Source organism: Dendrobates tinctorius, unplaced genomic scaffold (assembly GCF_039654945.1).
Source record: "Dendrobates tinctorius isolate UK_male_01 unplaced genomic scaffold, ASM3965494v1 ptg000064l, whole genome shotgun sequence".
In the NCBI taxonomy this organism is placed as follows: Eukaryota; Metazoa; Chordata; class Amphibia; order Anura; family Dendrobatidae; genus Dendrobates; species Dendrobates tinctorius.
Genome location: NW_027361732.1, coordinates 51,222,588 through 51,366,766, shown reverse-complemented (window position 1 = coordinate 51,366,766; position 144,179 = coordinate 51,222,588). Strand labels below are relative to the sequence as shown.

The 144,179-nt window shown below is 44.2% G+C and overlaps 2 protein-coding genes across 6 annotated transcripts; both read right to left on the bottom strand.

Annotated features, from left to right (window-relative positions):
- Positions 1–44,395: 44,395 nt before the first annotated feature.
- SLAIN1 (SLAIN motif family member 1) lies at positions 44,396–140,868 on the bottom strand. 5 transcript variants are annotated; one of them, XM_073580425.1, is made up of 8 exons: positions 140,152–140,848; positions 133,504–133,643; positions 115,628–115,774; positions 107,590–107,739; positions 107,039–107,392; positions 101,817–101,969; positions 69,593–69,878; positions 44,396–45,361 (listed from the first exon to the last, which is right to left on the bottom strand). In XM_073580425.1, the coding sequence occupies exons 1-8, from the start codon at positions 140,607–140,609 to the stop codon at positions 45,286–45,288; spliced, it is 1,764 nt and encodes a 587-aa protein (XP_073436526.1). In that variant the 5' UTR covers positions 140,610–140,848; the 3' UTR covers positions 44,396–45,285. The 5 variants fall into 5 exon arrangements, with proteins under 5 accessions (XP_073436526.1, XP_073436528.1, XP_073436529.1 ...); XM_073580427.1 differs by lacking the exon at positions 140,152–140,848 and adding an exon at positions 139,876–139,973; XM_073580428.1 differs by lacking the exon at positions 140,152–140,848 and adding an exon at positions 136,914–137,065.
- LOC141094544 (uncharacterized) lies at positions 89,160–95,634 on the bottom strand. Its single transcript, XM_073580430.1, has 2 exons — positions 89,867–95,634; positions 89,160–89,524 (listed from the first exon to the last, which is right to left on the bottom strand). Exon 1 carries the CDS (start codon positions 92,658–92,660, stop codon positions 91,365–91,367), a length of 1,296 nt encoding a protein of 431 aa, XP_073436531.1. The 5' UTR covers positions 92,661–95,634; the 3' UTR covers positions 89,160–89,524; positions 89,867–91,364.
- Positions 140,869–144,179: the final 3,311 nt, after the last annotated feature.

The following is a 144,179-nucleotide window of genomic DNA, read 5'->3' as shown; positions in this document are numbered from 1 at the left end:
CCAACACGTCTGATAGAAAAAATACTGAAGTCACTAGACTTCGCCCACTATATCAGCACTCTGGTATATTCTGAAAGCAGAGCAAAGAGAGGCCAATCTAATAAGGGACAAAAACAAACTGGCACAAACAGTAACATAAGGATGGAAATTCAGCACAGCCCCAGCCGGGGCTGGCTGACCACACAAAACTGAAATAGACAAAACCAAATCAAATGTGAACAATAGCAAAAGAACACTTAGCTTGAGCATGCAGGGACTGAGCTGGAAACTAAGACCTCAGGAGGCAGGAAAAATCACCAGCAGGGATAGAGGGAGTTGGCTGTCTTAAATCCAGTCAGAAACTCCAAATGTCCCATCGTCCTCCTCATTATCAGGTGGCAGGCCTCTGTTAATTAGATCAGCTCCATTACCTCCTGTAACCACCAGAGGGCGCCCGGAAAGAGAACTCTCGACCCCTCTGTCAATATAACCAGCTCCACTACCTTCACTAGTAACCAGAGGTAGGCTAGAAAGTGAATTCACAACAGGGTTAAATATAAATTACAGATATCACTTACAGTAAGCAAACTAATAATAACAGACTGATACAGAGGGGAGAGGACATTAGCGGGAAATGCGAGTTGGGGAATGTGGCCGTGGTCTAGGCAGGACGGACTAGTAGAATGGGAAATTATTGCCTGCATTGATTGTATTTTCTGAACATGCATAGCGTACATCAAAAGAACCCACAGATATGTTGTAACAGACACTGGATTATTGCCATTTGATGATCTTTTTACTACCAATCTACTGCATACTAAGTGACAATTGAACTTAGGGGTACCAGTTAATATAAATGGCTCTTATGAAGTTCCACTATGGGATAAAATCTTTGTTTGTTTGCACTGTACCATTTAGTCCTTTTTCAAAAATAACTTTATTAAATTTTTAACACATATATAAAGGTAAGAGGGGGAGGGAGGAATTGTCAAAGAAAATAGGGGAAATATTCACTTTTATTATTAGAAAATACTAGGGAAAAATACAAGAGGAAGTGTAAGGAAAAGGAAAGGGGGATACATTAACAGTAATGTGTTACATAATTGTGGTACCAGAAAGTGCTACATTAATATAAAAACTAACAGTAATGTGTTACATCTTTATAATGCGGTTAGGGATTACAATCGCTTCACAAGAGTTATAAAAGCATAAAACAAAGAGACAATCCTGGAGATAGGAGAGAGATTGGGAAATGGAGCTTTTCAGGAAGCAAAGTCAGATCACAATTCCCACCTTTTACAATATGTTGCAAAATAATTATTAGCTATTACGTGACTTTTTTCGTATAAGTTATGCAGCGTCATCCTATCTAAAATATCACTCACTTTAGGAACTGAGTCTTCTTTCCACATTCTAGCCAATTTATCAGGGGTAAAATAAAATCTGGAATCGATTTTATTAAAGGACTCGTGTAAAGAAGCGCAGATATTTGATGAGTAGGTAAGATTAAAAGCCTGTTTCCATTGTTCTTGAGAAACTGATATATTAAGATCATTCTCCCAATTGAGCATAAATAAAATTTCCTCCATATTCCCATCCAGATTCAGGGAATCATCGATGTTCCTTGACTTCCAATGAAGTTTATTGTCGGGATTGCACAATAGCCAACAGGTGGATTCCGTAATATAGGACTTCTTCCTCAAGAATTTCAGTATATATTTTTTTAATAATGTAAGGAAAGCAAAATCTTGGGAAGAAAACCCAACCTGAACTAGCAATTTTTCATTACTTATAAACTGCTTACCATCATGCAAATCACTAACCTTTGTAATATTAAGTTTTTTCCAGGAAGCTGGAATTTCCTTATCCATAATCATTCCAAAGAATTTCAAAGGAATATTCTTACATTGTTTGTATCTTAAACCCTTTTTATTTTGTACCTGTGGCTTAGCCAAGCGCTTCCAAGCTGATAAAGTAGCCGAAATCATAGAAGCATGATTCGTTGGGCTAGATGACACAAGACAGTCCAGAATCGACTTCAAAAGGGGAATATTATTGTAGTAGTTAGAGTTGAGCGAAACGGGACGGCCAAATTCAGAATCCACCGACTTTGGCTAAAGTCGGGTTTCGCCGACCCGCGCGCCAAAGTCGCGTTACCCACAATGCTTCCAGCGCCTTTTCTCATCCAATCATCAAGGACGCACACTCTGGGCAATGCGATTACATAGGCAGCAGCCCCCACCATGTTAGAGAAGGGCATTGAAGTGATTGGCTGGCTTTGTGTGGCATCACAGTGCCTATAAAAGGCCGTGACCACCGACCGCCATCTTAGGCTGGTTTCACATTTGCGTTTTTTAGCGCTGGAAAAAAACGCTAACCTGCGCATGCGTTTTTTCCCCTATATTTAACATGGGTGCGCATACCTGCGCGCTTGTAAGCGCATGTATGCGATTTTCATGCGCTGCGTTTTTTTGGGGTGTGCGATTGGATTTTCCAGACGCATCATGTTGCATTTTTTGGCCCTGCAAAAAAGCGCATGCGCACATATGCGCACGTTTTGCGCTAAAAATGGCCATTATAGCCTATGGATGCGCATATGTGCGCACTGGCATGCTCATGTAAGCGTTTTTTTGCATATGCGTTGTTTTTTTTTAACCATGGAATTTAGGGGTTTGGGTTAGAGTTAGGGTTAGTTAAGGGGGTTTAGGGTTAGGGTTAGGGTCAGGGTCAGGGTTAGGGTTGGGTTTTGGGTCAGGGTTAGGGTTAAGTATGGTTTGGTTAAGGGTTAGGGTCAGGGTTAGGGTCAGGATTAGGGTTAAGTATGGTTTTGTTAAGGGTTAGGGTCAGGGTCAGGGTTAGGGTTAGGGTTAGGGTTAGGGTCAGGGTTAGGGTTAGGGTCAGGGTTAGGGTTAAGTATGGTTTTGTTAAGGATTAGGGTCAGGGTTAGGGTCAGGATTAGGGTTAAGTATGGTTTGGTTAAGGGTTAGGGTCAGGGTTAGGGTTAGGGTTAGGGTTAGGGTCAGGGTTAGGGTTAGGGTCAGGGTTAGGGTTAGGGTCAGGGTTAGGGTTAAGTATGGTTTTGTTAAGGGTTAGGGTCAGGGTTAGGGTCAGGATTAGGGTTAAGTATGGTTTTGTTAAGGGTTAGGGTCAGGGTTAGGGTTAGGGTTAGGGTTAGGGTCAGGGTTAGGGTCAGGATTAGGGTTAAGTATGGTTTGGTTAAGGGTTAGGGTCAGGGTTAGGGTTAGGGTTAGGGTTAGGGTCAGGGTTAGGGTTAAGTATGGTTTTGTTAAGGGTTAGGGTCAGGGTTAGGGTTAGGGTTAGGGTCAGGGTTAGGGTTAGGGTTAGGGTTAGGGTCAGGGTTAGGGTTAGGGTTAGGGTCAGGGTTAGGGTTAGGGTTAGTTAGGGTTTAGGGTTTGGGTTAGGGTTAAGTATGATTTGGTTAAGGGTTAGGGTCAGGGTTAGGGTTAGGGTTAGGGTCAGGGTTAGGGTTAGGGTTAGGGTCAGGGTTAGGGTTAGTAAAGTCATGGTTTGGGTAGTGTGAGGGGCCACCTAAAAATGTTGGAAAAAACCGCAAACGCGGTAAAAACGCGCTAAAAACGCATACAAACGCATAAAAACACTGCGTTTTTTTCATGCATGCTCATAAAAATGCTTGAAAAAAACGCAGCAGTTGTATGCTTATGTATGCGTTTTTTCAATGCGTTTTTTTGCGGGAAAAACGCGCTGCAAAAAAAAGCAAGTGTGAAACTAGCCTTACTTCTGCCGATCTTAGCATAGGGAGAGGTTTCTGCTGCTCGTTCTCAATAGGGAGAGTGTTTAGGCAGGCCAAAAAAAAAATGCTTCTGCTGATAGCGAATGTCACTGTACAACACAACAGTATATTGTGCAGTGACAGGGGAGGATATATTTGTGTGCAGCAGCTCTGTTGGTTATTAGGCTGCCTTATAAGGCTGCCTCATAGCTGCATTGCTGTTTGCACACTGCTGTGCAGAGTGCTTTTTTAAAAGCAAAAATATTTTTATTCCTTTTTTCTGCACAGTTACCATTCCTTCATTTTTTCACTCTTATTTTGTGCAGCAGCTCTGTTGGTTATTAGGCTGCCTTATAAGGCTCCCTGATAGCTGCATTGCTGTTTGCACACTGCTGTACAGAATGCTTTTTCAAAAGCAAAAATTCTTTTATTCCTTTTTTCTGCACAGCAGATACTGAGCGTACTTTTTTTACACACCGTATAGAGGTGTACGCTCCTCACACACTACCGTGTACTGGCTGGTATCACGGACAAATACATGCTATATGTGTGTGACTCCATAAAAAAAATACACGGAGATTAACATTTTTCCATACATACACCTTATAGAGGTGTCTGATTATCAAACAGTATCGGATATCTGGTGTTCTTATTACGGTCACACCTACACAGAGTCAGCATGTGTGTGTGACACTCCATAAATACATATACGAACATTTCAATTTCTCTATACACCGTATTGAGCTGTCCGATTATCAAACAGTATCAGATATCCGGTGTTCTTATTACGGTCACATCTACACAGAGTCAGCGTGTGTCTGTGAGAATCTGTAAATACATATACGGACATTTCCATTTCTTTATACACCATATTGAGCAGTCCGATTCTCAAACAGTATCAGATATCTGGTGTTCTTATTACTGTCACATCTACACAGAGTCAGCGTGTGTGTGTGACACTCCATAAATACATATACGGACATTTCCATTTCTTTATACACCGTATTGAGCAGTCCGATTCTCAAACAGTATCGGATATCCGGTGTTCTTATTACGGTCACATCTACACAGAGTCAGCATGTGTCTGTGAGACTCCGTAAATACATATACGGACATTTCCATTTCTTTATACACCGTATTGAGCAGTCCGATTCTCAAACAGTATCAGATATCTGGTGTTCTTATTACTGTCACATCTACACAGAGTCAGCGTATGTGTGTGACACTCCATAAATACATATACAGACATTTCCATTTCTTTATACACCATATTGAGCTGTCTGATTCTCAAACAGTATTGGATATCTGGTGTTCTTATTACGGTCACATCTACACAGAGTCAGCATGTGTGGCATTCCGTAAATACATATACGGAGATTGACAGTTTCACCAACATATACAGCTGTACACCTCTGATACAGTACCGTATATCTGCTTGTTGGATTATGGCAAAATACATACTGGGTGAGAGTCTGTGACTCACAAAATATATACGGATCTTTCACTTCTTACATACACCTTACACAGTTGTACGCTACTCATACAGTACCATTTCTCTGCTGGTATTTTTGGTACATTTTACCAAACATGAGGAAGTCTGGTGGAAGAGGCCGCGGACGTGGGCGGGGGGCGCAGCTGGTACTGATGGTGGTGGTGGTGGTGCATCAGCTGGCTCTGGTAAAAGCCCAATATCAGCTAAGGCAGGAGGTGTTGAGCCTGCGTCATTAGCTGGCACAAGGAAGGCCTTTAAGGGTCCCTTTTCTGGGAGTAGGTAAACTGCTTTTAAAGCCGGAGCATCAGGAACTAGTTTTGCCTTACATTGCCGAAAAAGCCTCCAGCTCTATCACCTCCTCTTCTGAAGTTTAAAAAATGCAAGCACTGAGTCGTCAGTGCAGGCTTCTGGTCAGAAACCACCCCATTCCTTGTCTCCTTCACCCCTACTAAAAGTGAAGGATGCGGCAGCCCACACTTCAGATTACTCCATGAAGCTCTTTTCACAGGCCATGCCTGTGTTATCAAGTGAAATTCTGAATTCCCCAGTCCAACATGAATCTGACATGGAGTGCACTGATGCACAGCCACTGTTAGATGATTCTGCTGGTACATTGTCCCACAGCACTACATTCCTCTCGCACTCTACAGAGCCAGAATGTGACACTGAAGAAACTCAGGTGCCCCTTCCCGCATACTATACCACCTTACACGGTGACACAGAGGAAGGTGCAGATGAAAGTGCCGGTTCCCGGAGCAGGTGGGGGGTCCTACTTGTGGGCGACGGCAGTGGCACAGGGCCCCTCATAGTGCGCAAAAGTGTCTCTACCGGTGGGGGGCCCACTCGCCGTCAGACATAACGTCGTACTATGAGGGGCCCTGTGCCAATGCCGTCACCCACAAGTGGGCCCCCCATGGTTGCTCAGGGCCACAGCACTTTCAATACTTACCTCTCCCTGCTCCACCGCTGTGACGTCTTCCGCCTTTCCTGACAGTGACATTCAGGTTACAGAGCGCAATGACATCACGTCTATATGCCCTCTACCGAAACAGTACAAGTGCAGAGGCCTTTAAAATGGCAATGCTGAGGAGTCCAGAGTAGAGCAGTGCCCAGCGAGGAGAGGTATTTAAATTTTTTAAATGTTGGGAGCATTTTTTGGGGAGCAATATATACTGGAGAATGATATATGGGGCCCATCATACAATGGAGCATCATCCATTTGGCCTATCATTTACTGGAGCATTCCAAATGGGGGACATCAGACATTGGAGCAGCATCTATGGGGCCCATTATACACTGGAGCATTAGAACTGGGGCCCATTATATATGGAGCATTATTTGGGCCCATAAGACACTGGCGTATCATCCATGGGGACCATCATATACTGTAGCATTATGTGGAGCTAATCATATATTGTATGGAACATTATATGGGACCAATTATTCTGTGTGGAGAAATATATAGGGCTCATTATTCTGTATGGCGCACTAGGTGGTGGCCATAATACTGTATGGAGTAATATACTGTCTGTTTTTTGAGCTATTGTAGAATTTAAAATAGATATCAGTCATGTCATGTAAGCAGTGAAGTATTTTTCATTGTATTATACCTATATTTCTGTGCCGTATCGGAGCATTATGAATTGTGGTATGTGTTAAAAGGGCGCACTGACACTCTTCGGCCTAGGGCACACGAAAACCTGGCGCCAGCCCTACCCCCCCACAACTTTAGCCAAATAACCCCCAGTTTTGAATGCGTAACTATTATTATAAAGTAAATTAAGGTTGCCAAGCTTAAGTAATAAGAATTGATGTCGTTGGCATTGAAATGGGCACTGTAGGTGTGTTTACTGTCCTCCACTCCCTGCCGACTTTGCTTCCCCATTGACTTGCATTGGGTTTCGTGTTTCAGTTGGACCCCGACTTTTCCCTATAGTCAGGCGATTTCGTTCGACCCCACTTTCCGAAAAAAGACAAAGTCGCTCATCTCTAGTAGTAGTATTTTTTAATATCAGACCACACTGGACCATTTTCCATATTAATCCAGAACAGAGATTGCCTAATCAAATTAGCATAATAATAATTACGTTCGGAAGAGCAAGACCTCCTTCAAGCTTGTTTTTAATAAGAGTATTAGAGGCTATTCTTGCTCTCTTTTTGTTCCAAACCAAGTTGTTAACTACGGATTGTAATTTCCTAAGGAATTTTAAAGGAAAAGCTAAAGGTAATGGCTCTAAAGATGTAGAGTATTTTTGGGAGCGTGAACTGCTTAAATAAAATTATTCTACCAACCGAAGAGATTTCTTATTTCGAATGATTATTCATTTCTGTTTGAGTATTTTTGATGGTATTTTGTAGATTAAGCTCAACAGTCTAGTAATAGAGATCATAGAATCATAGAATCGTAGAGTTGGAAGGGACCTCCTGGGCCATCTGGTTCAACCCCCTGCTCAAAGCAGGATTCGCTAAATCATCCCAGTCAGATGTCTGTCCAGCCTCTGCTTGAAGACTTCCATTGAAGGAGAACTCACCACTTCTCGTGGCAGCTTGTTCCACTCATTGATCACTCTGTTAAAAAGTTTTTTCTAATATCTAATCTGTGTCTCCTCCCATTCAGTTTCATCCCATTGCTTCTAGTCTTTCCTTGTGCAAATGAGAATAAAGTTGATCCTTCTACAATGTGACAGCCCTTTAGATATTTGTAGACAGCTATTAAGTCTCCTCTCAGTCTTCTTTTTTGCAAACTAAACATTCCCAAATCCTGCAACCTTTCCTCATAAGACAGGGTTTGCAGACCAGTCACCATTCTGGTCGCTCTTTTCTGAACTTGCTCCAGTTTGTTGATGTCTTTTTTAAAATGTGGTGCCCAAAACTGGACACAATATTCCAGATGAGGTCTGACCACAGAGGAGTAGAGGGAAATAATGACTTCACGTGATCTAGACTGTATGCTTCTGTTAATACATCCTAGAATTGCATTTGCCTTTTTTGCTGCTGCATCACACTGTTGACTCATATTCAGTCTGTGATTTATTAGTATACCCAAGTCTTTTTCACATGTCCTGTTGCTTAGCCCTATTCCTCCCATTTTGTATATGCTTTTTTCATTTTTATTGCCCAGATGTAGTACTTTGCATTTTTACCTATTAAAAACCATTCTGTTAGTTGCTTGCTGCCCACTTCTCCAGTTTATTTATATCTTTTTGAATCCTCTCTCTCTCTTCTCTAGTATTAGCTATCCCTCCTAGCTTTGTGTCATCAGCAAATTTAATCAGTTTACCCTCAATTCCTTCATCTAAATCGTTGATAAAGATGTTGAACAATACAGGGCCCAGGACAGAGCCCTGTGGTACCCCACTTGAGACATTCTTCCAACTGGAAGTGCAGCCATTTACGACCACTCTTTGGGTCCGATCACTAAGCCAGTTATGAATCCGCCTAACAGTTGCCTTGTCCATTCCATACTTAGTCATTTTTTCAATAAGGATTGTATGAGATACTTTGTCAAATGCTTTGCTGAAGTCAAGATATACTATATCTACAGCATTTCCTTGATCCACCCAATCAGTGATTCCGTCATAGAAGGAAATTAAGTTAGTCTGACATGACTTATTAGTTACAAACCCATACTGACTCTGTTTAATCACTTCATTCTTATCCAGGTATTGACATACATGTTGTTTAATAATTTGTTCAAAGATCTTTCCTTGTATAGAAGTCAGACTCACCGGCCTATAGTTGCCTGGGTCCACCTTCTCCCCCTTTTTGAAGATAGGAACAACATTTGCTCTTCTCCAGTCTTCTGGAACTTCTCCTGTTCTCCAAGAATTTTCAAAGATTATGGAGAGGGGTTCAAAAATTTCTTCTGCTATCTCCTTCAGTACTCTGGGGTGTAATTCATCTGGACCTGGAGACTTGAATTCATTTAGGTTAGCTAAGTGTTTCCTCACTATCTTTCTGTTTATAGATATCCTGGATTCTTCTATTCCCTTAATAGGACAGTGAAGAACAGTTGATGTTACATTTCCTTTCTGAGAGAAAACAGATGCAAAATAGGAATTTAAAAGTTCGGCCTTCTCAACATCCTGTCTTACCATTTCATCATTTTCATCCTGTAAAAATCCTATAGCATCTTTGACTTTTCTTTTACTTTTGACATATCCCCAAAATCCTTTATTATTGCTTTTGACATCTCTTGCAAGCCTCAATTCATTTTCAGCTCTAGATAATCTGATTTGTGCCCTGCAGGTTCTGCAGACTGCATTATATTCTTCTTTAGATATGCCTCCCTCTTTCCATTTTATAAACATTTTTTTCTTCCTTTTTAGCATGTGCTTAAGTTCTGTGTTCATCCATCCTGATATATGATACCTAGATATATGATAGCCTCCTTTTCCCATTCGAATTTAGTGAGCTCCTTAATGATGATCTCGTCGCTTAAAAAGAAGTCCAGAATTTTTGATTTAATCTCATTGATATTATAAAAGGAAATCCTGGAAAATTCTTCAAATACTGGCAGAATACTTCTAATAGAGTCCAATAGATTGGAAAGACTTAGGATAACATCGTCTGCGAAGAGACCGATTTTATACTGATTATTGCCTATCTGAATGCCTTTGATTTCTTGATTAATTCTTATAGCTTCAGCCAATGGTTCCATTATTAATGCGAAAAATAAAGGGGATAGTGGGCATCCCTGCCTAGTCCCATTGGTTATTACTCTTTGTTTAGAGAAGTGGTTGTTCGCAAAAATATTTGCAGATGGGTACGCATATAATTCCATAATCATTTTTATTATCTTATGGTTAAAACCAAATTTGTGTAGGGTAGTGGTCAAAAAATCCCAACTAACCCTATCGAAGGCCTTCTCTGCATCTAAAGCCAAAAACAATGATGGAGTCTTATTCATTTTAATGGTATTTATTAAATCAAATATTCTTCTAGTCCCATCACTTGTCTGACAGCCTCGACTAAACCCCAGCTGATCTTTATGAATAATATTTGGCAGAATGTTTTTAAGACTAATTGCGATAATTTTTGAATATATTTTAACGTCCGAATTAATCAAGGATATGGGCCTATAGTTTTTAACTGACTCCAAATCGCCTTTGGGTTTAGGAATCAATGTTATGATGGCCTGCAACATTTCTGGGGGAAATTCACCAACTAGTGATGCCTTGTTAAAGACTTTAGTTAAATATGGAGCCAGAATGTTTGATAATACTCGTTAGACTAACCATCAGGCCCAGGAGATTTCTTAGTTTTAAGAGATTTGATAAAGTACAAAACCTCAGACTCAAAGAAGGGGGTATCAAGACAAGACAATTGCTGACTAGTGACTTTAGGCAAATTCAGAAGGGAAAGAAAGTCTTCAATGCTTTGCTTATTGGGTTGCTGAATGTACCATTTAGTCCTGACCTACACTCCGGCCTCTGTTTTTTCACCCATGGATTAAATCGCATTTTACCCATATCAAGTTACCCATGTATCTTTTTGCATTTTTTGGTTGTTAATTTTTTGTGTATGTGACTCTATTTTCTCTGTGTTCGACATTTTTTAATGATGTGATGTCAGAGCTCTGATGAAAGACAGAGGAATTAGCTGGGTAGAAAGTCAAAATCAGCTCTTGTAAGTACACAGTGTTATACAATATGATAATTGCAACATATTAAAAGGATAAAAATTACTCTTTTAGGGCCAACATAGAGCACCAGGAGCAAAAAGCTGCCCTCAGTCTACCCATTTAAATGGCTTGTGGGTAATATTTTATTTTTGAAGCGACCTGTGCTCAATTGAAGGTCATTCATGTTTTTGCTAAACCTTGATCTGCGGTAATGGACCACTATTTCACCCAGCATAGAAATAAAGGGTTGTTGAGATGAGACAGTCTCTATAAATCTGAACAGGATTTGTAGTAATATAAAGATGAAAATCAGGACTAGAGATAGCTTAAGTGATTAAATAAAGTTAAACTTTAAAAAAATGCTTTATGTGCCTATTGCAAACTTTGTACAAAAGAAGGTTCCTAGAGCTGTGTAGTTGTATATCACACCATGTACACTTTAGAAAGTCTAGATATCATCACAGCTTTGCCCTTCATGCACCACATATTGAATCTACTTTGGATCTTTGTCTCTTTTTATCTCATTTGCTTTCAGAAAGCGATAGTTTAAACATCATATTTGCCAAGCAGTAAAGCAATGTCTCCCGAGTGCCTTGACTTTTTTTTAAAATCTGTAAGTTGTTATTTGGGGCTTTCAAACACATGGTAAGCTTCAAAACGAAGAAGATTAAAAAGACTTTCACTGCTCAGTATACTGTCTTAGGAATAAAACAAAGAAATTCCTCATTGCAGGCCAGTCTCATATTTATTTTCATTTTTTCCATCGGTTGCCTTTTCTTGCTCTTATCAATGTGTGCTGTGGAGCATTCTTTGTGAAAGTATTGCTTTGGTTGCAAGTCCAAGACATAGCCTTGGGCTTTCTCCGTCTAATGAGCAGTCCAAACTCAGGAAGCTTTAGGCTAAGCCACAGGCTCATTGAACCCAAAGTAATCATTAGCAATAAACAGAAAATAAACAAGTAAATAAAATAACAATTAGTTTAACTAGAAGAAGGATGTTAAGAGCGAGAGTAATATCATCGAAATGTTTTCTGCTTTGTGTCCACAGAACATGCAGGAAACAAAACTTTGAAGTAGATTGTGTTCCCAAATGGAGGAGTCTAAAGAAAGAATGTGGGTTAATTGAAGATAATGATAAAGGTAAGCACAAAAGTGACATTGATAGAACAGTCTTCTCTATTGTGTCTTTTAACCCCTTCACCCCCAAGGGTGGTTTGCACGTTCAAGACCAGGCCAATTTTTACAATTCTGACCACTGTACCTTTATGAGGTCATAACTCTGGAACGCTTCCATTGATCCCGGTGATTCTGACATTGTTTTCTCGTGACATATTGTACTTCATGTTAGTGGTAAAATTTCATTCAAATAACTTGCGTTTATTTGTGAAAAAAATGGAAATTTGGCAAAAATTTTGAAAATTTCGCAATTTTCCAACTTTGAATTTTTATGCCCTTAAATCACAGAGATACGGCACACAAAAAACTTGATAAGTAACATTTCCCACATGTTTACTTTACATCAGCACAATTTTGGAACCAAAATTTTTTTTTGTTAGGAAGTTATAAGGGTTAAAAGTTGACCAGCGATTTCTCATTTTTACAACACCATTTTATTTTTAGGACCACATCACATTTGAAGCCACTTTGTGGGGTCTATATGATAGAAAATACCCAAAAGTGACACCATTCTAAAAACTGAACCCCTTAAGGTGCTCAAAACCACATTCAAGAAGTTTATTAACCCATTAGGTGCGTCACAGGAATTTTTTTGAATATTTAAAAAGAAATGAACATCTAACTTTTTTTCACAAAAAAAATACTTCAGGTTCAATTTTTTTTATTTTACCAAGGGTAACAGGAGAAATTGGACTGCAAAAGTTATTGTACAATTTGTCCTGAGTACGCTGATACCTGATTTGTGGGGGGGAACGACTGTTTCGGCGCATGGCAGAGCTCAGAATGGAAGGAGCGCCGTTTGACTTTTTCAATGCAAAATTGGCTGGAATTCAGATTGGACGCCATGTCACGTTTGGAGAGTCCCTGATGTACCTAAACAGTGGAAACCCCCTACAAGTGACCCCATTTTGGAAACTAGACCCCCCAAGGAACTTATCTAGATATGTGGTGAGAACTTTGAACCCACAAGGGCTTTACAGAAGTTTATAAAGTACAGCGGTACAATTAAAAAATCATATTTTTTCCACAAAAATGATCTTTTCACCCCAATTTTTATTTTCCCAAGGGTAACAGGACCATAAAAGTTATTGTGCAATTTGTCCTGAGTACGCTGATACCCCACATGTGGGGGTAAACCACTATTTGGGCGCATGGCAGAGCTCGGAAGGGAAGCAGCGCCATTTGACGTTTTTGGCTGGAATTGAGATCGGACACCATGTCGCGTTTGGAAAACCCCTGATGTACCAAAACAGTGGAAACCCCCCACAAATGACACCATTTTGGAAACTAGACCCCCTAAGGAACTTATCTAGATGTGTGGTGAGAACTTTGAACCCCCATGGGCTTCACAGAAGTTTATAACATAAAACCATACAATTAAAAAATCATATTTTTTCCACAAAAATGATCTTTTCACCCTCAATTCTTATTTTTCCAAGGGTAACAGCACCCTAAAAGTTATTGTGCAATTTGTCCTGAGTACGCTGATACCCCACATGTGGGGGTAAACCACTATTTGGGCACATGGCAGAGCTCGGAAGGGAAGCAGCGCCATTTGACGTTTTTGGCTGGAATTGAGATCGGACACCATGTCGCGTTTGGAAAACCCCTGATGTACCAAAACAGTGGAAATCCCCCACAAATGACACCATTTTGGAAACTAGACCCCCTAAGGAACTTATCTAGATGTGTGGTGAGAACTTTGAACCCCCATGGGCTTCACAGAAGTTTATAATGCCCGGGCGTGAAAATAAATAATTCGTATTTTTTCCACAAACATGATCTTTTAGTCACCATTTTTTTATTTTCCCAAGGGTACCAGGAGAAATTGGACCCCAAAAGTTGTTGTCCAATTTGTCCTGAGTATGCTGATACCCCATATGTGGGAGAAAACTACTGTATGGGCACACGTCGGGGCTCGGAAGGGAAGTAGTGACGTTTTGGAATGCAGACTTTGATGGAATGGTCTGCGGGTGTCATGTTGCCTTTGGAGAGCCCCTAATGTACCTAAACAGTGGAAACCCCCCACAAATGACACCATTTTGTAAACTAGACCCCCCAAGGAACTTATCTAGATGTGTGGTGAGCACTTTGAACCCCCCAGTGCTTCACAGAAGTTTATAACGCCCGGGCGTGAAAATAAAAAATTCGTATTTTTTCCACAAACATGATCTTTTAGTCACCATTTTTTTATTTTCCCAAGGGTACAAGGAGAAATTGGACCCCAAAAGTTGTTGTCCAATTTGTCCTGAGTATGCTGATACCCCATATGTGGGAGAAAACTACTGTATGGGCACACGTCGGGGATCGGAAGGGAAGTAGTGACGTTTTGGAATGCAGACTTTGATGGAATGGTGTGCGGGTGTCATGTTGCCTTTGGAGAGCCCCTAATGTACCTAAACAGTGGAAACCCCCCACAAATGACCCCATTTTGAAAACTAGACCCACCAAGGAACTTATCTAGATGTGAGGTGAGCACTTTGAACCCCCAAGGGCTTCACTGAAGATTATAATGCCAGGGCATGAAAATAAAAAAATCGTATTTTTTCCAGAAACATGATCAATTAGTCCCCAATTTTTTCATTTTCCCAAGGTTAACAGAAGAAATTGGACCCCCAAAAGTTGTTGTCCAATTTGGCCTGAGTACGCTGACACCCCATATGTGGGAGAAAACTACTGTATGGACACGCATCGGGGCTCGGAAGGGAAGCAGTGACGTTTTGGAATGCAGACTTTGATGGAATGGTCTGCGGGTGTCATGTGCGTTTGGAGAGCCCCTGATGTACCTAAACTATTGAAACTCCCCACAAGTGACCCCATTTTGGACACTAGACCCCCCACGGAACTTATCTAGATGTGTGGTGAGCACTTTGAACCCCCAAGTGTTTCACAGAAGTTTATAACACTCGGACGTGAAAATAAAAAAATCATTTTTTTCCACAAAAATGATATTTTTGCCCCCAATTTTTTATTTTCCTAAGGGTAACAGGAGAAATTGGACCCCAAAAATTGTTTTGCAACTTGTCCTGAGTAGGCTGATACCCTACATGTGGGGGTAAAACACTGTTTGGGCGCATGGCAGAGCTTGGAAGGGAAGGAGCACCATTTGACTTTTTCAACTCAGAATTGGCTGGAATTGAGATCAGATGCCATGTTGCATTTGGAGAGCCCCTGATGTGCCCAAACAGTGGAAACCCCCAATTATAACTCCAACCCTAACCCCAACACACCCCTAACCCTAATCTGAGCCCTAACCCTATCCCTAACCCTAGCCCTAACCCTAGCCCTAACCCTAGCCCTAACCCTAACCCTAACCCTAGCCCTAACCCTAACCCTAACCCTAGCCCTAACCCTAGCCCTAACCCTAGCCCTAACCCTAAGGCTGTGTGCACACGCTGCGGACTTTGCTGCGGTTCCGCAGCGGTTTTGGCTGCTGCGGACCCGCAGCAGTTTCTGCTGCGGTGTACAGTACCATGATTCCCTATGGGAATCAAAAACCGCAGTGCAGACGGTGCGGAATTTTCCACGCGGATTATCTGCGGTTTTCAATCCGCAGAAAGAATTGACATGTCAATTCTTTCTGCGGATTCTCCTGCGGTTTGCCATCTCCTCTATTGAGGAGATGAAAAACCGCAGGACAAAACCGCAGAGCAATCCGCAGGTAAAACCGCAGGTCTTTTGACCTGCGGTTTCACCTGCGGATTTTACAAAATCCGCGCGGATGAATCCGCACCTAATCCGCAGCGTGTGCACACAGCCTTACCCTAACGGGAAAATGGAGATGAATACTTTTTTTTTAGTTTTATTATTTTTCCCTAACTAAGGGGGTGATAACGGGGGGTTTGACTTACTATTTATGGCGGTTTTTATGTTTGGCGGCTGCTGCACGCTAAAAGACGCTTTTTATTGTAAAATAGTTTTTGCATCACCACATATTGAGAGCTATAATTTTTCCGTATTTTGACCAACTGAGTCATGTGAGGTCTTATTTTTTGCGGGACGAGTTGACACTTTTATTGGTACCATTTTCGGGCACGTGACATTTTTTGATTGCTTTTTATTCCTATTTTTGGGACGCAGAATGAACAAAAACCAGCGTTTCATGAATTTCTTTTGGGGGGGTGCGTTTACACCGTTCCGCGTGCGGTAAAATTGATAAAGTGGTTTTATTCTTCGGGTCAGTATGGTTACAGCGATACCTCATTTAGGTCTTTTTTTATGTTTTTGTCGGTTTTATGCAATGAAAACTATTTTATATAAAAAATAATTATTTTTGCATCGCTTTATTCTGCGAGCTATAACTTTTTTATTTTTTTGCTGATGATGCTGTGTGGCGGCTCGATTTTTGCAGGACAAGATGACGTTTTCAGCGGTACCATGGATATTTATATGCGTCTTTTTGATCGCGCGTTATTACACTTTTTGTTTGGCGGTATGATAATAAATCATTATTTTTTGCTTCGTTTTTTATTTTTATTTTTTAAGGGGTTCGCTAAAAGGGTTAACTAATGGGACAGTTTTATAGGGCGGGTCATTACGGACGCGGCAATACCTAATATGTGTACTTTTATTGTTTGTTTTTTTTATTATTTCCAAAAAATGGATTTATTGAGGGAATATTTTTTTTTTTTTTTCTAATTTATTTGGCGATTTTTTTTTATTTATTTTTACATTTTTTTTAAATTTTTTTTTTACTTTATTACATAGTCCCAGGTGGGACATCACTGTCCTGTGACAGATCGCTGATCTGTCACATCACAGATCACTGTGACAGATCAGCAATCTGTCACAGGCATTGAAGAAGACTTCCTCTTGCCTGCTCTTTGCAGGCACTGAGGAAGCCAGCTTCCTCAGGTCCCCGAAGGCCCCCGTCACCATCTTGGATTCGGGGGCCTGGAGGATAGGAGCCCCCGGCAGCAGCGCTGCACATTGCGCTGCCGTGGGGGGCTCAGGGAAGCACGGAGGGAGCCCCCTCCCTCCCGATGCTTCCCTTTAACTCCCGGTACACCGCGATCATGTTTGATCGCGGTGTGCAAGGGGTTAACGTGTCGGGGGCGGTCCGTGACCGCCCCTGACACATAGTGCCGAGTGTCAGCTGTGATAATCAGCTGACACCCGGCCGCGATCAGCGGCGCTCACCACGTGGGCGCCGCTGATCGCGGTAGACGTACTATCCCGTCCACGGTCATACGGGCCCGGGTACCGTGGATGGGATAGTACGTCGGATGTCAGGAAGGGGTTAAGCAAAAGAAGCAAATTGTATTTAGAATAGCGACCTGGTTAATACTGATGGCAGCAGATAGATCACATGATTCATCAAATCAACAATAACATTATTTTGATAGAAATTTAATCATCAGTTGTAACCACTTCTCCATGTGAGGAACGTGTGAACAAACTAAGCACTAAGCCAAATATTATTTATAGATCAACTCAACATTTAATGCTGTCTCCATACCACAAGAAGGTGATTGGTGAGGAGAACTTGTGGATAGGTTGAGTTTCAAATGCTGTACTCTGCTGTTTCAGGCAGTCTCATAGCGGAAACATAAAATTTTTGTGCACATGTGAGACCACTGCTTCATTTTTATAGGTGTAATGATATTTTTTCCCTAGTCCTTTGGACATTTTTTTATTCATTTTTATAGGGCATTAGCTCAAGAGCCCGGCATTGCCCAGGCAGAGTAACTAACTACGGTTAGTTATAACAAATTATAATGATTCTATATAGATATATATAGATATATATGTATCAGAGTGTATAGCCCCACTCACTCCACATAGCCATTCACTATAATATCCCACATCATCCTGTCAGCCAGAGCCACCAGACAACTACCCCTAATATCCCACATAATCCAGTCAGCCAGAGCCACCGGACTACTACCCCTAATATCCCACATCATCCCATCAGAGCCATCTGACTACTACCCCTAATATCCCACATCAGCCCGTCAGAGCTATCGGACTACTACCCTTAATATCCCACATCATCCAGTCAGCCAGAGCTACCTGATTACTACCCCTAATATCCCACATCATCCCGTCAGCCAGGGCCACCGGACTACTACCCCTAATATTCCACATCATCCTGTCAGAGCCACAGGACAACTACCCCTAATATCCCACATCATCCCGTCAGCCAGAGCCACCTGACTACTACCCTTAATATACCACATCATCCCGTCAGCTAGAGCCACTGGACTACTACCCCTAATATCCAACATCATCCCATCAGCTAGAGCCACTGGACTACTACCCCTGATATCCAACATCATCCCGTCAGCCAGAGTCACCAGACTACTACCCCTAATATACCACATCATCCTGTCAGCCAGAGCCACCTGACAACTAACACTAATATCCCACATCATCCAGTCAGAGCCACCGGACTACTACCACTAATATTTCACATCATCCCAATGATCCCTTTAATAGAAGCCTGGAGTCAGAATCAGAGCGCTGAGGGATTTGCCCTAACTTCCATACCGGAGATCCCTTTAAGAGAGGCCTGGGGTCAGTACCAAAGCGCACAGTGGATTTGTCCTCACTTCCATACCAGGGATCCCTTTAAGAGGGGCCTGGGGTCAGAACCAGAGCACAGAGTGGATTTGCCCTGACTTCCATACTGTATCCCTTTAAGAGAGGTCTGTGTTCAGAAACAGAGCACAGAGGGATTTGCCCTAACTTCCATACCAGAGACACCTTTAAGAGGGAAGATGTGCCTATGGGACTATGGGATGGAGGATGTTTGATGGGTCTATGGGCACGGGAGGGGGTGATTCATTTCTGTCATGTGCTCTCTGCTCCAGGGGCTGGCTGGCACTTTTCAGCCTGTGGGGCAATCACAAGGCAGTGGCCCTCGAGTTGCTGTGGCCCTCCTTTTCCCTGCATATCTCTGGCTATTGCATTAAAGCAGCAGAGATAACATGCTTTAAAAATAGGCTGGTGCATAGATATGGGAACAGTAAGGAGCTTGCTGTATAGATATGGGAGCAGAACCAAGCTTACTCCAGAGATATGGAAGCAGAACCGAGCTTACTCCAGATCAAACATGATCGCAGCATTCTGGGAGCAGGCTAAGCGGCTGTCAGCTCTGACAGCCCCTCTGCCTTTGGATCGAAGACCCCACGGCATGACGCAGGGTCCCAATCGCTGCCATGGAGACCCGTTATCGTCATGATGACATGTGGGTCTCCAAAGCTGAGAAACTTCCTGTCATGCGCAGTGCATGTCAGGAAGTCTCTCAGGTTAGTGCATACTACTCCTGGCAAAAATTATGTAATCATCGGCCTTGGAGGATGTTCATTCAGTTGTTTAATTTTGTAGAAAAAAAATCAGATCACAGACATGGCACAAAACTAAAGTCAGTTCAAATGGCAACTTTCAGGCTTTAAGAAACACTAAAAGAAATCAAGAAAAAACATGTGGTAGTCAGTAATGGTTACTTTTTTAAACCAAGCATAGGGGAAAAATTATGGAGTCACTCAATTATGAGGGAAAAAAATATGGAATCACCCTGTAAATTTTCATTCCCAAAACTAACACCTGCATCAAATTAGATCTGCTCGTTAGTCTGCATCTAAAAAGGAGTGATCACACCTTAGAGAGCTGGACTGACATGAATCATGGCTCCAACACGAGAGATGTCAATTGAAACAAAGGAGAAGATAATCACTCTTAAAAGAGGGTAAATCATCACGCAATGTTGCAAAAGATGTTGGTTGTTCACAGTCAGCTTTGTCTAAAATCTGGACCAAATACAAACAACATGGGAAGGTTGTTAAAGGCAAACATACTGGTAGACCAAGGAAGATATCAAAGAGTCAAGACTGGAAAACTTAAAGCAAAATGTCTTCAAAACAGGAAATGCACAACAAAACAAATGAGGAATGAAACAACGTCTGTGACCGAACTGTAAGAAACCGCCTAAAGGAAATGGGATTTACATACAGAAAAGCTAAACAAAAGCCATCATTAACACCTAAACAGAAAAAAACAAGTTTATAATGGGCTAAGGAAAAGCAATCTTGGACTGTGGATGACTGAATGAAAGTCATATTCAGTGACGAATCGCAAATCTGCATTGGGCAAGGTGATAATGCTGGAACTTTTGTTTGGTGCCATTCCAATGAGATTTATAAAGATGACTGCCTGAAGAGAACATGCAAATTTCCTAGGTCATTGATGATATGGGGCTGCATGTCAGGTAAAGGCACTGGGGAGATGGCTGTCATTACATCTTCAATAAATGCACAAGTTTATGTTGATATTTTGGACACTTTTCTTATCCCATCATTTGAAAGTATTTTTGGGGATGATAAAATCATTTTTCAAGATGATAATGCATCCTACCATAGAGCAAAAACTGTGAAAATGTTCCTTGAAAAAAGACACATAAGGTCAATGTCATGGCCTGCAAACAGTCCGCATCTCAATCCAATTGAAAATCTTTGGTGGAAGTTGAAGAAAATGGTCCATGACAAGGCTTCAACCTGCAAAGCTGATCTGGCAACAGCAATCAGAGAAAGTTGATGAAGAGTACTGTTTGACACTCATTAAGTCCATGCCTCAGAGACTGCAAGCTGTTATAAAAGCCAGAGGTGGTGCAACAAAATACTAGTGATGTGTTGGAGTGTTTTTTTGATTGTTTGTTTTTCATGATTCCATAATATTTTCCCCTCAGAATTGAGTGACTCAATTTTTCCCCTATGCTTGGTTTAAAATAGTAACCATTACTGACTACCACATTTTTTGTTCTTGATTTCTTTAAGTGCTTCTTAAAACCAGAAATTTGCCATTTGAATTGACTTTAGTTTTGTGCCATGTTTGTGATCTGCTTTTTTTCTACAAAATTAAACAATTGAATGAACATCCTCCAAGACTGGTGATTACATAATTTTTGCCAGGGGTTATAGAAGCTACAGCGCTGACAGCTTCTATAGCATGCAGATCTGCATGTTATAGAAACGATCAGCCTGCACAAAATGAGTGTCCCATAGTGGGACATGGTGTAAAAGTAAGAATTAAATTTAAAAAATTAAATAATTGTAAAAATATTTTAAAAAATAATAAAAAATAAAAAAATCAATATTTATTCCATCAATAAATATTTAAATAAAAAAATCTAAACAATAAAAGTACACATTTTTAGCATTGCCGCGTCCGTAACAACCTGACCTATAAAACCGTCCCACTAGTTAACCCCTTTAGTGAACACCATTAAAAAAGATAAAAAAAACAAGGCAAATAAACAATGCTTTATCATACTGTCAAACAAAAAGTGGAATTAGACACGATGAAAAATATGTGTAACGAATGGAAGCGGAGGCAGAGATGGTGAAGTTCACAATCTTTTTTTTTTTAAGTGGAACCTCGGGACCATGGTCCGAAGGGGGCGTGACTAGAGAGCCCCGGGCACCCGTAGTAAAGCCCCTCAGGCAGGGCCAGAATGGAATACCCGGAGGACACAGGTGCTACCTCCAGTTAGACCCGGAACACATGGCAGCTGTCCTAGCGGGACCAAAAGGGATAACAAAAGTTACAGCAGAGTCCGTAATGCGCTCGGTCCTGGATCCGGTTAGTTGGTAAGGAGTCGGTTCCAGTGACCTTCACACAGTTTGCTGATAAAACCAGGTAACACAGGATACTGATATGTTGTGGAAACAGAGAGCATTAGACAATGCACAGAGACTGCAGATGCAGCGCAGACAGGTTAGCATGAGAACCGGATGTAGCAATGATAGATACTCGTTGCTCCGGCGCTCTCCCTATGGAGGAGAGGCCAGAAATAGCAGCCAGTGAGCTGCCATTGGTTAATTGTATTTTTTGAATAATGCGCGTCGCCCCTTTAAGAAGGCAAGAGAGCGGGCGGGCGTGCCCTAATAGTCTTAGCTACAGATCTCGTCACAGGATGCCAGGAGGAGGAGGCAGGAGGGAGGACAGAACGCTGAGCAGCAGCCTGAGAGGCTCGAGGTGAGTACCAAGAATGGAAAGCAGCGGCAGGCCTGGATGCAGCGCCAGGACAGGGGCCAAGCGTAACAGCGACAGACCAGGGCGCAGCACCAGGACGGGGACCAGGTGTAACAGTATCCCCCTCTTTACACCCCCTCTTCTTCAAGCCTGCGTAGAACCGTTTAAGGAGGAGAGGAGCCTGGATGTTCTCCCTAGGCTCCCAAGATCTCTCCTCAGGACCAAAACCCTTCCAGTCCACCAGGTAGTAGGTATTACCCCTTACTTTTTTTACTGTCAGGATATGTTTTACCTCAAAAACATCATCCTCCGAGACAGGGTCAGGAGTGGTACCCGGATCCTTAAAGAAGGGACTCAAAACTACTGGTTTGAGGAGAGAAACATGAAAGGAGTTAGGCACACGTAGCGAAGTGGAAAAGAATTTTATTGTGTGCAGTCTTAGAAGAAACGTTTCGGCCTACAATTGGCCTTCGTCAGTCTGTTGTGACAAGTATGAGACAGAAAAATAAAATTCATAACAAGTCCTCATATACAATACATGATTGACAAGTATGTTATATCAAGTCACAAAGAAAATCACAGAGATTACACACAGTATATACTATATAACAAACAAGTGGGTAACAGAAAAACCAGCTGGAGAAGAAACAAATGGGAAAAAAGGTAAAGAAAAAAACAGGAGACTGGCCTACCCGACTGCAGTCACTGTATAGTAACTGAATGTAGATTCCCAAGAGGGAGAATGGTTTTGTCTATATTAATTCTTAAAACAGGTAAGTGCAATGATGTAAGGTGATTGTAACCCATGATAGACAAAACCCTAAAGAAAATTATTCAGAATATACCTGCTATAGAGATTGATATAGGTGTGCACTGTGCACTTGCTAGATATTGATGCGTGTTGTGCTATAATGCAAAAAAAGAAAACATCAAAAAATTGTGCCATGGAGTGCGGAATGAAGGAAACTTGTGAAAAAATACTCTTTACCTGGTAAACCAGCTAAATCCAATATATGTTGATTTTGGTATACTGTCTGCCTCCCTGTTTAATATCTCTTTATAGGGCTTAATGTTTCACGGCCCATATGGGGCTGCAAATGAGAGAGAGCGCACATTTCAACAAGAAAAAAGGTTTTTTTTTAGAAAAAAACGTATAATGATGTCAGTGCTTACCATAAGAGGAAGGCGCTGAGTATATAAGGTTATATTTTCTAGGATAAACAGTCCATATGGGACTGTAGAAAAGAGGGAGCACCAAATAGGAAGTACAGTCACGTTAGTAGTATCTCCTTGAGCTGAAATGTAATGAGAGCGCAAGTGAATACCAGTAGTATCAGTGATGGTAATGACCGGTAAATAACATGCTGTTAATAAGGAATGCTCACCATGTGGAGGTCGGCTTGGGGTATGCAGATCAAAACGCGGTATCCACCGCTAGTGTAACAGCCCCATTAGCCATAACCGGCATGTTTTTGTGCTAGTGGGGCAGGACTAAGCCCGCGCTAACTGGAAGTGGTAAACTGGAAGTGCCCGGCTGAACTTGTCAATCACATTGCGCTGTGCATTCAGTTATGCAAGGAATAGGAACCACTGTGTTCCAATGAAATAAGTGAACCAGAGTCACCTGACAAAAGTAGGAGGAATGATAGGGCTCCATGTTGGGACTGGCAAATAGGGCTTGTTGTCAATCACATTGCGCAGTGTATCCTGTTATGGAAGGAATAGGAACCCCTGTGTTCCAATGAAATAAGTGAACCAGGGTCACATGTCAGTAGTAGGAGGAACAATAGGGCTACACTGTGACGTTATAAATAAGGAAGTATAGCTCTATCAGATATAATGTGTATATATCAAGGTAAAAGAGATTATAGGAAAATAATATAGAGATTAGTGGATATATTAATGAACCATTAATGGGAATATCCAGATAACTGGAAAAAAGCTAGGAATACCAGGTCAAAAAATCAAAAATAATAAAAAAGCAAAAAATAATAAAAAAACAAAAATGCATATAATTAGATGTATAAGAGGTGGGATATAAGTTATGCAAATTGTATCCCTAATGTGATATACAGGGATCCGTCCTTTTTCTTCACGAAGAAGAAGCCTGATCCTGCCGATGACGATGATTTTCGGATAAACCCTCTGGACAAGTTCTCCTGGATGTAGTCTGACATAGCCTGAGTCTCTGCCTGGGAAAGAGGGTAAACTCTCCCACAGGGAGATGTTCCAGGAAGAAGGTCTATTGGACAGTCATACGACCTGCGGGGGGGAAGTTTTTCAGCCTCCTTTTTCCCGAAGACGTCCGAGAAGGACCAGTAAGCGGATGGTAATCCAGGCAGGGTAGCAGGTTGGACCGGGGGTGAAGCTGGTTCAATCCGGGTTAAACAACGGTCCGAGCAGGAATCTCCCCAACGTAGAATTTCGCCTGTTCTCCAATTAAGGACTGGTTCATGTTTCTGAAACCAAGGCAAACCTAGAAATAAGGGGTGAGACAAACCAGGGTACACATAAAAACGGATTCTTTCAGAATGCATAAGACCTACCCGGAGTTCCACTGGCTCAGTCTGGAACTGGACGGGTTCGGTCAGAGGCTGGCCATCGACAGTGGTTACTCACAACGGGTTGGGAAGAGCCTGAACTGGTAAGTGGTAGCAATCCACAAGCGTCTGCTGGATAAAGCTTCTGGCGGCTCCGTAGTCCAACAGACAGAGTCCAGAAAATTTTATTGCTCCACAGGTCACGGAGACTAAGATCTGCAACGAAGGAGAGGAACGTTCTCTACCTAGGGTGGCCTCTCCTACCAAGCCTAGGCACAGGAGTTTTCTGACTTCTTTGGACAGGAGCGGATCAGGTGTTTGAAACTACCACAGTACAGACAGCTTCCGTCTTTGCGACGCGCCTCCTGGTGGCGGCTGGCCAGACTTACTCGATCTACCTCCATAGCCTCGGGAGAAGAGGATGAGGCAGACGTTTTTGAAGAATTAGAGTCCAGGTGGTAGGACCTCCTGTCACGCTTAATCTCCATGGAATGCTCCTGAAAACGCAGGTCAATCCGCCAAGGAAATCACATCATCCAAGATGGTAGGCTTGTCCCGTCCCGCCAGCTCATCCTTAAGTTTTCCAGATAGGCCCTCCCAGAAGGTAGCCAGCAAAGCCTCATTGTTCCAGGATAGCTCAGACGAGAGGGTGCGGAACTGAACAGCATACTAAGCCACCATGAGGGTTCCTTGGCGTAAGCGAAGCAGGGCAGAAGCAGTCGACGTGACCCGGCCGGGTTCATCAAAGGTCCTGCGAAAAGTCTCTAGGAAAGATTGAAGATCATTAACCAGTGGGTCTCCTCTTTCCCATAACGGATTCAACCAGGCAAGAGCCTCTCCTGCTAGATGTGACATAATGAAGCCCACTTTGGCACGGTCAGAAGTAAACATATGCCCCAAGATTTCGAAGTGCAGGGTACACTGATTGAGAAAACCTCAACACTGAGTGGGATCACCATGGAAGCGGGTAGGAGCCACCAGGCGGGGGCCCTTGCTTGTCATGACAGCAGGTACCTGGGTGTTGCTAGATTAATCAGGAGCAGCCGGGTTCTGCAGAGAATCCATGCGGGTGGACAGGTTACGTAGATACGTCGTGATCTTATCCTGTTGATCTCTTAAACGGGTCACCTCTTGGCACAACTCCAACTTCGGAGGCCTCTGGGGTCCAGCGGATTCCATGGCCGGAGCAATCTGTAATGAATGGAAGCGGAGGCAGAGATGGTGAAGTTCACATTTATTTTTATTTTTTAAGTGGAACCTCGGGACCACAGTCCGGGGGGCTCCGAAGGGGGCGTGACTAGTGAACCCCGGGCACCCGTAGTAAAGCCCCTCAGGCAGGGCCAGAATGGAATACCCGGAGGACATAGGTGCTACATCCAGTTAGACCCCGAACACTTGGCAGCTGTCCCAGCGGGACCAAAAGGGATAACAAAAGTTACAGCAGAGTCCGTAATGCGCTGGGTCCTGGATCCGGTTAGTTGGTAATGAGTCGGTTCCAGTGACCTTCGCACAGTCCTTGGACTCGGATGGCTGTAGGCAGAACGGGATGGCTTAGGCCCACATGGTTGCTGATAAAACCGGGTAACACAGGATACTGATATGTTGTGGAAACAGAGAGCATTAGACAATGCACAGAGACTGCAGATGCAGCGCAGACAGGTTAGCTTGAGAACCGGATGTAGCATTGATAGATACTCATTGCTCCGGCGCTCTCCCTATGGAGGAGAGGCCAGAAATAGCAGCCAGTGAGCTGCCATTGGTTAATTGTATTTTTTGAATAATGCGCGTCGCCCCTTTAAGAAGGCAAGAGAGCGGGCGGGCGTGCCCTAATAGTCTTAGCTACAGATCTCGTCACAGGATGCCAGGACGAGGAGGCAGGAGGGAGGACAGAACGCTGAGCAGCAGCCTGAGAGGCTCGAGGTGAGTACCAAGAATGGAAAGCAGCGGCAGGCCTGGATGCAGCGCCAGGACAGGGGCCAAGCATAGCAGCGACAGACCAGGGCGCAGCACCAGGAAGGGGACCATGTGTAACAGTATCCCCCTCTTTACACCCCCTCTTCTTCAAGCCTGCGTAGAACCGTTTAAGGAGGAGAGGAGCCTGGATGTTCTCCCTAGGCTCCCAAGATCTCTCCTCAGGACCAAAACCCTTCCAGTCCACCAGGTAGTAGGTCTTACCCCTTACTTTTTTTACTGTCAGGATATGTTTTACCTCAAAAACATCATCCTCCGAGACAGGGTCAGGAGTGGTACCCGGATCCTTAAAGAAGTGACTCAAAACTACTGGTTTGAGGAGAGAAACATGAAAGGAGTTAGGCACACGTAGAGAAGTGGGCAACTTCAGTTTGTACGAGACTGGATTGATTTGTCTCAAGATCTCAAATGGTCCGATGAACCGGGGACCCAATTTGTAGGATAATAAAGTAACTTGGCACTCAACTTTGAATGATCCTTTTTGAAAAAGAATTTTATTGTGTGCAGTCTTAGAAGAAACGTTTCGGCCTACAATTGGCCTTCGTCAGTCTGTTGTGACAAGTATGAGACAGAAAAATAAAATTCATAACAAGTCCTCATATACAATACATGATTGACAAGTATGTTATATCAAGTCACAAAGAAAATCACAGAGATTACACACAGTATATACTATATAACAAACAAGTGGGTAACAGAAAAACCAGCTGGAGAAGAAACAAATGGGAAAAAAGGTAAAGAAAAAAACAGGAGACTGGCCTACCCGACTGCAGTCACTGTATAGTAACTGAATGTAGATTCCCAAGAGGGAGAATGGTTTCGTCTATATTAATTCTTAAAATAGGTACTTACCTAGATACTCGTTGCTCCGGCGCTCTCCCTATGGAGGAGAGGCCAGAAATAGCAGCCTGTGAGCTGCCATTGGTTAATTGTATTTTTCGAATAATGCGCACCGCCCCTTTAAGAAGGCAAGAGAGCGGGCGGGTGTGCCCTAATAGTCTTAGCTACAGATCTCGTCACAGGATGCCAGGAGGAGGAGGCAGGAGGGAGGACAGAATGCTGTGCAGCAGCCTGAGAGGCTCGAGGTGAGTGCCCAGAACGGAAAGCAGCGGCAGACCTGGATGCAGTGCCAGGACGGGGGCCAGGTGTAACAGCGACAGACCTGGGTGCAGCGGCAGGACGGGGACCGGATGTAACATTATGGATATAAATAAACTGGGTAACGCTGAAAACGTCATCTTGTCCCGCAAAATACAAGCCACCGTATAGCGTCATCAGCGAAAAAATTAAAAAGATATAGCTCTCATAATAATAAAGCGATGCAAAAATATTTTTTATATAAAATAGTTTTTAGTGTATAAAAGCGCCAAAACATAAAAAAATGATATAAATGAAGTATCGCTGTCATCGTACTGACCCAAAGAATAAAACTGCTTTATCAATTTTACCACACGTGGAATGGTATAAAGCCGCACCCCCAAAAGAAATTCATGAATTGCTGGTTTTTGTTCATTCTGCCTCCCAAAAATAGGAATAAAAAGCAATAAAAAAAAAGTCATGTGCCAAAAAATGATACCAATAAAAATGTCAACTTGTCCCGCAAAAAACAAGACCTCACATGATTCTGTGGGCCAAAATATGAAAAAATAATAACTCTCAAAATGTGGTGATGCAAAAACTATTTTTGCAATAAAAAGCGTCTTTAAGTGTGTGACAGCTGCCAAACCTAAAAACCCGCTATAAAACCCTCTATTAATAGTAAATCAAACCCCCCTTTATCACCCCCTTAGTTAGGGAAAAAAAATATAAAAAGTATTTATTTCCTTTTTCTCATTAGGGTTAGGGCTAAATTTAGGATCAGGGTTAGGGTTGGGATTAGGGTTAGGGGTGTGTTAGGGTTATGGTTGGGATTAGGGTTAAGGATGTGTTAGGATTGGAATTAGAATTGGGGGGTTTCCACTGTTTAGGCACATCAGGGGCTCTCCAAACGCAACATGGCATCTGATCTCAATTCCAGCCAATTTTGCATTGAAAAGTCAAATGGAGCTCCTTCCCTTCTGAGCTCTTCCATGCGCCCAAACAGTGGTTTACCTGCATATATGGTGTATCAGCGTACTCAGGACAAAGTGTACAACAAATTTTGGGTCTAATTACTCAAGTTACCCTTGGTAAAATAAAACAAATTGGATCTGAATTAAATTTGTTGTGAAAAAAAGTTAAATGTTTTTTTTAAAACATTCCAAAAATTCCTGTGAAGCACCTGAAAGGTTAATAAACTTCGTGAATGTGGTTTTGAGCACCTTGAACAGTGCAGTTTTTAGAATTGTGTCACTTTTGGGTATTTTCTGTCATATAGACCCATCAAAGTGACTTCAAATGTTATGTGGTCCCTAAAAAAATGGTTTTGTAAAATTTGTTGTAAAAATTGTTGGTCAACGTTTAACCCTTATAACTAGACATGTGGGAAATGTTATTTTGCGTTACATATTGCTGTGATTTAAGGACATGAAAATTCAAAGTCGGAAAATTGCGAAATTTTCACAATTTTCACCAAATTTCCATTTTTTTTAACAAATAAACGCAAGTCATATCAAATAAATTTTACCACTATCTTGAAGTACAATATGTCACGACAATGTCAGAATCACCAGGATCCATGGAAGCATTCCAGAGTTATTGCCTCAGAATTGTAAAAATTGGCCTGGTCATTAACATGCAAACCACCCTTGGGGGTAAAGGGGTTAATTAGCCATTATTGTGGCTGCTATTGATTCTCATCGTAGCTAGCACATTTTTAGTCTCCTATTTAATATATTATATATTTTCCACTTGGATATTATTTCAATATATGTATAATAATAAAAAATCATTGTACAATGCTCTTTTTAGGATTTAATGATTCATTATATTAATTATATTTTGAGTTACTTCATAGTAAGCAGTTACTGAATATTTTGATTGACAATTAGATTTCCTGATCCATCTGTGATGCATATCACTTTATATTGAATATAAAATCCCCCTTATGTTATTTCATCTTGACCACCCTGTTCCCCTCATTTTTATATTTCATATTTTTAATTGTCTGTTGTGCATTCATGTTTTTCTTATCATCTTTTTTGATTATGAATAAAGTCATTACATACAGTATTTCCTTTGTTTGAATACATTTTTTGGTAGGGTTGCTATTTATATGGTATTCATGATGTATGCATACTGTATGTGTTTGCACTTGTGCATATAAATTTTTATATGTATGCACTATTTTACACTTTGCAGCTTAATATTTCTGATCCTTTATTCTGAAAAATAGTTTTTTATATAATATTTTTCTTTATATGTAATAATATCTATTTTACATGCCTCATTCAAACTGTATCTCACTTTGTCCTGTCATTATTGTTATTGACATGGTTATTCTTTCATGTCATCATGCACCTTATCTGTATAGCATTTTTTGGGTTATTATATTGTTTCTTATTATTGGTATTTCTTTTCTATATAGATTTTCTCCAGATGAAGCCTGACCAAGGAGAAGTAGAGGGGGATAATTACTTCACGTGATCTAGACTCTATGCTTCTCTTAATACATCCTAAAATTGTATTTGCCTTTTTGCTGCTGCATCACACTGATGACTCATGTACAGTCTGTGATCTATTAGTATACCCAAGTCTTTTTCACACATGCTGTTGCTTAGTTCTGTTCCTTCAATTTTGTAGATGTAATCTTTATTTTATTGCTTAAATGTAGAATGTTGCATTTCTTTGTTAAATATCAATTTAGTAGTCGCTGCCTATTGTTCAAGCTTATCTAGAGCCTTTTGAATCCTTTTTCTGCCTTCTCTAGTGTTAAGGGGGCTTTACACATAGAGATATCGCTAGCAATATCGCTAAAGCGTCACCGATTTTAAGACGCAGCAGCGATATTGCTAGCGATAACGCTACATGTGATACTTACCTCCGACCGGCTCCCCCGCTGGTTATCGGTGATCGCGCGAGATCGGCCTGGTCCATTTCTCGTCGGCTGCTTCCTGCTGGCGCCGATGAGCGATGCGTGGACATGGGTGGAGGACGTCATCATCGCCGCGTCTGAAAGGTAAATAACGACCGCTGCTGCGTCGCTGCATCGCTAGTGAGATCTGCCTGTTTGCCAGCTCACTAGTGACCATTTAGCGATGCACCAGCGATCCTGACCGAGTCGTATCATGGTCGAGATTGCTGGTGCATCTCTAAATGTAAAGGGGCCTTTAGCTATCCTTCTTGGCTTTGCATCAATTGCAAATCTGATTAGTTTACCTTCAGTTCCCTTATCTAGATAATTTATAAAAATGTTGAACAACACTGGGGCCAGGACAGAACCTTGTGGTACTCCACTTGAAACATTCTTCCAATTGGATGTACAACCATTTATCACCACTCTTTGAGTATGATCACTGAGCCAGTTATGAATCCACCTAACCATAGCCTTGTCATTCACATACTTGGTCATTTTTTCAATATGTTAACATGTAACTTGAAGTGTTCAGATGTTTTTTGATGAAAAACCTTTTGATTTCAGTAAATGTGACCTCTTAATGCTGCAAGTTCAACAAATGATCATTTTCAGTTCTTTACAACCTATAAACTGTTAGGAAACTACTGTTCCTAATAATTTGGAATAGTGCTGTCAGGATCCTGACAGCGCCGGCGTACAGCCCTCGCTGAGCAGGGACTCACCAGTGCAGTAGGGGTAATGGGGACAGTAACAGCTGGAAAGTACAGACGTACAGTACCTGAATGCTGAAGTATTAGCAAGCAGGCACAGGACCTACGGTCATGTGACCACAAGGGGGCGGGGCTTAGCATCCTGCTTGCTAAGATGGAAGAACACTCAGAGTCGGGCAAACCAGAGATCATACACAATACAGGCGAATGAGGTACAGGAGGGACAAGCAGATGGGAGGTCAGACGAAGCCAAAGGTCATACACAAGAGGGCGATGCAGTACAAAAGGGACAAGCAGAGAGCAGTCGAGTCACAAGCAGAGGGTTATACACGAGAGGACGGTGCGGTACAAGAGGGTCAGGCAGAACTCGTAACAGGGACAGAACCAGATCACAACCAAACAAGCAACAAGTTATCAGGCACAAGGCACATGTATACAAGAGGTCACTTAACTCAGCCGAGGGCAGGAGTATAACTGACACCGGACCCAGGTCCAGTGAGCATTAAATAGCCGCCCTCTGCCAGAGAGAGGCAGAAACAATTAACCCCCTGTCTGACCAGGACGGACCAAAGCGAAACCCCGTCCTGGATCATGACAAGTGCATTTTGATTTTTTTATAGTTCTGAAAAAATGCTGTTATCATTGGGAGATTTGTTCAATAAAAATTGATTTAAACTCTAAGGGTTGATGATTTAAACATTATACTGACTCACTTGCATTGACCTATTAAGAAAATCATAAAATAGCATTTGCATAATAATTTGAAACACGGTGTCATTCTGTGCTGACAGACTCCCTTTATGTAGGCAATGAGGCACTTTGTTACATGAGTACATACAGCTCTGTCAAAAAATAAGAGACCACTGCAAAATGTTCAGTTTGTCCAATTTTTCTCTTTATATGTATATTTTTGAGTAAAATGTAAATTGCTCTTTAATTCTATAAACTACTGACATGGTCAAAATAACAAAAAAATGCAGTGCTTGCAAACCTCAAATAATGCTAATAAAACAAGTTCATAATCATTTAGAAACAACAATACTAATGTTTTAACTAGAAGAGTTCAGAAATCAATATTTTGTGGAATAACCAGGATTTTTAATCACAGCTTTCACACGTTTTGACATGCTTTCACCAGTCTTTCACACTGCTTTTGGGTGACTATGCCACACCTGGTACAAAAATGTAAGCAGTTCTTCTTTGTTTGATGGCTTGTGACTATCCATCTTCCTGTTGATTACTTTCCAGAGGTTTTCAATGGGGTTCAGATCTGGAGATTGGGCTGGCCATGACAGGGATTTCATGTGGTGGTCCTTCATTCACACATTGACCTAGCTGTGTGGCATGGCACATTGTCCTGCTGGAAAACCAGTCCTTAAAGTTGGGGAACAGTGCCTGAGCAGAAGGAATCAACTGTTTTCCCAGGATAGCCTTGCATGAGGCTTGATTCATATGTCCTTTGCAAAGATTAACCTGCCCAATTCCAGCCTTGCTGAAGCATCCCCAGATCATCACCGATCCTCCACCAAATTTCACAGTGGGTGCAAGACACTGTGGCTTGAACGCCTCTACAGGTCTCCGCCTAACCATTAGACAACCAGGTGTTGGGCAAAGCTGAAAATTTGACTCATCAGTCCTTTATGGTCCAATCCCTTGTCTTTGCCAAACTTCAGCCTGGCTCTCCTTTGCTTCTCATTGATGAAAGTCTTTTTTCTACCTTTACATGACTTGAGCCCTGCCTCTAGGAGCATGTTACGAACTGTTCTTGCCGTGCACTTCACCCCAGCTGCCATTTGCCATTTGCTTTTGTAGGTCACTTGATGTCACCCTGCGGTTGCTGAGTGACATTCGAATAAGATGGCCGTCATCCCGGTCAGTGGAGAGTAGTTTTTGCCCTCTGCCTGTCTGTAGTTTTGTTGTCCCCAATGTCTGCTGCTTGACCTTGTTGTAATGGACTGCTGTCTTACAAATTTTAAGGATAAAGGCAACATGATGCTCACTGTATCCCTCTGATAGTAAAGCCAGAATTGAGCCCTTATTTTCCTCACTCAAGACTTTTCTTTTCAACTCCTTTGGCATGGTTAAAAGTTATTTTTTCATTCCTATTACACTTGGGATATTACTAGCACTTGTTGTGCCATACAGCTTGTCTTATTGCAAGAGGATTGTGAACAACACAGCAGGGATTTTTTATACTTTCCTTCGTCAAATAAGATTTGGTTCAGGTGATCACCTATTCAAAAGCACATGAAGTAGAATGAGGTGTACTCCGTATGGAATTCAACTGACACTGCAATGGAATGGCTGTCAGACATGTAGAGAAGCTGATTTGTATAAAACAGTGCAGTGGTCTCTTAATTTTTGCCAGAGCTGTATAGCATACATTTATAACAGAGATTAATAGGTTGAGGGGTAACCTTGATGAGGCAGAGTCGAGGGTATGAACAGTACCAGGTGACCAGTACCAGGAATTTTAAAAGAGATTGGAAGGTACCTTGACTCTGCAGAGCCAACGGTGCAGTTAGCACCAGGAATGTCCAGGCAGAGTTGCTAATAAGAGATAGATACCATTCAGGAGTAGGGATGAGTGGATCTGTGGAAGTTCTAGTACCCGACCAAAGTTTAGTCCCAAGTTCGGTTCGAGTACCAAAACTGTACCCACACCCCATTGAAATCAATAGGGACTTGAACTTTGGAGCAAGAAAAGCAATCTCTCTCATTCTCTCTCTCTCTCCTCCCCGGACTGCTGAACTGTAAAACAGACCTCCAAGAGAAGTCCATGTTCGGAGTTCAGCACCGGACACTGACTTCAAAGCGAAGTCAGTGTTTGGAGTTCAGCACTGGACAGTAAATGTCCAGTACAAACCCCGAACTTTACAGTTTGTTTGCCCATCTCTACTCAGGAGCATCAGAGCAAGTAACCAGACACTTTCCTGGACCAGAGCCAAGAGGAAAGTATTGGTTTACTTCTGGAAAAAATATGATAGCAGTGTGAACTACAACCTGAATACTCAGTTGGTACATAGCTGACTGAGCCAGCCTTAAAAGACCTTGGATGATGAGATCAAAGGTGCATGCTGGATTAACCAAACAAGCTTGGCATTAACTAGCACAGAGGAAGCTAGTCATAATGGAAAGAAAAAAACAGAACTCAGTGCACAGATAGGTGGGTAACATCGTACTTACACTTTCCTTGCAGACTTGGTACTAGATATAGCGATATGTATCGATTTTTGTCTAAAGTGCTCCATTAACCTTCGCAACCAAAAGAACCAAAAATTAATCTTCATGTTGCACAATGCTCCAAATCGAGGCCCTTTTTGCACCAGTATAACAGAGATGTCTAGAGCATATTGTACAACTGATCTGAGCCATGCTTACTAGCACCCATTAGTTTATTATAAGACCAATTGTGGTTCTCATCTTTTTGCTGACAAAGTAGCTCTGCACGCTGCTCTATTCTTGCTATGAGATGCAATAAAATTGACTGAACCCCAAAACCATCTTTAAAAATACAGAGCTGCATGAGGACTTTATTATTGTGGAAAGATCTTTTGTTTTCATTAGTACCCTTTTGGAGAACAGTTAACGTTTTATAGCATGTTTTTGGAAGGCGGGGATGAACAAAATTAACAAAATCAGTTTACATTTTTTTTACCTAGCCTTTTGGCTTGTTATTTTCTTTTCTTATTATTTAATCTTGAATAAATATTGTAGAATTTTTTTTTTTTAAAGTTGCCTTCAGAAGCTGAACTTGAGGCCATGTGCACACGATGCATTTTTCCTGTGGATCCGCAGCGGATTTTACCGTGCAGAAATGCTGCGGATCCACAAAGTGATTTATAATACAATGTAAATCAATTTAAAAAAAAACGCTGTGCAGACGCTGCGTTTTTTTCTGCGCGGTTTTTGTGCGGTACAAAAAATGCAGCATGTCACTTCTTTTGTGCGGTTTTCCACCTGCTCCATTCTCCAAATCCGCAGGGGGAAAACCGCAGTGGAAAACCGCACAAAAACTGCAAGAAAACCGCACAAAAACAGGAAGAAATCCGCAGGAAAAATGCAGCTCATTTGACCTGCGGATTTCTTCAAATCTGCGCGGAAAAATCCGCAGGAGGAAAATCCACGTGTGCACTTAGCCTAAAACAGGATTGCCTACATCAGGAGTCAGAAACGTGTTTCCAGCTGCTGTGAAAAATATAACTCCCAATATGCCACTACAGCCAGTGTTTCACAACAGTTAGGTAGGTCAGAAACTTGCATCACTCCATGTAAGATGTCCTACTATGTTGTACAGCGTATTATTGGGCCAAAGTGATTCAATACCTGGAAGACCTAGAGGTCATTATTGAGATTTATAGCTTGCCATCGCAAACCATGGACATATCGCAAATGTGTAAAGGGGATGCTGAAGGACTGACAGAAGAAGCCTGCTCTTTCCATCGAACTCTTTAGATACAGCGGTCATTATTTTGACTGCAGCATCTAAGATTAAGATGTAAAACTGGTGTGATCAGAGCTAGTTCCAACCCATGCCAGGGTGATCACACCCTTCTGTGTACATTTATGAAACAATGTGTGAACTAAGACTGTGGAGACCTGTGTGTCTTAACCAGTGCCTTCCCTCCTCCTTCCAATCCCGTAATGAAACACACACAGTCCTAGGTGGGTTGAACAGGTCGGTCACAGTTTATTAATTACATAAGCAGAGAAAGGCAATTACATTTCATAACGGGCAGCTCGCGCCGAGCTCCTGTCACAATTCGACAGGTGAGTTGGCCCAACGAGTGGATGCGAACCTTTGCCCTCCTCCGCTTTTTCCGCTGTGACTTAGTAAAGTTAACAATGATTAGTTACGGTATATATACACATACTGTATATACTTTTTTTTATTAATAATATAATTTACAAATTTACATCTATCCGCCAGTTAGTATGTCCACTCATCCCTTTAACCACTATAAGGGAGGGAGGGTGGGACAAAAGTTTCCATGTGTCCGCGGGGGGGAAAAGAGGAAGTTACTTGCACGGACACCTGGATTTCACCCCTGTAGGTGTGGCCGTAGGACCCTTCCCCTTTAAGAATCATTGGCCGGCTGGGGCATCCCAATTAGTGCATCACCAAGGGGATTGGTGTGAGGGGGGACTGGGTACTGGCAGTATTTTATTGTTGTTACATGGGCTCCACAGTCAGAGGAGCGCTCCTTATGCAGTACCGCGCCTGCCAGACTGTGGAGACCTGTGTGTCGTAACCAGTGCCTTCCCCCCTCCCTTCAATCCCATAATGAAACTGTCATGCCCTCAGCCGCAGGCACGGTCTCTGCTGCGCAGGGAGACCGGCGCCTATCTCGCAGCTCCACTGCTACTACTCACCCTGTCCGTGGCTCCAGACAATCAGCGGCTCCTTTCTCTGCTAAGAACTTGTATCCTCTTGGCAGGTCTCTTGGTTATGCTCTTAGGAGGCGCACCCCGCTTCCTGCACATTATTAAAACAGCAGGGCACCTGTTGTCTACTAGGGCTCTCTGTGCTGTGATGCTCGCTGCATAAAAGGCATCCTCCCTCAAGATGGAGTTGCCTGAACAATGTGTTAATTCTGTGGGATCGCTGCCTCCCACTCAGGCCACAGAATCCTCTGCTGGCAGTTCCTGCTCCTGGATCCCTCTGGACACTCCGGTTCCTACCCCAGACTGACCAAGGCTCTCCTCTTGGAATCATCCAGTTTCCATCGCAGGCTAGATCAGCCTTTATGTGTTTACTCAGACCTTCCAAGTCTCTCACTACCTCCTCTACACGGTCTGTATGGGTTGTCCCTCTGGTCCTGGCATCACGGCATTAAGGTCATCTGGTGTTGCGACGGGGGAGCCCCTGTATAGGGGTACACCTTGCCCGGTGCTCCACTACGTGGTTCTGTGTCTTGGTCCAGAGGGTTCTTCCCTCAGGCACCTTGTCCATTTGTTTGCTTTATTTAATAAACATCCTTAGTTTATTCGAAGCTCTTCCCGTCTCTTGTGTATCGGGTATACAGCTACCACTGCACCATCAGTGGTCTAGTGGGTCCACTATACATCTTCACGCCCTGTGGGCGTAACAGAAACGCACACAGTCCTAGGTAGGTTAAACAGGTTGGTCACAGTTTATTAATTACATAAGCAGAGAAAGGCAATTACATTTCGTAATGAGCAGCTCGCGCCAAGCTCCTGTCCATGATCGACAGGCAAGTTAGCCCAATGAGCGATTACGAACCTTTGCCCTCCTCTGCTTCTTCTGCCACGGAGAATCCTGTGTGTAACTTACACGGGTCTCCGACCCCCACCCATCAGCGTTAGGGCCTGTTCAACCCCATCCTATAATCCAGACAGAAAAATATCGAGGCCAATGTCCGTCAGGTGAACTCCGTCCGGTCTTAACAGTACTGTGCTATCCCCTTGCAGCTGGTGGTGACGGATAAAAAAAAACGCCTTTTCCTCTCACAAATTTTCCCATCCGGGCGTTGCATTTCCTCCTTGTGCGCTCTATGGCTTTTTTATCTCTTGCGCCATGCCAGACAGCCCGTGGTATCATCTCTGACCACACCAGTATCATATTTGTGAATAAACAGGTGAACCGTTCCATATCAGTTGTCATCCATTTATACAGATCCGCTACCTTTTGCTTGCCTAGATCATTGCCACCCACGTGTAGCACCATTATCACCGGGCGTTTTGCCCTCCTTGAAATGTCAACCATCTCTTTGAACACCTGTTTCCATTGGAGGCCTCTGATATCCCTCCAGTTAACCTCTAGGCCCGGGAGGCCAAGATTTCTTCCTCCAGGACGCAGTTTGGACCTTTTTTCCGCCCAATAGACATAGGAATGTTCTACAACCCAAACTTCAACTTCTGTAAGAGATAACAAATGTTAATTCAGCAAATCAGGTCTTATGTATCTGGCGAAGCATGCAGATTTCAAACTACCCATTCTCTGCACCTCGGCCTCTGACACTCCTGCCCTAGCCGCTTCTGTGGCTGCCCTGATTCGGAACAAATGTGTCCCTTATTCCTTTGGATTAGCGCCATTTTTTTCCAAGCATAGCTTGAAAATTGCCTTGGGGTCAATTGTCCAATTACTTTTGGCCCCTTTAAAAACAGGGTGGCACATGTTAAGGAGCTGAAACTCATAAACCTTTCATCCAATTTTAATGTGGATACCCTCAAATGAAAGCTGTAAGTCTGAACTTCAACTGCATCTGAATTGTTTTGTTAAAAATTCATTGTGGTAATGTCTAGAACCAAAATTAGAAAAATGTTGTCTCTGTCCAAATATATATGGACCTAACCATCTCCCCTAGGGCTGGGTCGCACACCCAGTTTGATGTGGTCCAGAGCTCAGGCCAATTGTTTCTGCACCATTGGTTTTTGTAGATGGCTGCGAAACCCTCTTTTTTGCTCCACCCTATTGCCAGCCCGAAATCCTTGCTTGCAGTCTCTCTAGCCATGACACTTGTGACCGTTGCATGATTGCAGGAATGTCTGCCATACTAGTAAATCTGCTTTTATCGCGCGAGTGAGCCTAATTCTATGGCCGGGCTGAGTAGCGCCTTTTGTCGCCAACGATAGTCTGCATGAGAATGCCCTGCCGACCGGCATTACGCGGCAGACAAACGTCAGTAAACCCAATAATGCCTGCATTTGCTGGAGTGTTACTTTGTTAACTTTGCGGAAGCCTTCCTAAAATCTGCTGTGTTTTTTGTAATTTATCCGCCATTAAGCGGAAAACCATCGAAATGGTGTCTATTTCGATGCCTAAGAAAGGCAATATATTGCATGGTCCCTCTGTTTTTTCGGGCGATAATGGTACACCGAATTGCTGTAAGATAGCTTTGAATTTCTCTAGTAGGTAGGAGCAGAGTTTAGAATTTCTGGGGCCGATGAACAAAAAATCGTCGAGGTAGTGAATTAGGAATTTGCTGCCTGTTTCGTACCGAACTACCCAATCCAAGAAGGTACTGAATAAGTCGAAAGTGATATGAGAAGGAACATCCCATTGGTAAGTACATATCAAAATAATATTGCTGGTCCACTTTGCAGCCCAGTAGGTGGAAACATTCGGGGTGCACAGGTAGTAAACGGAATGTCGGATTTAGCCAGCAGGGTGCCGAGTCCGGTTGCCCAGACTAATTCTACTGCCTTATCGAAAGACGAGTATGTTACAGAAGCTTCTTCTGGGGAGATAGCGTTGTTAACCGATTCGCCCTTTGGGTGAGACAGATGATGGATTAGGCGATATTTACCGGGTTCCTTTTTTGGAATAATAACTAATGGCGATATTTTTGAAGGGCAGTGACTGAAAGGGGCCTGCTATTCTACCTAATTCCACCTCCTTTTGTATTTTTTGTCTTAGGATTTCGGGGAATTCACGAGCAGATTTAGGTTATCAGATAGGGTTGGAATTCTTGTAAACTTGAAAGGCATAAAAAAAGAGGGATTTTGGGTTCTTACCGTAAAATCTCTTTCTTGGAGCCTTCATTGGGGGACACAGATGACCATGGGTGTATGCTGCTGCTGCTAGGAGGCTGACACTATGCAAAACAAGAAACTTAGCTCCTCCCCGGCAGTATACACCCACCGACAGGCACCAAGCACCTCAGTTGGTGAAAAAGCAGTAGGAGAAGCAACCAAAACCATAAACATATTTACCAACTCAACAAGGGACTCTCAGACCCAACACGGTACTACTTAAACAGGGAGGGTGCTGTGTCCCCCAATGAAGGCTCCAAGAAAGGTAAGAACCCAAAATCCCTCTTTCTTTATCGCCTTATTGGGGGACACAGATGACCATGGGACGTTCCAAAGCAGTCCCGAGGGTGGGAACAGCAATAAAGGAACGAAATAAGGAAGGGCTTAGGTCGGTCGATGCGCCACCGCCGCCTGCAGAACCTTCCTACCAAGAGCTGCATCAGACGAGGCCTGGGTATGAACCCTGTAGAACCTCGCAAAGGTGTGCAAAGATGACCAGGTCGCGGCTCTGCAAAGTTGTAAGGCCGAAGCCTGGTGTCGCACAGCCCAAGAAGCCCCTACAGCCCGGGTGGAGTGGGCTTTCACCCCCGGAGGGGGCCGTTTCTCCTGAAGACGGTAGGCTTCCAGGATGGTAGACCGAATCCAACGAGCAATTGTGGACTTGGAAGCCGGAAGACCTTTCCGGCGACCCTCAGAAATGACCAGCAAGGAATCAGATTGGCGAAAGGAAGCGGTCCTGGCAAGGTAAACACGTAAGGCTCTCACTACATCCAGTTTGTGGAGCGACTTTTCCAGAGGATGAGCAGGCGCAGGACAAAATGATGAAAGGACGATATCTTCATTAATGTGAAAGGGGGATACCACTTTCGGAAGGAAAGAAGGAACTGGCCTGAGAACAACCTTATCTTGGTGGAGGATAAGGTAAGGAGAACGACAGGATAAGGCCGCCAGCTCAGAAACTCTCCTGATGGATGTAATGGCGATTAGAAAAGCCACCTTCCATGAAAGAAGAGACAGAGGGATATCCTGAATCGGCTCGAACGGCGCCTTCTGGAGAGCGCCAAGAACAAGATTGAGATCCCATGGATCTATCGGAGAACGATGAGGAGGAGCCACATGGGCGACTCCTTGGAGAAAAGTCTTCACTTGCGGTAAGGAAGCTAGATCCGTCTGGAAGAGGATTGCTAGGGCAGATACCTGGCCTTTGAGAGTACTGAGGGATAGCCCCGCATCCAAGCCGGATTGGAGGAAACCAAGAATGGGAGGAATTGAGAACGATAGTGGAAAAACATCGTTTTCGTCACACCAACGAAAAGGCCTTCCAGTACCTATGGTAAATGCGGGAGGAAGCAGGCTTCCGAGCCTTAATCAAGGTCTGAATGACCCGGTAGGAAAACCCTGATTCCTTCAGAATCGCGGCCTCAACGGCCATGCCGTTAAACTCAGAGACTGAGAACTCTGGTGGTAAAGGGGGCCTTGCGAGAGAAGATCTGGACGGTCTGGAAGCCTCCAGGGGACGTCCGTGAGCATGTTCACCAGCTCCGCATACCAAGGGCGTCTCAGCCAGTCTGGAGCCACTAAGATGACCGGGATGCCCTCTGACTTTATCTTTTTGACCACTCTTGGGATCAGGGCAAGCGGAGGAAACAGGTAAGGTAGGTGGAACTGGGACCACGGGATTACTAGGGCGTCGTAACCGACGGCTAGGGAAATCATTAAAAAACACAACTAGAAACCTGAAAAGAAAAGGATTAAATGCGGATCTGGGGAGATCCCGGTCCGCCTCCTACAGACACTAAGCACAAACTGAGGTGCTTGGTGCCTGTCGGTGGGTGTATACTGCCGGGGAGGAGCTAAGTTTCTTGTTTTGCATAGTGTCAGCCTCCTAGCAGCAGCAGCATACACCCATGGTCATCTGTGTCCCCCAATAAGGCGATAAAGAAAAACGTCCGTAAAACCAGATAGTAGTTGCTGTGCCACTTTTTTATTGCGGTAGAGATCTAGCCAAGGGCCCATCGCAGTTACGCTCACTGGGGTTATGCGTTACAGGCGCTTTGTATGGCTGCCGAGTGCACCTTGATGCTGGGTGTCCCCCCCCCTCGCAAGCTGAGCAATCGTGACAGAATATGCATAGCGCGTGGAAATGGCAGTGTCCCTCGTTAAATAGCCAGCAGGGCCCGGGTTTTCGTACAACCACTGAGTTTTGACCTGCGGTTGCAAAGTAATTAGTGGTCATAGCTGAAAAGTTGGGCTGCTTCTGCGACAGCATCAGTCGCAACCACACATCCGTCTAACTCCCCAGCCTAGATCAGGCTGTAGGGCCAGCTGCCTGCACAACTCCTCATCATACCGCCACCAGGCTGAACCGCCATGCGATTTGTATGAACTATATATCATGTCCTGATATATAAATAACTCGGAACAGCTTTCCGGATGCTTATGGCCCATAATACAGCCCAATACTGCGAAGGCCTGAAGCCAATTATTCATAGTTAATGCTATTTTTGATCTATTCCTATCATATCCGTTTGTTAGCTTTGTTGGTCAGATGATAACAGCAACCGTATGTCAACATAGTTGCTGTTCCAGATATTTTGCCTAGTCTCCTGATCTATGTGAGCGCCTAGCGGGCTGATCCCGCAGAAGAAGGCGTCTTTGTGTAGACTCGCTATTATTGTAGTGTTCACCACTGTAACGCTCGGATGCAATAGGTGTAGAATTTGTTCCTTTATCACTGAAGTTAGCTCCCTTTCTTTTAAGTTACCCCCATAGCGTAACAGTTCCCCGCTACTTTTGGAACACTCACCGCTGTGACTCTGGAGGAATCCCGGCTCCCGCTGATGTTGACGGGGCGATGTCACAGGATGGGGAAACACTGACTCCCACTAACATGATGGACTGGCCGATGTGTTGACTGGAAACCAGGGAAGCTTGAGATGCGTATTCCTGGTTGTTAGCCAACGATGGAGCGCATGACGGACTGTCGTGCACTCGAGCCTGATTACAACCATGTGATGGCGGAATTAGGGCTCTGTCTTGTGCGATTGCATGGCAGCTGGCGTGGCTGGAAGCTGTGGGGGATGGTTCTCCCCGGCTGATAGCCTTGGAGGGTGCTCGTGAATTAGTGAGTTTGTCACGTACTCGATTTTGGGCTGCACTTGCCGGGGGTAACGTAGAGACCTGTCCAGGACTTCTCCGATGCTACCTCCCCGAGGACCAGAAGTGACACAACTGAGTGGGCGGGGCTTGGCTGTGACATGCAGGGCCCGGGCGGAGCCAGCAGGAACCCAGGACTGACGCTTTCCTGCCTGCTTCCAGGGAGCTCGCGGCGCGGAGACCGCATCTCCGACCTGCAGGCGCTCAGGTTCCCAGGGGTGCCGCACAAACCGGCGGCTTCTCGATGCTGTAGCAGAACCTACCTGCACTGCACCCCCTGTGCCGGAGGGTCGGCGCCATGTGAGGGACTGAACCGGTAAGGGTGACCCGCTGGGGGTGGAGGTGCGAGGGACAGGGGGGAACCGAGCAGGGGAGGCTGACAGCGGTGATGGGCTGGGGCTGCTATGGCTATATGCTGGGCCACAGGTAAGCCCATGGTGGGGTTCAGCGGCGAGTGCCCCCGGGGAGGCAGGCGGCGCTGCAGTGTTAGGAGCCGGCGTGGGGAAGGGGACGGCAGAGGGATGTGAGTGATAAGGCTGCTAATCAAAGCTCGGATCCAGTACTCACCTTCCTGTGCTGCTCTCTGCCGCAGGGCCTCGATCCAAGCGTCGCACATGCTGAGGGCAGCTTCCAGGTGTCCGCCAGGGGAAAAGAGGAAGTTACTGGCACGGACACCTGGATTTCACCCCTGCAGGTGTGGCGGTAGGACCCTTCCCCTTTAAGAACCATTGGCCGGCTGGCGCATCCCAATTAGTGCATCACCAAGGGGATTGGTGCAAGGGGGGACTGGGTACTGGCAGTATTTTATCGTTGTTTGTTACATGGGCTCCACAGTCAGAGGCGTGCTCCTTATGCAGGACCGCGCCTGCCAGGTGTTAAGAAACTAGCAGAAAAAGCGGGGATGAACAAAATTAACAAAATCAGTTTACATTTTTTTACCTAGCCTTTTGGCTTGTTATTTTCCTTTTCCTATATTAAAGCTTATTATTTAACCTTCAATAATATTGTAGAATTTTTTTTTTTTTACAGTTGCCTTCAGAAGCTGAACTTAAAACAGGATTGCCTACATCAGGAGTCAGAAATCTGTATTGCTCCTGCTGCTGTGAAAAATATAACTCCCAATATGCCATTACAGCCAGTGTTTCACAACAGTTAGATAGGGCAGAAACTTGCGTCACTCCATGTAAGAAGATGTCCTACCATGCTGTACTGTACAGCGTATTATTGGGCCAAAGGGATTCAATACCTGGAAGACCTAGAGGTCATTATTGAGATTTATAGCTTGCCAACGCAAACCATGGACATATCGCAAATGTGTAGAGGGGAAGCTGAAGGACTGACAGAAGCCTGCTCTTTCCATCAAACTCTTTAGATACAGCGGTCATTATTTTGAATGCAGCACCTAAGATTTAGATGTTAAACTGGTGTGATTAGAGCTAGTTCCAAACCGTGCCAGGGTGATCATACCCTTCTGTGTACATTTATGAAACAATGTGTGAACTAAGGTGTTAAGAAACAAGCAGAAAAAAATACAAATGCTGAAAAATATTCTTTATTACTGAAACATTCCAAAACTGCAGTATACAGATGTCATCATTATGAAATCATATACTGTCTTATTAAAGCATTAGTGCAATTTAATTTTGTAAAACGCCTATCAAAAAGTTTTATTTTCATTGAGACCTTTGATTTTTCAGTATTTTGACCGTCATTAAAACCGTTGTGTACATAAGAATAGCCCACTCCCCACTGCAGCGTAAGCTGCAGAGTAATTACAATATTAATCAAAATCCTTAAATAATAATAAATTAACATAAAACATAAAAAAAGCAATGAGAAATAGTTATGGTGACTTGTAGAACATTACAGTGATTCTTTTTCCTGGCCTTTGTGCTTAGCAACAAAAATGTGTTATGGATGTTAATAAATAGATCCCAACCATACTATACAATGTGGTAAAAAGCAATGTATTTAACAATATTTTATGGAACAAAAGTGAAGCAGCGTCTTGAGACGTGTGTAATCATTCAATGTGTTACGATCATTTTTGCATTAAATTCACAAAATCCCCAAAGTCTGTAGTAACCAGTATTGCAGTGATTACTTCGGTGTACAAAAACAGGTTAAGTGCATTGGTAAGTTAAAAAAAATACAAAAAAAAGTTAAATAAGAAAACCTCAATGTAAATCATTATTTGCTGATGCATTTTGCATACAATTCATACATTATACATTTTGTTAAACAATACAGTTATAGTGAAAAGTATATATGAGTCCACAGCAAACATTAAGGAGCTACGTTGTCTTTGATAGCACGCTCACAAAACACATATATTACAAATATTAAAATTTCAACATTGTTGTAGTACGTCTTATTCCCAGCCAGCTGGGATATACATTACTCATAAAACCATTATTCACAACTGATCAGTAGCATCCATCCCTCCAGTTTCCATCACGTAGAGTGCTCAGTGACGAAAGGGTCTTCGGAGGTTGAATAAAGCTGTAAAGAGAAAAAAAAAAAAGAGGGTGAAAGAGAAAGGGAAGAAAACGGTTACTTTAAACAATCACTAAACACATTCAATTACTGATATCATAAATTTGATGTCTATCATTAACCACTTTGGGAATTCGGACATAATACAACCTATGTCGGGTTTAGTTGCAAGGATCATGTACCATACTCGGAGGATGCTGGCTGTATTATACAGCTAACATCTTCCTGTAACAGCAGTGATCGGAGCGAGTTCCAATTGCTGCTATTTAACCCCCTTAAAGACCGTCGATACGCCTTTTAACTGAGGTACTTAAGGGTACTTATTCCTCAGCACCGCTTATTACCGGCGCTGATAAATAAGTGTATAGCACCACCCAGCGTCTTAAACTCTCCGGGGTCTCGGCTACTGGGGGTTGCTGAGACCATAGAGAACATGATTCGGGTCGATTTTCACCAACCCCAGTGTTGCGATCACCATTATTCAAGGAATAACGGCAACCACAAAAAAAAAAAAAAAAGAGTCAGATTTCCCTTTTAATTTCTCTCTCCTCTGATGTGATCTAGCACATTAGAGGAGAGAGAAATGGGGTCACCCGATCACCTCTCCGGTACCTCTGGTGTCCCTGGACCCTCCTGCATCCCTCGATGATGTACCCCGGGCGTCGGCGTCTTCTTCTCATTAGAAAATGGCAGGCTTATGCTCAGTGCGCCCGTCGAGATCTGCCGGCCGGCACCTGGCAACAATAGGAAATTATTCCTACTGGTTCATTTTGATCACTGTGATAGACCCCATCACAGTGATCAAAAAAAAAAAAAAAGTCAAATCAACCCCCCCTTTAACACTTTTAGTTAGGTAAAAATAATAAAATGAAAAAAAAAAAGTATTTATTTCCATTTTTCCATTAGGGTTGGGGCTAGAGCTAGGGTTATAGCTAGGGTAAAGGTTGGGGCTATGGTTAGGGTTGGGCTAGGGTTAGGGTTATAGCTAGGGATAGGGTTGTGGTGTTGGGGTTAGGGATGGGGTTGGGATTACGGTTGTGTTAGGGTTGACGTTAGAATTGGGGGTTTCCACTGTTTAGGTACTTCAGGGGGTCTCCAAATGTGACATGGCCCCCAGCATTGATTCCAGCCAATTTTGCATTCAAAAAGTCAAACGGTGCTCCCTCCCTTCTGAGCCCTGCCATGCACCAAAACAATGGCTTTAACCCACATACGGATGTATCAGCATACTCAGGAGAAATTGCACAACAAATTCTGTGGTCCATTTTCTCCTGATACCCTTGTGAAAATAAAAAAAAGTTTGGTTCCAAAATAAATTTTTTGTGAAAAAAGTAAAATGTTCATCTTTTCCTTTCACATTGCGTTAGTTCTCGTGAAGCACCTGAAGGGTTAAAAAACTTCTTGAATGTGGCTTTGCGCACCTTGAGGGGTGCAGTTTTTAGAATGGTGTCCTTTTTTGGGTATTTTCTGTTATATTGATCCCCCCCAAACTCACTTCAAATGTGAGGTGGTTAATGGTTTTAACCCTTACAGCATCTTAACAAAAAAAAAAAAAAATGTTTCCAAAATGTTACTAACTATTTTGTGCGATATGACTGATTTAATGGCACAAAAATTAAAGGTTTGAAAATTGCAAAATTTTCAACATTTTTGGCAAATTTCTGTTTTTTTTTTTCATAAACGTAAATCATAGTGAAGAAATTTTACCACTAACATGAAGTACAATATGTCATGAAAAAACATTCTCAGAATCGGTGGGATCCATTGACACGTTCCAGACCTATAAACTTCAAAGTGACAGTGGTCAGAATTGTAAAAATTGGGTCATCAAGTACCAACTTGGCTCTGTCACTAAGGGGTTAACCATGTAAATGCCACTATCAAACTGACGATGGCATTTAAATGGAATGTGTGCCTGCTTTTAGGCTATGTGCACACACTGCGGTTTTTGCTGCGGTTCCGCTGCGGTTTTGGCCCTGCGGAACCGCAGCAGTTCCGCAGACATGGTAATTTACCATGTTAGCCTATGGGTTTTCAAAACCGCAGTGCTCACGCTGCGGGTTTTTCCGCGTGGTTTTGCTGCGGTTTTTTTTTCCGCAGCATGTCAATTATTTCTGCAGATTCTGCTGCTGTTTCACACCTTTAACATAGTAGAGGTGTGAAACCGCAGGGCAAAACCGCAGGCCAAAACGCAGCAAAACCGCAGGTCACATTACCTGCGGTTTTACCTGCATTTCCGCGCGAAAAAAAACGCAGCGGAATCCGCAGCGTGTGCACATAGCCTAATATTACTCCTGCCTAGTATGATTGCGAGGTGCAGATAGGTTTTCATGGCACCCAGAAGACTGTTGAAGGCCCCTGTCTCAGTCATCTTAGCATCCCAGCATGTGGCTGGGCTTCATAGGGGAATATGATTTTTCACTAAATAATGCAAGACTATGGTGTTGCAATATACAAATCAAGAAAACAAATCACAAACCAAGTTCCCTAAAAGGGGAAAAAAGTTAATACATTTACAAAAATATAAAAAAAAGTTTAAATTAAAAAGCTGAGAAAAAAATAAAAACATTTATAAAACTTATATGGTAAATTCTAGGAAGAGAAATAAAAACATCAATGCTAAAAAACACCATTTTTTTTGCAATAAAAAGTTATTAAAATCATATGCACCCCAAAATAGCATCAATAAAAAATGTTAGATCAGTGTGTGAAAAACAAGACCTCATATCTCTGTAAAATTAAAAATATAAGGCCACAAGCACACGTTCAGTATTTGGTGATTTTTTTTACCTCAGTATGTGTAAGCAAAAACCAGGAGTGGGACAATCAGAGAAAAGGTATAATAGAAACCCATCACCACTTCTGCATTTCTCACCCACTCCTGGTTTTGGCTTACAAATACTGATGTAAAAACACTCATCAAATGGCATATTTAACATGTGCACGTTGCCTAAAAGTTACAGGCACACTCAAACCAATTCTTTTTTTCCCAAATTTCTTCTTACTGCTCTAGCCATTAAACAAAAATCAAAACTGTAAAAAAAAAGTTGGCCATTGCCATATTTGTGCTGACCTAGAAAATAAAAAAAAATAATCATATTGGCAGCTAATTTTTACCACACAATGAACAGGATAAAAACATAACCCAAAACAGCAGAATTACATTGTTTTTTCTCCAGTCTCAACTCTGATTTTTTTTTTTCCAGTACATTGTATTGAAACATGAATGCACAAAACTGTACACAAGCGGCTATGTTAGTAGGAAATGAAAAAGTTCGTGGAAGAGGGAAAAAATCCTAAAAGCAAGAAAATTGGCCGTGGGGTTAAGGGGTTAATATCAATATTATGTGTCAGTTACACAGGGACTTTCAAAATATGGATAAGGTAATTGAGAATGGTCGGAAAATATTAAAAAAGATTGGCATCAGATCCCACGTAATGGGGGTAATCCCAGTGTATAGCTGCAATATCTATTCTTTAGACAATAGGCCAATTGTGGCTTAACCCCTTCACGACATGCGCCGTACTAGTATAGCGCATGTCATGTCTCCCCCATTGATGTGGGCTCCAGTGCTGAGCCAACATCAAAGTCGGACATGTCAGCTGTTTTAAACAGCTGACGTGCCCGCAATAGGCGAGAGCGAAATCGCGATCCAACAGCACCTATTAACTAGTTAAATCCCGCTGTCAAACTCTGACAGCGGGCTTTAACTAGAGTTGCCGGCTGCGCTGCCGGAGGTATGTGCACTGATTATCCCCGTCACGTGATCACCCCATCAGTGCGCTGCCATGACAACCAGAGGTTTCCTCGAGACCTCTATGGTTGTTGATTGCAGATTGCTATGAGCACCACCCTGTGGTCAGCGATCATAACAATGCTGTCATTCTACTGTATAGACGTGATCTATGCATTGCCACTATGTAGCAGAGGCGATCCAGTTGTCCTATGAATGCTATTGAAGCATGTCAAAAAAGTTAAAAATTAAAAATATGAAAAAATAAAAAAACAAAAAAGTTCAAATCACCCCCTTTTCTCCCCAATCAAAATAAAACAAAAAAAAAAAAAAAATCAAACCTACACCTATTTGGTATCGCTGTGTTCAGAATCACCCGCTCTATCAATAAAAAGAAGGATTAACCTGATCGCTAAACGGCGTAGCGAGAAAAAAAAGCAAAACCCCAGAATTCCTTTTTTTTGGTCACCGTGAAATGCATTAAAATGCAATAACGGGCGATCAAAAGAACGAATCTGCACAAAAGTCATATACCGTATATACTCGTGTATAAGCCGAGATTTTCAGCCCATTTTTTGGGGGCTGAAAGTCCCCCTCTCGGCTTATACACGAGTCATATACCGGGGGGGAATCGGCAGGGGAGGGGGAGCGGGGGTGTCAGATCATACTCACCCTTCTCTGCAGCTCCTCTGCTTGTTCCATGTTGTCGGCACTGCTCTCTTCCTGCTTCAGCTGTCAAATGCTACCCGCTCATTAAATATGCGCATATTTAATGAGCGGGTACCACGTGACCGCTGAACCAGGAAGAGAGCAGCGCCGACAACATGGAACAACAAGCAGGGGAGCTGCAGAGACAAGCGCCAGGACCCGGTGAGTATGAACGGGAGGGGGGGCCATATTCACCTGTCCCTGCGCTCTGCTGTCTTGCGTCCTCTGCAGTGACATTCAGGTCACTGCAGAGCGCAACGCTGATGAGCAGGGGGCAGCGACTGAGGTGACTATACAGGTTTTTGGGTTTTTTTGTAAGGGAGGCAGCGGCAGCAGCAACATGCTGGGGCCACTCACTGTGCAGAAAAGCTGGGGCCACTCACTGTGCAGAAAAGCTGGGGCCACTCACTGTGCAGAAAAGCTGGGGCCACTCACTGTGCAGAAAAGCTGGGGCCACTCACTGTGCAGAAAAGCTGGGGCCACTCACTGTGCAGAAAAGCTGGGGCCACTCACTGTGCAGAAAAGCTGGGGCCACTCACTGTGCAGAAAAGCTGGGGCCACTCACTGTGCAGAAAAGCTGGGGCCACTCACTGTGCAGATAACTGGGGCCACTCACTGTGCAGATAACTGGAGCCACATACTATGCAGATAACTGAGGCCACTCACTGTGCACCCTCGGCTTATACACGAGTCAATAAGTTTTCCCAGTTTTTTGTGGCAAAATTAGGGGGGTCGGCTTATACTCGGGTCGGCTTATACTCGAGTATATACGGAAGTTAAAAAAAGTCAGCTCGCCCCACAAAAAATAAGCCCTCACCCAACCCAACATCACGAAAAATGGAGACGCTATGGGTATCGGAAAATGGCGCAATTTTTTTTTAAAAAAAACAAAATTTGGAATATTTTTTCACCACTTAGATAAAAGAGAACCTAGACATGTTTGGGGTCTATGAACTCGTAATGACCTGGAGAATTATAATGGTAGGTCAGTTTTAGCATTTAGTGAACCTAGCAAAAAAGCCAAACAAAAAACAAGTGTGAAATTGCACTTTTTTTTGCAATGTCACCACACTTGGATTTTTTTTCCCTTTTTCGAGTACACGACATGGTAAAACCAATGGTGTAGTTCAAAAGTACAACTTGTCCCACAAAAAAATAAGCCCTCACATGGCCATATTGACGGAAAAATAAAAAAAGATATGGCTCTGGGAAGAAGGGCTCCATCTTGAAGGGGTTAAGGGGATCTGTCAGCAAGATCAACTCCCCGAAACCTCGTACAATATTGGTATGCAGATCTTTGAAGATATTAAAGGTGTTTTTGGATTTTCATCTCCATCTGCAGCTGCATTCCTGAGTAAATATTTTCATTAATATGCAAATGACTTGTTAAGAGCTCTGGGTGTAAAACAGCTCTTAAGGAGCCTCTGCCTTCCACAGCAATTTCATTGCCTGGTACTAGTCTCTTTAGCTTGATTCCTGAGCAAAGAAATCAAATCAAGCTTTAGAGGCTGATGTAGGAAGGGAAACAAACATGGGAGGCAGTGGTTTGTTGAAGGGAACCTGTCAGTTGATAACATGCTGCCTGATCTGTGGGCAGGATGCATCAGGCACTGGCTGTATTATCTTAGCCAGGTATTTTTGATCCTGAAACACCAGAAAATGAAATCGCGCTACAGACTATTTGCACAGGCGTGTCCCCATCGTCATTTCCTCAAACAAGGCCCGGGATTGATAGGTCTCTGCCTACGTGCACAGGGCAGCAGATGGGGAGAATCTCGGGTGCTTTAAGGCTATGTGCACACGCTGCCGATTTTTCTGCAGATCTGCAGCAGTTTTGGCCCTGCGGGTCCACAGCAGATTCTGCTGCGTTGTACAGTACCTTTATTTCCTATGTAAAAAAAAAAAAAAACGCTGTGCACATGCAGCGGATATTTCCGCGCGGTTTTGCTGCGGGTTACAATCCACAGCAAGTTAATTCTTTGTGCGGTTTCCGCTGCGGTTTCACACCTTATCATTATGAGGTGTGAAACCGCAGGCTAATCCGCAGATAAACCGCAGGACTTTTGTCCTGCGTATTTACCTGCGGATTTCTCTACAAAATCCGCACAACCAACAAACTACGTGTGCACTTACCCTGAAATTATGTTTTTCGCTGAAACATCGCAGTGTTTCAGAGTCAAACATACCTGACTGATAATATAGCCAGTGCCCGATACATGCTAGCATATTTTCGGTATTTTGATGCGATTTCTTTGGCCGCCAGCTTTTATTTTAAGCCTGTATGAAACAAATTAGTAAGTGGCTTCCAAGCAGGAGCTGCCTGAAGAATGGTCAGGTCAATTATTTTAATCGCTTTGCGTCATTGGATTCGCGAAGAGGTTGAAAAGCTCAAACGACTGAACATATGCACAACAGGTCGCTTGTAGTGATGAGCGAGTATACTCGTTGCTCGGGTTTTTCCCGAGTATTTTGGCGTGCTCGGAGATTTAGTTTCTGCCGTCGTAGCTGCATGATTTGCGACTGCTAGACAGGCTGATTACATGAGAGGAATGCCTGTTTGTTCAGGAATTCCAACATGTATTCAGGCTGTCCAGCAGCCACAAATCATGCAGCTGAGGCAACGAAAACTAAATCTCCGAGAACGCGAAAATACTCGGAGGACACCCAAGCATGCTCGGAAGAACCCGAGCAACGAGTATACTCGCTCATGACTAGTCGTTTGCACATTGCAGTGCATATGATCATTACTTTTGGTGTGTCTTTCACGCTTTTTTAGGTGGATTATGGAGTGACTGGCCTGAAAAAGATGAGTGCACATGCCATTCCAGGTTCCCTTTAAATTCTTGTGCCGTATATTATTTATTATTTCAGAAATGATAACCTTTGTCATCTCAATCTTGCAACAGTGTCATGTGGCTAACCACATTTATAAACAAGAAAGGCAAGGTAACCAGTGGTATTGCTTTCAAATCCATTAAGTATACAAACATATACAAGATTCTAGAACATGTCGGACTGGTTCCAATTACTGAGAGAATATTCTTGCCGTGGCTCTTGTTGTTTTGGGTGTTCCTTCAGGCAGTTTCAGCAAAATAAATATCAGATAGAGGACAATTAGCACCTTTTATTCTTCCCAGTTAGAATAGTTATCTGAGGACTTGACTCCAGCAATGCTGGAAACTCCCAAGAGCTAGGTGTTTACGGTGTGTAGAAATGTGTTGTTGCCCATTGCCGGCTCTTAAGGCCCCGTCACACTAAGCGATGCACCAGCGATCCCGACAACGATATGACCCGGTCAGGATCAATGGTGCATCGCTAAGTGGTCGCTAGTGAGCTGCCAAACAGGCAGATCTCACTAGCGATGTTGCAACACAGCAGCTGTCGTTACTTACCTGTCAGACGTGGCGATGAAGACATCCTCCCGCCCGCTTCCACGCGTCGCCCAGGACGTTCTATTGCCGATATCAAGGTATCATTTTATTCAGAATCCTATGACCTAAGGGCCCATGTAGATGGCTTAGGAGAGTTGATGCTGCTGACAGATTTCCTCTAAGGACTAGCATATTTGAGTGCTTTTATTTAGTTTCTGTGCTCTTCTTCCAAGAGCCATCATTTTTTTTGTTGTATTGCGTTCTGCTGGACAAGTTGCATTTTTCCTCCTCCAATCAGCTCAGCCTCTGTCGACATGCGACCTGCGTACCCTATCTTTAGAATTAGGTACGCAGGCCTTGCCGATGTATGCGGATGCTTCTGCATGCATCGCTTTGACGGTGCGGCGACCTGCACCGAACGCAGAATGTTGCATTTTGGTGCGGTCGCCGCACCGTCAAAACGACGCATGCGGAGGCATCCACATAAATCCGGACGGCCTGCGTACCTAACGCTAAAGATAGGGTACACAGGCCGCATGCAGACAGAGGTGGAGCTGACAGGAGGAGGTGCGGCCCTCCGCAGCTCCTCCATATGCTAGTGTGAAACTAGCCTAAAAGGGTTAAAAGTTTAATGAAAATCAGCCCCACACATCTGAATACCCATTCTTTTTTAGTTGCAAGCACAAACTTTTCTGCAAGTCTCATTTACATGATTCGTCAGTTGCAGTTCAACAAATCTACTGCGCAAGAGTTAACCCTAAAGAGGACTAGCCATCACTCCTGACATGTATCTTTTAGTAAAGGTTTACATTTCCCGTAACAAGACTATTATAGAGTTAGAGATATACAGTATATAGAGATATGTATGTTTTTCCACCAGGAAATGTATTAATAAATTGGCAATTGGGCCTTACTATTTAGGAGAGTGATACTTTCCAATCGGAGCTAACACTGCAAGACACACTCCTTTAATAAGTCGAATGTCGAACTGTCAATATATTATACAGTTACATACAGTTGAAACTAGAAGTTGACATACACTAAATTAAAAAAGACATGCATGTTTTTCTCAATATCTGTCATGAAAGCAGAATAAACCTTTCCCGTTTTAGGTCAATTAGAATTACCATAATCTTAATATAGACTTACCTTGTAATGTCTTCACATCCTGTTCCGTCCAGATGTGTCTGGAGATCCCAGAATTCCAAGCCGTGGAAGTTCAATGACCTCCATATTGGGACACCCAACTGATGGGTGTCTCAATATGGAAACTGCTGGTGGTAGCAACCTCTTGCGCAGTACCACCAGCGGAACACCGCCACACCACACACTGTATATGCCGTACGTACCACACACACACACAGTCTGTATATGCTGTACACAGCCTCTTGTGCGGTACCGCCAGCGTCAGCACATGGGGAAAGAGAGAGTGGATAGGTGGGTGAGTACATGGGGGGGGGGGGTAGAGATTCTCAACGCTGCAAAGCCTGCCCCCATCGTGACATTACCGCCCTCCCGATGCAATAGCATCGGGCCTCCATTTAGTTATTAATATTTGTCAAATGCCAGAATAATGAGAGCGAGAGAGAATGTTTTAAAGCATTTTATTACTTACGGCAAAGTCAAAAGTTTACATACATTTCATTAGTATTTGGTACCATTGCCTTTAAACTGAATGACTTGGGTCAAACGTTTGGGATATCCTTCCACAAGCTTCTCATAATAGTTGGTCGGAATTTGGGTCCATTCCTCCTGACAAAACTGGTTAAACCCTTCGTGACAGGGCCAATTTTTAAAATTCTGACCAATGTCACTTTATGTGGTCATAACTCTGGAATGTTTCAAAAAATCCCAGTGTTTTTTCGTGGCACATTATAATTTAGGATAGTGCTAAATTTAGATTGATATATTTTGTGTTTATTTATAAAAAATATCAGAAACTTGACAAAAATGTAAAAAAAAAATAGCAATTTTCAAACTTTGAATGATTATCCCTTTAATCCAGATAGTCATACCACAGAAAAACATGAATAAATAACATTTCCCTCATGCCTGCTTTACATCAGCACCATTTTTAAAACACTAATTTATTTTGTTAGCCTTTTAGGAGGTTTAAAATTGTAGCAATAATTTTTCATTTTTTCAAGGAAATTTACAAAATTAATATTTTTGAGGGACCTATCCAAGTTTGAAGTGACTTTAGGGGTGCTATATATTGGAAAACCCCAAACATGATACCATTTTAAAAACTGCACCCCCTGACATATTGAAAACTGCTGTCAGGTAGTTTATTAACCCTTCAGGTGATTTTCAGGAATTAATGCAAAGTGGTATAGCCGGAATGAAAAAGTGTTTGTTTACCACCTAAACGTCACTAACTTCTGAACTGGCAGCTGTAGCCGGGAGACTCTAAAGCCCCCGTTACACATAACGATGTCCCAGCGATCCCACCAATGATCCGACATGATGGGACATCGTTAGGCTGATCGCTGGTGAGCTGTCAGCGATCAGAATCAGCGACGCTGGTTTCTAATGTAAACGTCGAGTATCCAGAAGCCCCGGCTCCTGGATACCCACTGGTTTCCAAGGTAAACATCAGGTATCTAAGAGCCACGCGGCTCCTGGATACCCGCTGTTTACCTTGGAAACCAGCGTGTACGCCGGTTTCCAAGGTAAACAGCGGGTATCCAGGAGCCGCGGATCCAGGATACCCGATGTTTACATTAGAAACCAGCGTCGCTGAGTGCTGGTCTCTCGCTGCCACATGCAGCGATTCGCGTTGGCCAGCGGGAGACCAGCGATCGAAAAAATGGCCCTGGCCGATGCTGCATGATCAGCGATAACTGGCAGGGGGGGCCGGTCGCTGATCTCCGTCACACACAGTGATCTCGCTGGCGAGATCACTGATGTGTCACAAAATCAGCGATCTCGCTAGCGAAACCACTGAGTGTGATGGGGCCTTTAGGCCGCTATTTGGCCATGAACTGCTATGGAAAACATCAGGACCACACAATCATGATCTCGGTGTTTCAATTAGATTAAAGTGCAAGCCCCCACAATCTATTAACCATGTATTTATGTAGTCACTTTTGACAGCAGCAACTAAGGGGTTAAACAGATATGGATGGTGCCAACAGCGATTTTTGTGATACAGCAAGTTGTCAGATATAGTGGACAGCCGACAGTTGCAGCAGGATTGTCACCTGTATGGGGATGATATTCCCTTATATATCAGGTCAGTAAATATACGTATTGGCTTGAGGGTGATACTCTGCTAGTTTCTGCGGATGTTGAATCCCTATACACCAATATCAGACATCAAGACGGCATTGCTGCCGTACAATATTTTTGGAGACATCCTTATTATCCCTTGGTCTTAGGGAACTTCTGCTGGAACTACTAGAGTTCACCCTCACACACAATTTTATTTGTGTTCAAGGGATCCTTCTACCTACAGCTCCAAGAGACAACCATGGGTGCGGCCTTTGTGCCATCCTATGCCAATCTGTTCCTGGGGCTGTGGGAGGGATCTCTTTCTGTCAGACAATCAGATGCTGTTGGGCCATGTACCTTTTTGGACACAGCACATCGATGACATTTTTTTGTCTGGCACGGCACAGCCGCCGACCCCAAAACAGCTCATTTTGTCTCTAAACAACGACTGTAACATTTATCTTACTTTCATGTGGGATAATGTAAAAATTGATTTCTTAGATGTTGCTATTAGTGGAGACCCTACTGGGAATGTCCTTAGCGTTAAGGATAACAAAGTTATATAAAGCAAAAGAAACACAGTCATGAAGCCCACTGGGAAACAGTAAATTAACAATCTTTATTAAATAGACTCCGTATGGCTGGTCTGCGTATGGCTGCATACATTCTCCCTTAAGCTCCGCCTACTTCCGCATGTGTCCTGCATACCCATCTTTAACATTGGGTAAGCAGGGACATGCGTTGTATGCGGAGGCTTCCGCATGTGGAGTTTTGATGTGCCCGCCAAACGCACAGAAATGCAACATGTTGCATTTCCGTGCGGTCGGTGGACACATCAAAACGCCGCATACAAAACACATCCGCATACAACGCATGTCCCTGCGCACCCAATGTTAAAGATAGTTATGCAGGACGACGCAGACCAGACTCTGCGGAAGTAGGTGGAGCTTAAGGGAGGACGTACGCAGACCAGACATATGCAAGTGTGAACTTAGCCTTAGCCACTTTGTTACCATTTTGGCAGTATGCTTCAGATCATTGTCCTTTTGGAGGACTCATTTCCACCCAAGCTTTAACTTCTTGGCTGATGTCTTGAGATGTTGCTTCAGTATTGCCACATAATCTTCTCTCATGATGCCATCTATTTTGTGAAGTGCACCAGTCCCTCCTGCAGCAAAACAACCCCACAACATGATGCTGCCACCTTTGTGTTTCACAGTTGGGATGGTGTTCTTAGGCTTCCAAGCTTCTCCCTTTTTCCTTCAAACGTAACGATGGTCATTATGCCCAAAAAGTTTCATTAGACTACAGGACATGTCTCCAAAAATTAAGGTCTTTGTTCCTGAGTGCATTTGCAAACATTATTCTGTTTTTTTATGTTTCTTTTGGAGTAATTGCTTCTTCCTGGCAGAGTGGCCTTTCGGACCATGTTGAAACTGAACTCGTTTCACTGTGGATATTGGCACAATCTTGCCAGCTTCCGCCATCATCTTCACAAGGTCTTTTGTTTTTGTCCTTGGGTTAATATGCACATATCGGACCACAGCACGTTTATCTCTGGGACACAGAACCCGTCTCCTTCCTGAGCAGTATAATGGCTGGACATTCCCATGTTGTTTGTAGTTGCATATAATTGTTGGAAGAGAAGAATAAGGCACCTTCAGATATCTTGAAATTGAACCCAAGGATGAGCCAGACTTGTGCAAGTCCACAATTCTCTTCCTGATATCTTGGCTGATTTCTTGAGACTTTCCCGTGATGCTACACAAAGAAAGCAGTGTGCTTCAGGTGTGCATTAAAATACATCCAGAAGCTTTGAAACACATGACATCATCAGATGGGCAGTCCAGAATTCTTTAAGCATAGCAATCTTAGTGTATGTTAACTTTTGACTTTGCAGTAAGTAATAAAAATGCCTTAAAACGTTCTCTCTCTCATTATTCTGGCATTTGGCAAATACTATACTAAAAACTAGTTCGCCCGTGCGACATTTTCGCACATTGGACGTCGGGGGCGCAGGCAATTTCAGAAAAAGAAAGCTGGTCAAATGTAAATGTATTTCATGAGATCAGGAACAAAGACAGGTTTTTATATATGTAGATTGGTAATACAATAAATTGGTTTGATAAGTAGAGGCCAAAAAAATGCCTTCCGGTTGAGGTGGCATCTGCATGTCATTGTGTCTTTCTGCAGGTTTATGAAAATGAATGTTTAAACTGTATTTAGTGATAAAATCGTGAATGTTTGGTTTGTTTGGCTCTTTTCTTGCTGAAGGGAGCAAGTTTACTTTTCAAATGGTGTATCATTTGTGTGTGTGGGGCGAAGTAATCAGCGTAAAAGCAGTGCATGTTTACAAATCTGTTTGCATATGTGACTCACCTGCAGTGAAGTGTGAAATCCTCCAATGTGCCTGAAATAGGCTGAGCAAGCACTAGCACTTGGGCAAGCAGGAAAGACCCCAAGGCAAATGTTTGGATTTGTTTGTGATGTCTGTAAGCAGCTTTGTGATAGTGTGCTTTGGGGAAGACCTTTCAAATGGTGTATCATTTGTTTGTGTTGGTGGAGTATGAACGGAGTAAGCGTGCAATTCAATAGGCAGTGCATGTTTACAAATGTGTTTGCATACGTGCCTCACCTGCAGTGAAGTGTGCAATCCTCCAATTTGCCTGAAATAGGCTGGGAAGCAATTTGGCAAGCTGGAAGTCCCCAAGGCAAATTTTTTAATTTGTTTGTGATATCTGTAAAGCAGCTTTGTGGTAGTGTGCTTTGGGGTAGTGTGGTGCCACCTGCAGGTCATTTTTCCTTACTGCAGGTTTATGAAAATTAATGTTTAAACTGTATTTTGTGATCAAATCATGGATTTGTGGTTTGTTTCGCTATTTTCTTGCTGAAGGGGCAAGTTTACCTTTCAAATGGTGTATCATTTGTGTGTGTGGGTGGAGTATGAAAGGAGATACAACGTAATCACCGAAAAACAGTGTTTAGAAATAATAGAATAGATTATGGTAATCCTAACTGACCTAAAACTGGAAAGTTTATTCTGATTTCATGTCCGATATTGAGAAAAACATGCATGTCTTTTTTTGTAGTGTATGTAAACATCTGGTTTCAATTGTTGGTTGAAAAATCCCTAGGTCCATCAAGTTTAACCTTCCTACACCAATTATATATTTTGTCACTAAACTATAACCCACAACATGTTCAGAATTTTTTTCTGAAAAAAAAAAAAGGAAGCACGGTTTTTTTAAAAGATGTGAAAAGAGCCATTAGGTCCTCTCTAAGTGAAACCCAATTTAAAAAGATTTTTTTTTTTTTTTACAATTTGCAATATATTTTCTACTACACTGAATTACACTCACTGAAAGGATTTTAATACAATGCACCTGCACAGGCCTTGAGACAAAAGTTTGACTGCTGTTTTTTAATATGTTTTTATTTATTTATTTTTTAAGTGCCTTATAAGCTGATCTTGGCTGTACAGCTAGATTCCTCCAGCTATAGCCGAGGTACCCATGTCATATGTTAAGAGGAATGGGGGGGGGGGCAAAAAAGCAGGAATTAGTCCTACCGATAATGTTGTTTCCAGGAGTCCATCATGTCAGCACCACTAGGAGGTTGTCCTTCGTATCCTTGATGGAGACAGGAACACAGAAGAGGTTGAATAGCCCCACCCACTACCACCCTTCAGTGATTTTTCCAAGTACCACAACAGGATGGCTGCAACGCTATTTTATTGAATTTCTCTACTCGCATGTTTACATCACATACCAGATAGGAAATCACAACAAAGAATCTTAGGGAGGGTTTATAAGGGATGCTGTCATTATGGACTCCTGGAAACATTACCGGTAGGACTAATTCCTACTTTCCAGGACAGCACCACCAGGAGAAATACCAAATAATTCTTACTAGGGCCGGCTTACTGCTTGAAGGACTTTACTCCCAAAGGTCATCTGTTGGCCTGACAGAGCGTCCAGCTTGTAATGCCTACAAAAGGTGTTAGACTTGGACCAGGTCGCTGCCCTGCATATCTGGTCCATTGTGATAAGTCCTGTAATTGACTGTGCCTCGGGCCTCCCTGGCGTAGAAGGAAGGCTACTGTGGTTGAGTTGTCTGAGAAGATCCTTATGTGCTGATCTTTTAACTGTTCCTGATATCCTTTTAGGGCTTTCCAAACTGCTCTGAGTTCTCTGTAGTTTGAGGACCTGTTGCGTACTGCTCTGGGCCAAGCTCCCGGGAGGTAAGTTCCTTCCATGTGAGCAACCCAACCTGTAAGGCTTGTGTCCGTAGTGACTTTGATGAATGGGACGTTCTCCAGAGCCTTCCTCTCCCGAGGTTCACTGTACTGGTCCACCATGATAGGGACTCTTACATTTTTGGATAGTCGTATCCTGATGTCTAAAGATGTCTCTTTGCCATCCCATGCTGCAAGGGTCTCCTGCTGCAGGTTTGTCGAGTGATCTTGACTCCACTGGACGCAGGGAATACATGAGGTCATCAGGCCCAAAGATTCTTGTGGCTCTTCTTATGGAGACATACTTCCGTCTCTGTATTAATTGGATTTCCTGTGTGATTGCCTGCTGTTTATCGGTAGAAAGGAGTGCTCTTTTTCTGAATCTAGAATAACTCCGAAAAACATTTTCCTCCATTCAGGCGTGAAATTTGATTTTCCCCAGTTTATTACCCATCCCAGCCATTCCAGAGCTGACACTGTTAATGATAGGTTTTCTTCCATCTGCTGTGGAGAGTCTGCTACCAGCAATAGGTCGATCCAAAAATGAGCACTATGAACCCAGAGAAGTCACAAAAATGTATAAATCTTTATTAAATACCACAGTACATGCAGAACATATAAAGTTAAAAAAGTGGGAAATCCAAAAAGGCACCACTACCCACATATACACTGATAGAGAGGCTGCACACATCCCAAAAAACCCCCAACACTCCCTCACCAAAGAATGCATCACTATGTGAGGACGCCACCAAGGCACCAAAGTCGCAGATCAAATGGCCAAATAGTTATATACAAATAATAGAATAGTGCATAGCTAAGTATCTACCTCCTGTAAGTGATGGTGCCAGCCCCAACGCACGTTTTGGCGCTCAGCCCTCTTCAGAAACGTGCATTGGGGCTGGCACCATCACCCACTGGAAGTAGATAGTTTGCTATGCACTATTGTATTATTTGTATATAACTATTTGGCCATTTGATCTGCGACTGGTGCCTTGGTAGCGTCCTCACATAGTTTTTTCTGAATCTAGAATAACTCCGAAAAACATTTATCGAACAGCTACCCATGGTTTTAATGGTTTGAGGTTGATTATTGTCCGAAATTCTTCTCCTGTTTGTTTGTTTTTTTATGGAGAAGAGCATTGAATAATGCCCCCGAAATCTTTAGGAGACTGGGACCTCCACTATGGCCTTCATTTCTAAAAGGTCCTGGATGTCTTTCAGGAACCTTTGATGTACTGCTGGGGATTGGGCCTTGGTTAGGCAAAATCTTTTGGGGGGCCACTGGATAAACTGTATCCTGTACCCCTCTGCCACTATACTCAGGATCCATGGGTTCTGGGTGATTCCCTGCCAACCTCTGAGGAAGCCCTGAAGTCTCTCCCGACTCCTCTGGCATCATTGCCTGCTGGATCTTGGCTCCTGATTCTGGAAGGAGCTTCTTTCTTTACCACCTTTAGGGTAACTCCACCTTACGGATTTCCCTTTCCCTTTATAGTCCTGTCTGGGATGGGAGGGAGTCCTCCGAAAGGACTGCATTCTTTTTGGCTTCTGTTTTGGAAAGCCTTTCTTTTTATCTGACACCTTCTCGAGTAGGTCATACAGCACTAGACCGAACACATGTAGGCCCGAGAACGGTATCGAACAGAGCTTGGTTTTTAGATTGGGTGTCTCCGGTCCATGACCTAAGCCACAGGGCTCGCCTTGCTGCATTGGATAGTGCGTTATTTCTTGCAGCAAAGCGTACTGATTCCGCTGAGGCGTCTGCCATAGAGTCGGTCGCAGTCTTCAATAGTGGCAGGGATCTAAGGACATCTTCCCTGGGTGTTTTGTTTTCAATTTGGTTTTCCAATTCTTCCACCCATAGGCTCATTGACCTGGCTACTGAGGTATCCGCTATATTCGTCTTCATGATGGCCACTGATGACTACCAGGCCTTCTTGAGGAGGTCCTCTGATCTTTTGTCCATAGGGTCTTTCAGGCTGAATGAATCTTCAAACGGTATTGCTGTCTTCTTTGAGACTCTGGCCACCAGGATGTCGATTTTTGGTACCGATTCCCATACTTTAGTCTCCTCTGGGTCGAAGGGAAGGCGGTACTTAAAACTCTCTTGGGACTATCAGTTTTATGCCGACATCTTCCCATTCTTCCAAAATCATTGCTGTTATGTGCTGGTTTACTGGAAAAACTCTGTTTCTGCGAGCTCTCAGGCCCCCGAACATCTCGTCCTGGATTGTTAGGATTTTTCTGTGCAGATTTTGCTGAATCCGCAGGTAAAATGACCTGCGTTTTACCTGTGGATTTAGTGTAGATTTCCTGCAGATTTTGTGCGTTTTTCGCCTGCGTTTTAACACCTTAGGATTCATATAATGGAAGAGGTGTAAAAATGCTGCAGATTCCGCACACACAATTGACATGCTGCGGAAAATAAACCACAGCAAATCTGCGCAGAATTTTCAGCAGCATGTGCACAGCGGATTTGGTTTTCCATAGGTTTACATGGTACTGTACACCGCACGGAAAACTGCTGCAGATCCGCAGGGCCAAATGCGCAACGTGTGCACATACCCTTAGGGGTTCCACGGAGTCTTCTACCTTCATGGTATTCCTGACGGCCTGTACTAGCATGTCAGTATTCTCAGTGGCAAAGAGGTATTTTTTCCTCCCTTCCGAAACTACTGTTGAGGAACATTCGCCCTCATCCGAAATGGAGTAGGCCGATACTTCTCCTTCCTCGGAGTTTGGATCCTCGCCCCATCGAGGTCTTTTGGGATGGGGGGACTGTGCTGGGACCAGTGTTGAAACTGTTGCTTGTACCTCTTCCCTTATCATGTATCTAATGTTGTTCCTCTTTCAGCAACTTGGATATGCACTTTTCGCAGTTTTTTGGGATGCCCCTCTGGGAGTCTGGCTGAGCAGAGCGGGCACTTGTTGCTTTTCCGTTTGGTTGCTGTCGCTGAATGCTTATGCGACTCCTGAAATAAATGTAAAGAAGGGCCTTTATCTCTGTCGTGACCCCTGGAGGACCCCAATCATCGTATACTCACTGGATCCAGGGGGGATTCCAAGGTTTGGACGTCAGGACATCTAACACTCTCCATCTTTACTAAGTCAAGTGTGCTGTCAGCTGTCCGTCATTAAGTAGTCTGTCTTACCTAGCTTCAAGACATCTGATTCGGATGTCTCCTTCCGAGCTCAGCTGCTGTTGATTTTGGCGTCTCCAGTCACCGGCCGTACTGCGCATGCTCCCCCTGGAGCGCACGCCGGCTGCCCTGGAGACACCATTTCCTGGAGCCCTGATAGGTGCCACGCCCCCTCGACCCCAGTCATGGCGGTAGCCCCCCTTTTGAAGCGGGTCCCGATGCTTTCGGGCTGCCTTGAGGCTGCCTGTAGTCCCCGGGAGCGGCCAAGAGCCTGAAGCCCCATCCCCACCTGAAGTAGTCACCGGCATGCCTTCCGGAAGTTTGGCCCAGGATGCCGGCTGACTATCACCAGGACAGCAGCTATGGCCTAGAGCCCTCTGAGGGGATATGGCAACCGTTGGGATCAGTCAGCTCGACCGAAACACTGAGGAACCTCCCTCGGTTTCAGCGTTCTTTGCGGAGGATTAATCCGTGACCTCCGCTCTGGACCCCCACGGAGGGGGAATTTTACCAGGAGCCCCAGCTCGACCAGGATCCGATCATGTCAGGGAAAACCCTGGCCCGCAGGTGCCTCATTCTTTGCTCCCTGCGCTCCTCTGCGTCTGTCCCTGATAGGGACAGGTAAAACTCTGAAGGGTGGTAGTGGGGTGGGGCTATTTAATCTCTTCTGTGTTCCTGTACATATCAAGGATACGAAGGACAACCTCCTGGTGGCGCTGTCAAGAGGGATATCCTGGAAAAATCTATATGGTATCTTCCGGTACGTTTCTAAACCTATACAAGATATACAGGAGAATAAAGCTATATAACGACGATAGATTAAAATATGAGATTAATACAGATTACATTTTTTATTCTAAAGTATAAGAATAGCTGAACAAATAATTTTCATGAACTGTATGTTTGCAATTCTCTCAGACAGGCCTTGCAATTATGGTATACTACAGACCTGGGCAAGGGGCGGCCCCCGGCCCGCCCACTTCCTGTGACCGGCCCGTGGAGGGGTCCAGGACTTCTCCGGTTCCTGCTTTCCTCATGAGTCATTCATGAGGAAAGCAGAAAGCAGAGGAGTCCCAGCAGACGCGGCAGTGAGTGGAGCGGACCCCGACCTCCTGAGAGCGGCACAGAAACATTGCCTCCAGCGCACCGCCCACACACCAGACCTGCGGCACCAACTGGTCGAGACTGGAGGGGGGCGTGGTCTGGGAGAGGGCTGCGTAGATGCCGTTGGTGGCGTCTGCTTGCAGCAGTATACATCACACCACGCCTCCAACTCTGTGCTAAAACGTGCGGGCGTGGTGTGATCTATACTGCTCCAAGCAGACCAGTGTCACAGTGGTGCAACGTAAGGCTAGCATCAATTACTTTACAATGGGTCTGGACTGAGTGTTGGGGCTGGACTGGGTGTTTACGTCAGGCCAGGGTCTGGGAGTCTGGGTAGAGTGGTCAGCGCCTAATAAAGCCCCTGTGAGCAGTACAGGAGTGGTACACAGATACCACTTGCTTCCTCCCCTGTCCCCTGCAGCAACCACGTTCTTCTGAAACTTGGGCAGAGACTCCCATTGGAAGAATTGGGCAAGGTTAGGCTAGTTTCACATTTGCGTGTCAGGGCGTAGCGACGGCCTGCGCACGGCCGCCGCTAAGCCCCGCCTCCTCCGCTGCATGCGTCCCCTATCTTTATCACTGGGGACGCAGGCCGTGCGCAGTATGCGTTTGGCGGCGCAAGCGTCCTTTTGACGGTGCGCCGACCAGCGCCAAACGCAACCTGTTGCACTTTGGTTGCGCTCGGCGCACCGTCAAAAGGACGCATGCGCCGCCAAATGCATACTACGCACGGCCTGCATCCCCAGTGATAAAGATAGGGGACGCAGGACGCATGCAGAGTCATGCGCCGGTAGGCGGAGCTACCGAAGGAGGCGTGGCAGGGGCGGGGCTTAGCGGCGGCAGTGCGCAGGCCGTCGCTGCGCCCTGACACGCAAATGTGAAACTAGCCTTAGCTGTTATAGCCCTTAAATATGTCCGCTAAAAAAAGATTGATGGAGAATGCAGAGTTTTTCTCAAGGAATGGACTTCTAAATATTTATTTGCTGAAGCCAAAGGTAAAGCTGTATGCTTAGTTTGTGGAGAATACATAGCTGTGTTTAAAGATTACAATTTGAGTTGCCATTACGAGACTATTTTAATTGTATTGTAAATCTTTGCATTGTTTAACATACTGTTTATGAAAAGATAGCATATGTATACTATATATTATATACATATATAGTATTGGGTACAACTGTGTTAATTATATTAGTCCGGCCCTCTGACACCATCCTTATTTCTAATGCGGCCCCATGGCAAAATTAATTGCCCACCCCTGGTATACTAGATGAAGGTCCGATGCTATCGCATTGGGAGGGCGGTAATGTCACGATGGGGGCAGGCTTTGCAGCGCTGAGAATGCCCCCCATGTGCTCACCCACCTATCCACTCTCTTTTTCCCGTCTGTGCTCTCTTCTTTGACCTGTCTACCCCTCCCAGCGGCGATCATGTTCGTGACAGTGTTCTGCTGGTGGTACCGCGCAAGGAGGCTGCGTATGGCGTATGCAGTGTGTTTTGCGCACATAGAGAGTGTGTTTGTGTGTGTGGCGCGTACGGCATATACAGTGTGTGTGTTTGTGTGTGTGGTGTGTGTTTGTGGTGCAACGGAATTCCGCGCAAGAGGCTGGTACCACCAGCAGTTTCCATATTGAGACACCCATCACTTGGGTGTCCCAATATGGCCACTTGGAATTCTGGGATCCAGACACATCTGGACGGAACAGGATGTGAAGACATTACAAGGTAAGTATATACAGTTGTGGTCAAAAGTTTTGACACCCCTGCAATTCTGTCAGATAATACTCAGTTTCTTCCTGAAAATGATTGCAAACACAAATTCTTTGGTATTATTATCTTCATTTAATAAATGAAAATACACAAAAAGAATTGTCCTAAACCCAAATTGGATATAATTCCACACCAAACATAAAAAAGGGGGTGGACAAAAGTATTGGCACTGTTCGAAAAATCATGTGATGCTTCTCTAATTTGTGTAATTAACAGCACCTGCAACTTACCTGTGGCACCTAACAGGTGTTGGCAATAACTAAATCACACTTGCAGCCAGTTGACATGGATTAAAGTTGACTCAACCTCTGTCCTGTGTCCTTGTGTGTACCACATTGAGCATGGAGAAAAGAAAGAAGACCAAAGAACTGTCTGAGGACTTGAGAAACCAAATTGTGAGGAAGCATGAGCAATCTCAAGGCTACAAGTCCATCTCCAAAGACCTGAATGTTCCTGTGTCTACCGTGCGCAGTGTCATCAAGAAGTTTAAAGCCAATGGCACTGTGGGTAGCCTCCCTAGATGTGGACAGAAAAGAAAAATTGACAAGAGATTTCAATGCAAGATTGTACGGATGTTGGATAAAGTACCTCGACTAACATCCAAACAAGCTCAAGCTGCCCTGCAGTCCGAGGGTACAACAGCGTCAACCCATACTATCCGTCGGCGTCTGAATGAAAAGGGACTGTATGATAGGAGACCCAGGAAGACCCCACTTCTTACCCCGAGACATAAAAAAGCCAGGCTGGAGTTTGCCAAAACTTACCTGAAAAAGCCTAAAACGTTTTGGAAGAATGTTCTCTGGTCAGATGAGACAAAAGTACAGCTTTTTGGGCAAAGGCATCAACATAGAGTTTACAGGAGAAAAAAAGAGGCATTCAAAGAAAAGAACACGGTCCCTACAGTCAAACATGGCGAAGGTTCCCTGATGTTTTGGGGTTGCTTTGCTGTCTCTGGCACTGGACTGCTTGACCGTGTGCATGGCATTATGAAGTCTGAAGACTACCAACAAATTTAGCAGCATAATGTAGGGCCCAGTGTGAGAAGGCTGGGTCTCCCTCAGAGGTCATGGGTCTTCCAGCAGGACAATGACCCAAAACACACTTCAAAAAGCACTAGAAAATGGTTTGAGAGAAAGCACTGGAGACTTCTAAGGTGGCCAGCAATGAGTCCAGACCTGAATCCCATAGAACACCTGTGGAGAGATCTAAAAATGGCAGTTTGGAGAAGGCACCCTTCAAACATCAGGGACCTGGAGCAGTTTGCCAAAGAAGAATGGTCTAAAATTCCAGCAGAGCATTGTAAGAAACTCATTGATGGTTACCGGAAGCGGTTGGTCACAGTTATTTTGGCTAAAGGTTGTGCAACCAAGTATTAGGCTGAGGGTGCCAATACTTTTGTCTGGCCCATTTTTGGAGTTTTGTGTGAAATGATCAATGTTTTGTTTTTTGCGTCATTCTCTTTTGTGTTTTTTCATTTAAGACAAATTAAATGAAGATAATAATACCAAAGAATTTGTGTTTGCAATCATTTTCAGGAAGAAATTGAGTATTATCTGACAGAATTGCAGGGGTGTCAATACTTTTGGCCACAACTGTATTAGATGCAATTACGTTATATTTCAGTGTTTGGCCTAAAAAACACTTTCAATGTAGCATCCTTAACATGTTACATCAACAAAATGTTTATTTCCTAGCATATTAATAATATATAGGATAAATCAGGTAAGAAAGAAAGTGCTCCTATGGTGGCTCCCATAGTTAACAAACCGTACTGTAGTTAATTTGTTCCGACCGTTAAGCATCCAATGAAAAAAAAAACACCAATGGAATTATGCTACGTAGGCAAAATCAAGTTTGAAGCAGGCAGTAATGTAGGTAAGGCTATGTTCACATTAGCGTTCGGGGGCTCTGCGTATGGCTGTGTACTTCCTCTGTTAAGCCTCGACTACTTCCGCATACTTCTGCATGCATCCTGCGTACCTGTCTTTAACAATGGGTACGCAGGACATGTGGATGTATGCGGATGCGTTGTTTTGACGTGCCCATCGACCGCAAGGGAACGCAAGTTGCATTTTGCACAGAAGGCGGCGCATCAAAATGACGCATCCGCACATCCTGCGTACCCAATGTTAAAGATAGGTTCGCAGGACGCATGCAGACGTATGCAGAAGTAGGCGGGGCTTAACGGACGAAGTGCACAGCCATTCGCAGAGCCCCTGAATGCTAATGTGAACCTGGCTTAAGAGTCAAAAGACAGCATGTTAAAGTTTGTGACATATCTAAACTGTGGGATTACAAAATATGTAATAGCATTTCTAAGCTTGTTACTTAAGTTCTTTTTATAATTAACTTATTAAAAGACCTTTAAATGGCACAGCATGTGCTCTACCTACTACTCTCATTCCTTTCTGTACCATGAATTCCTCCAAGGGACAATGAGATTTTGACAAATAATTACCTACACATTTTACATTTATCGAAAGTGGTTTGGGACATATTCACAATAAGGCTATGTTCAAATTATGTTTCTATTTTCATTTTATCAAAACACATTTTTTTCTTTCTGCTGTAAGTTACTGGGTTTCCAATGTGCAAAAACATGGATAGATCTACATTTTGTTATTTGAGAGCGCAAACATCATTTGTGTGTTCTGTTACATCCCTTTGTAATCATGAATCTACAAAAAATAAAAACCTACCACCTTTCAACAGGATGCAAAAATATGGTGTCAACAGTCTTACAGCCAATGCCCAAAGTGCAAACGATAGGAAATAAATGTCACATTCTATACATGGAGGTGTTCATTTTTCAGTACATAACCTTAGGAAATCCTTGTTATAAGTTTCCTTATTTAGTAACTACTATGATTTTTTTATTTATGACTCAGCTTCTATCCATGTACAGTGAAAAAAGTATAAAGTGAAAAACTGGTAGCATGGTTAAATGTCAGTAAAACCCCAATTACCTGCGTGGTGGAGTAGCAATCTTACTGCGTGGTATACTACTTGCACCGACACTAGACAAAGCCGGCCTTGGTAGACCACTTCTGGATATAGGTAGAGAACTTGCAGTCTTGTTGGGCATAGGGATCCCAGAACTTGAGATAGATTGCAGACTCGTTGACTGAGGAATGCCACCATTGCCTTGTATAGTTGGGCTGACATACGCTGTAGCCTTCAGAGGAGGCCTCACAGATACTGGGAAATTCCCCACACTGTGGACTCTTTGTTGGAGCTGACCAGGTGAAGGAACTAAAGATAAAAATGAATAATACCAATTAGCAGGTAAAAGCTCAAAGCATATTTTATAACTCAGGTGAGAATTATTAACACGATGATTGGGTAAAAAGGTTAATGAAATGAATTGTATAAGATTAGACTCTTTTTTTAATCCTTTACGCTAGGGGTGGGGAACCTTTTCTCTGACAAGAAGCCATTTGAATATTTAAACCATCATTCGGGGGTCATTCAAAATCATCAACTTGAAAATGATCCAGCTATATATATATTATCAAAACATGTAATTAACTCGCCCCCTAATGTGATAGCTGGAGGGAGCAGCTTCTCTTTGGTGAGGTGTGTGATGCTAGGTGGTATTGGTGATGTTGCTAATCAACTGTTTTTCCGATTTGCATCAGTCTGGAGCAAAGTTGACTCTTAGGCCTCTTTCACACTTCAGTTTTTTACAATCAGTCACAATCCACCAGGTCTTGAAAAAAACGGATCCTCAATTTTCTTTTGAGGATCCGTTTTTTTTCCCCATTGACTTCCATTAATGGCGGATTGTGACGGATTGCCGTCCGTTGCATCCGTTTTTTTTGAGGATCCGCCAAAAGTTGCTGTCCGTCACCATCCTCAAAGATTTTAAAACGGAGCTTGTAACGTTTTTTTTCTCTGGCGGATCCTCCAGACACTGATTTAACGCGAAATTCTTTCTGGTTGCCGGACCAAAAAAAATTCTCTCTCTCTCTCTCTCTCTCTCTTTTTAAATTTCCTCATTTTCAGGATCCGTCTGAAAACGGATCCTGTGCCATCCGTTCACATCAGTTGAGAACGGATCCGCTTGTCGGCCTTTTTGGCGGATTTGAACTGATGCAAAAAACTGAAGTGTGAAAGAGGCCTTAGCAATGAATTTTGAAAAGAATTCACAGCAGTAAGATCTGAACACAGATGTAGATTACACTGTCTGATTCCTCATAGTGGGAAATTCATTACTGCTCACATTACATTTATAGAACTCATGCAATGGGAGATCTCCTGCATACATGATATAGGAAACACAGACTGCTCTATGTATGTCACAGGAGACGCAGGGGCTGGAGCATATACATCACACAAAAGACACTAAGCAGGACCATATTACACAGGAGAAGCTGGGGCTGGAACATATATATCACACAGGATTCACTGGGGTTGAGGCACACACATCAAAGGAAAGGCTGGGGCACACACTTCACCAGTGGGCACCCAGGGCACACACATCACCAGAGGGCGCCCGGGGCACACATATCACCAGAGGGCGCCCGGGGCACACACATCACCAGAGGGCGCCCAGGGCACACACATTACCAGAGGGCGCCCAGGGCACACACACACATCACAGCTGGGGCATATACAGTTGAAACTGGAAGTTTACTTACACTATATAAAAATACATATATGCATGTTTTTTTCAATATCTGGCATGAAATCTGAATAAACCTTTCCTGTTTTAGGCCAATTAGGATTATCATAATTATTAATATTTTCAATTGCATGAATAATGAGAGAGAATGCTTTAAGGCTTTTTTATTACTTACTGAAAAGTCAAAAGTTTACATACACTAAGATTATTATGCCATTAAACCATTCTGGACTGCCCATATGATGATATCATGTGCTTGGAAGCTTCTGATTTTTTTTTCTGATTAGAGACACACCTGTGGATGCATTTTAATGCACATCTGGTAAGATTGTGTCAATATCCACAGTGAAACGAGTACTGCATCAACATGGGCTGTAAGGCTCCTCTTTCGCTGCAGGAGGGTCTGGTGTAACATAGTTTTGAAGGCTGTAGGAAGACCTTATGTCCATCTAGTTCAGCCTATTTTTAGTGCAGCTGTTCTGCATTGTTGATCCTGGGGAAGGCAAAAAACCCACAGAGTAGAAGCCAATTTTCTCCATAGGGAAAAAAATTTCTTCCCCTAAGCTGGGTCAACCATCTTCCTATAATATTCTGTTATTCGTAACCTTCTATACTGTTACTCACAAGAAAAGCATCCATTCCTTTCTTAAATTCATTCAGTGAGTTGGCCATCACCACTTCCTCAGGAAGAGAATTCCAGAGCCTCACTGCTCTTACCGTGAAGAACCCTCTTCTATGCTGGTGCAGAAATTGTCTTTCCTCCAAACGAAGAGAATGCCCCCTTGTTCTTGTCACAGTCCTTGGTACAAACAGTTCATTGGATAGATCTCTGTATTGCCCTCTGATATACTTGTACATATATATTAGGTCTCCCCTAAGTCTTCTCTTTTCTAGAGTAAATAGACCTAATTTTGATAACCTTTCTGGGTATTGTAGTGAACCAACACCATTTATCATTTTAGTAGCCCTTTCAAGTTCAGTAATGTCTTTCTTGAGCACCGGCGTCCAAAATTGCACACAATACTCCAAGTGTGGTCTGATGAGTGATTTGTACAGAGGGAGAATTATGCTTTCATCTCGTGTCCCCAGACCTCTTCTAATGCATCCCATGACCCCTATTTGCTTTGGTGGCAGCTGCCTGACACTGGGCACTCCAATTGAGCTTCTTATTGACTAAGATGCCTAAGTCTTTTTCCATGTCTGATTTCCCCAGCAGTTTCTCATTTAGTAAGTAATTGTAGCATCTGTTTCTCCTTCCCATGTGCATATCCTTACACTTATCTGTGTTAAACCTCATTTGCCATTTTTCAGACCAATTCTCTAATTTACTCAAATCTGTCTGTAGTTGCAAACCGTCCTCCTTTGTGTTAACTACCTTACATAGTTTTGTATCATCTGCAAATACTGATATTTTACTGTGTAAGCCATCTACTAGATAATTAATAAATATATTAAATAGTAGGGGGCCCAATACAGAACCCTGTGGTACCCCACTAGTAACCCTGGCCCAATCTGAGTATGCACCATTAATATCCACTCTTTGTTTTCTATCACTAAGCCAGCTACCTATCCATCTACACACATTTTCCCCTAGCCCAAGCTTTCTCATCTTATAAACGATTGGTAAGTGTGGGACAGTGTCAAATGCTTTACAGAAGTCGAGATAAATGACATCCAATGATTCTCCTTGGTCCATTTGAGAGCTTACATCATCATAGAAGCTGATCAGGTTAGTTTGACAGGAGCGGTCCTTCATAAATCCATGTTGATATGAAGTTAAACATTTATTAACATTGAGATATTCCATAATGGTATCCCTTAGAAACCCTTCAAAAATTTTAACCACAACAGATGTTAAGCTTACCGGCCTATAGTTTCCAGGTTCCCTTTTACACCCCTTTTTGAATATTGGTACCACATTTGCTTGCCGCCAATCAAAAAGAACAGACCCTATTTCTATAGAATCTTTAAATATAAGGAATAGAGGCCTGTCTATCACATTACTTAACTCCCTTAATACCCGAGGGTGAATGCCATCAGGGCCTGGTGATTTACATAGTAACATAGTTATTAAGGTTGAAGGGAGACTTTAAGTCCATCTAGTTCAACCCATATCCTATCCTAACTTGCCCTAACATGTTGATCCAGAGGAAGGCAAAAACACCCCATGTGGCAAACAGTAAGCTTCACATTGGGGAAAAAAATTCCTTCCCGACTCCACATACAGCAATTAGACTAGCTCCCTGGATCAACGCAATATTAAGGAAACTAGTGTATATACCCTGTAATATTATACTTTTCAAGAAAGGCATCCAGTCCCTTCTTAAATTTTAGTAGGGAATCACACATTGCAACATCATATGGCAGAGAGTTCCATAGTCTCACTACTCTTACAGTAAAGAATCCGCGTCTGTGAGTATGCTTAAATCTTCTTTCCTCCAGACGTAGAGGATGCCCCCTTGTCCCCGTCACAGGTCAAAGAGTAAAAAGATCATTAGAAAGGTCTTGGTATTGTCCCCGCATATATTTATACATTGTAATAAGATCACCCCTAAGCCTTCGATTCTCCAAACTAAATAACCCCAAGTGTAATAACCTGTCTTGGTATTGCAGACCCCCTAGTTCCCTAATAACCTTGGTCGCTCTTCTCTGCACCCGCTCCAGTTCAGATATGTCTTTCTTATACACCGGAGATCAGAACTGTATACAGTATTCTAAGTGTGGTCGCACTAGTGACTTATATAGGGGTAAAATTATGTTCTCCTCATGAGCATCTATGCCTCTTTTAATGCATCCCATTATTTTATTTGCCTTTGCAGCAGCTGCCTGACACTGGCCGCTAAATGTGAGTTTGTCGTCCACCCATACACCCAGGTCTTTTTCAGTGACTGTTTTGCCCAGTGTTTTACAATTAAGCACATAATTATACATCTTGTTCGCTCTACCCAAGTACATGACCTTACATTTATCCCCATTAAAGCTCATTTGCCATTTATCAGCCAAGCTTCTAGTTTACATAAATCCTCCTGTAATATAAAATTGTCCTCCTCTGTATTGATTACCCTGCAGAGTTTAGTGTCATCTGCAAATATTGAAATTCTACTCTCTATGCCCCCTACAAGGTCATTAATAAATGTTAAAAAGAAGCGGGCCCAAAACTGACCCCTGTGGTACCCCACTGCTAACCGTGACCCAGTCCAAGTGTGCTCCATTAATAACCACCCTTTGTTTCCTATCCCTGAGCCAGCTCTTAACCCACCTACACATATTTTCCCCTATCCCAATTGTTCTCATTTTATGTATCAACCTTTTGTGTGGCACCATATCAAAAGCTTTTGAAAAGTCCATGTACACCACGTCCACTGCATTCCCTTGGTCCAGTCCAGAACTTACCTCTTCATAAAAGCTTATCAGATTAGTCTGACAGGAACGGTCCCTTGTAAACCCATGTTGATATTGGGTCATAAGGTTATTCTTCTCCAGATACTCCAGTATAGTATCTCTTAGAAAACCCTCCAGGATTTTACCCACAGTTGAGGTTAAACTTACTGGCCTATAATTTCCAAGTTCAGTTTTTGTCCCCTTTTTGAATATTGGCACCACATTTGCTATACGCCAGTCCTGTGGTACAGACCCTGTTATTATGGAATCTTTAAAGATTAAAAATAATGGTCTATCTATGACTGTGCTTAATTCCTGCAGTACTCGGGGGTGTATCCCATCCGGGCCCGGGGATTTGTCAATTTTAGTGATTTTTAGATGCCGCCGTACTTCCTGCTGAGTTAAGCAGGTGACATTTAACGGAGAATTTTAATCCCTGATCATGTTATCCGTCATGGGATTTTCTTGTGTAAATACTGTTGAAAAAAAGTCATTTAGCATATTGGCTTTTTCCTCATCCTCATCCACCATTTCACCCAGACTATTTTTAAGGGGGCCAACACTATCATTTTTTAGTTTCTTACTATTTATGTAGTCAATTTTAATCTTACTAAGGCGGTTCTGCACTTCTTCCTGGGTTAGGCAGGTAATACTTAATGGGGAGTTTTCATTATCAATCTGCATTTCCCCTGGCAAATCCTTTTCCTGTGTGAACACTGTTGAGAAAAAAGTATTTAAAACATTTGCTTTTCCCACATTGCTCTCTATGATTTCACCCTCATTGTTCTTTAAAGGGCCGACACCATCAATTTTAACCATTTTACTGTTTATATAATTAAAAAATAGTTTGGGGTTTGTTTTACTTTCCTTAGCAATGAGTCTCTCAGCTTCCACTTTTGCTAAATGTATTTGTTTTTTTCCACATTTTATTTTTTTCTCTATAACTTTTTAATGCTTCTTCATTGCCTTCTTGTTTTAGCTTCTTAAATGCCTTGTTCTTGTTATTTATTGCCCTTGTTACATCCTTATTTAGCCACATTGGTGTTCTCCTGTTCCTAGCCCTTTTATTTCTGTACGGTATGGCTAGCTCGCAGTGGGTGTGTAAAACTGATTTAAATATTTCCCATTTATTTTCTGTGCTCGTATTTTTGAGGACATTGTCCCAATCAATTCGGCGAAGGTCCTCTCTAAGCTTGATCAAAGTTTGCTTTCCTAAAATTCAGCGTTTTTGTAACCCCCTTCCAGGGCACCTTACTGAAGGACAAGTAGAATTGTATTATATTGTGGTCACTGTTCCCTAGGTGCCCATCGACTCGTACTTCTGTTATTCTATCTGGCCTGTTGCTTAAAATTAAGTCCAGAAGGGCTGTCCCTCTAGTTGGGCCCTGCACAAGTCGTGACAGATAATTATCCTTGGTCACTGACAGAAATTGGTTTCCTTTCTGAGATACGCAGGTTTCAGTTTCCCAGTCTATGTCGGGGTAGTTGAATTCCCCCATAATAATCACCTCATTGTGATTTCCTGCTTTGTCCATTTGTTTCAATAATACATTTTCAGTGGTTTCTGTTATATTTGGTGGCTTATAACAAACCCCTATGAGGATTTTAGTACTTTTCCCTCCTTGTATCTCCACCCATAGAGACTCCACCTCTTCATTTCCCTCTTGTATATCTTCTCTTAGTGTGGGCTTTAAAGTGGACTTTATATATAGACAGACTCCACCCCCTTTCCTTTTTTTACGATCCCTCCTAAACAAATCATATCCTTGCAAGTTAGCCGCCCAGTCATAGCTGTCGTCTAACCATGTCTCAGTTATTCCTACTATGTCGTATTTTTCCTCATACATTAGCAACTTCAGATCTTCATTCTTATTGGTCAGGCTTCTTGTGTTGGTCAGCATGCAGGAATCAAGTTTTGCTTCCTTTTTCTTAGCTTCCTTCTGAGTACCCTGTCTTGGGTCCTCTTTACCACATCTAGTATCCTTGATTAGTTTGTCCTTCTGCTGCATGTTCTTGTCTGCTGTTTTTCCTCCCATCCCCTCTTCTTCTAGTTTAAAGCCCTCCTGATGAGTGTGGCAAGTCTTCTGGCGAATGTGTGTTTCCCAGGTTTTGTGAGGTGTATCCCATCTCTTGCGAGAAGTCCATCGTAGAGGTAATTCACGCCATGGTCTAAGAATCCAAATCCTTGCTGCCTGCACCACTGTCGTAGCCAGTTGTTCACCTCTAGTATCCTATTCCATCTTCTGATGCCATGACCATCGACTGGGAGGATTGATGAGAAAACAACTTGTACTTGTGTACTTCACAAAATAGATTGCATCATGAGAAAAGAAGACTAAGTGGCAATACTGAAGCAACATCTCTAGACATCAGTCAGGAAGTTAAAGTGCGGGCGGACACGGATCTTTAAAATGGACAATGACCAGAAGCATACTGCCAAAATGGTAACAAATTGGACTAAGGATTTCAAAGTACTTGTTTTAGAGTGGCCATCACAAAGCACTGATCTGAATCCTATTGAAAATTTATGGGCAAAGCTGAAAAGAAAGGTGGGAGCAAGGTGACCTTCAAACCTGGATCAGTTACACCAGTTTTGTCAGAAGGAATGGACCAAATTCCAACCAACTATTGTTAGAAGCTTGTGGAAGGAGATCGGTTATGAATGGGTCACCGAGGAGGATGGCAAGAACAGGCTAAGCCACCAGACCAGAGAGGTTGGAAACTAAGCGGATTGCAGGCCCCTGATCCTATCCGCACAACTAGCAGTAGCCGTGGCGCGTTCCTACGATGCCCTAGATGCTTTGTCACAGCCGGAGGACTAACTAAGCCTAAAGACAGAAAGAATAAATCTAAACTGCCCCGGAGCAGATCCCCAAAGGAATAGACAGCCCCCAAACATATATTGTCGGTGAGACAAGATGAGACAAACACAGGCAGAGAACAGACTGAGCAAACATTGGGGCCCAAGCTGTCTAGACAGGACAGGACAGAAAAAGATACTGTCTGCAATCACGCACAAAACCCTGAAAAAGTCCAACCCTTCTGATATATACAAAAACATGGATTTTTGTGATAAACTCACCGTAAAATCCTTTTCTCCTTCGCCTCTTTGGGGGACACAGGTACTGTGGGACGTCCTAAAGCAGTCCCTGGGTGGGAAGTTGACTCACCGATCCAAGCTACATGCACCTCCTGTCTAAAGGTGCGCCACCGCTGCTTGGAGAATCCTTCTACCCAGGTTCGCATCCGCCGAAGCCTGAGTATGGATATTGTAATGTCTAGTAAACGTGTGCAAGCTGGACCAGGTTGCTGCTTTGCAAACCTGCTCCACTGAAGCCTGGTGCCTAAGCGCCCACTGCCCGAGTAGAGTGTGCTCTGATCCCTGCTGGAATCGGCGCGCCTCTGAAGCGGTAGGACTCCTGAATAACCAAACAAATCCATCTGGCTATGGTTGATTTTGAGGCAGCGAGTCTCTTCCTGCGAACTTCAGGGAGCACGAACAGCGTGTCTGACTGACGAAAGGGTGCCATCCGCGACACATACCTCCTGAGTGCTCTCACCAGGTCTAACGTATGCAGGGCCTTTTCCACACGGTGTACCGGTGCTGGACAAAAAGAGGGCAAGACAATATCCTCATTAATATGAAACGAGGAAATGACTTTTGGCAAAAAAGGAGGAGCTGGTCTAAGAACCACCTTGTCTTTGTAAAAGGTCAGAAACGGGGCTCGGCAAGATAACGCTGCCAGCTCCGAGACCCGCCTGATTGATGTTATAGCTACCAGAAACACCACCTTCCAGGAAAGGTATGACAAAGATATCCTGTAGCGGCTCGAATGGTGCTTCCTGCAGAACACTTAGGACCAGGTTAAGGTCCCAGGCGTCCATAGGTGCCTTATAGGGAGGTACCAAGTGGGAGACCCCTTGGATGAAAGTCTCTACCTGCAAGTTGGTAGCAATCTTGCGCTGAAAAAGGATGGATAAAGCCGATATCTGTCTCCTGAGAGAACTGGGGGCCAAGCCTGAGTCTAGGCCAGACTGGAGAAAAGCCAAGATATTAGGGATGGAGAATCTCGTTGCCCCGACACCATGAAAAGAACACCTTCCAGGTGTGGTGGTAAATTCGTGCTGAGGCAGGCTTCCGGGCGCTAACCATCGTAGCAACCACTTTGCACCCAAACCCCGCCTGCGTCAGAATCCAAGATTCAATGGCCAAGCCATCAAACACTGGGCCCCTGAGTTCGGGTAGCAGATCAGCCCTTGAGAAAGTAGATCTGGGCGCTCTGGCAGTCGTCATGGCACGTTGACGAGCAGCTGCACTAGATCTGCGTACCACGCCCGACGAGGACAGTCTGGGGCCAGCAGGATCACTGACACCCCTTCTGCCTTGATCTTCTTGATGACCCTCGGAAGTAGTGGCAGCTGGGGAAATAGGTATGGGAGGCGAAACCGATTCCATGGCAGAACCAGCGCATCCACGGCAATTGCCTGCGTGTCCAGGAACCGAGCGACAAATACGGACACCTTATCGTTTACCCTGGAGGCCATCAGATCCACATCCGGTGTTCCCCACCGTTGGCAAATCTGCTGAAAGACCTCTGGGTGTAGTGACCATTCCCCGGACACAAGCCCCTGCCGGCTGAGGAAGTCTGCTGCCCAGTTCTCTACCCCCGGGATGTGGACCGCCGAAATCAGCGAGCAGTTCCTCTCGGCCCAGCGAAGCACGTGCCCTACCTCGCGCATGGTTGCCCTGCTTTGGGTGCCCCCTTGGTGATTTATGTAAGTCACCGCCGTGGCGTTGTCCGACTGAACCCGGACGGGGCAGCCTGCTAGAAGGTGATGAAACTGTTGCAGAGTCAGCCGGATCGCCCATATCTCCAACAAGTTGATCGGGAGGCATGCCTCCTGCGGCGACCACCTTCCCTGGGTCGTGTGGTGGCGAAAAACCGCTCCCCAGCCGAGAAGGCTGACGTCGGTTGTGACCACCGGCCATTGATCTGGGGGAAAGGGTTTCCCCTGAAGAAGGGAGGAACTGATTGTCCACCACTCTAGTGACTGTCTGACCTGAGAGGACAACCGGCACCGATGATCGAGCATGAATGGGTTCTTGTCCCAGGCTGACAAGAGGGCGTGCTGCAGGGGGCAAAGATGGAACTGGGCGAACGGGATCGCTTCCATCGCTGCCACCATTTTCCCTAGGATCCTCATGTAGAAACGGATGGTGTGAGGGACTGGTTGGCGCAGTACCTGCGCTCCCTCCCGGAGGGCTAGGGCCTTGTCTCGAGGGATAATTACCAACTCTCGGCAAGTGTCGAAGGTCATCCCTAAAAAGGAAAATGTCTGAGCTGGCACAAGGGTTGACTTCTTTACATTTACTAACCACCCTAAGCGGGCAAGAGTATCTAGCGAAATGCTGACACTTTCCTTGCATGCCCGCCTTGAAGGGCCCTTGACCAAGAGTTTGTCTAAGTAGGGGAATACGATTATGCCCCGGGAGTGCAGGATGACCATGGGGACTGCCATGACCTTTGTGAACACTCTGGGGGAAGTGGCTAGCCCGAAGGGCAGCGCTGCAAACTGAAAATGTAGACCATTGATGACGAAGCGTAGAAACTGATGCGGACGGAAAATGGGGATATGTAGATAGGCGTCCTGGATCTCGATAGAGGCCAAGTACTTTCCCTGCCCCATTGCCGATATGACTGAACCGAGAGACTCCCTCCGGAAATGTCTGATCCTGATATATTTGTTCAGGAACTTTAGATCCTAGTAGAGCCTTTGCCCGGGTATCCACTTTGGGAAGACTGGAAAAAAAAATCGTCTTGGGGGGTACCTGACAAATTCTATCTTGTACCCTGTGGACATCAGCTCTCTCACCCATGTGTCGTGTGCGACATTGAGCCATGGCGTGGTGAAACCGGAGTAGGCGGCAGCCTACCTTGCTGGTGTCGCCTGACAAATGCCCCGAGTCATTTGGCTGAAGATCTTTGGGACCTGGATCCCGTCGACCTGGACTGGTTAGCACGCATCCTCCCCAATGGGTTGGTTCTATATGAGACCTGTCAGTCCCTATTCTGGTTGGGGGTCCCCGATGCAGCAGAATTAGCTGCTGTCGTCCACCTGGGGTTGCGAAAGGCCCGAAAACGCGCCTGAAACTGGTGACGAAACGGCAGTTTGACCTTTTGTTGAGGAAGAAAACCGCTCTTGCCTCCTGTAGAGTCGGAGATGAACTGATCTAACTTCTCTCTGAACAGGCGGCCACACTGGTATGGTAGCGCTGTCAAGGACTTTTTTGAGGCTGAATCGGCCCGCCATGTCCTTAATCATAGCACTCTCCTAATGGAGATTGCATTTGCGGCCGCAAGTGCCGCGCAGTTGGCCACATCTAAAGATGCATTAATCAAGTAGTCCCCCGCCATAGCTATATGATTTGTGATTTCTGATACTTCCGCTGGTAGGTCTATGTCCTGCAAGGCTCTATTCAAAGTTTCTGACAAAGAAATCATGGCCTTGGCTACCCACGCTGCTGCGAACAAAGGAGAGTGCGCTGATCTTGATGCCTCAAACACTGAGCGAGCCAAGTTCTCTATGAGACGATCAATGGGATCCTTAATAGAAGAACTACTAGGTACGGATAGTAGAGTTTTTGTAGCCAAGCGCGACACAGGTGGATCCACCGTTGGGGATTCCGTCCAATTTTTTCGGAGATCCGGGGCAAAAGGAAACTTTGCCTCGAGTGCCTTCTGGCCCGAGAACCGCTTGACAGCCGTTCTCTGTGTCTTTGCACTATGTCCTCAAATTCAAGGTGAGTGTAAAATACTCTATGGGAACGCTTGACCCGCTTAAATGACACCTTATGGTCCGCAGCCAGAGTGGAATCATCCTCAATCCCCAGAGTCTGGTTGACGGCTTCTATGAGACTGTCAACTGTTTCCTGACCCCCTGGCGTATCTAGGTCAATGGGCTCATCCGAGTCGTAGTCCGAGCCTTGTTCGCTATCGACTGCTGGTGACGGGGAGCGAGAAGCAGAGCTCACGGACGCCGAGGCACCTGATGGACCGGAAGACGCCGTGTGGGTTCGTTTCCCTCGGGTCTGCCTGGAGTGAGAGCGGCCCCTGCAGGCCGGAGGCTCCTGTGAGGTAGAGGACCCCTCTAACACAGGTGAGCCCCTGTCCCTGACCCTATCTGGGACCCGATTGCTCTCGTAAGTGACGCCATAGATTGTGACAGTGATAACGCCCATTCCGGGGGACTTGGTACACTGGGCTCAGTCGCAGGTGAGGGCTCCTGAGTGCGTTCGGACTCGCAGGCTTCGCATACTCGCTTGGTCTGTGCCCGCGGAAAAGCAGACTGACAGGAGATGCATGCACCGTATAAGAACGTATGAGTCTTAGCTTTTCCTGACATGCTGTACCTGTCAGGGCTCCGTGCTGAAAAAAACGCCGGGGGAGGGTGCTCTTTATTCCCGCTAGCGTGGCCTCTCCGTGGGGCTGGGGGGCAGCACTTACCCTAGTCCTGTGTCCCCTGTGTCCTCAGCGTGCGAGGCGTCGCTTCAATCTGCGCGCCTACCACTGCAGGCCGGACCCCAGAAGAAAAAAAAAAAAAAAAAAAAAAGGATCCTGGGGTCGGTAATTCCAATTGCGGCCTAGCTTCGGCCTGAAGCCGGTGCCTAAATTTCTTTCGGCGTCCGCCCAGACCACGGGGGCGGGCCTGCCATGACGCGATGCCGGGGGCGGGGACTTCCGACCGCGGCCTAGCACTGGCTGAAGCCGCAGCCTCGATTTTTTTCCCCCATCCGCCCCGGGGGGGGGGGCGGGCGGTACCGCCGGACCCCAGAATCACGGATCTGCAGCTGCCTGACGCTGCAGGAGCCCTCCCTGGCCATCCATTTAGCTCAGGTAGAGGGGAGGGGGGCCATGTGAAGTAAGGACGGTGCAGGCACCCTAGCTCCATCTAACCCCTTCAAGGGGTGAGGAGAGGGACCGACCGCCACCTTGCCGCACCGCAGTCTTATCATTGGTGGGGCAGTGGGGGCCACACGGACTATGCTTGTGCCTCTGTGCAGCCTAAGGTTTCAATACCCTAGGGTGGACAGGGCTAAGTCTGGAATCATGTCCCACGGCGCGGGAGAGGATACGCGGAGGGACACTCGCACATGCTCGCCCGTTGTTGGTTTAGGGAGATCGGACCCCTTCCATAGGGTCCGCCGCCCGTATCTCACCTCCGTTGTCTGACAATATCCCACGTCGTGGAAGAGGATACGTGGAGGGACACTTGCACGTGCTCGCCCGTTGTTGGTTTGGGGAGATCGGACCCTTTCAATAGGATCTGTCGCCCCATCTCATCTTCATGTGAAAAAAATGGAACATCCGGAAAAAAATCCCCGTTGCGGGAGAGGATACGTGGAGGGACACTCGCACGTGCTCGCCCGTTGTTGGTTTGGAGAGATCGGACCCTTTCAATAGGACCCGTCACCCCTGTCTTAAATTCATGGGGAAAAAGGAGAAAAAAAAAAAAATCAGTCTTGAGACAGACCGACGTGTGCCTCCAACAGACACCAAGCAAAAAACTGGTTTCCGCCCGCAATCGGGGCGAGGGTGTATACGACGGAGGAGGAGCCAACCTCTTTTTCGCTTAGTATCAGCCTCCAGGCAGCAGTAGCATACACCCACAGTACCTGTGTCCCCCAATGAGGCAAATGAGAAAACCTGAGATCACACCCCCGCTAAATCAGCACTCTGGTATAAACTGGCAGCAAGCAAAAAGATACTATCATAACAGGGAACTGAACAAGCTGCAACATATGAAGCAGGGCCCAGCGCTGCCCCCAGTAGGGAGCACGCTGAACCCTAGCAGCAAAGCAAAAAAAGACACAACCAGATTAGATGCAAAGGCTGAGCAAAAGAATCACTTAGCTAAACATGCAGATCAGGCAGGGGACAAAAGAGCTCCAAATGCACACAGAGGAAAAAATCACAAGCAACCTTCAACAGCAGCCAGCCCCATTATATGCTCCCAGCCAGCAATCCCAGATTCCCAATTATCATCAGGTGGAGAGCCTCCATCCACCTGGCCAGCTCAACTACTCTCAGTAACCACCAGAGGGAGCTTCGGCTCAGAAATCCGAGCAAGGGAGTTCACAACAGAGATCCCAAACGTTTGACCCACATCATTCAATTTAAGGGCAATGGTACCAAATACTAATGAAACATATATAAACTTTTGACTTTGTAGTAATAAAAATGCCTTAAAACATTCTCTCTCTCATTATTCTGGCATTTGACAAATATTAATAATTGTGGTAATCCTAATTGACCTAAAACGAGAAAGGTTTATTCTTATTTCATGTCAGATATTGAGAAAAACATGTATATGTGTCTTTTTATATAGTGTATGTAAACTGCTAGTTTCAACTGTACATCGCAAGAGGGGATGGGGAATATACATCAAAGGATAAGCTGTGGCTGCCGCTGATGTTGTCGGTGGGACTGGAGCATAGTGTGCCAACTTCGCCAACAAAAGTGCGTCCTGATTTTAGAACTAGCCAGGACGTAATTCTTCAATGCACGCAACACAGGGTTCGGTAGTAAACGCATTGTGAGCGTACTCGCAGTGTCTGGAGCAATTAAAGGGCCAGTGTTTTGCTGGCCCAAGCACTGTGATCCCCGGCCCAAGCATTGCGGTAATCAGGAATCTGCCCGAGGCTAGTGGTTCCTCACCCCTGCTTTATGCTTGAATATTAAATACTGTGTGCAACTGTCCCACACAGTGAGTAATACATGAAATCTAATGAAAGGGTCACGATCCTGGCTTGTACAAATAACCTCAGTAAAAGTAAACTTTTTAACAACTTTATACATGGTAAGCTGCAAATCATATCTGCAAGTTATGCGGATTTCTCTTCATCTAAGCTACTTCACAAATAGGTAAAGAAATCAATATGTACACATCCTGAAAATAATATTTTCAGATGCTGGCAACCATTCAACTCTCAGGACCAGAAATGAGACTTTGATGACCTATTCTACATATAAATTTAAAGGCTGAGCATGAGCAGGTCATAAATATTCCAACTTTTACTTGGATCAGGGTAAGAAAATTATTGATTGTGGTGTTTGGCCACAAACAAAATGGCATTCTGATGTATGAGATCAATATTGCGGATGTCCTATATCTTGATTTACGGTACTGAGGATGATGCAGTATTATATTACTACTCAAGAAGTCAGACTTTGTTTTAACAAGAAATATAAAATATCACTAATACATGCATGTAAACAGAATATTAAAAATGCACTTTGTGTTAGGCAAAAGCTAAATGTTTATTAAAAAAAGGATTGAATTGTATTAATGGAGTCATGCCAAGCCAAACTGAAAACTGAAAAACAATTTACCAAGTAAAAAACTGCACAAATTTTAGTGCATTTTGCATCTTGTGTCCTCCAATACTATGTGCATATTCTCATCTGAGCAGCACGGTGGCTCAGTGGATAGCACTGCAGCCTTGCAGCGCTGGAGTCCTGGGTTCAAATCCAACCAAGGACAACATCTGTATGTTCTCCCCGTGTTTGAGTGGGTTTCCTCCAGGTTCTCCAGTTTCCACCCACACATATTATCTGACTTTACTTATTCCTTATCCTCAGATTGAAATGAAACTCTCCAGAAGAGAGAATCCATGTAACAGTCAATCAAAACCTGCTCTACACTGATGAGTCTTAAGTAGTGTTGAGCATTCCGATACCGCAAGTATCGGGTATCGGCCGATACTTGCTGTATCGGAATTCCGATACCGACTTCCGATATTTTTTCAATATCGGAATTCGGCATCGGAATCGGAAGTTCAAAGTTGATTGACAGCCTGACGTCATCATGATGCGCGGTGTGTGCCCATCATGATGCGCCGTCATTTCGGGCCTTCCGGGGGTCTCTGCCGGCCTGCCGGGGGGCTGTGTGGACTGCCCGGGGTCTGTACCGGCCTGCCGGGGGGCTGTGCCGGCCTGCCGGTGGTCTGTGCACCCTGTGGGGGTCTGTACCGGCCTGCCGGGGGGCTGTGCCGGCCTGCCGGTGGTCTGTGCACCCTGTGGGGGTCTGTACCGGCCTGCCGGGGGGCTGTGCCGGCCTGCCGGTGGTCTGTGCACCCTGTGGGGGTCTGTACCGGCCTGCCGGGGGGCTGTGCCGGCCTGCCGGGGGGCTGTGCTGATGTCCGGGGGTCTGTGCAAGCATCGTCCGATGGGACTACAAGTCCCATCAGGCGATGCCTGCTACCATGACAGTGATTGACACATTAGCCAATGATGGGACAGTAGTAGTCCCATCATCCGGCTAATGTGTTAAATGTTAAAAAAAAAAAAAAAATACTACATACATACTACATACATACTACATGCATGCTACATACATACTACATGCTACATACATACTACATGCTACATACATACTACATATATACTACATGCATGCTACATACATACTACATGCTACATACATACTACATATATACTACATGCATGCTACATACATACTACATGCTACATACATACTACATGCTACATACATACTACATATATACTACATACATACTAGATACATGCTACATACATGCTACATACATACTGCATGCTACATACATACTACATACATACTACATACATACATACATACATACATGCATGCTACATACATACTACATGCATGCTACATGCATGCTACATACATACTACATGCATGCTACATGCATGCTACATACATACTACATGCTACATACATACTACATGCTACATACATACTACATACATACTACATGCTACATACATACTACATACATACTACATGCTACATACATACTACATATATACTACATGCATGCTACATACATACTACATGCTACATACATACCACATACATACTACATACATACTACATACTACATATATACTACATGCATGCTACATACATACTACATGCTACATACATACTACATAAATACTACATACATACTACATGCTACATACATACTACATACATACTACATACATACTACATGCATGCTACATGCATGCTACATGCTACATACATACCACATACATACTACATACATACTACATATATACTACATGCATGCTACATACATACCACATACATACTACATACATGCTACATACATACTACATATATACTACATGCATGCTACATACATACTACATATATACTACATGCATGCTACATACATACTGCATGCTACATGCATGCTACATACATACTACATACATACTACATGCTACATACATACCACATATATACTACATACATACAATACATTCATACAATACATACATAAACATACAGTACATATAACATAGAGTAACATACTTACCAATACTTGTCACATTGTTCCCCGAAGACATTGTCTTTTCCGGAATAAATATTAACATAACAAACCACAAAAATACTCACCCACGATCCGAAGCAGTCCACGAGTGTGTCCCACGACGATCTTGGGTAGAGAACTGCAGCATCAGATGATGCTGCCGTTCTCTACGGGCTGCAGGAATCCAATGACGGAAGGTAGGTATCCTTCCGCACTGTATTCCTCCGCCACTTAAAAAAAAAAAGTCCCTAGTCTCACTTTATGCCATTGCTGCGTGGGAAATTCCCACACAGCAATGGCATAAAGTGAGACTAGGGACTTTTTTTTTTTTTTTCAAGTGGCGGAGGAATACAGTGCGGAAGGATACCTACCTTCCGTCATTGGATTCCTGCAGCCCGTAGAGAACGGCAGCATCAGCTGATGCTGCAGTTCTCTACCCAAGATCGTCGTGGGACACACTCGTGGACTGCTTCGGATCGTGGGTGAGTATTTTTGTGGTTTGTTATGTTAATATTTATTCCGGAAGAGACAATGGCTTCGGGGAACAATGTGACAAGTATTGGTAAGTATGTTACTCTATGTTATATGTACTGTATGTCTATGTATGTATTGTATGTATGTAGTATATATGTGGTATGTATGTAGCATGTAGTATGTATGTAGTATGTATGTAGCATGCATGTAGCATGCAGTATGTATGTAGCATGCATGTAGTATATATGTAGTATGTATGTAGCATGCATGTAGTATATATGTAGTATGTATGTAGCATGTAGCATGTATGTAGTATGTATGTGGTATGTATGTAGCATGCATGTAGTATATATGTAGTATGTAGTATGTATGTAGTATGTATGTGGTATGTATGTAGCATGTAGTATGTAGCATGCATGTAGTATGTATGTAGCATGCATGTAGTATGTATGTAGCATGCATGTAGTATGTATGTAGTATGTATGTAGTATATATGTAGTATGTATGTATGTAGCATGCATGTAGTATATATGTAGTATGTAGCATGTAGTATGTATGTAGTATGTATGTAGTATGTATGTAGCATGTAGTATGTATGTAGCATGCATGTAGTATATATGTAGTATGTATGTAGCATGTAGTATGTATGTAGCATGCATGTAGTATGTATGTAGTATGTATGTAGTATTTTTTTTTTTTTTTTTAACATTTAACACATTAGCCGGATGATGGGACTACTACTGTCCCATCATTGGCTAATGTGTCAATCACTGTCATGGTAGCAGGCATCGCTCGATGGGACTTGTAGTCCCATCGGACGATGCCTGCACAGACCCCGAAGCCTGCACAGACCACCGGCAGGCCGGCACAGCCCCCCGGCAGGCCGGCACAGCCCCCCGGAGCCTGCACAGACCACCGGCAGGCCGGCACAGCCCCCGGCAGGCCGGCACAGCCCACCGGAGCCTGCACAGACCACCGGCAGGCCGGCACAGCCCCCCGGCAGGCCGGCACAGACCACCGGAGCCTGCACAGACCCCCTGGCAGGCCGGCACAGCCCCCCGAAAGGCCCGTACAGACCCCAGAGAGGCTGTACAAGGCAAAAACAGGGTTTTTCTTATTCCGATACCGGAAGTCCCATAGACTTGAATGGGACTTCCGGTATCGGAATCGGCGATACCGATACTTTTTTTAAAGATCGGCCGATCCATTCCGATCCGATACTTTGAAGTATCGGACGGTATCGCTCAACTCTAGTCTTAAGTACCGAAAATCAGCTGTCCGTAAATGTGCATCTAACAAATTAAGGGATTGAAGCTTGAAGAAGACAATCTGCATTCAGGTGTCTTCTGGGAAAAGCAAAGAGTCTCCCTCAGCAAGAAGATTGTTGGGTACAGTCGGGACCCGCTGCTTGGAAAGCATCGCCAAACCAGAGAACGAAGGAATATGCAAATTGTCTTCCTTAAGCTTCGTTCTCTGGTTTGGCGATGCTTTCCAAGCAGCGGGTCCCGACTGTACCCAACAATCTTCTTGCTGAGGGAGACTCTTTGCTTTTCCCAGAAGGCACCTGGAATGCAGATTGTCTTCAAGCTTCAATCCCTTAATTTGTTAGATGCACATTTACAGACAGCTGATTTTCGGTGCCTTCTGAGAAAAGCGAAGAGTCTCCCTCAGCAAGAAGATCGTTGGGTACAGCCAGGACCAGCTGCATGGAAAGCATTGCCAAACCAGGGATTGAAGCTTGAGGAAGACAATTTGCATATTCCAGGTGCCTTCTGGGAAAAGTGAAGCGTCTCCTTCAGCAAGAAGATCATTGGGTACAGCCAGGAACAGCTGCTTGGAAAGCATTGCCAGACCGTGCGCCTTACGGCGCGCAAATTTTTGCCTCTAGGACATTATTGCAAGGAAGCAAGATCTAGGAGCAACATGGCAGATGTGACAACCTACATGGTGAGCTGCAACATGTGCTACATGTTCACAGATCAACTGGAAGATGAATCCAACTTCACATGCCAGAAGTGTAGACTACTGGTCCTTTTAAAAGAAAAGGTGTGGGGTCTGGAAGAAAGAATTGCAACTTTGAAAATCATCAAAAGAAAATGAAGACTTCCTAGACAGAACAGAAGCATCTCTACTGGTCACTGAAAGTGAAGAAAGTGTCAGAGAACCTCCAAAAGCAGATGAGTGGAAGCATGTGACCAAAAGAAGCAAGACCATGGAGACATCACCAATCACACAATTGAGAAACCGATACCAAGGCCTTGTGGAAGACGAAGATGGCACACCTAAGGATGAGGCACTACCAGCAAGCAAAGAAGAAAAGGACACAGCAACACCCAGAAGTGACAACATAAAGTACAGCCAAGAAGCAAAGAAGAGTGGTAGTCGTGGGATACTCACTTCTCAGAGACACAGAAGCAGCCATCAGCAGACCGAGCATAACCGCAAGAGAAGTATGCTGCCTCCCAGGTGCGAAGATCAAGGATGTGACCGATAGGATACCAAAGCTCATCAGTTCCAAGGATGTCCACCCATTTCTTCTGATACATGTTGGCACCAATGACACGGCAAGGAAGGACCTACCGACAATCTGCAAGGACTTTGAAGAGTTGGGGAAGAAAGAAAAGGAACTGGATGCACAGGTAGTATTTTCTTCTATCCTTCCAGTAGAAGGGCATGGCACCAAGAGTTGGAACAAGATACTTGACGTGAACAACTGGCTAAGACGATGGTGCAGATGTAGGGTCGGTGGGCCGAGCTGGGGGGTGGTCCCTCTCTTACCGCGCAGAGATGTAACAGAGACACGATGGAGGCAAATGTCGGGTACAACAGGTCCAAGTTTTATTCTCTCTTGCCGCTCACTTGACGGCCTCCGCAGTACACCGCACTTCAATGCACTTCTTCCCTTTACTTATCGGTCCTCCGTTCCCAGAGCCGCTCCCCACTGTAGTAACTGACAACTATCTCAACTGTGCAAACCTTTCCTGACAGGTCCGTCCGTCCGGTCACCTTCCCTACACTCCCCCTTCCTTTGTCCATTGTCGTCCTCGACAATCGTCATCCCTGCCTTCGTCGTTCTGAAGCTTCACCTACACTGTTGTCGGACCAGCTGTTGGGCCAAACCCACTACCTGCGGGGCCGAACCATACTGGGAGCACCATGCTCTGAGTAGCCTACTGCTACTCACCAGCGCGCACGCCACATGACAACGTCTTTCACACTGGGCTAGGTACACCCATATTCTCTCTATGGCGTGTACCTTCCCCTACTCTCCCCTTCTGTTACCTTCCCCTGTCTGGTACGCCATGATCGAGGTCTCACACCTACCAGATCATTGCCAGAGTTCATCTCTCTCCTTCAGGGGTGTCCGTGGTGTCAGGGACCTGACCTAGGACGGCTGTATTTTCACATCTTTCACCTCTTGTACCTTTCTTTCAATTACATGTCATGGTCGGCGTCTCGGTCTCCCAGACCCTCTTCACACATAGACCCCTCTTCAGATCTCACACTTCCCGTTGGTCCCTCAGACCTTCCCTTACCCAGACCTGTTGCATTTTACTTTGGCATATTATACATTAAACAACTTTATAATAGCACAAGTACCCATTTTTATATTTTTTTTTCATTTTCTTCTGCTTCTAAAACACAATACAACATCACATGTTCTCCTCCCCCCTTCCTTTGACATTTCCCCTTTTTTCGTATCCCTGCCATGTCAGGCAAACTAACTGCAACTTAAAAAAACATTTTCTGTAACCTGGATGGAAAACTGTCCTCGTGGTCTGCACAACGGTGCAACAAAATCCTGACATTCCAGACCATCTCCTGATGGCCGGTAGCAAGGGGCCCCACCGCCGTGGAGCTCCTGGGATGCAGGGAGTGTCCACAACAGTCCTCTTTACAGGGGTACGCATTCTTCGGGCTCCGCCAGTACTGCCACCGCATAATATCCGCGGGGGCAGTATTCTTTATAATAGGAAACTAAGTCCCCTTCCTTCAGAGCCTGGCCATGCCATATGGAGGCCACATTCACATACACCTTCTGGCCAGTCTTATCACAGATTAAACCGTACTCCCTGTCGACGTTGGTGTATACCAGCCGTCCCCATGATCTCTTCACCGCCATGCCAGCCTCCCCCTTTTTGTGGAGCAGGCTCCATACCTCCTGCTCCCGGACCTTCTTCTGCTTGATCACCTCCGCGACCCAAACGGGGGGTGCCGCGCCAGTCCCAGAGTCCGGTGGGCAGAACTTTGCCGAAAAAGCGCGTGGGGCAGAGGCGGACGATGATATCTGCGGCCCAGCATAGGCTGGGGCCGGGTGGCGGACGGGAGCAGCCGTGTTTCCGGAGGACTGAGTTGCAGGGCCTGTCAAGCAGGCCGCAGCCGGTTCTAGCGCCGGCATAGCTGCGGCCGCAGGGTAGGCCGCATCCAAAACCTCCAACAGAACCGGGGTGGCGGCCGGTTCTGGTAATGAAGCTGTTACCGGTTGGGGGAGCACAACCGCATCTTCTGTAACCGAGCTCCGTGCTGATGACTCAGGGATGGGGGCAGGGGCCTCGCTCAACTCCGCGTACACCATAGGGCCCTCCGCGGCCAGACCTTCCGATACGCTGGAGGCTGCGTGCCGCGGCAGAATGGTGGGGGCCGCTTGTGAATCCGCCAGCAGGGCCGGGGGAACTCTCACCTTCCCCGGCGCCACGGCCTCCGTCACGTCACCACATGGCTCTTCCCGCAGTCTCCGCTCCTCAACTCGTCCCGCGGTCCTAGCCTCCAGACTCAGGGACTCCATGGGGAAGTTCTCCGCCGGTATCAATGGCGGCTGCTCCTGGCTCTGCACAGGCCCCGCTTCCTGCCCGTGGATGTGAAGATGACGTCTTCTGGTGCAGCTCAGTCTCCCGCCAGGTTGCCACTCCAGGCGGCCGATGCCCCAACATCCGCAGCGTCTCATACCATCCGGTGGGCAGCAATCGAATGGCGCCAAGCAGCCGCACCCAAGCTTTTCTTTGGTGTCACTCCCTCTGTGGGGTGGGGCGTCGGCAGGCCTCCCCACCCACCTGTCAGGGTCCAATATATGGAAGCGTCGGTCTCCAGGCACATACCGCTTCCCTTTGGGGTACGTTGGAGGGGGTCCCAGTCCATTCTGAACAACTGCGAACACCCGGACCTCTCCTCTATGCTGAAGCAATACCGCCATACTGCACAGTACCTGGTACCGCCCCGGATCCTCTCCTGGCCACAGCGCTCCCCAATTGTATTCCACAGGTAGGTAATTTGTAATCCACAGGTGACTGTAATCCAAGCAGAGTAATCCAAGTCTTTTTCCATTCTTTGAGGCAGGTCTGCCGCAGAAGATGACATATTAGCGGCGTTGATCGTGCCGACTACGCCAAGTGTAGGGTCGGTGGGCCGAGCTGGGGGGGTGGTCCCTTTCTTACCGCGCAGAGATGTAACAGAGACACGATGGAGGCAAATGTCGGGTACAACAGGTCCAAGTTTTATTCTCTCTTGCCGCCCATTTGACGGCCTCCGCAGTACACCGCACTTCAATGCACTTCTTCACTATACTTATCGGCCCTCCGTTCCCAGAGCCGCTCCCGCACACCGTACTTTACACTGGGGACGTGTATGTATACACCGTCCCCTCTTCACTCTTCGACGCTCCTGTCAGATCCGTCACTGTGGCTGCCTTAGGCCCGTAAACCAACAGTACTTCTACTGAACAGTCGCCCCTCTCAATACGGTTATGCTTTACCTCAGTGCCTCGTCTTTTCTGCGGTACTTTCCTGTCAGGACCACCCACTTGACGTTCTCTCTCCTCAGTCCCCCCGCTTTGGTTTTCCTCAGAGTGCACAGACTGTCGTAGTCCTCCTGTCACTTGAGCTCCCCCTGGGGACAGGAACTTTCTGGAACCCTCCCTCAAATTTATACCTTTCCTGGTTCCCTGTAACTCCGCCCCCCATGACCAACGGTTTCCTAAGCCCTAAGCTGATGTCAAGTCCTTTGCTCACACTCCTCCCTGCCCTCTAATGGTCAACCCAGGTATTGCACATCCACTACACTTTCCTAGCTGTTTCCCCACTGTAGTAACTGACAACTATCTGAACTGTGCAAACCTTTCCTTCTCTATACTGACAGGTCCGTCCGTCCATCAGGTCACCTTCCCTACACAGACAACAAGGATTCGGATTCCTGGACCACGGTGTGAATTACCTATACGACGGACTCCTCATCAGAGACGGACTACACCTCAACAAACCTGGGAAACACACATTCGCCAGAAGACTTGCTACATTCATTAGGAGGGAGTTAAACTAGAGAGGGGACGGGAAGAAAAATACAAGACTTGAATATGAAACCAGAAAATATACTGATGAAGGATATGAGGAGCAGCAAAGAAGAACCAAGACAACATACTCGGAAGGGAGGTAAGAACATTTCTAAAACAATACACAGGAAGGAGATTAGAACAAAACAAAATCCTCTAACCTGCATGCTCACAAATGCCAGAAGCCTGACAAACAAGATGGAAGAACTAGAAGCAGAAATATCTACAGGTAACTATGACATAGTGGGAAAAACCGAGACATGGTTAGATGAAAGCTATAACTGGGCAGTTAACTTACAGGGTTACAGTCTGTTTACAAAGGATCGTAAAAATCAGAGAGGAGGAGGGGTTTTCTTTATGTAAAGTCTTCTCTAAAGTCCACTTTAAGGGAGGATATTAGCGAAGGAAAAGAGGATGTCGAGTCCATATGGGTCGAAATACATGGAGGGAAAAATAGTAACAAAATTCTCATTGGGGTCTGTTACAAACCCCCAACCAAATATAACAGAAATCATGAAACGTCTACTACTAAGGCAGATAGATGAAGCTGCAACCCATAATGAGGTCCTTGTTATGGGGGACTTTAACTACCCGGATATTAACTGGGAAACAGAGACCTGCGCAACCCATAAAGGCAACAGGTTTCTGCCAATATCCAAGAAAAATTATCTTTCACAATTGGTGCAGAATCCAACCAGAAGAGCAGCACTTTTAGAACTAATACTATCTAATAGACCTGACAGAATAACAAATCTGCAGGTCATTGGGCATCTAGGAAACAGCAACCACAATATTGTACAGTTTCACTTGTCTTTCGCTAGGGGGACTGGTCAGGGAGTCACAAAAACACTGAACTTTAGGAAGGCAAAGATTGAACAGCTTAGAAATGCCCTTAATCTGGTTGAGGCTAGTTTCACACTTGCGTTTTTTTGCGCTGTGTTTTTGTGCATACATGCGTATTCGTTTTTTTCCCTATATTTAACATGGGTGCACATTGTCATGCGTTTGTACGCGTGTGTATGCGCATGCTTTTTCTTTGTAGTGCGTGCCCAGGTGCACAAAATGCAACCTGTTGCATTTTTGGTGCATCCGACCTGTCTCAAAAAAACACATGCGCACGGAATTCACCCAAACACACATTAAAGTCTATGGGAACGCTGACGTGCGCATAGTCATGCGCACGTCAGCGTTTAAAAAAGCATGCTTTTTTTGTAAAACCATGCGCAAAAAGCAAGGAAACGCATTAAAAACGCATGATGCGTTTTTCATGCGCGTTTGCACTGCGCACGCAGCGCAAAAAAAGCATGTGTGAAAGTAGCCTGACTGCGATAATGTCCTCAGCAATAAGAATACAGATAATAAATGGGAAATGTTTAAGAAATGTTTAAGAACATCCTAAATAGGCACTGTATGCGGTTTATACCTTGTGGGAATAAAAGGACAAGAAATGTCAATGTGGCTAAACAAAAAAGTAAGAGGTGCAATTAACAGTAAAAAGAAAGCATTTAAAATACTAAAGCAGGATGGCACCATTGAAGCTCTGAAAAACTATAAGGAGAAAAATACTTTATCCAAAAAACAAATTAAAGCTGCCAAAAAGGAAACACAGAAGCACATTGCTAATGACAGTAAAACGAATCCCAAACTGTTCTTCAACTATATCAATAGTAAAAGAATCAATAGTGAAAATGTAGACCCCTTAAAAAATTGAGGAAAGAATGGTTGTAGATGATGAGGAAAAAGCTAATATATTAAACACCTTCTTCTCCATGGTAGAAAATGAAATGCTAGGTGAAATGCCGAGAGACAAAGAAAACCCTATATTAAGGGTCACCAATCTAACTCAGGAAGAGGTGTGAAACTGGCTAAATAAGATTAAAATAGATAAATCTCTGGGTCCAGATGGCATACACCCACGAGTACTAAGAGAACTAAGTATTGTAATAGACAAACCATTATTTCTTATATTTAGGGACTCTACAGTAGAGCGACGGGGTCTGTTCCACAGGAATGGCGCATAGCAAATGTGGTACCAATATTCAAAAAGGGCTATAAAAGTGAACCTGGAAATTATAGGCCAGTAAGTCTAACCTCTATTGTTGGTAAAATATTTGAAGGGTTTCTGAGGGATGTTATTCTGGATTATCTCAATGAGAATAACTGTTTAACCCCATATCAACATGGGTTTATGAGGAATCGCTCCTGTCAATCCAATCTAATCAGTTTTTATGAAGAGATAAGCTATACACTGGACCAAGGTGAGTCATTGGACGTAGTATATCTTGATTTTTCCAAAGCGTTTGATACCGTGCCACACAAGAGGTTGGTACACAAAATGAGAATGCTGGGTCTAGGGGAAATTGTGTGTAAATGGGTAAATAATTGGCTTAGTGATACAAAGCAGAGGGTGGTTATAAATGGTATATTCTCTAAACTGGGTCGCTGTGACCAATGGGGTACCGCAGGGGTCAGTGTTGGGACCTATTCTCTTCAACATATTTATTAACAATCTGGTAGAAGGTTTACACAGTAAAATATCGATATTTGCAGATTATATAAAACTATGTAAAGCAATCAATACAAGAGAAGATAGTATTCTGCAACAGTTGGACCTGGATAAGTTGGAAACTTGGGCCGAAAGGTGGCAGATGCGGTTTAACAATGTAAGGTTATACACATGGGAAGAAGGAATCAATATCACCATTACACACTGAACAGGAAACCACTGGGTAAATCTGACATGGAGAAGGAATTGGGGATCCTTGTTAATGATAGACTTACCTGGAGCAGCCAGAACCAGGCAGCGGCTGTCAAGGCAAACAGGATCATGGAGTGCATTAAAAGAGGTCTGGATACATATGATGAGAGCATTATACTGCCTCTGTGCAAATCCCTGGTTAGACCGCATGGAGTACTGCATATCAGGAAGGATATACTAGAGCGAGTACAAAGGAGGGCAACAAAATTAATAAAGGAGATGGTGGAACTACAATACCCAGAGAGATCAGCAAAATTAGGATTATTTAGTCTAGAAAAAAAAAGACAACTGAGGGGCGATCTAATAACCATGTATAAGTATATAAGGTGACAATACAAATATCTCTCCGAGGATCTGTTTATACCAAGGAAAGCGACGGTCACAAGGGAGCATTCTCTGCATCTGGAGGAGAGAACGTTTTTCCACCAACATAGAAGAGGATTCTTTACTGTTAGGGCAGTGAGAATCTGGAAATCCTTGCCTGAGGTGGTGATGATAAACTCAGTCGAGGGGTTCAAGAGAGGCCTGGATGTCTTCCTGGAGCGTAACAATATTGTATCTTAGTTATTAGATTTGGGAGAAGGATGTAGATCTGGGGATTTATTCTGACGGAATATAGGCTGAACTGGATGGACAAATGTCTTTTTTCGGTCTTGCTAACTATGTTACTAAGGCTGCACTCTGTAAGCTGTAGTATGCAAACATGGAATATACGAAACTGGAACTGCATTGCTGCTCTAGAAAAAAGTTTAAATGAGGTTCTTGAGCATAAATTGGCCATTTTATATGTGCCCAACATCCTTCTTTGCTGGGAACCTAACCTAATATAATACCTGTCCAGGGCTGACAGCCTGCATTTATATGGGTAGGTAGGATTGGACTGAGATTAGAACCGCCATAGGCTTAAGGGTGGAGTGCTTAGTCAAGAAAGTCTACTTATAAAAAATATCAAAGACTGACCGTCACTTCCAAACAGAAAAAACAGGTGTGAACAGGTGTAAGCTAAGAGTAGCCGCTTCCATATGTAACTAACAAATAAAGCTGCAATCTGTAAGCTAATAGTCTGCAAACATGGAATATATGAAACTGGATTTGCATTGCTGCTCAAGATAAAAAGTAAAATGAAGATACTTAGAGCATTAAATTTAATTACAGTACATAATTTAATTGGCTCATAATTTAATTTGTTAATTAACTATGGAAGTGGCTCTCTTTGTCTTCACCTGTTCACATCTGTTTTTCTGTTTGGAAGTGATGGTCAGTCTTTGATATTTGTAAATGGGTGTCTTACTTGGCCAATAGCCTAAAGGGCCCGTTACACATAGCGATATCGCTAGCAATATCGCTGTAACGTCATTGGTTTTGTGACGTAGCAGCGATATTGCTAGCGATATCGCTACATGTGATACTTACCTCCGACCGGCTCCCCCGCTGGTTATCGCTGATCGCGCGAGAACGTCCTGGGCCGTTTCTCGTCGGCCACTTCCTGCTGGGCTTCCTGTGGCACCGACAAGGGGACGCGTGGACGCGGGCGGGAGGACGTCAGGATCGCCTCGTCTGACAGGTAAGAAGCGACCCCCGACCGCTGCTATGTCGCTGGTGAGATCTGCCTGTATGGCAGCTCACTAGCGACCACTTAGCGATGCACCAGCGATCCTGACCAGGTCATATCGTGGTAGGGATCGCTGGTGCTTCGCTAAGTGTAACGGTACCCTTAGACATGTTTCAAGGCTTGATAGAGGGTTAGAAGTTTACTTTTAGGCCATCTACCTTCAGGGAGAATACAGAGCGACCACTGTAACCATGCCCCCGGCCATGACTGACAGCAGACCGCCACAATGTAGAGCCAGTGTCAGTCAGGACCGGGGGGCGCGGTTACAGCAACCGCTCTTATACGCAGAGTGGTGACTAAACCGGCGCTGCCCCCGCCCCTATGACTGAATACTGAATGCTGGCGGGGAAAATAAAGATCATTTCCTCCCCGCTGCATTCGGCTGCGTGCAGGCACCGTGGAGCATCAAAATGTTGTTAACCTGCTGATTAACCGCATAGCTGCATTTTTGCTGTTCACAGGTTCCCTATATTATAGGAATCTATTACAATTTATTATACAGCAATATCACTTTAGTGCTCTTAATAATAATCTAGACCATTTAGATTAGATACATTTCAATAAAAGTCAAGGTTTATTCACAAATCCCTTAAATTGGGTGTATTTATCATTTGGGTAATCTGTTAATATGAATTTTCATTCCTAAATGTTTTTTGTAGACACTTAGCTGTTCATTAACATTCCTCTAAAACCCTAACATATGGGGAGAACAATTCTGTGCAGTGGCCGTCTTCAAACTTCAAGGGAAAAGGAGGCTGTGATTTCACCTGACTCAGTGCATATGTTCAGTGACAAACCCAATGTCCACACAGCTCACAGAGCAAATATTCCGAAGAAGAGTATCCCTCGTCTCCTTGTAGATTGTACTGTCCCACCCTGTGTGGCTCCAGTTGTATTCAGTGCAAGCTTTGCAGGTCTATGAAGACAGCCCCAACATGGTCTCACTGCATGCACTTGATATTTGTTGGTTTATAGTCACTTTGTTAGAGACACCTGACCTTTCATGATTGGAGCTTCCATGAATGGAAATTAGACATGTTCCCCAAGAACAGTATAAAATCAAGGGACCGAGTTTTTCACTTTCAATGTGAACCTATATTAGGATAGACAACTTAGAAAGAGGCCCGGTGATCAGCTCCAAACTATCTGGGGTCAGCATTTCAAAAATTGACAACCTTGTGGGGTTCAGTCACACAATGATGTGAAAAGTTTACCAAAAATAGTGCGAGCGAGAAGAACTTCATGCAAAAAGAGATCCTGTAAATGTAAACTGCTCATTATTTTAAGTGGCAGTGGAGGATTCAAAAGTCATTTTGGCAAACAGGAGGTGCATCGTCATGCAACTGGCAGCTGAATGCAACACTGACACGCCAACTAATGTACCAAATTGTACTATTCAACAATAAAAGCAAAACTTCATTGAGCAACTGAGAGTATAAATTACATACCCTGGGTCCTCACTATTAGAGTTGAGCAAATATTCAGAATCGGTCGCTGAATCTGAATTTGCCATATTCGTGCCATCTTGTTACCCTATTTGTGCCAAATTTATGTCTGATGATAGATTAGGAACATATTCGATAATTTCTACTCCCATTGACACCAATGACGTTTGGCTGTGTTCGGCGAATATTGCAAAAACAATATTCGCTGCCAGTCGCAATAGGAACCGAATTTTGAAAAATTCGCTTAACTCTACTCACGATACCTTTGGATGGAAATTTTGACATCGGGCTTAGCTAGCCATGTTCACCTCTTTATAGCAACTGTTTATTCTATAAGGACACTTTCAGCAGGACATGCACCATGCAACAAAGGTCATAAAAGTAATGGATTGGATCTTGGGAACATCAGATGGAGTTTTCCTTGCTTCTCTAGTCTTTTAGGCTATGCTCCCATGATGAGATTTTGGTGCCTTTTTGATGCTGCAGATTTTCTGCACCAATTACTTAGATTAGGTATCTTGCGTTTTTTTACTGTGCTTATTATGTGTGCATTTTTTTAACATACATTTTAGCGCATTTTTGATGCTGTGGCTTTGTCTCTTGTCGGTGTGCCCTGCTTTAAATAAAGCTGCTTTTTTAACCCCTTAATGACCAGGCCAAATTTTTTATATCTGACCATTGTCACTTTATGTAGTAACTGTGGAATGCTTCAACATATTTCATGGATTTGGAGCTTGCTTACCTTTATCATAAAGTATAATGTGTTACGAAAAAAAAACAATCAGAAATTTGACAGAAATGTAAAAAAATGAGCAATTTTCAAACTTTGAATGACTATCCCATTAATCCAGATAGTCATACTACAAAAAACAATAGTTAACATTTCCATCATGTCTGCTGGGCATCAGCACCATTTGTAAAATGTAGTTTTATAAACATTTCAAAGGGTTTAAAAGTATAGCAGTAATTTTTAAAGGAAATTTACAAAACTTATTTTTTTTAGGGACCAATTCAGTTTTGAAGTGACTTTGGGGTCCTATACAGTATATTGGAATCCCCAAAAGTGAGACCATTTTAAAAACTGCACCACTGAACGTATTAAAAACTGCTTTCAGGTAGTTTATTATCCCTTCAGGTGCTTTTCAGGAATTAATGCAAAGTGACATAACAGGAATGAAAAAAGTTATTTTTACCACCTAAATGTTTCTAACTTCTGAGTAGGCTGCTATAGCTGAAAGACTTTAAGGCCAGTATTTGGCCATGAATTGCCATTGCAAACATCAGGACCACACAATCAAGATCTCAAGGTGCCGATGGGGTTAAATAGTGAGCCTCCACACTCTGTTAACCATCTAGATGCCATAGTCACTATTTACAGCAGTATTTAAGGGGTTAAACAGCCATGGTCGGTGCCAACACTGATCATGGCTGATGCAGCAAGTTGTCAGCTATAGTGTACAGCTGACAGCTGCTGGATTGTCAAACGTCGGAGGATGCTATTCTCTTATATCCCAGGTCAGTTTTAAGTCGTATTGATGGTCATTAAGGTGTAAAACTTCCTCATATTTGGCTTTGACAAGACTTTATGTAATTAGGTGCGGATTACATGCGTATGTAAGAGAAATTGACGTACTGTGGATTTTAAACATGAACCGCAGGCGAGTTTATGCTGCGTTAGATAGCACAGTAGGCATAAGAGGTCTATAAATCCCATCCACTTTGCTGGAATTGTAAGGCGCTGCCTTTTTGAAGCAGCAAGGATATGCAGCGTCAAAAATGCACCAAAAGCTCAAAATGAGAACGTAGCCTTATGTCTCCAGACCATAATTCTTCAGAACACCTTGGGCAAGGTTGATGGGCTGTCCAGAGCATGTCAGTACCTCCTTCTAATCTGCGGCATCTCCTAGAAGCTATCCTGTCTACACTGATCAACATTCCTGAAAAACCTTTCAAAACTTGAAGACCAATAGAGGTCCAAAACACTTCTTGATAGACGTTTCTAATAAAATTGCAAGTGTATACTGTATATTACTTTATAGATATCACTGGAGTAAAATATTAAATGGGTACTTTAACTCAGCTTGCAACCACGGGTGGGCGAAACTTAGGAAACAATGATGTTTGTTTCTGCAATTGCACCATGAATGGCTGAAATGGGGATACGACGTCAATATTCATTACATACTGGATGCACAGGAGAAGATACTTACTACTTGACTGCAATCTCGATAATCCATTTGCAGCACCATGCAGATTAGAATCAAAACTTTGGCTGTTGCGTACAGAAACTGGAGATACCACAGGGGCTGTTGTTGTGGTGCTGGACATTCGAGCCAGATTGGGCATACTTCTACGCAATTTGTCTAGTGGCAAACAGAATAGAATTAGAAGATAAATAACATACAAGAAAAATGAATAATTTAGAAAAGTGTTCACTGTGGCTGCAACGGTCAAATGTCAAGATGATAAAAGATTGCTGGAGCTGGGTAATCAGAGAAAAAAAGTGAAGACTTGGTAGTACCAAAGAATAGTAGCATGAAGAGTATTATTAATTTTATATCATTTTATTACCTTCCCAATTGCTAAATACACTGTACAGAACAAGGGCTGCATATGAAGTAATAGGAGGTGTTAATGTTTCCTACTCTAGACCCAGCAGTCATGTGATGACTAGATGTAGGGAGGGAGCAAGATCTGTCGGGTCCCAGGAAACCTAGTCAGTTCTGCGATGTAGACAGGAGACTGCATTTCCACTGTAACAGGGGCCAACATACCAGTCCCAGTTACAAGGGAAATTATATATAAAAGGAAAAAAAAAATGTATTTAAATTTTGAAATGCAAACCCAAAGGTTTTATTTTATATAACCTTATGGGGGAATAAAATGTGTAAAATAAATGAAAAAAATGCAGGTAAAAAATAAGTAGGGAAAAAAAAAGCCGCTGCCAGTCGAAATCGCTATTACTAGCTTTCTGTTTTATATATTGTGTGAGATATATAAAACTTACTGTAATGCAAAGAGAATATTTAAAAATGCATGTCGGTCCTCTGTGGACATTAGAAAAAAAAGAAAAAGTTGAAAACAGACAGGTATTTAAGTTTATTGCCCAACAGCGACAAAAAATTGAATATATAAAAATAAAAATTAGGCCCCACTTATCACAAAAAAAAGATTCAAAATAATTTTAATATCTGAAAGTCATTTTACAGCTCTTTAAACCAAATGTATAATAACACCCAAAAATGTTTCTGTTCAGCAACAAGGAAAAATGGCCTGGTCTTGAACTGGTTAAATACTCTAAAATGTGATATCACGAGACAAGCAGTCAGTATACAAATACATTAGTCCAATATAGATTCTGTGAAAAACTTTCTGTAGGTTCTGTCAAAGTTTTTGATCAGGACCTAAATGTCTGGTTAGGCCAGGAACCACAACTATGCAGAGAACCCTACCTTGAACACTTAAAGGGGTTGTCCAGGCTTAAGACAAAATATAAAGAAACTGTATGACACTGCAAACTGCTGAATTGTGACACCGAATGGTGCACATGCTGTCATGATTTCCCCTATATTCCCAGTGGGAGAAGCGGGTCATGTGCCAACTACACGCTTTCGGCTTCTCCAAATAGAAGTTGTGACAACAACATTTAATCTTAATCATCCAGACGTCTATATTCAGTAAGACAGGAGACATAGACTGTTATCTTTATGTTGACTCTTGTAGGCTGAATATTTGTAAACTGATGAATTATTGTTATTTTCCTCTTATATCAGCTCCTACAGTTTATTGTATTGTTATCTTTGCATACAGGGTCACTAAAAATGTTGATTACACATTACAGCAGGCCATGCAGTTTGCTGTCATGCAAAGATTGAAGAATGAACTACAAATAATCAAACAATGTGGGTTAACGTCGTCACACCTGCCACTTAACCTGTTGAATGATGGCTTGTTAGGTGTGAACTATAAAAAGGGATATGCCTCTGTAACAAGACAGCCAAGAGATCTATACCGTTTCCCCGAAAATAAGACACCGTCTTATATTAATTTTTGCTCCGAAAGTTGCACCATGTCTTATTTTCGGGGGGTGTCTTATTTTCTCAAGAAAAAGAATTGACAAAATTTTTGAACAAAAAAATTAACATTTATTAACATACCAGCGTATGCTGAACAGTAGTCATCACAAAATAGTAGAATCAAATAAACTGTGAATCGTATCAAGAATTTCTTGTTACTACCGTATAATTACGGTATTTCCATGTACAACATGTAAAACAACGAACAATGGTTCATAAACTGATCTCAATATTTAATAACACAAAACAAGATTTATTCAATGACAACCATGTCATCATCTTCTGGAACATCATCATAACAATCCAAACTCTGAAGTTCCTGTGGAATTTCTTGTGACTCCATTTCTTTCAGAATCATTGGCCCATATCTCTCATGTCTAGCAATAGCACTGTCCTTAAATGAGCACTTCTTGTCAAGGTAGCCTGCTCGTAGTGCATTTGCAATGCAAGTGTCAGTGATTTTCTCCCATGAATTCTTCACACAAGTCACAATCTCTGGCAGTTTAGGTGTCAAAGTTTCCACGTTGATTTCTCTCCATTCTATTTTCAATGTAGTCATTGATTTCCACACGCAAATTGTCCTTGAATGGCTTGTAAATGGCGATATCAAGAGACTGGAGATAAGCCGTCATTCCTACAGGAATCATTATTTGATCTATTTTTCTCTCATGAAGGAAGTTCTTCATGTCTTTGGCGCGGTGTGTGCTGGCTGCATCCCAGATCAGCATTCCTCTTTGGCTCCCTCGCATAACAAGCAGCAGCATTAAATCGACCCACTTCCTTATAACTGCTTGTGTGGCCCAGGCTTTTTCAGTTTCAAGAATATAAATGCCTGAAACACGATCAATCTTGTCATTCTTGCCCTTTGAAATGAGTAAAGGTGGGACTTTAGTGCCATCCAGACGCATCGCCAAAATACAGGTAACACGTGCACTTTCATAAGCAGTGGAGGGAACAACTGAGGAGGCACCTCGTTGTTCAATTGTTGTTTGAGATGCTTGGCCCATAAACACTGCAGTTTCATCCATGGCAATCATGTTGGAAAGATTGTATTTAGAGAAGTCAGTGTCATCAACAAAGGTCTTGAATGCAAGTGCGTGTTTAATAATTTCAGTATCTTCCAGCCTAAAGAGTGTTGTGGATCTTCTCAAAGACAGTTCACTTCGTTGAAGGACGTTATCCAGCCAGTGTTGTGATGCCTTGAATTCTTCAGGGGCAATTTCAAACTGTGGTGCCATTGCAAGGGCAAATTCTTGAATCTGAGCCCTAGTCACAACCAATGTCTTTGCTCTCCTGTCAGCAACCCACTCACAGATCAGGTCTTCCAGCTTAGAATATAATGGTTGCTGACCAGATCCAACCTTGCGCTTTTTAGCATTTCCGCTGTCCACTTGTTGACTGAGGTTACCGTAATCTTCTCGCCATTTTTGGACCCATCGGACACTCAACATTTTCTCTTTGCAGAATTCAGTAAGATTTTTGCCCCAAAATTCTTCCACGATTCCTATTCTGTACTCAACGGAATAGCTCTTTCTTTTAGCATTCCTGTCTAGGGGTAAAAATATACCGTATCACCATTGTTTACGGTATTTCTTTTACAGTACGGTACTTTACGGTAGACCGTTCAGCAGAAAAGCAAACAACAAATCAAAGTAACACATTACGGTACTGTAATTGCCTGACTCCCACACAGGGCCACAAAACATAAGGGCTCTAAAATGGCTCAAACACACTTTCTGGACACTGTAACGCTACCGTAACAATCACCCACAGCAGTTCCTTTACCGTAGCAGCCCCATCATCATTGTGCAGCCCTCATCATCCCTTTACAGTCCCCAATACAACACCCCCATCATTCCATTACAGCCCCCATCATTCTACAGTACAGTATTGCAGCCTCCCATCATCCCACATCATCCCACTGCAGCCTCCCATTATCACAGTATCCCACTGCAGCCTCCCATGTGTGTACCGTACACACACACCCTTACACAGACACACTAACACACACACATACACAGACACACACACACACCCACACACATACACTTTCTTACTGGTTTCCTCCGCGGTGCTGCTTTCAGTGCTTTGGTGGTGCAGGCGCCCTGGGCCAATCAGAGTGCAGGAGTCCTGGGCCAATCAGAGTGCAGGAGTCCTGGGCCAATCACAGCCCAGGAACAATCAGAGGCTATGGATGACGTCAGCTGGCCCATGGTTCCTGCGCTGTGATTGGCGCAGGACTCATGGGCGGAGATCAGCACACAGCTCCGAGGCTGTGATTAACTCCTGCGAACAGCGCGGCTGCAGTGGCGTTCACCGGACAGCGGGATCGAGACACAACTGCATGCCCCATGCACAGAACAAGGTATGCCTTATTTTCGGGGGGGGGGGGGTGCCTTATATTAGCAGGCACAGTGCTCCCCCTAGCATGCCTTACTTTCGGGGGGTGCCCTATTTACGAGGAGACAAGGTAGATCCAAAGAACCAGAGATTCTTTACAAAACCACAGCCAAGAACACTCTACAGGATAGCTGCCAGATCATGGCTCCATTACGAGTTGCACAGACATTCAGGATGCCAGCTTAGGGGACCACAGCCCCGGCTGAAACAATACAGATCTGCTCCATTGACCATCACTGAACCCATGGATACGTTTGGAATTTGGACCCACCGGTCACCTGAGCCTCATGGATGTGTTTGGGAAAGCCAGAATTGGGAAACCTCGGTCACCTGGCTTCATGGAGATGTTCGGAGAAGCCAGGTTGTGACCCTCCTGTGACCTGGCCTTGTACCTCAATGGACTCTCAGCTTCCTGTTACCTCCTCTCTGCGCATGCCACAGGTGGGGGCAGTCGGCCCTGGAAGCTCTGAAGTCACAGCTGCTCTTATAAGTGTCAGCGGAAAGGTGAGCCTCTGTTATTTGCACAATCTTGGACATTTTGCTAGGACTGTTCTATGTGTATTGCTGTTTTGTGGTTCAATAAAGTATTGTCACACTGTTTTACCCTCACCGTGTTGTGAGTAGTATTATGGCCACGGTAAAAGGAGAGCGGGCATTCAGTGCGATGAGCCCTGGTCCATGCGGTTTTGGTCTAGCGGACTCGAGAACCCACTGACCTCCGTGTCTTCATGTAAGTCAATTGAGAGAAGCTGGACACGTCAAGAATGTGACCACAAGTATGCAATCACAGATTCAGTAGTCCTCAGTCACAGAGTGAGTGCAAATTTTTCTCCCAAGTCTGGACAACCCTTTAAATTGCGTAACTGAATGACCCAATATCACTGCTACATAAGCTTAATATTTGGATTTGATGATTAAACCATAAATATATGTATATTTACTGTGACAATCTTTACCTGCACTCATTCTAATTTGTGGTTGCTCTGGAGTCTGAACTTGAGAAGAAAAACTATATTGCTGATAACCATTAGAATTCAGGAACTGGGAACTGGGACTTCGCCTGCATTCCCGAATACTAGAGAAAGTCTGAGAGTGAGAAATGCCTCGTTGGAGAGGCGAGCATCGACTCAGTCTTGGTTGAGGAGGTGGTAATAGATCAAACTCTTCATCATCGTCATCAATGCTGTAACGGTCCGATTCTTGATCACTACTTGCACATGACATTTTCTTTCCAGAAAAAAGAGACAGGCTAGAGCGATGTCTTGACACTGAACTACAAGTGGAGGTAGATGCAAAATCTTGCCTAAGGCCTGCAACAAGAGTAAGCCCCATTAAGATAGGAAGCCTGAATGTATTTACAAGTTATTTATATGAATTATGCTTACACTGCAAAATATTACATTTTAATTCCCCCAACCAAACTACTAATAATCTTTTACTGACTTTGAGATGTATGAAAGAATATAGTAAATATCTGTAAGTAGACCTCAAAGCTGAAACGCCTTACTTTCTTCTTGTAAGCGAGCCATGATCTGTACATCAGTGAGATCCTGTAGTTTGTAACCCATGGCAATTGAATCATCTTCGAGCTCGGATGTGCTGAGTTCACTATCAATTGAAGACTGGGGGCTCAAGGGGGAAGTCTTCATATTGTAACCTGAAATACAAGAAATTTCTTTCATGTAAGCAATAAAAATGAACACATTACCACCACACTAGACTGACAAAAAAAAAAAGATAGGAAAACGGAAAAAAAGATAAATGGAGTGAAAAGCGCACTTTATTTTCCAATTTTTATTACTATCCTTAAAGGCCTCCAACTAAGTCAGGACAGGAAGATAAAAGCAGCTAACAGCACATTTTATAACATTCACTCGAAGCATCAGAGTTTAAGTTTTTAAGTCATCGCCTCACATTTTCTGCACTCATTCAAAATGGACAGTGATAAAAGAATCATATTTTTAATGTGATCGCCAAACTAAATCTCTCCAGAAAAGGGTTTAGTAACAATAAAGCTAAAATTTAAGGGCAACTACCTGCACCATTAGTTTCATCTGACTTGGGCCTTTAAAATACAGCACACAACTTTGTGGTTGCAAAACATGTTTTTTTTAAATTTTTTAAGAATATTTCACTATATTTTAATTTTTTATTGCAGTAAAGAAAGGCAGGGCTTATGGTACGACTAGAATGGACTGTGCCATCAAAGCCATGCAATTACAAAGATGGGTGAAGCTAGCTCATCGCTAGATCTGACCCTTAAAGAGGACCTGTCACTAGGTCAAAAGGGACCAGTTTTTACTCATAGCAGTAGAAATAAAGGTAGAGCAATCAGTTTGTTTTTCTTTTTTTGGTTGTTTTTTCATTAAATTCTCCATATGGTTCCAGAAATGGCTTTTTTTTACTTAGTGCTAATTCTTATAGCCTTTACAAAAGCGCTGTGGCTCACAGGGTAATTATGAGGAGCAGCTTAAATAAAGGGCCAACCACCACATGAGAATCCTGTAAGCAGCGTTCCCTTGGAAGAGATGATAAAAATTAACACTAAATTAAAAAATGTAATTTTGACATCTATAAGAATTGGACTCAGGCTGTAAGCCTGTTCTTCAGTAACTCTAACATTCTAATAATTTATAGTAGGACATACGCTCTCTCACACATCATTCATAATACCATAACACTGGTAACCCAAAGACTAAGATGAGCTCTGGTACAGCAAATTATAAATGCACAATGATTGTCAAAACAAAAATTGAGAAGCTTGGGTCAAAAACAGAGACTAAAGGCCGTTCATCCACATTAGACTGAAGTTAGCCAAACTCAGTAACAGTAAGATCCGCTGAAAGTCTAATGTGCATGGGTGTCGCAGATGATGTTAACAGAAAATAGGATCAGTTATGTTGGATTTCCAGATGCTAAATTCCTTTTGCTCACTGTGAAATAAGCAGCAGTCAGAGAAGTCTTGCAGAGACTCTCTCATAGAGGACACAAGAGTGTTAGGCCAAATCACTGAGCTAAGTGAACGACTGCTGCGGTGGTGTGAGCTGCCGATGTTATGTCACTGCTGCACCCAAAACACAGAGACCAGATCAGTGGTAGAAAGAGACAGAGCTAAACCTGGTAAGAGTGAATAATATCAGATTTTATTTTTCAATATGGAGTGGAGCTGTACTTTCAAATAAGTGGAAAATATCTTGAAATACCACTGTCAATCTCTTAACAGCGGTATTTAAACTGCAAGCTCCTGGGGACAAGTTGATCATGGGGTGCCAATGGCTTGTTTAAGGGCACCATACCTGTTATGTTGCTATTCTTGTCAGTGTTATTGCAGTATATAAAATATAAGAGAATTAAAAAAAATTACAAATATTTAAAAAAAAAAAAAAAAAGACACATTGAATCACCCCACTCTTCTCTTCCTCCTTTAAAAATAAACATTAAAGAATAAAAAACACACACATTCGGTTTTGCCGTCTATGTAAAAGTCAAATTTACAAAAAAAAGAAAATAAAAATGATTTAACCCATATATTAAAAGCAAAAAAGAAAAAAAATTAGAAACCAAATAAATAATGATTCAAATATTGTATGTACCCCAAAATAGTGTCAATAAAAATGTCAGCTTGCCACACACACACAAAAAAGAAAAGAAAATGTCCTCACATAATTACATCATCAAAAAACGTAAAAAAGAAAAGTTACGGGTCTCCAAAAAAATGGGGACAAACCAAAGATAGTTTTAAGGCTCATCCAAGTAGTATTCTTAAAACAACAGGAGCAGCAACCAAACTCCTTGTAGGGTTGCCTAATTCCTCTAGAATGCTTGGAAATGCTCGATTTTGAGAGTGTTGAAACATGACTGCAGTATTGTAGAGGATTTCCTATCTTAAAAGTTCCCTTTCATTACCAGACCCAATATTCCCAGATTCTCCCAAATATACAGACGAAACACCAATTTAGATTAAATTGATCAAATCGAGCTTTATTACAAACACAACAGTAATAAATAACTTGGGGTGAGGAGGTTCTTGGAGCTCCAAAAGTTCACATAAAGTATATATGAAACCATCCAGCCTTACCACAGCCAGGTGTAACCACAGGCTCAGGGTCACCAACTCCTAGAGACCCTCCCACCCCTCCAGAGAACCTAAATCCGCCAGGCAATTACCATTATTGCAAAACCAATAGGAGGTTCCCATCTCCACGATGTACAATCCCCACCAATAATATAACAACAACTCCAAGAACCCCCCTCCTCCGCCACAACAAGCATTACCTGAACACCTCATAATGTGAGTCCCTGCAACAATAAACATGCCCTTTCCGCCTCTTCTTGAATCTTGAGAGGCCACAGAGCATTACCTATTGAGTTGAAGTAAACCCTATCGCTCCACCACAAATTCCCTTTCCTGGACTCCAAGTATTCATGTCTAACTACAACCCCCTGGTTCCTGACTACAAAAATTCCCCACAGGTCTATTCACTTTAATCCTTGTTTTATTTATTTTTCCCACCAATCGAGCAGCCTGCCATACCTTTCTGGGCACAATATCCGACCAACCTATCTTCACGGTCGGATAGGATACCCAGAGATGCAAAAAATCATGGTGGATATCCCTTATTAATTCCCTGCAAGAGCAAACCCTCAATTCATACCTGCTGACATATAACTCCAACACTTCTAGGGGCAATCTAACCTTGCAAAACTGTTTAAATCCGGCAGTACCTAACGCTAGCTCATACCACAAACTCCTATCTACATAATTACCATGTTATTCTCGGAAAACCACAATTGACGCCCGATTTTTCAAATCTCGGCCCCCAATAAAAGAACGAGAGTCCTAATATCCACATTAGCTGTGCTCCACCTATGGTGAAATAAGGAAGAGCAACATGTGAGAACAACCACCAATCCTTTTTTTCTTTTTTACACAACAAATGAGGGCGCATGTAGAGTTTATATTTCCCAGATTCCTGCCTATCTTCTGAACTGCTCTTGAACGTAGGCCCCCACCAAATCTGCCTTTGTTGCAGCACCAATTCTAAATTCCTGTCCCTGAATTTCTCGCTCCATACTGACAACGCAACCACCATTGGAAAAAACTCCCAAGTGTAAGGTTTCCCGTGACACCTGCCTCCCTCCATGACTCTGGCTATTGAACCGTGCACCACTGCCCCTGCAGTAAGCTCCGAACCCCACACTGCCTGCTGTGTTAGTAAAGAGCTCACAATCAAACTTCTCTAATGTCTCGACCATCATTAAGTACTGTCCATCATACCTGTCCGGGAAGCCCTTCCAAACTAGCAGATTGTCCTTTTGTCAATCTATTGTAATGTGGAGGGGACGAAATCCCTGCAGTAGTTTCACCCAGCTGGCACAGGATGACCCAACCCATGGGAATAATGCAGCAAGCAAAATTTACGTTCCTGAGCAACAACTGAATGTACCGCAACTGTATATTTTTAACCAACATCACGTGTTAAACGTCCATGAGCAGTGACAATTGTTTCCTCAGGCAATCTGTACTCCATCTTTTCAGTGTCAATGGCAATACTCAAAAAGATAAGTGTTAGGCCCTTCCATTTTTTCTGAGCCAAAAAAAACCCAAAACAACTCGCCACCCATTTCATTGACTTTAATAATGACCAGCAAACCGGAGAATCCGGAAGTCCAATGCACAAGAAATCATCTATATAATGGATGACTAACTGTATCCCGGTAACATCACACACCACCCATTCCAAGAACATGCTAAAAACCTCAAAGAGGGAGTTTGAAATGGAGCAGCCCATTAGGAGCACCTATTTACAAAATAGGACCATGCCCGAATGTAAACTATCAGAATGCACAGATAACAAATGGAAAGCGGACTCAATATTAGTCTCCACTAACAGTGCCCCCTTTCCATGTTTCCTTACCCAATGTACTGCTGTATCAAATGAGATAGACCACAGAGCAAAGCTTCAAATCCATCATGTCATTTACTGAACAACTCCTAAGGCCCAACTAATATTGAATGAGCAGAAATGTATTCAGGTCCTTCTTGGGTACCACACCCAATGGTGGTCACACCAGGTTATCCAAAGGGGCAGCATAAAATGGACCCGCCATCCGTCCACAGTTAACCTCATGCATAATTTTTTATTTACAACCAATGGATGCTGATAAGCAGACTTCAATTTTTTATTTTTTTTTTTAAAGTGAATTGGACCTCATTTGCTGGTGATGAAATCTTGAAACCATAACAAAAACCTTCCTCTAATAACACTGCCTTATCCCTCTTCGGGTACCTACTCAGATAAAGGGCAATCGCGAGAAGTCCCGTCCCCCCCCATTCCTATTTTTTCTTTTCTTAAAGCAGCGGGCCGATCCACGTTATCCCCCACCACAGGACTAACAATAGTGTTTAAATTTACATTTCCCACCAAATTTGCACTATACCTCTTTGAACTTCCAACCTAGACCTGGCTTTGACCCTGAACCACGAGCTTTGGCTGCAGCCCCTGAAACCCCATGTTAGCTGGATCCCCCAGCCCCAACTTTAAAGGACTACCCAAAATGGTATGGTGCCATTACTTTTAACCAAAGCCCAATATTTTTCTGATCCCACCGAATACTAGGCTACAGTGCACTCCTCTGATGGCACTGCACTGCCATTCAGAGAGCAGTGCCTTCAGAGGGCATTGCAGTGCCATCAGAGGGTTGCATTGGTGCACGAGACCCGCCAGCCGAAGATCCTGGGTCCTGTCGGTCCTCATCTTGACTCCTGGAAAAGGGGCCCTCACCAGCTGGGCCCGAGTCCCCCTGACCAGTTGCCGCGCTCGTATCTGGCACCACAAACAGGGACCTGACTGAAGGCCACACCTCTCGCTGCCTCTCTTGCCTGCTGCTGGTGCCATCTGTTCCCGAGTGTCCTTGGTCCACAGGACTAGGTGACATCCACCGCGGAGATCCTCTTGTAGACAAAGCAGCCCCATCGACAGGATCATTGATGTAACATGACTTAGATCAACCCCTGATATAACGCTGCATGATGATCCAGTGGGATGCAGTAGTAAAGTTCTGACTCTTGTAAAATTAACTAATTAAGGCCACAGTTACGTTCAATATCTGTATTTGTAAAACAAAATGAGGAATGGAACAATCAGAGGAAAAGTGTAATAGAAACACGTCACCACTTCTGTTATCTTCACCTACTCCTGCTTTCAGCTTAAAAATATTGTAAAATACTGACCAAATACTGAACGTGTCCTAACAAAAGTTCTCATGAATGGGTCAGTCCCAGAATTCCGCAAAATATTGGCACGGTCGTTTTCTACTAATGTTAAAGGGGCTGTTATGTGAACCTTTATGTGCTCTTGTTCAACATCAAAGTACATTTTAGGCTAACCTGCAGAGATTTACAGATCTACACAAATCAACACAAAATGATCCTAAATAAACTACATTCACAGAAAAAAAGACAGAAAAGTTTATCTCAACATTCTGAAACATCATGGCTTTCAGGTTTTACTCATGATATACAGACAAGGTCTTAGGCACTTTCTGTGAATTCATGTCCAGCCATTAGCCTTTTCTTGTTAATACAAGTCCTCAATAACCAGAAGTTTAAAGTAAATTTTAACTAGAATAATAGTTAACAAAAGAATATTGATTGCATTCACACTATAGAAATATTTTTAATACAAATATCAGCAACCATGTCTTCCAAATAACACAATGGCTGGTAACTAGAGATGGGCGAACCCGAACAGTAAAGTTTGGCATCCGTACCGAACACGGACTTCACCAGGAAGTCCGTCTTACTGATCAGGTTCGGCTGCCCGAATACCAGGTGTTTGTCGCGTTGTCATGTGCATGTCTTTTGACAGCGTGGGAATCATGGCTCTCTGACCGGCTGGGATGATTTCACCGCCGATCAATAGAGGTGTTTGCCGCACGGTCATGTTAATTAAAAAAAAAAAAAAAAAAAGAGTGGGTACCCCTCTATTCTTGAAACAAGCGTTGCTGACAGCTGATGGTTGCAGCCCCCAGCTATGAGTTTTGCCTGGATGGTTAGCAAAATTACAGGGGAACCCACTTTTTTTTTTTTGGTATTATTTATTTACAGTGCAGGAGCGGCTAATGAATGCTCCCATCCACCGCTCCTGCTCTCACTGTTATTAGCGGCTGCAGGTGTTGGATGATGGGATCAGTAGTCTCATCAGCTGACAATAGTGACCGGAGGTAAGCTTTATACCTCCAATCACAGCTAAGCGCTCACGCTGTCTTGACAGCGTGCGAACCGCGGCTCTCTGACCGGCTGGGATGATTTCACCACCGATCAGAAGCGGCGTTTGCCACGCTGTCATGCACATGACAGCGTGGCAAACACTGGATGTTCAGGCCCCCCATTCAAGTGAATGGGGTCCGGGTACTGTCCTGGTACCCAAACTTTTTGTAACTGCTCAGCCGAACCCGCCGTACCCGAACATCCAGGTGTCCGCCCATCTCTACTGGTAACTTTAAACCAAACTTTGCAGTTACTTGAATTACAAAAAATGTCTATTGCTTAAGCAGCAATAATTTATCAGATACGCTGCCACCATAGCAAATGCTTGCTTGTCCCCTTGGTCAGCCATTCAAAGTTGTCGTCAGGGTTGTATAAAGAGCCTTTAGAAAGACAGAAACTGATGTGTAAGTAGTTCACCATCTACTCAAATCATCAATCCATTTTTAAGCTGTTAATTGAAATGCATAGGCTATGGACCTGTAGTACCGGGTCACAGCCACTATAGTTTTGTTGGAGCTGCTGTGTTTTGACAGCATACAAGAATTCTGTCTGTCGCTGGTAGTGGATGATCAGTAGGGGTGCCACGTGTTGCACCCCCACCGATCAGAACGTCAATAAAAAAAAAAAGTAGTGTTCAAACCCTTAAATACATAGCTATAGCTTCATTTTTTAATAACACAAGCAAAACATATAAATATATTTTTTTTTATATAGGAAAATGTCTCTTTCTCCACTCAGTCACTTCTTTTCCAACATGCCGCCCCCTCCAATCCTGTGTACCTATTAGTCACAAACTGCTCAAATTCGTCTTTATGGATGGATCTAATTACAGTGCTGCCTGTGGAAAAAAGGAGCAAAGAACCATAAGGAGACAGAGGCAGAGAGACATACAGAAAAGCTGCTGCAGCTTCTAGTGACTAGAGCTCAAAGGGGGGGGGGGGACTGCTAAAAAAAAAAGTGCACATACATCATATTATAGCCAAAATAGCATTATTTCACATGAACACAAGACAAGTTATTCTGGAGAGACACCTGAGAAGGGCATGTATACTTTAACTTTTAATCAGCAGCAAATAACAGCGATTTAAGACAAGCTATGATGTAAAAATCACAACAAAAATTACAATGAGAAAAAAAATTATGTAAAAACGATAAATCACAAAAACAATCACAAATTTAAAATTAATAAGGAGAGATGTTTTAGTAAGGATAACGAAAACCCACAACATTTTTAATACAAAATTTCTGTAAAAAAGAAAAGTTGCAGGTTTACCTGTCTTATCTGGTGTTAGTATTGCTTTAGTTGGGGTTTTAAGGATGCTGGGAGAATTTAAGCCGTTGCAAAATGGAGTGAGTCTCGCAACTGGACTATATGGAAAAGAGGATACAGGAGTAGAAAAGAGACTCCTCCAGCGACCAGCTAGATATAAAAAAGGAACAAAAATCACCAATTAGTACTTCTTCTAATATGAAACCTGAGATATGACATGGATCACTTTGGAAAAAAAAATCCCATCACCTTGTAACAAATGTACATTTGTGGAAATGAGTTGCAGTAAAATATTCCACAACAGCTAGTCACATATGTACCAAAGGGTTATATCCTGTAAAGCTGTATTCCATCATTTTATCCCCTCAGGTACAAAGCAACACTTTTTTATACAAAAAGACTTGCTGCACACATTGAGATTAGCTAGTGATTGTTTTTATATCAAAGGCAATTGCAGTAAAAAAAAAAAAAAAGAAAAAAAAATCTAATATGCATGAGGACTTTCCAACAGACATGAGCATACACGTCTATGAGGAGCATCATTATCTAAAGTGTATGGTCGCACTACAGGTCGGCGATCTAATGTGTGTGGCCATCATTACTCTGTGACACTATCAAATGTCCCATACCTTAGCAATATATTTAGCAACTGTGTTTGTAAAAATACTAGAAACATTTTCTATGGGATTCCATACTGCAAAATACTACCACAAATGTGGGTAAGTGCTTTCAAACAAGATTTGTCATTTTGCACATCCAAAAAAGTAATTTTCCTAACAAATGTATTAAAAACCATGTTGCAAAAATGAATACACCCCTATGAAATTCTTAAATTTAGACTACAGAATTCTAATTAACAAGAATATCAACCACATTAAACAGATGTCCAGCAGACAGTTGACTGTATAAACGGTGTTACTTAGCAAAGAAAATGGCACCATGGCACCACACGGAAGAGAAATGTCACAAGACCTGAGAAACAAAATAATTTCTTTACATAAGAAAGGTGAAGGTTACAAGAAGATCAGCCAATTAATTAGTCAGAATACTAGCAAAAATTCTGAAAAAAAAGCAACAAAGATGGAATTGTAAGTATATCACAAAGATGTCCAGGACGATCACGGAAGTTAACACCTTTAAAGGGAGCGCCTTCTGATGAAAAAGGTTACAGAAAATCAACAAGCAAGTTCACTGTCATCCACAAAGGAAGCCTCCTAAAGCATTGTACAAAAAAGCCCGCTAACAATCTATCAGGGCCCATGCTGAAAAATATGAAGACTATGGGGACTCTATACTTTGGAGTGATGAGACCAAGATAAATGTTTTTGGAACTGATGACTTTATTGTATGGAATCGCAGGCACAAAAGTAGAAGAGTAAAAATAAAAAAGGATTGTGCCTACAGTGAAACATGATGGTGGCAGTGTCCTTATGCAGGTCTGCATGAGTGCTGCTGGTGTTTGGGAGCTACATTTCATTGATAGTACCAAGAACTCACAAATTTACTGCTCTATATTGAAAGAGAAGATGCTACCATCACTATGCATTAGTAGATTCTCACGTCTCCAACATGACATTGATCCAAACACATATAGCAGGACACTGGTGCATTTCTGAAAAAGAACATGGTGAAAGAGATCTGAAACCAATTGAACATTTATGAGGAATTCTGAAAAGACAAGTTGAGCATCATTCTCCATCCAGCATCTAGGCTCTAAAAGAGGTCATACTTGAACACTGGAAAAAGACAGATAATGCAATATGTCACCAACTTGTTCATCCTATGCCTAGAGGGTTTGGCGCGGTCCTTAATTATGCAGGTCATGTTAAATACTAATTTTTCAAGTGGGCTGTATTCATTTTTGCATCTGTTAGTTTGAGTAAAACTGAAGATTCTGTAAAGAAAGTTATATTGGTAACCTCATTTTCATGTAATGAGTTAAGAAAATGTATGAAAATCAGTCCTGTCAAAATGTTGTAAATTTTTCTTGTGTTCAATGCGATATTGATTAAAATCTTACTTTTCAAAGGGGATGTACTCATTTATGCTGAGCACTAACTGAGTTATATATATTATACATACGTATACTATACATACATATACACACACAGCTCTGGCAAAAATTTAAGAGACCACTGCAAAATTTTCAGTTTGTCTAATTTTTCTCTTTATAGGTATATTTTTGAGTAAAATGTAAAGTGCTCTTTTATTCTATAAACTACTGACAACATGTCTTCGAATTTCCAAGCTTTAAATTTTGGACTTATTTTCAGAAAATAAGAAATGGTCAGAAGAACAAAAAAATGCAGGGCTTGCAGACCTCAAATAATGCTAAGAAAACAAGTTAAAAAATGTTTGTGTGTACGCCACCCTTAGGAGGAAAGCCAACCTTTTCATTACACGGCAGATCTGTGTGACCAGGGAGGCCAGGAGAAGGCTCTCCTCACGAATACAGAAGACTTATAATTATGTGTCCCATGTATACTTTCAGAGACCCTTGTAGAAAATGACAAAGCTTGTCCCGTTTTATCTTCTAAGAGTACAGACTGTAGCTGTAACCTGCGATTCTTACATAGGGCAGCATATTAAATGGACAGATCAACTTCAACCTTCCACAACAATCTTCAACTCCAAGAAGAACATGTAAAATTTAATCATGTCAAATAAATATTTCCTAGAATGGGTTACAATTATTATAGTCAATTAAATGTATTCTGATGACGGTTATTTACCATATGGAATACAGATTAACATACTGTAATAGGCATGTGTTGTGCGAATTAATGCAAGGAATCAATACAGATCACTAAGTGGCTTATGAGAAGTTCTCAGATTTCATCCCTTGGAGGTTACTAATGCTGAAAGGACAGACGTATGACCTTGGAAGATGCCAAGAATATCAACTCCAATTATTGAAATCTGATACTAGTCATTGCCCCCTCTCTCAATAACAAAAGAACATCTCTTCAGAAGCGTTGTTCTCGTAAGAAAGCCATATCTGTATCCTACCAACAGATGAATCCACACAGCACAGCCCTGACCAAGCATCAATCATGAATGATTGCAGCTGAAATCAGGGAACTTTTTTGCCCTGTCCACAAAAAATGTTTAAGGCGTGTGTGATTTTCTTGAAGCTGAAGCAATTTATACAAATTACTGTCATGGTAAGAATTATTTTAAAATTATATATAAATTATATATTATGCATATATTTATATGCAGTAAACAGTCAAGCTGGCAACCCTGCATTACAGTAGAGAACTGTTCACATCATAGATTTTCACTCTACTTATTGTAAACACAGGGAGCATAAATGATAAATGGAGGCTGTGACCGATGACAGTGGCATTGTGAAGGGTTAAAACTAAAATCAGAGCTGAAGTTTCGTTTTGTCCATTCTCTGAAGGTTTCGTTTCTCCATTTTTGTTGCTGTAAGATAAATTTTTGTAATTGGGATGGGCTGTCATGAAACCAGACTGTTCCCATCAGGTGCAAGATAAGGGAACCGGGGGTGTACTACTCTGAAGAATATGCCATTATACTACTTTTAGATACGGACATATATGTAGTTTCCGTTTTCTTGCAATATTATTGGCTTATAAAGTGAAATGATGCTATTGGTAGTTGAGAACATTGCATAATTAAGCAAAAGATCATAAAAGAAGTGACTAAAATAAAGGGGACTAGTGATCTGTCTCGATCCTCCAGTACAGAGACCCCCGTCACGGTGTGGTCATTTGAGTTGCTAGCAACACTCTGTGGAATAATTTGGACATCACTGGCTCAACCATGAAGGGTTAATTTAGCCCTCCCTAAATAGCTACCCCGACAGCATCTTTCACCCACAGATCGGATGTACACTGCTCAAAACAGTAAAGGGAACACTTAAAGGGAATCTGTCACCGGAAGTTGGCGGCCTATGTAAATGGCCTGTGTCCGGGCCGATGGGCTGTGTTTCTTCTTTTCTTCTCCACCCCATCCGTGGCCCCCGTCCACGATCTTTTCCAGAATTCTAGTAGTTCTACTCCATAGTTTGCGCGTGCGCAAATCAATCTTGCTTCAGGCACGCGCAGTATACTTTGCCCAACTGCGGGCAAAGCCGAAAATCATTACTGTGCATGCGACAGTACACTATGTCTCGGAAGTATTTTGCTGTGTTCCGAGACATAGTGTACCGGCGCATGCGCAGGATTGATTTTCGGCTTTGCCCGCAGTTGGGCAAAGCATACTGTGCATGCACAAAGCAAGATTGCTTTGAACACGCGCAAACTATGGAATAGAACTACTAGAACTGCGGAAAAGATCGCGGACAGGGGCCACGGATGGGGTGGAAAAAAAAAGAAGAAACACCGCCCATCGGATGGGACACAGGCCATTTACATAGGCCGCCAACTTCCGGTGACATATTCCCTTTAAACAACACAATGTAACTCAAAATCAATCACACTTCTGTGAAATCAACCTGTCTAGTTATGACGCAACACTGGTTGTGAATCAATTTCTCCAGCTGTTGTGCAAATGGAACAGACAACAGGTTAAAAATGATAGGAAATTAGCATGACAACCTCTATAAAGAAGTGGTTCTGCAAGGGGTGACCACAGACCATTTCTCTGTTCTCATCCTTTTTGGCTGTTATTTTGGTCCCTTTTGCATGTTGACATTGCAATCACTCCTAGAGGTACAGTAGAAACCAACAAAACTTGTTCAGGTAGTGCAGCTCATCCAGGATAGCACATCAATGCGAGCAGTGGCAAGAAGGGTAGCTGCGCCTGTCAAAACAGTATCCAGAGCATGAAGCAGATACCATTAGCCAGTCCAGTACGCCAGGAGACATGGAGGACACCGTAGGAGGGCAACAACCCAGCAGCAGGACTGCTACCCCCTCCTTTGTGCAAGGGGGAACAGGAGGAGCAGTGCCAGAGCCCTGCAAAATGACCTCCAGCAGACCACTAACATCCATGTGTCTGCTTGAACTATCAGAAGCAGACTCCATGAGGGTCTGACGTCCACAAATGGGTGTTTTGCTTACAGATGGACACGGTGCAGGGTGATTGGCAGATTTAACATTGGCGCCCTGTGCTCTTCAAGGATGAGAGCAGGTTCACACTGAGCACATGTGGCTGAAGTGGCAGAGTCTGGAGACGCTATGGAGACCTTTCTGCTGCCTGCAACATCCTCCAGCATGACCGGTTTGGCAGTCTGTCAGTAAGAGTGTGTGGAGGCATTTCTTTAGAGGGCCGCACAACCGTCCATGTGCTAGCCAGAGGTACCCTGAATGCCATTAGGTACCCTGACCAGATCCTCAGACCCATTGTGAGGCCATACACAGGTGCACTGGGTTCTTTCTGAATCATGACAATGCTGGTGTCAAGTGGCTGAAATGTGTCAGCAGTTCCTGCATGATGAATGCATTGAGTCTATGGACTGGCTTGCCCGTTCCCCATAACTGAATCCAAGCGAGCACATTTAGCGCATCATGTCTCGCTCTATCCACCAATGCCACGTTGCACCACGGACTGTCCAGGAGTTGACTGATGCTTTAATCCAGGTCTATGAGGAGATGCTTCAGGAGACCATCTGCCACCTCCTCAGGACCATGCTCAGCCATTGTAGAGAGGTCATACAGGCACGTGGAGGCCACACACACTACTGAGCATCATTTCCTTGTCTTGGGGCATATCCCCTGGAGTTGGATCAGCCTGTAATTTCATTTTTCACTTTGATTTTGATTATCAATCCAAATCCAGACCTCCATGGGATATTTTTATTTACATTGATCATTTTTCTGTTTTATTGCTTGCAGTGCATTCCACTTTGTACTGAATAAAGATTTGCAACTGGAATAATTCATTCAGTGATATCTACGATGTGGTATTTTAGTGTTCCCTATATTTTTCTGAGCTGTGTATATTGACCAGACACAGGAAACTCTTTCTTTAGTTGTAGAAAGGGCACATTTCTAAGAATGATGACAATTTTTAAAGTGAAGTTTACAAAACATGATGATGATGTGGGCTGCAGTTTTACAAAAATCAAAATTGCAATATGTAAATATGAACTAAATTAAGGCTGAACCCTAGATACAGTTTTGGTCTATTCAGGTGTTGAAACTACAACATGTTATGTTTCTGTGTTCATGTCTTAGGTCTCCTTCACACGTCCATGTTTACAGTACGTGTCATATCCATTTTTTCACGAACACCACACGTGCCCAAACTATGGTGCTAGGCACATGTCCATATTCTAACACAAAGACCGTGTGTCCATGCAAAGCCCACGGAGACATGTCCGTTATATGCCAGCAGCACGGATGACAAGGGCCAATACAAGTCTATGGGTCTGAGAAAAACACGTACAGCTCATGGATGGCGTCAGTGTACAGCCCGTTTTATCACTGCACATTAGAGGAGAAGCTTTGTAAGTTATTTCTTACTTTATCCATCCCGGAAAAACACTGATGGTCAAAACAACAACACACTGATGGTAAAAATGACACACGGATGACACCGATGATAACGACACACGGATGACACCCTGATGGCAAAAACGGACACACAGATGACACCCTGACGGTAAAAAAGAATACACAGATGACACACTGATGGTAAAAACGGACACACGGATGACACACTGATGGTAAAAAGAACACACATGTAACACCGATGGTAAAAACAGACACATAGATGACACCCTGATGATAAAAATAGACACAGATAGGAAAAATGACACACGGATGACACACCGATGGTAAAAACAGACACAAGGATGACACACTGATCGTAAAAACTACACGGATGCCACAAATGGTAAAAACTGACACACTGTTTTTTGCGTACTTGTTTGATACGAACATATAAAGGAGGCCTTAAAAGGAAATATGTCAGCTGGTTTTTGCTACGAATTTGAGAACAGCATGATATAGGGGGAGATTTCCTTATTCCATTGATATGTCACTTACTAGATTGTGTGCTGTAGTTCCTTTTGTTCTATCAAAAGGAGATTATCACTGCCTAACTAAGGCTATGTTCACATGTCGAGTAGTGATCCGTTAGGACTGATACAGTAAAAATCTGTTAGGAAAAAAGTTATGCTGACAATTTTTTAGTCCATTCTTCACTAACTGATCTTTGCCGTGGCCATTTTTTTTTAACATTGGAGTCAATGAGCAACGGTTTCGTTAACGTGCCATCCGTTGTCTACATAGTTATTAAGGTTGAAGGAAGACTTTAAGTCCATCTAGTTCAACCCATATCCTATCCTAACTTGCCCTAACATGTTGATCCAGAGGAAGGCAAAAAAACCCTATGTGGCAAACAGTAAGCTTCACATTGGGGAAAAAAATTCCTTCCCGACTCCACATACGGCAATCAGACTAGCTCCCTGGATCAATGCAATATCAAGGAAACTAGTGTATATACCCTGTAATATTATACTTTTCAAGAAAAGCATCCAGTCCCTTCTTAAATTTTAGTAGGGAATCACTCATTACAACATCATATGGCAGAGTTCCATAGTCTCACTGCTCTAACAGTAAAGAATCCATGTCTGTGAGTATGCTTAAACCTTCTTTTCTCCAGACGTAGAGGATGCCCCCTTGTCCCCGTCACAGGTCTAAGAGTAAAAAGATCATTAGAAAGGTCTTTGTATTGTCCCCGCATATATTTATACATTGTAATAAGATCACCCCTAAGCCTTCGATTTTCCAAACTAAATAACCCCAAGTGTAATAACCTGTCTTGGTATTGCAGACCCCCTAGTGCCCTAATAACCTTGGTCGCTCTTCTCTGCACCCGCTCCAGTTCAGCTATGTCTTTCTTATACACCGGAGACCAGAACTGTACACAGTATTCTAAGTGTGGTCGCACTAGTGACTTATATAGAGGTAAAATTATGTTCTCCTCATGAGCATCTATGCCTCTTTTAATGCATCCCATTATTTTATTTGCCTTTGCAGCAGCTGCCTGACACTGGCCACTAAATGTGAGTTTGTCGTCCACCCATACACCCAGGTCTTTTTCAGTGACAGTTTTGCGCAGTGTTTTACAATTAAGCACATAATTATACATCTTGTTCGTTCTACCCAAGTGCATGGCCTTACATTTATCCCCATTAAAGCTCATTTGCCATTTATCAGCCCAAGCTTCTAGTTTAGATAAATCCTCCTGTAATATAAAATTGTCCACCTCTGTATTGATTACCCTGTAGAGTTTAGTGTCATCTGCAAATATTGAAATTCTACTCTCTATGCCCCCTACAAGGTCATTAATAAATATGCTAAAAAGAAGCGGGCCCAAAACCGACTCCTGTGGTATCCCACTGCTAACCGTGACCCAGTCCGAATGTGTTCCATTAATAACCACCCTTTGTTTCCTATCCCTGAGTCAGCTCTTAACCCACCTACACATATTTTCCCCTATCCCCATTGTTCTCATTTTATGTATCAACCTTTTGTGTGGCACCGTATCAAAATCTTTTAAAAAGTCCATGTACACCACGTCCACTGCATTCCCTTGGTCCAGTCCTGAACTTACCTCTTCATAAAAGCTTATCAGATTAGTCTGACAGGAACGGTCCCTTGTAAACGCATGTTGATATTGGGTCATGAGGTTATTCTTCTCCAGATACTCCAGTATAGTATCTCTTAGAAAACCCTCCAGGATTTTACCTACAGTTGAGGTTAAACTTACTGGCCTATAATTTCCAAGTTCAGTTTTTGTCCCCTTTTTGAATATTGGCACCACATTTGCTATACGCCAGTCCTGTGGTACAGACCCTGTTATGGAATCTTTAAAGATTAAAAATAATGGTCTATCTATGACTGTGCTTAATTCCTGCAGTACTCGGGGGTGTATCCTGTTATGATTGAGTCACCGTAGGAGGCAAAAACAGAAATGCTAGCTAAGTCCAGAAAACCCGAGAGGTTGGCAGCTATCGGATTGCAGACCCCTGATCCTATCCACACAACTAACAGTAGCCGTGGGGGGTTCCTACGATGCCCTAGACCCGTAAATCACAGCCGGAGAATTAAATAGGCCTAAAGAAAGAAAGGGGAAATCTAAACTGCCCCAGAGCAGACCCCAAAGCAATAGGCAGCCCCCAACATATAATGACGGTGAAGAAAGATGAAAACACTAACACAGACAGAAAGATAGACTGAGCAAAGATGGGGCCCAAGCTAACTAGATAGGAAAGGACAGGAAGGCTGCTGTCTGCAATCCGTGAAAAACCCTATGAAAATAAGAGCCAACAGACTGACAGTGAAAAAGGCCCTGAAGACGCTAGGCTTCAAAAAAGCTATGTCAGTACTCAGGAATATTCTGAAGACAGAGCAACAGGCAAAGGAGATTCAGCTCACCCCAGCAGGGAATGGCAGAATCCAGAAAAGCAAGGAAAACAAAACACAAATGCTGACAGGCAAAGCAGAAAACTTAGCTTTAGAGGAGCAGGAATCAGACTGGTGTCCTAGAAGTCCACAGAGAAATCACCCGCAGGGCAGAAGGGCGTCGGCAGCCTTATATCCAGTCCGTGACTCCACTCAGCCAGTCATCCTCATTAGGCTCAGGTGCCTGATAATCAGGCTCATTACCTTCCCTTACCAGAATAGGGAGTTCACCAGACCTCAGTGACGAAGGGGAAAATGAACTCACAACAGTATCCCATCCGGGCCCGGGGAGTTATCAATTTTAGTGATTTTTAGATGCCGTCGTACTTCCTGCTGGGTTAAACAGGTGACATTTAATGGAGAATTTTTATCCCTGATCATGTTATCCGTTATGGGATTTTCTTGTGTAAATACTGTTGAAAAAGTCATTTAGCATATTGGCCTTTTCCTCATCCACCACTTCACCCAGACTATTTTTAAGGGGGCCAACACTATCATTTTTTAGCTTCTTACTATTTATGTAGTTAAAGAATATTTTGGGATTATTTTTACTTTCTCTGGCAATGAATCTCTCTGTCACAATCTTTGCTTTTTACAGAATTTATTTAATTTTCTGTATTTATTTAATGCCTCATCAATACCTACTTGCTTTAATTCTCCAAATGCTTTATTTTTATCTCTTATTGCACCCCTTACAGCTCTATTTAGCCATAGTGGTTTCCTCCTATTTCTAGCATGTTTATTCCCATACGGTATATATTGTGCACAGGTCCTATTCAGGATGCTAATACACGTCTCCCATTTTTTTGTGTATTTTTTATGTCTCAGGATATCGTCCCAGTTAATTGCACCAAGATCAATTCTCATCCGTTGGAAATTTGCCTTCCTGAAGTTTAGTGTCCTTGTAACCCCTCTACTACACATCTTATTAAAGGATACATGAAAACTTATTAATTTGTGATCACTATTACCCAAGTGACCCTCAACCGTTAGGCTGTGTGCCCACGATGTGATTTTTAAGCGTTTTTGCCGCGATTTTCGGCGCGAAAACGTTTAAAAAAACTCGTACAGAACGCACCCCATGCATTCCTATGGCATTCCGCACATGCTGTGCCAATGCTGCGTTTTTTTCCACGGCGGAATAGCATCGCGGAAAAAAAACACAGCATGCTAATTCTTTTTTGGGGAATCGCAAAGAATTGCCGCGATTCCGCACCCATAGAAATGCATGAGAACCGCTTACTTCCCGCATGTGGCTGGCAGTTGCCAGCTGCACATTTAGATCCAGTATCTGGGCTTCCAAATGCACAAAGTGCTCACATCTCGCACAGCAGTATGCACCCTCGACCGGCTGTTCAAGGATTTCATAAATGCGGCAAGAAGTGCACTGGATGGCATTGGCAACAGTGGAGCACATCCTAATGGGGATTGCACCAGACAATAAGATAAGCAAAAATAAATAACAAGTATTAATAAAATATAACAGCAATTCAGTAATACCTCCCTTGGAAACTCCCTGAATCCAAAGTCACTGAATCACAAGTCACACACTTACTACAGTTCGCACTTACGCTCAGGTCACACTCCGCTCGTTCACACTCGCTCAGGCAGAAGATTTAAAAGATTTTTTTTTTACCCTTTTACCAGCACACCACCCTGCTGTTCAATGCACTTCCAAAAGGAGTTGAGCCCCAACCAGCTGCCCATTATAAACACTTAATTATGAACTCCCACCCTTATTTAACCCCTTGTGAATATAGTTACACCTCAAGATTTAAATGCAATATAGTTAACCCTTAACTATTTTTAACAGATCCGGCAAGTGCAAGCCTGTCCAGCTTATCTGTGTAACCCCACTGCCACAAATGATTGGCAACTTTTTGCCTATACACAGTGTACACATGAAGCTGCCAATCAGTGGTGTGGTCAGGGTTATACACAGCTCAGCATTCTGTCCACTGCTAAATACGCTGTACACATGAAGTTGCCAATCAGTGGTGTGGTCAGGGTTATACACAGCTCAGCATTCTGTCCACTGCTAAATACAGGGATTCTGTCAAAACTGCATCAAGAAGTCAAGTAAGTGACATCTGCCCCTAAATCATGCTGCTCTCAGATTACATCTCAAAAACCTGCTGACACATTCTTTTCTGGAGGCTTACTATTAATATATTTACCTACTATTTTTTTCCGGCTGTTCTATATTCCCTAGCTTTACTCCCTGTATCTCTCCTTGATGACGTGCTCTCCCTCAACCATGTGCCAGTGTCAGCCTAAGGCCAGGTTGACAGGAACACTGGCATTCTCCCAAATTATCAATAAGAATGGTTCCATGTCAGGCTCCTTGCATTGGTTGGCATCGTGGACTGGTGCATGAGCTGCCTGCCAAGAAAACAAGCACTGCCTCATCTGCAAAATGGAAAAGGCTTGTGCATGCGGTCATTTATTTTCTGGCCAACTGGTGATGCTGACAGTGCGTTCGTGTTCGGTCAGTGCAGACTGAATAAACAAAGTCAATGGAACCAGCCTAAGAGCAGTCAGTGCCGAAGGTAGTACAATGGACTGATCTCCATTATAAGGGGATATTCAAGAATTAAGAATTGTCTTATACAACAAATACATTACATTCAAAATGTTCCACTACCCCCACCAAACACCCAGGTACAGCTTTGTGATATCTATTATAACAAGGGGTAAGTTACTTAATTTGACAAAATCTAAAAAGGATAACAGCCGAACGGCCTATAACCCATCATCCAGAATTCAAGGAAGAAATCAACCATGACTCCAGAAAATTGTTATAAAGTTCACCGAGTCTCGAGTGAGACAGAAACAAGATTACAGTGATTAAGGAAGCGCCAAACTACTCAGGTGAATCGAGAAAGGAAAGCAATTTCTCACACAAACCAGTGAAGCGATCACAGAACATCCCATCCTCCTCCCGATACATGAATGTACTACATCACATCTTTCTACCAAATGGAACCTGCAGTATTCACTCATGCTCCTGTTTAATAAATCATCGGCATTATTATGTGCAGTAAAGTTGTGCTGGTACATACAAACAAAATCAGCCTCCATATTTGTACGTAATGTTCGGCATTAAGTATGTAGTGCAGCAGTTAAAGGAAATCTGTCAGCAGGTTTCAGCCATATCAGCTGAGAGCAGCATGATGTATGGGCAGACGCTCTGATCCAGGGATGTGTCACTTACTAGGCTGTGCTATGCTATTTCAATCAAATCAGTGGTTTATTAGCAGGAAATTATTACTAGGTGACTAGGCATTTCATGCCTCCTAGTCCATCCCTGCCCCAACCAGTGATTAGCAGTTGTCAATATACAGTGTCCACAGACTGCTGCTAATAAGTGATGAGGGCAGGGTTATACAGGACTCATCAATCAGAGCTCAACTAGACCTGCGCCAGATAAAACTGTGGTTTTATTACAACTGCTGGCTCAGTGGTTAGCACTGCAGTGCTGGAGTCCTGGGTTCAAATCCCACCAAGGAGAACATCTGCAAGGAGTTTATATGTTCTCCATGTGTTTGCGTGGGTTTCTTCCAGGTAGTACGGTTTCCTCCCAAACTCCAAAGTCATACTGATAGGGAATTTAGATTGGGAACCCATCAGGGACAGCGATAAGGTGTGAAAACTGTAAAGCGCTGCAGAATATGTTAGTGCTAAATAAAAATAAAAATTATTATTATTAACTGTTACACCAGGCAAACTAAGTGATACTGCAGTCGGGGTCCCTGTCCTTATGTAAGAGGGATGACCGCACCGCAGGTTCCTGCATGCCAGGGCCGGAACTGATGAGGCTGCGTGCCCTGTTCCCGGCAGGACCTAACTCCTGTCCAAGGCTAAGGGTTACCAGGGGCAGCTCTGGGCGCGGGAAGAGACAGATGTCGGGAAGGCACAGTGCGCGGCTGAGGAGAGAGAGCTCCTGTTTCGGGGACCAGTGAGAGCAGCGGCGCGCGCCCGGCCATGAGGAAGACGGACAACAGGACAAGAAGCCCGCCGTGTATAGGTTGGCTCCCAGACATCGAGGTGCCAATCGCCCTGGAACACTGAGTGCCAAGCGTGAGCCGCCTGACAGAGACTAAGACGTGGAGCGGGGAATGCTTCCTGAATCCCGGGGCATATTCGTCAAGCCTCGCTTAATTTTGACAGGAATGTGGCCTATACATTGCCTGCCATCGGAGTCTCCTTACTGAGGACTCCAAGGGACGTTTCATAGTCTCAACGTTGCCAGCCGGTAACATCATTGCCTTCTTCAGGACCCCACCGGATCTACGTTGTGCTGACGGCTGTTGCTGCCGTCATTTGCTCCAGGACCTATTCTGACAGGAATACGTCTGATTGATAAGTGACTCTTTTGAGAACAGATTCACTCGTTATTCCTACGTTGATTTCCCCTCAACCAAACCCCTGTATTTCCTGAACTGCCCATTATTTACCCATCTCCCTGAGTGGAGTAACTCCCTGTTTTATTAAAACCTGTTAACCCTTAATCAACACATTAATTTTTCAGAGATGGGGCAGAAGCATGCAAAAGGGAGCAGGAGCAGGGGACCATAGCCTTGGCAAGGATGGTCCGGAGCCGCAAAGTATCTATCCTGAACGAAGAAGAGCCGGAGTGGTCCCGTGAATTATGGCAGGGAATGTGAAAAATGTGAGCAAAAATCTGGAGCCTGAAGATGGCCCTTGCTACAGTCTTGGAGTCCAATGCCTTACCCTGAGGTAACTCACAGCAAAAGATGAAAAAAGTTAGAGGAAAAGTGCGGAGCACGAAGAAAACTTCAGCAGCAACTTCAGAATTTAACCCCATATCATGGGGTAAAGAGCGAATGCAGAGGGGGTATGTTTCCCGTAAAAGCCGGTGATCTTGATCAAAGCGCTCACCAGACAGGCGCAAAAGTGGGTGTTAGACATGTGGAAGAATGGGACACCTGTCCAGAAGTTGCCCTAGCCGAGACAACGGACGGCAAAAATCCGCTCAAACCTCCGTAGATCCGGAGAGAACGCCACCCCTGGAAGAAATGGTATGACAAAAGAGAGGAGCCGCACCCAGAGCCAGACAGAGCCACGACGTCGGATGTGAGAAGTGAGGGAGAAGGCGTTGTCTGCCTACAGTAAGATGTATGCGGTACTCAGGCGTGTGAAGGCGAATCTGGTGAAATGCCAAGTTGGACCCAATGGTCCCGTGTGTGACTCAACCTGAAGGGGAACAAGTGCCAGGTGTTCCTGAAACGGCAACTCCCACGGTTCCCGATTGTGAAGAGGAAGAGCCACTTACTACGTTCCCTGGACTGGATAGTTTACTGCCTGCCAGCCCATGGGATCCTGACCAAATGGAAGAGATGCAAAGTGTACCTCAGGCATTTCCTCCTGCAGCTGTTGATTACAAAGAGGAAGAATCTCTTGAATCGCCAGATGTTGACCCAGAAGTGAAACAGGCTCCAGAGATGGCTGCTTCATTGAACTCGGACGTACTCCTGCCTCCTACGACCCAACATGACTCTACCACTCAATCTGAAGCTCTGTGTACCCTTAACGAGCAAATCCAAGAGGAGCCTCAAAATACTCAGTGTGACCATGCTGGTGATTCGCCCCTGCGGAATGCACAGAACAATTCCCTTTGGCCGAGTGTGGTGCAAGAGAGGAAGAACTGGATATGAAAACTGTGGGCATCTGTACATAGAAGGACACGAAGAATTCTTTCCCATGGAATGGTGAGCTAAAGGGGGAGAGTGTAAGGGGGACGACAGCACCGCGGGTACCTGCGTGCCGGGGCCGGAACTGATGAGGCTGCGTCCCCTGTTCCCGGGGGAGCTTGAGCCGGCAGGATCTTCCTCCTGTCCGAGTGGGCGGTACTAAGAGTTACCAGGGTACCAGGGGCAGCGCTGGGCGCGGGAAGAGAGAGTTGGTGGGAAGGCTCAGCACTCGGCTGAGGAGAGTGAGAGAGCTCCTTTTTCGGAGACCGTTAAGAGCAGAGGCGCACGCCCGACCTTGAGGGAGAAGGACCGCAGGGACTGACGAGAAACCCGTCGTGTACAGATTGACTCCCAAACATTGAGGTGCCAATCTCTCTGGAACAGTGAGTGCTGAGAGTGAGCTGCCTGACAGAGACTGGGACGTGGACCTGGGGACTGCTTCCTGAATCCCCGGGGCATATTTTGTCAAGCCTCGCTTAATTTTGGCAGGACTGTGGCCTATACATTTGCTGGCCACCGGAGTCTCCTTACTTAGGACTCCACGTTTCCAAGACTCAACGTTGCCAGCCGGTACCGTATCATCGCCTTCTTCAGGACCCCACCATATCTACGTTGTGCCGACGGCTGTTGGTGCTGTCATTTACTCCAGGACCTATTCTGACATGAAAACGTCTGATTGATAAGTGACTCTTTTGAGACATTTCACTCGTTATTCCTACGTTGATTTCCTCTCAACCAAACCCCTGTATTTCCTGAACCACCCATTATTTACCCATCTCCCTGAGTGGAGTAACTCCCTGTTTTATTAAAACCTGTTAACCCTTGGTCTTCCTCCTGTCTGTCACTGCATCTGCCAGCCTGCTCACACTTACAGCTGTCAGACTACACAGCAGAAATCTGCAGATTACCTTTAAACGTGGGTTTCACTGTGCTAGATTTTTGGATGATATACCAGGATACAATGGAAAAATAACATTAAAGAGGAGGCTGAGAAGTCGTTGTAGTAGGAGTATGTATAGCACTTCATATCGAAACAAATAATACATGTTAGAGCAAGATCCTTTACTAAAATAATGCATGAAAATTGTTATTAAGTCAACTAATGTAAGAGTAATATCTACTGTTGATTGTTCTCTGTGTCACCAAATAATTCAACATTGGTCATAAAGAAAGTCGTCTGGTCGTCTGACTCAGACCTATGGAGCTTTCAGAACCAATGTAAGTGAATTGGCTATATATATATATGCCATAACTATAGTTTAAAGAACTAATGTAAGTGAATATGCCAATTCAGATGGACATGAACAGATTGTCCACGAGATTTGAAAAAAAAAAAAGCACACATTTTCAGACAATACTCACCCATAAACCTCAGTGAGTGCATAAAAACTTTTCAGTATGTCATTTGCTTCAATAAATAGTCACAATTTATTCCTGGTGATACATATACAATAAAAAAATTATATTGGGGTACTGTTTTAGCCAGAAAAATCAATGTAAATACTTTTATGCTCAAAAGAGACTAAAGTATTCTAGGAGTGATACCTTTATTGGCTAACCAGAAAAAAAGTTATAATTTGCAAGCTGAAGCTTTTTGGGGCACAGAGGCCTCTTCATCAGGCAAGTCTACAATTAAATGACTGACACAACAGCACAAGACATTACAACAGCACATTAGTGCGCCCCATTGTTCCCAAGCACAAACGGCTCATTGTAACCTCTTAATGTTATGTTCGTGTCAGTCGTTCATAATGACATGATGTCAAGTTAGCGCCTGGAGACACAGCACCAACTTTTCTGGAACGGCGCCGGTCCAGGAGTATATGGATTTATTATTTTACATGGGGCACTGTAGCATTTAAGAAGGGACTGTCCAATAGTATACAGACCCTTTAATGGTTTAGAGACATTTTAACAATGCCAAAACAAACAGAATAATTAAAGCCTTCATAAAGAAAAGGTCATTATACCTTATGTCTCCCCCCAAAAGTTCCTTTAACAACTTATTTGTGTGTACATTTACATATATAACTTTAATTAGAAAAGTGCACCTAGTAAACTAAGTGATACATCATTGGAATCAGGGTCTCTTTCTATATATCTATATAATTGTTACCACCCACCTTTCGTGTCTACCTCTTTCCTCATAGACTGTAAGCTTCTGAGCAGGGCCCTCATTCCTCTTGGTATCTGTTATAATCTATGTGATTATTGTTATGCTGTAATGTCTATTGTCTGCACAAATCCCCTCCGAAATGTAAAGTGCTGCGGAATATGTCAGGGCTATAGAAATAAAATGTATTATTATTATATTATATATCATGCTGATCAGTAGCAAAAACCTGCTGACATATTCCATTTAAAAAGTATTTTCCTTGATCTTTCTGGCACACACAGTTCCACAATTTACCATTTCAAGTCTTAAGATCCTTTACCATTAAAGCGGACGTCACTTGCCCACTCTTCCAGTAAAGCCCACCCATGGTTTCCATAACAGTATGCAAGTATGCAGAGTACAATACACACAAGGACTGAGGTATTGATGTGCTAAGAAGCTCCCAGCTCACAACATTTTGTGGTCTATAGTAGTTCCATATGACAAGATGTTTCAGCACAGACATTTCCCATCACTAGTGCTGCAGAGAAGAGTCAGCAGTGATTCCCCGATAATGTGCATCACGTGAGAAACTTAAGAGGAGCATTAGATATGCAATTTGCACAAATCAATTTGTAGAAGGGCTCAATGTCAAAAATAGCAAAACATCAATATTATATTGATTACCTTGCTCAAGTCGGAAGCAAAGTGATCTCTTTGCTGCTTCGATCTCAGGACTTGGATGATCCAGAACTTGCCTGCACCATTCCAATGGGCTGAGAGCAGACTCAAAAGATTTATGCCTCTTAGTGGGGGACACATAAAGCCTGGAAGAGACAAAAAGAAAACCGTTTGTAATTTATAACCACGCAATCCTATAAACAATAGGATATACACATATGATGGTTCGGATGTGTGGACTATTGTGATGGTGCTCGCCTTCTATTTCTGGACTATAAACAATAGATCAATTACAATTCTGGGGAAAACTCTTTAACTCAAATCTTGAAAACGTAGTTTTAATCTGATACATGCCCCTGATGAAGCCTTGGGTGAAACGTGCGTTGGGGCTGGTGGGCCAGCACATGTACACTCTACCCCGGTACATTCACATTCCATCTTTGATGTAAGTGTTAGACTTGGAACTATCTTCTAGCTAAAAATTGTTTAGCAATAGTCATTGCTTCCTTTTTTTCTTTGAATAAGGGTATTTGGTTAGAAGCCATAATGTTGATACGCCCTGCTATAAAATACATATATGAAATAGTTCTCTGCTAAGTTTATTTGCATGCATGCTGGCACCACCTTTTTCAGGAGGGCTCTGTTTGTGTCTTATTTATGTTTGTTCATTGATATTCTTGTAAAAATATTGAAATAAAATACTATGTTTTATGAGACATATTTTGCACTCAGTTTTCTCATGTTGGTCAGCTGTGTCTGACCGTGTCCTAAAAGCAATCTGGAATGAAATACCATCTCAGATATCATGGAACTTAGGACAGGGCAGGTCACTTTCACAACTGGCCTGAAGCACTGAGATGATGGTACAGATACGTTATAAAATATAGGTATAAGATCCTATTTCCCCTACAAAACACAAGATTGGTTACCTTCCTGCCGCATCACAAGTTCAGCTTGTTACACATCCTGAATGTTGCGCTAATCTAAAGGCTCTGCATACAAAGAATGTTTTACTCAAGTCTTGACCCAGTTACAGAGGTCTTTTCTGAAGAAAAGCAACAATAGCCTGAAAGGATTCAGCAATGGAGAAGAAAACAAGTAAAAGTAGGTTACAGGCTAGAGAACGTTCAAGGCTCTGTTCACATGTCTGTCTGGTCTGTTTAAAGAGGTTGGCCAGTCCTTTTTTCTTATTGATGGCCTATCCTTAGTATAGGTCATCAGTATCTGACCAATGTGGGTGGGACACATGGCACCCTCGCCGATCAGCTGTTACCAGCAGCACCATCAACTGCAAGCTTTCAGACGCTGCCAGAACACACCAGCTTCATCAAAACTGTAGTAGCCCCAGCCAGGTCCTGGAGACATGCCCCCTACTCATTGGTATGGGGGTGGATCTGTAGTACCCAGCCGCGGTCACTACAGAAATTTCCAGCCGCCGCCGCTGGCAACAGCTATTCAGTGTGGGTGAAAGGTGTCGCACCACCAACAATCAGATATTTAGTGGTCAACTTCTTTAAACAGGATAGACATGTGAACAGAGCCTAGGAAGTTCTCTAGACTGTAACCTACTTTTACTTGTTTTCTTTTGCATTGCTGAATCCTTTTAGGTTATTGATGCGTTTCTTCAGAAAAGATCTCTGAAAGTGGGCTTAAGTAAAACATACACACAACATTTCGATTAGATAAGGGTGGGCTATCAATAACCAAAGTAGCGGCCATTCCCTTTAATAGATAACAGAAGTCATTATATAAATCCAACTTCCGTCAGTAAGGTATTAGCGGGATCATCTCTCTTTTCCCTTGTTAGTGGTGTGTTTTGTGTTATTAATACAAACTAACAATATCATAAATGTTTATCGCTTCATGTTCAAATCTGGACAACGAAGCTACACGAGGCAAGGTCAAAGACTGTACAACGCTGCAATCTTCCTATAACAATGGAGGCTTTATACAAGCGGGGAAGTGACACTTTTTATGTATATATATATCTAGCACTGTAAGCTGGGAAATAACAAAAACAGAATATTATATGCTAAAGTCTATTAGAAGGAAACGGAGAGCAACTAGTTGTCCAAGGTAGGAGGTGTGAGGCGATGGCTCTCAGGAGTAAAACGGGTCCGCAGCAGTTTTTGCTGCGGTGTACAGTACCATTATTCCTTATGGGAATACAAAACCGCAGTGCAGACGGTGCAGATTTTTCCGCGAGGTTTTTCTGCGGTTTTGAAACCGCAGAAAGAATTGACATGTCAATTATCTCTGCGGATTCCGCTGCGGTTTGCCATCTCCTCCATTGTGGAGATGAAGAACCGCAGGGCAGAACCGCAGAGCAATCCGCAGGTAAAACCGCAGGTCTTTTGACCTGCAGATTTACCTGCGGATTTTACAAAATCTGCACTCCAATCCGCAGCGTGTGCACGTACCCTAAGTGGAAAAGTATAATAGAAACCCGTCACCACTTATGCATTATTGACTTACAAAAAAAATTATTTTAAATACAGACCAAAATACTCTAGTATGAATGTAGCCCAAGACTATGAAAGATTTTATTTTCTTTTTACTATATAAATGTTTTCCACAAGTCCCAGCCCAATGCAGAGCTAATCACTAGATTAAGAGGATTTCTCCTGCTACAATCCTAAATTGGTAATAAAGAAATTACCCTGCAGCTGCAAAACTAGATCTGCTTAACTTTCACATGGGTCATTATTATCATTATCGCGGTCTGATCCAGCAAATCAACAAGAAAAATTGCACAAAATTCACGTGGGGCAGATATACCGCCTATTTTCCATGTGAATTATTAGGGGAAAAATCCACAGCACGTGATATAGTAGAAGGATTATGTATGAGGTTTTACCAAATGTTATCTACATGTTGGGTAAAGGAAAATTAACCTAAGGTGCACATTGTAAATCTGTGAATTTAAAGCACCACCCCAGTGTTTTGTTTTTTTATTGCATAGTTGGAGAGGTGCTTTAAGGGCTCGCTCACACTTGCACTGTAATAGGACAAGTGCAATCCAATAAAAGAAAGAAAAAAAAAAAAGCTGGCCCAATGTTAAACCATGGGGCAGCTCACATCTGCGATTATTTTCTCATGCCAAAACGGCATGCGAAAACAATCATAGCATGCTGAAGTTGGCACCGAGAATTGAATCGCACTCACTCACACAAGTCTATGGGTGCGTGTAAAACATTGCACTGCACTCGGATATCACCTGAGTGCAGAGAGATTCTCGCGGATGCCAGGAATGGAGAAGTTAATTTCTCCATCTTTTCCGCATCTGTGTTCTGATTCTCGCATGTGAGAGGATCAGAGAACAGACACTCGGCTCCCGCTCAGAGCAGAGCATCTGTTGCCATACGCTAATTTTACTCCTGCCTCAATGTAAGTCCCCTGCCCAGTCTCATACTCACCTGTTTCCTTCAGTCTTTTCCATTGTCACTCCGGTCCGTCTCCGAAGAAAAGTGACCTACCGGTGCGCTCCAATGTCTGCTGGAGCACGTAGAAGGTCACTTTTTAATACAAGTCTAATGCCGGGGTCACACTTGCGAGTGCAATGCGAGAAACTCGCCTCAATACCCGGCACTGCCGCCGTTACTCAGGACCGGAGTGTGTGGCTGCATAGAAATACACACAGCTGCACACTCTGGTCCAGAGTGCAGGCGGCAGTGCCGGGTATTGAGGAGAGTTTCTCACTTTGCATTTGTAAGTGTGACCCCGGCCTAAGGGTGTGTGCACATGTTGCGGATTCTGCTGCGGAATTGTCTAAATTCGCAGGTAAATCAGCAGGTCAAAAGACCTGGGGTTTATCTGCAGATTTTCTGCAGTTTAGCCTGTGGTTTGACACCTGTCACGGAGCAGGTGCTAAACCGCTGCGGAATCCGCACAAAGAATTGACATGCTGCGGTTTTGAAACCACGGAAAAATCCGCACCATGTGCACTGCGGTTTTCATTTTCCATTGCTTTTATTGGTACTGTACACCTCAGCAGAATCCGTATCATGTGCACACAACCTAAGGGTATGTGCACACACTGCGGATTGGGTGCAGATTTGGCCGCGTGGATTTTGTAAAATCCGCAGGTAAATCTGCAGGTCAAAAGACCTGCGGTTTTACCTGCGGATTGCTCTGCGGTTTTGCCCTGCGGTTTTTCATCTCTACAATGGAGGAGATGGCAAACCGCAGCGGAATCCGCAGAAAGAATTGACATGTTAATTCTTTCTGCGGATTGAAAACCGCAGCAAAACTCCACACCGTCTGCACTGCGGTTATCGTTTTCCATAGGCTATAAAGGTACTGTACACCACAGCGGCCAAATGCGCTGCGGAACCGCAGCAGAATCCGCAGCGTGTGCACACACCCTAAGAGTCTTGTTCTGACTCAGACTTGCATTGAGAGCTTGTGACGTATCTTCTAATTTCCAGCCAGTCAGAAGCTGCGCTCAAAAGATGGTGCCTCATGACCGAAGCAGCCTCGGTAATAGGTGGAGCCGCTGGTAGAAGTATATCAGAAAGAGGGCAGGGGGCTTATACAATTAGGACACGCTCAGTATTTGGTCAGTATTTTTCATGAGTATTTGTATCAGGAGTGGAACAATCAGAGGAAAAGTATTATAGAAATATTTGCACCACTTCTGCATTCCTCACCTACTCCTGGTTTGGACTTACAAATACTGGTATAAAAAACTGACCAAATACTGAACGTGTGAACGTGGCCTTGAAGTGCCACTCCAGCACTGAAACAAAACCCCGAGTGAGTGGTGCTTTAAGCGGCAAAGTTTCATACAGCATTTCATCCTCCACAATGCGCAGGGTAAAATAAGAAGCGACTCTGCAGCAAAATCTGTATTTAAAGGGATTTTCCAAGAAGAAGAGTCTGAAGATGCTCTATGTGACTGCAGGGTGCCAAAGCATGGCCGTGTCCAACGCGCACATGATTACAATTCCGCTATATACCCTGCGTGCACTGCCACGTGACTGCACCTAAGCAATTTGCATGGCTGTGGTCATTGCTGACTAGACTCTTCTCTGCTCCTCTCAAGGATTCAAACTCGTGAATCAAATGCTTCTGTTTTTCATCCAGAAGAAAAACAAAAAGACAGTCTTTCCATCTTCATGATGTTGCGCATATGTCTATACTTCATGTCGATAGTCAATATGTCGGTTTCTGACATCCATTTTTTACTTCCACAAATTAAACAAACAAAAAAAATAATGGATCTGTTAAAAGCAGATGCCAGACAGGTTGTCAGTATTGCCCTCATGTTTCCCTTGGTGCGTATGCTATCCATTTTACGCACTGATAGCATACAGATCAAAAACAGTTGTCTGAACTTGGCCAAAGGGCTCATTCACAGGTCAGTTATTTTTTCACACAAGAAAAAAGGTACGAGGTTTGTTAGGGTCTTCGATCACAGTCATTAGAGTGTCGCACGTGAAAAACTAACTTCTGAATGATCCCTAACTCATACAGATTGCCCGGTCTGTAGCTGAATGGAAGCCCCGAGAACCATCTCCTACCTCCTGGCATCCGCAGCTCTTCTTTGATAGGCCGGCCGTGCCATATACCACATGGGCATCAAGCCAAGCTGGCGAATCCAAACAAGAACCATGGATGTCATAAAGTAAGGGGCAATTCTCAGGGCTCCTGCCCAGAGGCCAAAAATTACTAACCTGACCAATGAACCGTGGCCACCAAATTCTTTTGAATCAGTTCTAGAATATACCCTCACTGCTCTTTATTCCAAGAGCAAAAATCACCCAAAAAAACTCAGAATGCCTCCGATACGGCCTGGTGTGCATTTCACATGTCCAGATGTCCTCTGCTAATGAACTGATCCAGTAGCTATATCCCATTACCTAGACAGACTAACATGGATTTTCACTCGTATGCGTCTGTGTGGTTAGAAAGCATGGCAGGAAAGACGAGCAACAAAGTGCCAATCATGGGTGCGTGCCGCAGACACGTATAGGGTGATCTGCTCTGCAGGTGTCTGATGAAGGTACCGTGTTAGTGAAGGAGGACACACCTCACATGCAGCTGGTATCTAAAGACCATTTACTAAAAGGATTGCCATTTCCTGACTGCTCCCAGGAAAAAATAACTCATGCCAGGCCTTGAATACAGATTAGGAGGCGATCCAGAGATGCACCCTATAAATACCAGCTTTCTGCACTGCATAGGACTAAGGCGATGGTGTGATACAAAACAAAACACCCCCGTCCCGGCCCACCAATCCCATGCAGCATACTACGAAAAACAGATGACGGTCGCCATTCAGAATAAATAAATGGGCGCTGCATACGATGCAATGTGGGGCTGCAGAAAACCATTTATAGAAAGCAAAGCATGTGAAGCCGCTCGGGGAGACTAAGCTGTGATAATCCTATTGCCTGGAACAGATTGTGTCCTGGGGCTGAGCAGTAATCGGGGAATCCTCTGGGGCTAATAAAGGCCATTCCCCAGTGCAGACCACCCCCCCAAACTGCAGATGTACCAGAGGCAAAGGAGACAAGCAGCCCCATGTAAAAGCACATCTGTAACTGGCTGCAGTCCCAGAACATGCAGCTACCTCACTGCCACCTAATCTGCAGTCGTGCCCCCCAGTGCCCCCCAGTAAGCACGTCACCAGCAGCCCCATGCCAGGATTACCAGGTGTCTTCCTCTTCACTACAATACCCATCTTCCAGGTCCAATATGTCCACCTCGTCCAGGATGGTGGCACCGGGATTGCAGCCGGCGGGCAGTGGCCCCTCGGTGGCACTCAGGCAGGACAGCTGGGGTCTGTAGTAGCCGAGATTGTCTGGAGGGTACAGGCTGCCCCCGATGGAGGAGGTGCAGAGCAGCGTGGGCACCGGGCTGGGCAGGCAGAGAGCGGCGGGCCGTGCCAGGGCAGGAGCCGCCAGCAGGCATGTCCCGGGCGGATGCATTGCCGGAGGCGGCAGGTGCGGGCTGGCAGTGCAGGTGCTCACGGCGCTCGCCCGGTTCCTCAGCTGCTCGTTCTGCTTCTCCAGCTTCCTCACCAGCTCCTGCAGCTTCTTCACCTCCAGCTCCGCGTTCACCACCATGCCGTTAGTGCCCGCTGTGGTGCCGCACTTCACCTCCGCCATGGCAGATGCCGGCTCCGGGCTCTCAGTCAGGGACGCTGATGGTTGCTGCACTTGTGCTCAGGCTGCATCCTCCTCTGCTCGGAGTGGATGCGCCTCCTGTCAGCGCTGGGAATATTGATGCGAGCGCCGGCTCCCTCCCACTAATGCTGAGAGAGGGGGGGACACAATGGGAACAAAGAGAAGCCGGGCTCGTGGGACGGAGAGGAGCCCACCAGAGCCGAGGAAGGGGCCACTGCTAGGGCCAAACCCCACTGGGCATGGAAGGACCACCGCCGCCAGGGATGGGCAGAGCACCAGGCACAGCAGGGGAGGCTCAGTGGGCTAGCGAGCCAGCAGTGCTGTGAGTACAGGCTGCAGCAGGGGAGGCTCAGTGGGCTAGCGAGCCAGCAGTGCTGTGAGTTCAGGCTGCAGCAGGGGAGGCTCAGTGGGCTAGTGAGCCAGCAGTGCTGTGAGTATAGGCTGCAGCAGGGGAGGCTCAGTGGGCTAGCGAGCCAGCAGTGCTGTGAGTTCAGGCTGCAGCAGGGGAGGCTCAGTGGGCTAGCGAGCCAGCAGTGCTGTGAGTACAGGCAGCAGCAGGGGAGGCTCAGTGGGCTAGTGAGCCAGCAGTGCTGTGAGTACAGGCTGCAGCAGGGGAGGATCAGTGGGCTAGCGAGCCAGCAGTGCTGTGAGTTCAGGCTGCAGCAGGGGAGGCTCAGTGGGCTAGCGAGCCAGCAGTGCTGTGAGTACAGGCTGCAGCAGGGGAGGCTCAGTGGGCTAGCGAGCCAGCAGTGCTGTGAGTTCAGGCTGCAGCAGGGGAGGCTCAGTGGGCTAGCGAGCCAGCAGTGCTGTGAGTACAGGCTGCAGCAGGGGAGGCTCAGTGGGCTAGCGAGCCAGCAGTGCTGTGAGTTCAGGCTGCAGCAGGGGAGGCTCAGTGGGCTAGGAGCCAGCAGTGCTGTGAGTACAGGCAGCAGCAGGGGAGGCTCAGTGGGCTAGTGAGCCAGCAGTGCTGTGAGTACAGGCTGCATCAGGGGAGGATCAGTGGGCTAGTGAGCCAGCAGTGCTGTGAGTATAGGCTGCAGCAGGGGAGGCTCAGTGGGCTAGTGAGCCAGCAGTGCTGTGAGTATAGGCTGCTGCAGGGGAGGCTCAGTGGGCTAGCGAGCCAGCAGTTCTCTGAGTACAGGCTGCAGCAGGCGAGGCTCAGTGGGCTAGCGAGCCAGCAGTGCTGTGAGTACAGGCTGCAGCAGGGGAGGATCAGTGGGCTAGTGAGCCAGCAGTGCTGTGAGTATAGGCTGCAGCAGGGGAGGCTCAGTGGGCTAGTGAGCCAGCAGTGCTGTGAGTACAGGCTGCAGCAGGGGAGGCTCAGTGGGCTAGGGAGCCAGCAGTGCTGTGAGTACAGGCTGCAGCAGGGGAGGCTCAGTGGGCTAGCGAGCCAGCAGTGCTGTGAGTACAGGCTGCAGCAGGGGAGGCTCAGTGGGCTAGCGAGCCAGCAGTGCTGTGAGGACAGGCTGCAGCAGGGGAGGCTCAGTGGGCTAGCGAGCCAGCAGTGCTGTGAGTACAGGCTGCAGCAGGGGAGGCTCAGTGGGCTAGCGAGCCAGCAGTGCTGTGAGTTCAGGCTGCAGCAGGGGAGGCTCAGTGGGCTAGCGAGCCAGCAGTGCTGTGAGTACAGGCAGCAGCAGGGGAGGCTCAGTGGGCTAGTGAGCCAGCAGTGCTGTGAGTACAGGCTGCAGCAGGGGAGGATCAGTGGGCTAGTGAGCCAGCAGTGCTGTGAGTATAGGCTGCAGCAGGGGAGGCTCAGTGGGCTAGCGAGCCAGCAGTTCTCTGAGTACAGGCTGCAGCAGGCGAGGCTCAGTGGGCTAGCGAGCCAGCAGTGCTGTGAGTACAGGCTGCAGCAGGGGAGGATCAGTGGGCTAGTGAGCCAGCAGTGCTGTGAGTATAGGCTGCAGCAGGGGAGGCTCAGTGGGCTAGTGAGCCAGCAGTGCTGTGAGTACAGGCTGCAGCAGGGGAGGCTCAGTGGGCTAGGGAGCCAGCAGTGCTGTGAGTACAGGCTGCAGCAGGGGAGGCTCAGTGGGCTAGCGAGCCAGCAGTGCTGTGAGTACAGGCTGCAGCAGGGGAGGCTCAGTGGGCTAGCGAGCCAGCAGTGCTGTGAGGACAGGCTGCAGCAGGGGAGGCTCAGTGGGCTAGCGAGCCAGCAGTGCTGTGAGTACAGGCTGCAGCAGGGGAGGCTCAGTGGGCTAGCGAGCCAGCAGTGCTGTGAGTACAGGCTGCAGCAGGGGAGGCTCAGTGGGCTAGTGAGCCAGCAGTGCTGTGAGTACAGGCTGCAGCAGGGGAGGATCAGTGGGCTAGTGAGCCAGCAGTGCTGTGAGTATAGGCTGCAGCAGGGGAGGCTCAGTGGGCTAGTGAGCCAGCAGTGCTGTGAGTATAGGTTGCAGCAGGGGAGGCTCAGTGGGCTAGCGAGCCAGCAGTGCTGTGAGGACAGGCTGCAGCAGGGGAGGCTCAGTGGGATAGTGAGCCAGCAGTGCTGTGAGTACAGGCTGCAGCAGGGGAGGCTCAGTGGGCTAGTGAGCCAGCAGTGCTGTGAGTACAGGCTGCAGCAGGGGAGGCTCAGTGGGCTAGGGAGCCAGCAGTGCTGTGAGTACAGGCTGCAGCAGGGGAGGCTCAGTGGGTTAGCGAGCCAGCAGTGCTGTGAGTACAGGCTGCAGCAGGGGAGGCTCAGTGGGCTAGCGAGCCAGCAGTGCTGTGAGGACAGGCTGCAGCAGGGGAGGCTCAGTGGGCTAGCGAGCCAGCAGTGCTGTGAGGACAGGCTGCAGCAGGGGAGGCTCAGTGGGCTAGTGAGCCAGCAGTGCTGTGAGTATAGGCTGCAGCAGGGGAGGCTCAGTGGGCTAGCGAGCCAGCAGTTCTCTGAGTACAGGCTGCAGCAGGCGAGGCTCAGTGGGCTAGCGAGCCAGCAGTGCTGTGAGTACAGGCTGCAGCAGGGGAGGATCAGTGGGCTAGTGAGCCAGCAGTGCTGTGAGTATAGGCTGCAGCAGGGGAGGCTCAGTGGGCTAGTGAGCCAGCAGTGCTGTGAGTACAGGCTGCAGCAGGGGAGGCTCAGTGGGCTAGGGAGCCAGCAGTGCTGTGAGTACAGGCTGCAGCAGGGGAGGCTCAGTGGGCTAGCGAGCCAGCAGTGCTGTGAGTACAGGCTGCAGCAGGGGAGGCTCAGTGGGCTAGCGAGCCAGCAGTGCTGTGAGGACAGGCTGCAGCAGGGGAGGCTCAGTGGGCTAGCGAGCCAGCAGTGCTGTGAGTACAGGCTGCAGCAGGGGAGGCTCAGTGGGCTAGCGAGCCAGCAGTGCTGTGAGTTCAGGCTGCAGCAGGGGAGGCTCAGTGGGCTAGCGAGCCAGCAGTGCTGTGAGTACAGGCAGCAGCAGGGGAGGCTCAGTGGGCTAGTGAGCCAGCAGTGCTGTGAGTACAGGCTGCAGCAGGGGAGGATCAGTGGGCTAGTGAGCCAGCAGTGCTGTGAGTATAGGCTGCAGCAGGGGAGGCTCAGTGGGCTAGCGAGCCAGCAGTTCTCTGAGTACAGGCTGCAGCAGGCGAGGCTCAGTGGGCTAGCGAGCC

Excerpts from the sequence above, each read along its gene's own strand:
- SLAIN1 (XM_073580425.1), bottom strand. The coding sequence starts at position 140,609 with ATGGCGGAGGTGAAGTGCGGCACCACAGCGGGCACTAACGGCATGGTG. Across the intron at positions 101,970-107,038 it reads ACAAATTAGAATGAGTGCAG|ACAAATTGCGTAGAAGTATG; the intron begins GTAAAGATTGTC and ends GTTTGCCACTAG. Across the intron at positions 69,879-101,816 it reads ATCGAGATTGCAGTCAAGTA|TTCCTTCACCTGGTCAGCTC; the intron begins GTAAGTATCTTC and ends TTTTATCTTTAG.
- LOC141094544 (XM_073580430.1), bottom strand. The coding sequence starts at position 92,660 with ATGGCGGTATTGCTTCAGCATAGAGGAGAGGTCCGGGTGTTCGCAGTT.